Source organism: Pristiophorus japonicus, chromosome 3 (assembly GCF_044704955.1).
Source record: "Pristiophorus japonicus isolate sPriJap1 chromosome 3, sPriJap1.hap1, whole genome shotgun sequence".
Lineage (NCBI taxonomy): Eukaryota > Metazoa > Chordata > Chondrichthyes > Pristiophoridae > Pristiophorus > Pristiophorus japonicus.
Window position 1 is genome coordinate 268,219,870 of NC_091979.1, and position 144,179 is coordinate 268,364,048.

General features: G+C 42.6%; 1 protein-coding gene across 1 annotated transcript; it reads right to left on the bottom strand.

Annotated features, from left to right (window-relative positions):
* Positions 1–15,898: 15,898 nt before the first annotated feature.
* LOC139260275 (fibroblast growth factor receptor 2-like) lies at positions 15,899–104,148 on the bottom strand. The gene is given in 20 exon segments (XM_070876674.1): positions 15,899–19,814; positions 21,084–21,189; positions 23,275–23,412; positions 26,134–26,204; positions 28,997–29,119; positions 30,012–30,202; positions 30,576–30,686; positions 31,098–31,219; positions 34,611–34,759; positions 41,848–42,044; positions 44,872–45,022; positions 45,455–45,645; positions 57,484–57,607; positions 61,986–62,155; positions 76,529–76,603; positions 77,444–77,713; positions 101,996–102,148; positions 102,151–102,187; positions 102,189–102,207; positions 104,108–104,148. Coding segments are annotated over 20 exon segments (2,589 nt in total). The 5' UTR covers positions 104,134–104,148; the 3' UTR covers positions 15,899–19,649.
* Positions 104,149–144,179: the final 40,031 nt, after the last annotated feature.

The following is a 144,179-nucleotide window of genomic DNA, read 5'->3' on the forward strand; positions in this document are numbered from 1 at the left end:
AAGGCTCATTATAACTTCCTTGCTCTATGCCTCTATTTATGAAGCCCAGGATCCTGTATGCTTTTTTAACCACTATCTCAACCTGTTCTGCCAATTTCAATGATTTGTATACATATACCCCCAGGTCTCAAGCACCCCCTTTAGAATTGGACTCTTTAGCTTATATTGCTTCTCCTCGTTCTTCTTACAAAATGTATCACTTCACACTTTTCTGCCTTAAATTTCATCTGCCACGTGTCTGCCCATTCGACCAGCCTGTCTATGTCTGTTTGAAGTCTATCACTATCCCCCTCATTGTTCATGTCATGTATGTATGCTTGGGGTTACTAGCTGCCAGGTGGCACACTGTACGCACGTGTGTGCGGCCCTAGTATAAAAGGCAGGCCATCATGTAATGTAATAAAGCAGAGCCAGTGTTAGTTTACAGTATTCAGTCGATCGAGTTATTACATATATAACATTTGGCGACGAGGTAACTAAAGAACCTTCGCATGCAAAAATGAGCACAATTGGAATTCTGGAGAGATTCGTGGAGGAAGAGGCCTGGACCAGTACTTCGTGGCCAACAAAATGAAGGAACCCACTGACGCAGTTAGGTGCAGGGCGGTCTTCCTCACGGTTTGCGGTCCGAAAATCTATGGACTTATAAAGAATCTTTTCTCACCTGCAAGTCCAATGGACAAGGACTATGAAGAATTGTGTGCTCTGGTACGTGACCATCTCAAACCAGAAGAAGGCATCATCATCTCACGATATCAATTCTGCGTTCGTTCTGAGGGCCAGGATGTGTCGGAATTCATTGCCGACCTAAGATGTCTAGCTGGACCATGGAAGTTTGAAAATGCATTGGGAGACATGCTGCGAGACTTCTTTGTAATCAGCATCAACCACAAGGTGATCCTGCGTAAGCTACTGGCAGCGGAGATGCTGGATTTGAGCAAGGTCATCACGATTGCCTTGGCATGCATGACGACGGACAAAAACTTAAAGCAGATATCATTGAAAAATCGGAACTTGGCAAGTACAGTTCAGTTGTGTTCAGTTTTTGTCTCCTAATCTGAGGAAGGACGTTCTTGCTATTGAGGGATTGCAGCGAAGGTTCACCAGACTGATTCCCGGGATGGCAGGACTGACATATGAGGAGACTGGATCAACTGGGCCTGTATTCACTGGAGTTTAGAAGAATGAGAGGGGATCTCATAGAAACATATAAAATTCTGACGGGACTGGACAGGTTAGATGCAGGAAGAATGCTCCCGATGTTGGGGAAGTCCAGAACCAGTGGTCACAGTGTAGGGATAAGGGGTAAGCCATTTAGGACTGAGATGAGGAGAAACTTCTTCACCCAGAGAGTTGTTAACTTGTGGAATTCTCTTCCGGAGAGAGTTGTTGATGCCAGTTCGTTGGATATATTCAAGAGGGAGTTGGATATGGCCCTTACAGCTAAAGGGATCAAGGGGTGTGGAGAGAAAGCAGGAAAGGGGGACTGAGGTGAATGATCAGCCATGATCTTATTGAATGGTGATACAGGCTCGAAGGGCCAAATGGCCTACGCCTGCACCTATTTTCTATGTTTCTATGTTTCTATGTACTGTAAACAAGATTGTATCGTCGTTTGGCAGAGCTGCATATGGCAGGGCCTTCTCGACTGCGTATGCGAAACCTGTGTCTGCCCAAAGTCCACCAATGGGAATGAATCCGATTTCACCGTGTTGGCATTGTGGGAGCAATCATCGGCCTCATCAGTGTTGGTTTAAACAGTACATTTGTAAAGGCTGTTCGAGACTGGGGCATCTCCAGCGCATGTGTCCGCAACTGAGCAAGCGTGCTGCGTCACACCATGTGGAGGATGATGACCAGTATAGCGCGGATCTGGATATGCAATCCGAGATACCTAGGAGGAAGTGTATGGACTGTATTCGTTCCGAACAAAGAGCCAACCAATAATGATTAATATGAAACTTAACGGTGTGCCGGTACTGATGGAATTGGACACGGGTGTGAGTCAATCAATAACGAGCCAGAGGACATTCGACAAGCTGTGGGATATTAAAGCTGTGAGGCCGAAGCTGAGTCCAGTCAATGCCAAGTTGTGTACATGCACTAAAGAACTCATAATGGTGATTGGCAGTGCAGTAGTCAAGGTGTCGTAAGATGGTGCGGTTCATGATTTACCATTATGGATTACATAGAAACATAGAAAATAGGTGCAGGAGTAGGCCATTCGGCCCTTCTAGCCTGCACCGCCATTCAATGAGTTCATGGCTGAACATGCAACTTCAGTACCCCATTCCTGCTTTCTTGATCCCCTTAGTAGTAAGGACTACATCTAACTCCTTTTTGAATATATTTAGTGAATTGGCCTCAACAACTTTCTGTGGCAGAGAATTCCACAGGTTCACCACTCTCTGGGTGAAGAAGTTTCTCCTCATCTCGGTCCTAAATGGTCTACCCCTTATCCTTAGACTGTGACCCCTGGTTCTGGACTTCCCCAACATTGTGAACATTCTTCCTGCATCTAACCTGTCTAAACCCATCAGAATTTTAAACGTTTCTATAAGGTCCCCTCTTATTCTTCTGAACTCCAGTGAATACAAGCCCAGTTGATTCAGTCTTTCTTGATAGGTCAGTCCCGCCATCCCGGGAATCAGTCTGGTGAACCTTCGCTGCACTCCCTCAATAGCAAGAATGTCCTTCCTCAGGTTAGGAGACCAAAACTGTACACAATACTCCAGGTGTGGCCTCACCAAGGCCCTGTACAACTGTAGCAACACCTCCCTGCCCCTGTATTCAAATCCCCTCGCTATGAAGGCCAACATGCCATTTGCTTTCTTAACCGCATGCTGTACCTGCATGCCAACCTTCAATGACTGATGTACCACGACACCCAGGTCTCGTTGCACCTCTCCTTTTCCTAATCTGTCACCATTCAGATAATAGTCTGTCTCTCTGTTTTTAACACCAAAGTGGACAACCTCACATTTATCCACATTATACTTCATCTGCCATGCATTTGCCCACTCACCTAACCTATCCAAGTCGCTCTGCAGCCTCATAGCATCCTCCGCGCAGCTCACACTGCCACCCAACTTAGTGTCATCTGCAAATTTGGAGATACTACATTTAATCCCCTCGTCTAAATCATTAATATACAGTGTAAACAGCTGGGGCCCCAGCACAGAACCTTGCGGTACCCCACTAGTCACCGCCTGCCATTCTGAAAAGTACCCATTTACTCCTACTCTTTGCTTCCTGTCTGACAACCAGTTCTCAATCCATGTCAGCACACTACCCCCAATCCCATGTGCTTTAACTTTGCACATTAATCTCTTGTGTGGAACCTTGTCGAAAGCCTTCTGAAAGTCCAAATATACCACATCAAATGGTTCTCCCTTATCCACTCTACTGGAAACATCCTCAAAAAATTCCAGAAGATTTGTCAAGCATGATTTCCCTTTCACAAATCCATGCTGACTTGGACCTATCATGTCACCTCTTTCCAAATGCGCTGCTATGACATCCTTAATAATTGATTCCATCATTTTACCCACTACCGATGTCAGGCTGACCGGTCTATAATTCCCTGTTTTCTCTCTCCCTCCTTTTTTAAAAAGTGGGGTTACATTGGCTACCCTCCACTCGATAGGAACTGATCCAGTCAATAGAATTCTGGAAAATGACTGTCAATGCATCTGCTATTTCCAAGGCCACCTCCTTAAGTACTCTGGGATGCAGTCCATCAGGCCCTGGAGAATTATCGGCCCTCAATCCTATCAATTTCCCCAACACAATTTCCCAACTAATAAGGATTTCCCTCAGTTCCTCCTCCTTACTAGACCCTCTGACCCTTCTTATATCCGGAATGTTGTTTGTGTCCTCCTTAGTGAATACCGAACCAAAGTACTTGTTCAATTGGTCTGCCATTTCTTTGTTCCCCGTTATGACTTCCCCTGATTCTGACTGCAGGGGACCTACATTTGTCTTTACTAACCTTTTTCTCTTTACATATCTATAGAAACTTTTGCAATCCGTCTTAATGTTCCCTGCAAGCTTCCTCTCATACTCTATTTTCCCTGCCCTAATCAAACCCTTCGTCCTCCTCTGCTGAGTTCTAAATTTCTCCCAGTCTCCGGGACCGCTGTTATTTCTGGCCAATTTGTATGCCACTTCCTTGGCTTCAATACTATCCCTGATTTCCCTTGATAGCCACGGTTGAGCCACCTTCGCTTTTTTATTTTTATGCCAGACAGGAATGTACAATTGGTGTAGTTCATCCATGCGGTCTCTAACTGCCATTGCCCATCCACAGTCAACCCCTCAAGTATCATTCGCCAATCAATCCTAGCCAATTCACGCCTCATACCTTCAAAGTTACCCTTCTTTAAGTTCTGGACCATGGTCTCTGAATTAACTGTTTCATTCTCCATCCTAATGCAGAATTCCATCATATTATGGTCACTCTTCCGCAAGGGGCCTCGCACAATGAGATTGCTAATTAATCCTCTCTCATTACACAACACCCAGTCTAAGATGGCCTCTCCCCTAGTTGGTTCCTCGACATATTGGGCTAGAAAACCATCCCTTATGCATTCCAGGAAATCCTCTTCCACCGTATTGCTTCCAGTTTGGCTAGCCCAATCTATGTGCATATTCAAGTCACCCATTATAACTGCTGCACCCTTATAGCATGCACCCATAATTTCATGTTTGATGCCCTCCCCAACATCACTACTACTGTTTGGAGGTCTGTACACAACTCCCACTAACGTTTTTTGCCCTTTGGTGTTCTGCAGCTCTACTCATATAGATTCCATATCATTCAAGCTAATGTCATTCCTAATTATTGTATTAATCTCCTCTTTAACCAGCAATGCTACCCCACCTCCTTTTCCTTTTATTCTATCCTTCCTGAATGTTGAATACCCCTGGATGTTGAGTTGTCAGCCCTGATCATCCTGGAGCCACGTCTCCGTAATCCCAATCACATCATATTTGTTAACATCTATTTGCACAGTTAATTCATCCACCTTATTACGGATACTCCTTGCATTAAGACACAAAGCCTTCAGGCTTGTTTTTTTAACACCCTTTGTCCTTTTAGAATTTTGTTGTACAGTGGCCCTTTTTGTTCTTTGTCTTGCGTTTCTTTGTCCTCCACTTTTTCTCATCTCCTTTCTGTTTTTTGCTTTTATCTCCTTTTTGTTTCCCTCTGTCTCCTTCCATTGGTTCCCATCCCCCTGCCATATTAGTTTAACTCCTCCCCAACAGCACTAGCAAACACTCCCCCTAGGACATTGGTTCCGGTCCTGCCCAGGTGCAGACCGTCCGGTTTGTACTGGTCCCACCTCCCCCAGAACCGGTTCCAATGCCCCAGGAATTTGAATCCCTCCCTGCTGCACCACTGCTCAAGCCACGTATTCATCTGTGCTATCCTGCGATTCCTACTCTGACTAGCACGTGGTACTGGTAGCAATCCCGAGATTACTACTTTTGAGGTCCTACTTTTTAATTTAGCTCCTAGCTCCTTAAATTCGTCTCGAAGGACCTCATCCCGTTTTTTACCTATATCGTTGGTACCAATGTGCACCACGACAACTGGCTGTTCTCCCTCCCTTTTTAGAATGTCCTGCACCCGCTCCGAGACATCCTTGACCCTTGCACCAGGGAGGCAACATACTATCCTGGAGTCTCGGTTGCGGCCGCAGAAACGCCTATCTATTCCCCTAATAATTGAATCCCCTATCACTATCGCTCTCCCACTCTTTTTCCTGCCCTCCTGTGTAACAGAGCCAGCCACGGTGCCATGAACTTGGCTGCTGCTGCCCTCCCCGATGAGTCATCTCCCTCAACAGTACTCAAAGCAGTGTATCTGTTTTGCAGGGGGATGACCACAGGGGACCCTTGCACTACCTTCTTTGCACTGCTCTTCCTGCTGGTCTTCCATTCCCTAGCTGGCTGTGGACCCTTCTCTTGTGGTATGACCAACTCGCTACACGTGCTACTCACGTCATTCTCAGCATCGTGGATGCTCCAGAGTGAATCCACTCTCAGCTCCAACTCCGCAACGCGGACCGTCAGGAGCTGGAGGTGGATACACTTCCTGCACACGTAGTCGTCAGGGACACTGGAGTCGTTCCTGAGTTCCCACATGGTACAGGAGGAGCATAACACGCGACCGAGCTCTTCTGCCATGACTTAACCTTTAGATAGGTAACAATAATGTTAAAGTTTACTCACTGTTAAAGAGAAGAAGAAAAACTACTCACCAATCACCAGCCAATCACTTACCCCTTTGGCTGTGACGTCACCTTTCTGTTTCTTTTTATTTCTTTTTTGTCTTTTTGTTCCAGGCAATGGTCCAATGCCGTTTGGCAGGAATTGGCTCGAAAAAATCAAATGCATTTGGAACGATATCAAAGCGTTGTCGTTGGAGGATGATACTCCATGTGCTCATGTGCTCAAGTGCTGAGCAAGTTCCCCCCGCTGTTTGAACCAGGCATCAGTAATATCACGGGAGCCAAGGTGCAGATCCACGTGGACTCGGATGCAAGACCCGTCCATCATAAAGCTCGGGTGGTTCCGTATATGATGAGGGAGAAGATTGAAATTGAACTGGACAGACTCCAGCATGAAGGGGTCATATCACCAGTCGAATTTAGCGAATGGAACAACCCCATTGTTCCTGTGTTGAAGAGTGATGGCACTGTCAGGATTTGTGAAGACTACAAGGTTACAATCAACCGAGTTTCGAACCAGGATCAATACCCGTTACCGAAGGCTGATGACCTGTTTACAACGCTAGCCGGGGGAGAAGTCGTTCACTAAACTGGATCTGAGGTCGGCCTACATGACACAGAAACTGGTCGAGACATTGAAGAAACTTAGGTGCATCAACACTCATAAAGGACTGTTTATTGACATCAGGTGTCCTTTCGGAATTCGCTCGGCTGCAGCCATATTTCAGAGGTCGTGACACCGCCGAACATCTGAACAACCTGGAAGAGGTTCTACATCGGCTAGACAAAGTGGGATTCAGACTGAAACGTTCGAAATGCGTCTTCATAGCATCGGAAGTCGAATTCCTGGGGAGGAAAATTGCTGCTGATGGCATCAGGCCTACGGACTCAAAAACCAAGGTCATCAAAAATGCACCCAAGCCTCAGAACGTGACGGAGTTGCATTCGTTCCTTGGTCTACTCAACTACTTCGGTAATTTCCTACCTAGATTGAGCACTTCATTAGAGCTACTGCACATGCAGCTAAGAAAAGGCGACAACTGGGTTTGAGGTGCATTTCAAGATAGAGCTTTTGAGAAAGCTACTAATCTGCTTTGCTCTAACAAGCTGCTGGTACATTATGATCTCTGTAAGCATCTAGTATTGTCCTGTGATGCTCCGTCATATGGAGTTGGTTGCTCCAACTAGCTAATGAGTCAGGTAAACTACAACTGTTGCGTATGCTTCTAAAAGTTTGTCGAAGGTGGAAAGAGCCTACAGCATTGTAGAAAAAGAAGCATTACCCTGTGTGTTTGGGGTTAAAAAGATGCATCAGTACCTGTTTGGTCTTCAGTTTGAACTGGAAACAGATCACAAAGCACTCATTTCATTGTTTTCGGAAAACAAAGGTATCAAAACCAATGCACCGTCCTGCATCCAGAGGTGGGCGCTGAGATTATCTGCCTATGATTATGTCATTCGCCATAGACCTGACACCGAGAATTATGCCGATGCACTGAGCCGTCTGCCATTGCCCACACCGGAGGTGGAGACGCCACAACCTGCAGACCTACTGTTCATTATGGATGCTTTTGAAAGTGAAGTAACCCCTGTCACGGCTCAACAAGTTAAGACCTGGACCAGCCAGGACCCGACATTATTGGTTGTGAAACGTTATGTCCTTAGTGGTGATTGGTCTGCCATACCCAAGCAAATGTGTGATGAGACCAAACTTTACAACCGTCGCAAAGACGAAATATCCATTCAGTCAGATTGTTTACTGTGGGGTAATCGTGTTGTTATGCGTAAGAAAGGCAGAGAGAAATTTGAACATAATCTACATAGCACTCATCCTGGTATTGTCATGATGAAAGCCATTGTCATGTCTCATGTATGGTGGTCTGGAATTGACTCTGATCTGGAATCATGTGTGCATCAGTGCAACACTTGCATGGAGCTCAGTAAAGCACCAGCGGAATCGCCGCTGAGTCTGTGGTCATGGCCATCCAAACTATGGTCCAGGATCCACATCGACTTTGCAGGTCTCTTTCTGGGAAAGATGTTTTTAGCTGTGGTGGATGCATATTCCAAGTGGATAGGGTGTATAATCATGTCATCCAGGAAATCCACAGCTACCATTGAGAGCCTTCGTGTCATGTTTGCCACTCATGATCTGCCCGATATCGTTGTAAGTGACAACGGACCTTGCTTCACTAGTCTGGAGTTTCAAGAGTTCATGAATCAATCATGTGAGGTCAAACCCGCATCTAATGGTCAAGCAGAGTGTGCTGTCCAAACCATCAAGCAGAGTATGACACGTGTAATTCCAGGTTCACTGCAGACTAGCTTGTCATGCATATTGCTTAGTTACAGGACAAGACCCCATACGTTTACCGGGGTCCCCCCTGCTGAACTATTGATGAAGAGAGGTCTCAAGACCAAACTCTCTCTTGTCCACTCTGACTTGAATGATCATGTTGAATACAGACGTCAAAGTCAGCAGTGGTATCATGATCGCGCTGCTGTGTCACGCGACATTTCTGTTAACGATCCTGTGTATGTACTAAATTATGGTCAAGGTCCCAAGTGGATCGTCGATACTGTTACGGCCAAGGAGGGTAACAGAGTGTTTATCGTCAAGCTCAAGAATGGGCAAACATGCAGGAAACATGTTGATCAGATAAAGCTGTGACACACAGATGAACAGGAACAGTCTGAGGAAGATACAATCAGTGACCAACCAACCTATCCTCAGTCATCAGAGGACTCCGCTGTCATCAATGAATCTGGACTTTCAATCCCTGACATGGTCATTGCCACTCCCATCAGATCGGCTACCCAGCCCCCAGTCATAACAGCCTAAGAACGCTTGCCCAAGGCTGGAGTTGAACTGAGACGATCAACTCGGGAGCGGAAAGCCCCAGACCGTCTCAATTTGTAAAAGGACTGTTACTAATATTTTAAAGCGGGATATTGTCATGTATGTATGCTTGGAGTTACTAGCCACCAGGTGGCACCACTGTCGGAGGTCATTGGGCTGTACGCACGTGTGTGCGGCCCAGGTATAAAAGGTAAGCCATCATGTAATGTAATCATTTTGGGCCCTAATAAAGCAGAGCCGGGTTTGTAGCTGTGTTAGTTTACAGTATTCAGTCTATTGAGTTATTACATACATAATAGTTCACTGTACTTTAAAGTTTTGTGTCAAATGCAAATTTTGCAGTTGTGCACTGTACACCCAAGTTCAAATCATAAATATATATCAAGAAAAGCAGTGGTCCTAGTACCAACCACCACTGTGTACCTTCTTTCAGTGCAAAAAACAACCGTTTGCCACTACTCTCTGCTTCCTGTCACTTAGCCAATTTCGTATCCATGTTGCCACTGTCCCTTTTATTCCATGGGCTTCAACTTTGCTGGCAAGCCTATTATGTGGCACTTAGTCAAACGCCTTTTGGAAATCCATGTACACCATGTCAACCCTCTCTGTTACCTCATCAAAAAACTCGAACAAGTTGGCTAAACACGATTTGCCTTTAACAATGCTGTCTTTTCTTAATTAATCCACACTTGTCCAAGTGACTGTTAATTTTGTCCCAGATTATAGTTTCTAAAAGCTTCCCAACTACCAATGTTAAACTGACTGGCCTTAAGTTGCTGGGTTTATCCTTACACTCTTTTTTGAACAAGGGTGTAACATTTGAAATTCTCCAGTCCTCTGCCACCACCCCCGTATCTAAGAAGGATTGGAAGATTATGGCCGGTGCCTCCACAAATTCCATCTTTACTTCCCTCGGCATCCAAGGATGCATCCCATCCAGTCCTGGTAACTTATTTACTTTAAGTACAGCCACCCTTTATAGTACCTCCTCTATCAATTTTTTAATCCAATCCAGTATCTCAACGACATCCTTTTTCACTGTAACTTTGGCAGCATCTTCTTCCTTGATAAAGACAGATGCAAAGTACTCATTTAGTACCTCAGCTATGCCCTCTGCCTCCATGCGTAGGTCTCCATTTTGGTCCATAATCGGCCCCACCCCTGCTCTTACTACCCTTTTACTGTTTATATGCTTATAGAAGAATTTTGGATTCCCATTTATATTAGTTGCCAATATATTCTCATACTCTCTCTTTGCCCCTCAGTTCTTTTTTCACTTCCCCTCTGAACTTTCTGTAGTCAGCCTGGTTCTCATGTATTCTCAACCTGACATCTGTCATACGCCCCCTTTTTTTGCTTCATCTTACTTTCTATCTCTTTTGTCATCCAGGAGTTCTGACTTTGGTTGCCCTAGCTTTCCCCCTCATGGGAATGTACCTCGACTATACCCGAACCATCTCCTCTTTAAAGGCAAGATGAAAAATATATTGCCTTCCTCCTAACAAATATCAACAGTCACCATTGTGTGGAATACGAGACTTAAGCAGCAGCATTAGCAATAGCCAGAGGTAAATTCCAGACCCCCAACTAAACCGGTGGTGGCAATAATGTGTGGCAATGGTGACTAACAAGTCTCTGCTGTGTGATACCACAGAACAATTTCTACTTTATTGCCCGCTGATTTGGGTGACAGACCATAGCAATCAAAGTAACAGACAAAACTAGAAACTGTTTACTGCTGGACAATTGGTCCTATTTAAGTTTAGCGCATTCCAAACTACCTGATATCCTGACACTACTAACAGTCGATAAAGTTGAAAGTGTTTCGATTCATGCCAGCAAAGTATGGCAATCAGTAGGCTGCATGTAACACAATGGGCTCAATTTTCCCCAATACTGTTTTATGGCGTATTGCCAGAGTTACGCCCGTTTTTCTTAGCCCCAAACTACTCCAAAAAAAAGTAGCAAGTTTCCCCGTTCTATTTTTTGAAATTGCCGCCGCGCAGCCTGTCCAGTAGCTTCTGGGGTGGAGCCTAATGTATGCGCCGAAAAAACAATGCCCTCCTTCTGCGCATGGGCAAAAAAAAGGGACTTTTTGATGTGATTGCTATGGGCGCGCATGCGCAGTATAGCTCCCGGTCTGCAATCGGCCATTTTTAAAGAGCCAGTTGTGTGTGAGAACTTTAATTCTCATTGGAAAAATCAGAGCTGCAATACAATATACAACGTGGCTCAAGGACCAAAAATTTATTACAGGATGAAGTGGAGGTACTCGTTACTGTGATTGAGACCAGATGGCAGGAGCTGGACACCAGCAGGGATCACATAAAAGTTCCACCCAAAGAAATGAAGAAATGCTGGAACCAACTTGCAGAAGATTGCTGTGCAATGGTGACCACCTCGAGGTCTGGAGGCCAATGCAAAAAGGACCTTGGTCAAGTAGTTTGTGTGTTTTCATTTATTTAATGGAATTGCAATTGTAAATGTAACCAGTTGTATATGTCCCAGCCAGCAGAAAGATATCCTCTCTAAAAATTTGCATTTTTATCTTTGCAGAGGAAGGTCGCACACAACAAATGAGAAAGAACTCGAACAGAAGGAGGCCCGGCAAATCTGCACCCACTTACACCCTTGGAAGACAGGATCACTGCTTTGATGGGTCCTGCCTGGAGAAAAGCAACCACCACACACAAGCTGGGCCCACACTTGAGGGAGAGGGTAAGTCCTGCAAACTCCACATTCTGGCTTTGCTAAATGTTAAGCACTGCGCGGACTAGCCATGCTTCGGTTCACGGGAATGTCTCCATCAGCTACGCTTCGGTTGATGCAATGTGCTATCATTCATTGTGGTCCTTCAAATCAGCCTGCTGCCTGCACTGTGGGAGCCTACTCATGCCACCCACCCTGCCCCCTCCTATGCTGCTAACCATTTGTCTGCTCTGTTATATTTTGCAGAACTTGAGGCCAACCCTGACGGGGCTGAAGATTCAGACACGGACGAGACTGAACAGGAGAACATCTTCCAATCCCACCTTCTAGACCAAGAGCATGGGGGTGAGGGGGAGGGGATGATGGATGAAGCCCCCACTGTTGTACTCACTCTGGAGGAGGTGCAGATGCTGCCCATTGAGATGCCAGCTCCTTTCCTGAATGGTATGTGTTGGTGGGACATTCCGCGGTTTCCCAACAGTCCGAGGCTGCGGGTCCCAGTGGGATGCAACGGGGCATACCCAGGGCCCCATTGTCCGAGGCTGCGGTTCCCAGTAGGTGCTGCGAGGCACACCCAGGGCCCCACAATCGCAGGCTGCGGGTCCCAGTAGGATGCAGAGAGCCACACCCAGGGTGAGGTGGGGAAGGAGAGCTTGACACTGCTCTCCTGAGGTGCAACATCTAACAGATGTGGTTCAGATGATGGCAATGAGTGCGGAGAGCATTGACCTTAAGTGATCACTCCTGGACACCATCAGTGGGGTGGGTGATGAGGTATCGAGACTGTCGGAAGAAGTAACAACACTCTCACGAGGAATGGAAACACTGGCCGGGAACATGAGGGAGGGAATGTCTCAGGCAGCTGATACAATGTCAGTGCACATGAGGGAGGGAATGTTGCAGGTGTTTGACAGACTGTTGCTCAACATGAGGGAGGGCATGTCACAAGTAGTTGAGACACTGTCAGGGCACATGAGGGAGGGAATGTCGGAGTTAGCCCAGACCCCACGCCCATTGACAGAATCAACTCCCACTCCAACCTCTGAAGAGGCCCAAGCTAGGCCTTCCACATTACTGCCTGCACCCCTCCCTTCCCCCAATCAAGAAGTGCGCATTACCCGAGATGTTCAAAAGAATAAGCTTGGTACCAACCCGAGAAACACTGCGCCACTGCCTGCGGGCAGTGGTGGAGTCACCAAGACCAAGCGCAGCGGGCGGTCTTAGAATAAGGTGGAGGAGAGAAGAGTGCAGCCTTTCTTTGCTGTTGTTGTTATTATTTATTATTGTTGTTACTGTTGTAACTGTTCTCAAATTAAAAATTTTTTGTAAGTTATGTAAATTTACAAGTTTAAAAGTTTGTAAGTGATCTTAAAGTTCTTAAGTGCTCTTAGAGTTTGTGAATGATCTTAACTGAAAACTTTAAAGTTTGATACAAGAATATTTTTATTAAAGTTAAGTACAAACAAATATTTGTTAAGCTTTTGAATAAAATATATTTTAAATTATAATTGAATCATTTCCATCATTTGTTCCATTAACACAACACAATATTACGGAACAGGTCCAAACAGTAAACATGGTCCATATGGAATAGTTGCCGCTGAGCCTTCAGGCAACAAAGCGATCACGGATGAGCTACTGCACAAGGCTCGAGCAATCGTTAAAGGGGCACGACGGCCCACCCTCTTCTGCAGTCGTGCTCCGGGTTCAGGTAGTTGCATGGCTTCCTTGCCCTCCTCCTCTTCCTCGTCATCTGCATCTTCCTCATCATCAGCCACTCTCACCTCAGGTGGGTCTTCTACTACCAGCTGCTGCTGCCTCATGATGGCTAAGTTATGCAGCATGCAGCACACAACAGTGAACTGACCGACAATCTCAGGGGAGTATTGCAAGTAGCCTCCAGAAGGTCCAGGCATCGGAAACACTGTTTCAAGATGCCAATGGTCCTCTCTATGATGCTGCGCATCGCAATGTGCGACATGTTGTATTCCCGGTCAGCTTCCGTCTGGGTTACGCGTAGGGGCATCATGAGCCAGGTGGCGAGGCCGTACCCTTTTTCTCCCAGTAGCCAGCTCTGCCCTTCTGGCTGCTGCTGAAACATGGCAGATATAGCACTCTCGCATAGGATGAACGCATTATGGGTGCTCAACTAACATGATGCAATTCATATCATCACACACGAGCTGCACATTAACGGAGTGGAAGTCTTTTCTGTTCCTGTACTACTCGAAATCCTCCAAAGGTGCTCGCAAGGCGATGTGAATACAATGAATGCAGCCCTGTACCTTTCAGAAGCCAGCAATCCTGGAGAAGCCCACAGCCCTGTCACGCATTGCCTGGGCGGTCATGGGGAACTTCATGTAGTCATTCCTCCGGGCATATAGTGCAGCAGTCATATGTGTTGCATGTTGAGAAATAGCACACGCATCCCCAGTTGTGACCTGGAATAATCTAGATGCATAGAATGAAAGTGCAGATGTGACCTTCACTTCAACTGACAAAGCAGTCCTTCTGACACTTCTAGGTTGCAGGTCTACTTTTACTAACTCTCAGATCTCAGTTACAACTTCTTTGAGGAAACGCAGCCTTCTGACAGTCTGCATCACTCAGGTGCAGGTATAAATGCCTTTCTCGATATACCCAACGTGGGCAAGGCCTCCTGCCCGTCACCCTACGTGCTCTGAGGTTCCTCATGCGATGACATCGGATCAATTGTCTCCTCCACAACACCATCATGTAGGAGGCTTGCACAAGGTATGGCATTGTCAGTATTGCCCTCATGATTAAATTGTACCTTTGTAATTAAGCTCAAAATAGCAAGCAGGCCAAGGTTCTTTGTTCTCTCTCTCTCCCCAAGGTTGACACCCTATTATGAATCACACCCAGGTCTGAGCAGGCGCAATGATCAGGGAACCCCCTCCCCCAGGCTTCTCATGCCTTCTGTTCACCTTCCATGGGCCCCCCCGAGCTTCATTTGATGCATAGTATAAGACTTCTCATGCCTTTTGTTTGCTTTCCACAGCCTCCCAACCGTGCGGGCTTCTTTTCAAGCCGAGCCCCGAGCCCTTGTCCGGCCGAGGGACCAATTCTGCCAGCCGACATTCCAATCCTCGAGCCCTGTTTGGAGACGTTCGGTGATGGCGTGTCAGTTTAAAAAAAAATCAAAACTTAAAAGAATTCCATTAAATTTTCATTTCCTGCATTTTAAGTTTAAAACATTTAAACTTGATTATGCATATTTATGTCTTCTTGACTCCCTCCGAAACTTTGCCTAAAAACAATGGCGTCTTTCTGTGCCGATTTTTTAATGTGCGCTGGTTTACCTTAAGTGCCCAGAAGTTTTTTAAGGAGTGGTCACATTCGCTGTCCTAGGAGAAACATAAATTGGCCAAACTTCCATAATTGGGAAAAACTGGCGCAGACATCAGGTTACGCCCCCATGATGCAAAAAAGAAACTAACCTAAAAAAATCGTAACTGAGTTACACTAGCACATAAACATTGGGGAAACTTGGATTTTTTAATTTAGGCCTTAAAAAAACAGCACAAATCACTGGGGAAAATTGAGCTCTTCGTCCTTCAGGCTGTGTGGGCAGCCATACTCATGTTGTAATGTGTAATTGGCTTGGTGAACAAACATAACTTTACGTCATTAATTATAACATGTGCATCTAAAATTCTGCAATCTAACAGGCAAGTAGTGATAGCGCAAAGGTGTAACAAAACAAATAGCGATTACCATCTCCTTTTAGCTGTGCTAACATTTGCTTTTAAATTACTGCAGTGGCCTCTAGTATATAATCATTCCGAGCCTTTTGACTTGTGTGCGCTGGCACTACTGGTCAATCCAACCTATTGGTGTAAAACAGTTTGTAAATATACCCTAGAAAATACCTGAACAGTGTATTATGTGTTCCTGTACTCAAATGGATAAAGTTGTTCTTGTGTTTAACACCACCAATTGCTTATCTTTCAGAGTACAAAAGATGAGGTTAACACCCATATTCAAATAAAGGTTATATTTATATTCCTGAGCAATTACCCATTTCAAAACACAACACCAACAGATGTATGACTGATAGCTAAAGTCTCGATTTATTGCTTTTACTGGTGGCAAAACACTGTTAATACAAACGCGGCCATTTTGATAATGGGCTTAGAATATTTTATTGTCTCCTTTAAGATCTCTCAAATAATCAGCATCAACAAAATACAAAACATTTAAATACCTTTGTGTCGGTCAACAATTTTACAAGAACACTTCAGGGGAAATAAAATGATAAAACATTTAAATTAAATGGGGATGGCCTTTGGCTTTTAAAGGCAAATTAAACTAGGTAAAGTTTTTGGTTACATTTTCTTTTCGCTTAATAGAAATGTGTCCAGCAGTATTTTAAGAAAAAAAAAGTATAATATAGAAGCAAATCTTTCATATAAACAAATCATTTACAGCCTTAAATAGGCTTTTAAGTATTTGAGAAACTGTAACAACAAAATAGAAATTTTTTGTAAAAAAAAAAAATCAATAAATTAGATGTACATCGTATTATGAAATTCATGCACAAATCGACATTATGACACAGAGGACACAAATGCTTTAAAAAAATATACAAAGTACTGGAATGTAGATAAGAGTGAACCAAGCACTTTCTCGTTGAAGCAAAGCAGCTATACTATAGTTTGGTCTTGCTAGTTTTCCTGCCCATCACAACTTATTATAACATCTAATTACTTCACGTATCTTAATTTGGGCAAACAAATCTTACATTATTGTTTCTTTTACTTATTCCACTCTGACACACTGAATTTGTAAGAAAATGCTGGATAATATTTTTCTGAGTTGGAAATGTTTCTGCTTTAACTGAAATGGCGATCTTTTATAGCTGAACTAAACAAGTAATGTGCTGCATCTTGTAGGAATATTTTCTCAACTGGCTCACATTTAATCAAAATGACTACACCTATAATTTGCAGCATCATAGTTACCCCTGCTGGCTAAGGTGATCTAATTTGGGATAGCTGTTTGCTTTTTTTTGCTAAAGTGCACTTTTAAATCTCTGATCTAGAAATAGGTCACACATACAGCAATCACAAGTGAGGGTTACTCAAACTGAATGCCACATTATTTAGAGCACAGAAAAACACAAAAGGAAACCGAACAAGCTAGTTGAAACAGTACTGAATCCTTTTCCATTGTCTACAAACCTAGTTCAATGGAAGAGGTATATTTTCTAGAGCAGGGTATAAAACATCAGGTCTGTTGTGGATCATAATTCACTTTCCTACTCCAGAAATCTGGTCCATTTGCTCTCCCATAATTAGCAGAATATCCTTACTTGAATATATGCCATTTAATAAATGAAAGGAAGATCAAAAATGTAATTGTTTTAAGATATAAGAGTTTGAATAGGGCACATTGTAGGATTGGTCCTCAGTGCATGGAGGAGGGTACGTTCTGGCCTCTCAGGTCACACAAGATGTGTTCTATAAAATCTGGTGCTGGCCTGCAAAGGTATCCTTACTTCACTGGTCATTTTGGCACTGACAGGAAAGATCACTGCTGGAGGTAATAATATGAGCACATATTTCTGATGTAATAAAACAGGTTTTGTGGGAAATTATAATACTGAAAAACAATGGAGGTAATTGTTCATGACACTTGAACGACCCCCTAACATTCATAACTGTGATACTGCACCTTATTAAAAAGAAACACAACAGCATGTGCCCTGGTTAGCCAGTTAACAGTCATGCTCAAAAGACACAGATTAAACTTATTACAATATAATGCCAAAGCAATACCAGCTGTGGAAACCTACTTAGTCTGGTCAGACAGAACAATTTGGCATTCTTTAATGTTTAGCATTTTTATCAAGTCAGACTAATTTTGTTTCTTATTTCACAATTGACTCTAAATGTTAACAATCTTGGTGTCCATGACTAACAGCCATTGATGTAAATATGGTTGGAGTTTGAAAAGAGAATGGTTTTAAGCCTTAATATTTCAGCGAATAAAAGTTTTTTTTTGATAATCTAGGTTGGACAAGCTTGCATCTCATTTTTTAAAACCAAAACAACACTAATGTTCTACATGTTTGGAAATGTATAATAGCAAGTGAGGACTTTAGTGGAGGTTAGATCATCTCTATCCAGATAATTAGAAGAAGGTACTTGTGAATGACTGGTGATATTATAGTCATTATCTTGTAATCCTGTGAAAATATGCTAAGAATTTGTAATATTTTTCCATATTTTTATGGGCTGTAGTATAATTATTAGAATAAAACTTGGTGATATTTTTGGTGTTAGCATTATACAACGTGCCAAATAGGATCACGGCAGGGAGGGCCCCGGTGTCTGCAGCTAGGCCCCTGCCATAACCCGTAACCCATTTCCTGGGGTCAGGGTCAATTGAAATGCAGGGCAGTCTCCCGGCAGGCCCCACTAGAGGAGAATCCTGGCGGTGCTGCAGCAGGACACCTCTGACAGCACTCGAGAAGGCAATTGGCCAGTTACGAGGAGCAGAAGAACCAAGAGTAAAGAAAGATTTTCATGAAGTCTTTGGAGCAGTTATGGAGTGAGAGGCAACTTTTACTCAGCCCTCCTCCTCCACTGAAGAACTTTGACGACTTGCTGTCACTGCCTCAGGGCCTACCAGCACCATTACCCAAAGGTCCCTGGGGATGGTAGAGGGTGGCGATAAAGTTGGAAATGGGTGCAGAACCAAAACCAGACCTCTGTTAACGCACCCCCGCCACCAGTATTTACATAAGTGGGTGAGGAAGGGGTAGATGGCGAGATCAAAATTGAGTTATGGACAGGAATGGGGCGGTCAGTCTTAGCACCCAATTTCTCCTCTCCCTGCGCCCCACCCTTTTCACCATTATCATAGTGGAGGAAAACCAAGCCAGTGTGTCCAACACGATGCCATATCAAATAATGTCCTCAATGGACCACTACATTAGTACATCAGCTTGTGTTCAAACCCAGTAGATGGCCAGATTTGGGAGCATCAATATGACATGCTATCCCTGTGCAAAACCTTAACTGAATATCTATTTGCTGCTATCTAACATAACACTTTTCAGGACAGTCAACTACTTAAACAGAGCCATGAAAACACCCATTCCATTGTGCTTTAAAGGTCAGTCCATTTCCTCTCTAGCAAAAGCCACGCAAAATACAAGAAACATCAAAGATTGTTTTAATTGTTGCTGTTAAATACCAATCAGTTAAATAAATTATTATTCCCTGAAAACAAAGAATATTTTAAGTGTCTTGAAAATTTTTCATAACTGAAGTGCTAGGAATTGCTGTAGAAGCAGTTTTCAAAAGCGGTTAGCTATTTAACAAAATTTGCTTTCATTTTCTGGATGCAATAGAATCACCTTTTTATCAATACAAAAAATAATTCACTGTAAATATATATATATAATATATATTTATACATATTTGGGTATATTTACAAATACAGCCAGCACATATTTTGACTCAAGTTCCATGCTGGATAAATTTTCCAATATTACAAAATTAACAATCTCGGCAGAACTTCCTACTTCAAGTACTGCCCAAAGTCCACCTAGTCAGCTTTTGATGGAATGAAAATAGCCTGGTCACCAAAGCTAAATTTTGGTCGTAAGACTTATTCTGTCTTCTTTTGCAACAAAATATATTCGGCTGCACATTTCTTCATGAACAGTCCATTACAATCCTTGTATTGCATCGTTTCCATAATAACCGTACCGAACCAACATTCCATTCTGGAACTCAAAGTTCCTCGAAGACATGTGTGAAACAGGGAAGGCCACATTCAAAGTCAGTTTTGGCAAGTGATGGCTTTTTCAATCATGTTTTAACAGTGCCATTCATGTGTTGTCGATATTTTGAAAGGCATGGCTCACTGGGCACAGGGTCAGAGAACACAGAGTCATCTCCTGATGAGCAGGAACTCCTTGTATCAGGATAACTGGGTGAATACTGTTCTAGAGGTGCAGAGAGGTCCAAATATTCCTGCGAACAGAGGAGTGCAGAGATATTAAAAATAGCAAGTGATGCCATTTCTATTCTTGCTAATATACTACACCATACTCTATAAAAGAAGCACATTTTTATGGGTTAATTGTGTTAAGTGAACACAAATGTATTTAAAAACCATAATGTATTAACACAGCAACAGAAAAATTAACACGTATGTTATATTAAACCTATAACTCTACATAGTGAAGACAAAAGTATGTTAAAACATTGTAGAAAAAGTATCCTATTACAGTCTTACCTGCTTCATTATGATTTAGAAATGTTACTGTCCTCAAGTAGATTTGTTCAATATATTGAAAATGCATTATTAGACTATATCAGAGATTTTATGTATATTTTGTTATCTGCCCAAACTGCACAATATTCCAAAATGTAATATAATACAGTATCAGAAAACAGGATTGCAAATTTAAACATCCAATAAATGTTCATTTCAATCCAAAAGCTCCTACCTGATATATTTGCCACAAGTTTCGATAGGTCATGCTGTAAACATAAACCCCATTAACATAATGCGTGGCAGAAATGTAGACTACAGGTCTGAACTACTATTAACATGTAAATAGTGACCCGTTGATGGGTGCAGTAATAACTTGCACACCCGAGGTTAATACTAAAAGTATTATTGTTCATTCAAGGTTAACTTTGTAACCCAAGAGGCAATGGTTAACTTTATAGCCTGAAAACTAGTTAATATTTGTAATTAGCTTCAGCCTCACATTTATTTAAAAAAAATCTGACAACAACAAAGACTGAAAGAACACAGATTCTGTACTTTTGCATTCTTCGACAACAAACAATGGTAGCGGATGTTCTCCACAATCAAGTGTACACATTTTCAGTGTGTAGGAGAATTCAGTGCCAAATGTCACTATAAACCCTTTCATCGATCCTGGTTAGACAATTACTCTTGTGGACTGTGACCATCAGCAGGAAACTATCTCTTTTTATTGTCCTTTGATGTCACGTGTGGAAGATTACGGATTGTTGGTGCCAATTAGCTGGCAACAATGAAAATGCTTTTCTTCAAACAATGAGTCGTCAGTTGATCAAGATTATGTTGTCTAACAGTCTTTGTTGCATCAAAGAAATATAGTTTACAATGCATAATTATCCACAGTTTAGCCATGAGGCAAAAAGGAGCTGCTTTTGCTTATTTAATAATACTTACAAGTGCAAGGGGCACCAAATTGTGTTAAACATGTACGCTGAACAACATGATGATTATTATTGTAAGCTTACCGCATTCGATGTTAAAGTGAGAATTCGGTCCAAATCTTCAACCAACTGTTTGAAAGTTGGTCGCTGTGAAGGGATAGCATGCCAGCAATCGCGCATCATCATGTACCTACAGCACAGACAAGAAATGGATTTTCCTCACCATACCACTTTGCAGTTAAATTGGCACAAACTTGTAATGCAAACAGTAAAAGCTTTCTTCAAGTTGTTTAGCAACTTTCTGTAATGTAGCCACAGATTATTTGGGCCAAATTGGAGTGTAAAGATTAATGGCTTTGTTTCCTTTTTAGTTCTAATCTATCAACGACTTTCAGTGATCAAAAATGTCCATAGTTCCAAGACTTTTAACCTAAATTTTAGTGTCATGGGGAAACTGCAGACTAGTGTATTATTGGCAGGTAGCCTGAAGGCTGTAGAAGTATACTTGGATGGATCGGAGATTGAATTCTCAGAAATTTCATCAATTGCTTTTTATTTTGCAGTTTTCAAACAGTTTTAAAATGAATGTCTGTAAATAAATAAGTACCGCTAGTAAATAATGGTGTAACAAAGTCATTGTTTAGACATACAATAATATTGTTATCTAGTATGTAAACCAAGATCACCAAGACCTGGGAGAGTCCTGCCAAATGTGCTCAGCTTTTTGGCAGGCTAATTGCCGTGAATAGAAAAAAAAGAGGGCTGTTTCTCCTGGCTGAATGCTGTAAGAGTATGTATGTCTGATTCATGGGTGTGGGTTGGGCACTTGTGCCATGAGAAATCCCATTTAAGTGGGTTACCATTAGGAGTGGCTGTGCTTCCTCAAACACCACTTAAATACCCAAACTGTTGTCAATTCAACTCTCTCACACTCTTTCACACACACTCTTAAAGTGACAGTCACAGGTCACAAGTCAAAAGTATTTCATTGACTGTAAAGCGCTTTGAGGCGTTCGGTGGTCTTGAAAGGCACTATATAAATGCAAGTCTTTCTTTCTTTATTGCTAATGAATAGCACATTTCAAGTGATGTTCTGGAATTGCCACGGATTCATTTGTGAACACAACTGTCATGGAATAGAACTTGAAACCTCTGAACACATCAGCAATTTTTTAAAGCCCGCCAATGAACGTTTTCGCTGAAATGTTTGAGTTCACATAAGGGATGTTAGTGCTGGGAAATGGAATGCTTTTCTAACTTTGGCACTAAGCGTCACTTTTAATTATTCCAAGGTAAAGTGTAACATAGCCAGATGTAGAACAAAGCTCCTTCTACTCATCTCTGATCCAAATTACAGAAAGGCTTTCCTTACTTTCACAAATGTGACATTTTCTATTCCCACAGCAGTATGAGGGCAGGTTTTCTTGGTCCCTTTCTGCCTGGGTACAGGGCAAGAACAGCACACCCATAGTCCGTTGTTCTTGTCCAGGCCAAAAGTGAAAGAATTTTCTGTCTCAGATCACTAACATGATAGGGAGGCACCTCAGTACTGGCCCACCCCCTAGCAGGGCCTAGTGCTGCCAGCAGGGAGAGGAATTTTGAGCAAATCTGTGTCAGGCCTCAGATTGGGGCCTTTTCACTGCTAATGGAGCTGCATGCAAACTTCCTTGAGGTGGGATGGGGGAGGATGGAGAAAAATGTAAAACATCCCACCGTAGATCGTTCGATCAGCAGCAGGGCGCTAGGAGCTGGCCACGGTGCCATGTTTCACTGTGCACCCCTTTGGCAAGCTGCCTGATGAGGGTTGCCCCAGGAAATTGGGGAGAGAGGCTGGGAACACCCTTCTCCTGCCACATCGGCATCAATGCAGGCACAAGACCAGCTCACCCTCTCCACGGATAGTTCAGAAATCGCAGGACAACATAAAAGGGGTGGAGACCACGGCAAAAATCAGACGCTGCCTCTTTTTCGTGACCTTCGCACCTGGGGAAATCAGAATTCCCCAGGGAAAAGGTCAGGAAAATTGGCTCCAAGGCATCTCTAAGCGAGACTGCTAATTTAGGGGGAGATTTTCCATTCCCGTGCCATGCCATGCACATAAAGCCAGGGGCCGAGTGCCCAAAATGTGCTGGTAATGCATTTAGGGATGGGAAGTACATGTGAACTAGACAACAATGCGTGGCATGCAATCTTTGGGCCATCCACATCCATTATATTCTGTGGTTCTGCCTTACAAACCCATTAAAACACAGTATCACAGAGTTATGAAGCTTACAGGTCATTGGTACAGTTGGCTGGTTTGTCCATCCTGTGGCCTTCCTTAAGAAGTTTGAAAAGTTCTTCGACAGGAATGCCAGGATATGGAGATCCTCCCAAGGTAAAAATTTCCCACATCAACACACCGAATGACCATCTGTAACATTAATCAGAATTAGTAGGAGTTTCCAGAAAGTTCACTCTCTTTCAACTTCTCACTCCCCCTCACCAACCACCCCCCCACCCCCCGCCCCCCCCGCCCATCAATCACCCTAATGTTCTTCCCTTTCTTCAACTCTACTGAAGACAATGGACTGGAATTTTGGTCTTCTGCCGCCACTGTTAGCGCACTGGAGAGGTGGCAATGGTGGCAGTAAGTACTTCCAGGCTGGCGACCAGCCTCCAGCGCCCCGCTGGGACATTCGGTGCCTGTTTCGAGGGGGCCCGGAGCATTGCCGCCCGGAAGTGGCAAGCCAGTGTGCAACGCCCCTGGTTGCAACACCGGCTCAATATTTGGATCGTGCCCGACCCGTAGTGCTCTGCAGAGCGCCCGTGGAAGCTTGCGTTCCAAGCTGTGGTGGCTGCAGTGAAGTAAGTAATGTTGACCCGAGGTAAGTGTGACATATATTTTTTTGCCGATTTATGTTGTGGTGGCGCGAGTTATTTATTGGGAATGTTTTTGTTATTTTTTTTTCAGATTCCGCGCCCCCCCTCCATCCACCCGAGGCCTCTCTTGGGTCGCTCTGAGGCCAACTGTTTAGCTCGGGATTTTCACTTGCTCAGCCAGCCTAGCTACCATAGCTCTCCTCTCCAAACTCGGGGCCCAGCTGATGAATTTTGTGGTGGCAGGCGCAAACCATTTGCTGGCGCAAAATTTACCACTCCGCCTTGATTAGCGCCGCAACAGAAGTGCGACTGAATTTCCACCCCAATGACTCATGCAATAGTACAATTCTTTGGGTGCGAGAAGTCTAGGTTTTACATGTATCCATGGATTACTTTGTTATGGGGCATCATAGCCAAGCCCAATTTTGCCTTCACCTAATGTCCATTCATACACCTTTTACAACATGAGCAACTGAATAGTGAGCAAGAGATCAGCAGATGTATCCATTCCCTAGCTCAGCTGACCCCAGCTGACAATGGTTAATGCATCACAGACCAGGGATTGAAGTTTGGACCTTCTTGCTTCATATAGTTCAGTACTGCACCACAGGATTTTATGTTCTCAGGCCACCAAAGGAGACCAGTTTGTGTTTTTTATTGAACATTTCATGATTTGATGACCTGGCTGGATTTTTAATGATTCCATTTGCTCATATTTTCACAAAGAATGCCAAATCACAATTTTATTTTTTGGAAATTTGGTCTCCAGTTACATTTCCTTCCTTCATTAAATGAACACAAACAGAATTCAGCACTTGTATTTTTGTTAAATGGTAAATGAGTCTCACCGGAGTTTTAAACCAAAGCTAGGCATGTTGTTTTTTTTTAAAATCAGGTGCTTGTCTTAATATTCTGCAAAACTTTAAGGAAGTCTCAACCCGATAGCCCACTTCCTCAGCGAGTTATGCTGATCCCATGTTTTTAAAACTACAGGACTTGCTGACAGCCCAGGATCAGACAACAAAGATTAGTAAGTTTAGGTTGATAGGATGAAGCATGTGCGAGGCAGGCAAAAGTAAAATTATTCTTTAGCTCTACGTTGGTGAACTTCAAAAAAAAACCTTCTACAGTAACAGAGGTAAGTAACAATTTAATTTCCCTATGTGCTTTGAAGATAGATTAGTAACAATGTTGGTTACCGGTCTACCATGAAATCATTACTTTTGATGCCTGCATTTCCTTTAACTTAATCCATACAAAGGATTGATCATACTACAAGCAATTGAGAATTAACTGCTGGTTGACAAAAGCAGAAAATTTTAATTTATTTCACTGTTAAGTATTGCAGACATCATGGGTACGATGAAATAATTTTTCAGTCTAAAAAAGAGCTTGTTTTTTTTAGCATTATATACAAGGGGAACAGTCTTTTACAGATCTGAATTGACCATATTCAGTGTATAATACTTACATTTGGATACATTTCAGAAATGCCTCCTTTGATGCTTCTAACCCTACATTAAAACTAGATTCTCCCACCTGGGTTTAAACAATTAATGACTTAAAAATAGCTGCTTTCATTCTTCCCCCCACCTACCTACATATATATATATATTTTATATATACACACACATATAAATCTAGTTCTTGGATGCGTTCCTTTGGGGCCTCAATGCTGCACCATAACTGATAAACTAAAGTTGTTTTTGCACTGTTTTGGTAGGATTCCGAGCCAATGTTAGTGAGTCGACTCCTGTTACTTAAACTACCAAATCCATCTACCTTATCCCAATGGGAGAATCATAGTTCCAGGGAAAACTGGGTCTATAATTCTGCTGCCAGGGTAAGGGTATAAATATGAGGAGGCAGCTCATAGATGTTGGTATTCCAAGAAATCAAATTAAGCGAGCACCAGTATAAGAATTTTGCTTTAGGGCCAACTTGTATTTCCTCTCTCAGATCTGCACAAATCTGTCCCCAAGTTCAGAGTCTCAATAAAATGTCCTGCTTCGGTTTTAGATTTTGAAGTACAGCGAAAGAGTATTATCATGCTAAAATAATTTTCAATTATTTAATTACACACACACACACACAGGGAAATTGAGACGCAAATATTCTTGTTTTCCATTATTTACAAAACTGGGTGGCAATAAATCTGCAGCATTTGTATCAAATACAGAACAGCCTGGCAGGTCTGACAAACCAGCTACTGTAAATGGATTATTAAAAGCAAGAATGCATATTTTCATTTGGTGGAGTCATCAATACTTACACATCACTCTGGTGCGTGTAAACTCTGTCAAAGAGAGCTTCAGGAGCCATCCATTTAACTGGCAGTCGACCCTAAAACACAATTTTATAAACAAAAAATACTGTGGTAAAAAATGTTTTAAGCAATTTGAAATCTGAATAATCTTAAAATTAGAGCTACGCCATTTAGGAGTGATATCAGGAAGCACTTTTTTTCCACAGAAAGGGTAGTGGAAATCTGGAATACTCGCCACTAAAAGGCTGGGAATGCTAGGCCAACTGAAATATTCAAGACTGAGATCAACAGATTTTTGTTAGGCAAGGGTAATAAATGTTATTGAGTAATGGCAGGTAAATGAAGCTGAGCTACAGATCAGTTATGAGCTAACTGAATGGCACAACAGACTCGGGCTGTTCCCATCTTAAAGGTAGTTCATTCATCAGGTTACAACCTACTAGTTACAGCCCTTTGAGGGGCAGAATTCAGGCAGAGCTTTGGTGGGTGTTCAACTGAGAGCAGACATGGGGCCTTGTGAGTCTACAAAAGGCCGAAGATGAAAATGCGCACAGTTAAGCAATCCCAAAATGCCAAAGTTCCCTGCGGAGGAGATTTTATTTTCTACTTTGATCTTCAGCCCAATAAAAGCCTCAGCCTCTAAGATTCCGACAGCACAGCAGGCTGGATGCCTCTGATGTGCCTCAATAGGCATGGGTCAACTGCCTCGATTATTCCAATGACACTGTCCCTGTGGTTTGCAACAGGGTCATGGCAAGGCCAAAGCAACTTGCAAAAGTCCACTCAATTGCTCATATCAACAATTCTAAACTAATTTCAGCTTCTAAACGTCCAGAACGTAATCCTTTATTAATACTTTAATAAATATATTTTGTTCCATTTCTCTTGCGTCACATGCAATTTCCTCGATAAGAGAAGGCCTATCACTTACTCCAAGGTATTTATTGCAGTTACACATCCAATGGTGTAGGAGAATGCAGGAGCCAACTTGTACATCACATGGTAACAGTTTTGGTGATGTTAGTTAATGGATAAATATTGGCCAGGATGCTGACAGAATTCCCCTGATCTTCTTCAAATAGTGCCATGGGATCTTTTACATCTATCCGAGAGAGCAGATGTCTCATCCGAAAGATGGCACCTACGACAGTGCATCATTCCCCAAGTACTGCACTAAAGTGCCAGCCTGGATTTTATGGTCAAGTCTCTGGAGTGGTATGAACCTACAACCTTTTGACTCAGGGGCAAGAGTGCTACCACTGAGCCAAGGCTGACACCTGATATTGTAGGTGATTTAACTTACATTTCTCTCTCCTTCCAACGACAAATTGTTGGGAAATGCTTGCAATCTCTTCAAAATGGCCAAGAACGGGAACATACTGTGGTGTAATAACTGTAGGTCCTGTCACTAGTTTCTGCCTCGCTTATACTGGCCCCGAGATTCCTCGGGCACCGGACGGCACCGTCCAACATTATCTGGAGTTTGTGGAGTCAGCGGCAGGGCACCTCATTGGCACTCTGAACCCACTCCCTAACCGTAATGTTTCTATTGCTCCCCCAGCAAGGGGGCAGATTTGGCTAAATCTTTGGAAAAAATTCTAATTCTTCAGGTAGGCACAAATGTCACTCGCTTGTCACAACAATCACCACTGAAAAACTGCAGGTCCAGATTGAGCCTCAGGAACGAGAACTCTCGGCTTATTTAAAAAATTACATTCCGAAACGCTGCCCGATTAAGCTGGTTCATGGTAGATTTTAGGTTTGCCAAGATGCAAAAACTTGAGAAAAAACTAGCACAATTTTGGGCGCAATTTGTGCCCGGATCACCTATTGCGCCCAAAGCAGAAACTCTACGCAGCACAGTGCAAATGATTTGGAGTTGCTGACTATATATATGCACCTCCAACACACACAGCCATGACCCCAACCCTGATGGATGTGATTTTCAATTTAATGGGATTACACTCTGTTTAATGTGTGCTTAATATCAACAGGAGATTGTTCCAGCTTAGCATTAATTTGGCAGTCTAACAAAAAGATAAATATCAATGGAATATTAAAAATCAACTGTAAAAGAAAGAGAGCGTGTAACAGCACAGTATGGCCATTTACTATGTAGTGGCCAAAACAGCACAAGACAACGTAACAATAAAGACGGTTTTAATTCAATAGTCTGTAGATTTTGTCAGAGAACTGGTCAAGTGGAACTACACAGCAATAAAATTCCTATAAATATGGTAGTCACTATTTCGATGACCTTGACTGTAACTTGGTAGACATTTTGGCTACATTTGAATAGAATGCTGTAAGTGCTCATTTCTGATTGCCGTTAGCAATATTGCAAGAGTGCATCCATGCTTGAAAATGTGCAGAAGAAAAAGTTAGAAACAGGAAGGAATTAAGAATAAACATTATCCGTAATGATCCATTGAAAAGAAACTGAGACTTTAGTAATTTTGTTGTTTTCCCATAGTCTCCTCTCACAACGTAACCTTCCTGAACAAGCCAAAACCCTGTTCTCAGGACAATGCTAATGCTGCTGCACAGGCAGCTGCCAGGAGTTATGTCAGACAAGCCAAGGCCAACTCCCTCCCTCCATGTACAGAAACACCTAGGGGATGAAATTCTTCCCGTTAATATTTTTAGTGGACAACTAGTCAGGAGAATTTCAACCCCCAACCTCTGTTCAGTGCCTCCCACGGTGGCTGGTGGCATGACTCAGATGAGGAAGTTAACATGCAGAAAACTGCAGGGAATAAATCTTCGTCCTGCTATACTTGCTACTAAAATGAACAAGGCTTTAATAAGCAGCAAAAAGTAAAGAGGACAATATTTAGCATTCACTGTATAAACCGACATGAAAACTTACATTTGTCGTCTTTTTGTAGTAGTCAATATTGTGGACATCTCTAGCCAGTCCAAAATCTGCTATTTTCATTACATTATTTTCTGTAACGAGAACATTCCTTGCAGCCAAGTCTCGATGAATACACTGAAACAAAAAAAGTGAAATGTTTAATTTACATGAGCAAGTATGGCCGAGAAATTTGCTGCCACTGTGCCTGTTTTTCAGGTGCAAAGACGTGTGGGGAAGTGAGGGTTACAATAGTGAGTATGAGGAGAAAGAGGTGGAGTTAAGTGTGATGCAGTGATTGTAGGATGAGGGTCCTTGGAAACAACTTTTTACAATAATAAAGTTATTTATTTCAGTGGTGGGAACTAGCAGGAGAAAGCTGTGTGGTTCCTCAACAACTTAAAAGCAACCACCTCAGTATGAACAGCTCCTTTCCTGGATTGATAATTCTGTTCTCCCGTCTCCCAATTTTATGCCTTTTTAAGAAGCCCCCCAACAAGTTATGAATTAAACTAGGATCAGTTTTCAGAATATGGACTGTCACTGGGAAGTAGGCCAAAATTAGTTCATAACCAATGCCAGAAAGACAACCATTTCCTTTTTGCCAGACTGGATTCAAATTCTAATCTCACAGATGAAGAGTGATGACTGGGGCTGTGTCCATAAGCAGATGTATATTCCTGCATTGAGCAATTTCTTTAAAATATTAGTGCGAGAGCCAAAAGTAGTATTTTTTCCTGTTGGTCCCCACTGGATACAAACTTTAGGAAGAAACTGTGGGTAATTCCAAATGGTGCAATAATGTTGCCACAATCTTCGATGGTTAACACTTTTGTATAAATATTTAACGTTTTATCAAGACTTTAGAGTAGTTTGATAAGCAGATGTTTGCTGTCCTAATAGCAGTGATAATCAGGTGAGGATCTAAATTACACCTGAAAAACTACCTTTGTAAATTTGTATTCGTTTATCTAATATTTACAATACATTTTGCATTTCAGTGGACTTTGTCCTTTTCAAGGCTGCTTACCTTTTGTGAAGCCAAGTATTCCATGCCCCTTGCCACTTGATAAGTGCAGGACACCAGGTCTTTGAATGTTAACTGTTCATCAGATACACGGTTTATATCAAATGTATATTCCATACCAGGGGGACGCCTTGCCCGCAGGTACTCGCGCAGGTTGCCTTTGGCTGTGAATTCTACAATTACATACAATGGGCCTGCACAATAACACAAATAGAGATAAATAAGCACACAAACAAGATATACACATACTTATGCTTATACGAAATCTTATTTTCCACTTAAAACCAAGCAGGTAGGTGAGCCATTCTCAGGTCTGTGTCAATGCCAGTCTTTATCCAACTGTTAGAAAGTGCAATTGTTGGGTAGGGCGTTTCGCACAATGTTGTTTTCTCCCACCCTTTAAGGAATGAGTCGAACCTCCATTTGCTAACTCTACTGAGATTGGCAGAAACCAGGAGTCATAGGCATGAACTCCTGTTCTATCCTTCTACACTACAGTTGGGAAAAATCATGACTTTTCTACTTTTGAGGTAGGCTGTGCTTGGCTTGGCTGGTTCTCTTCCTTACCATCTTGCGTGCAGGCTCCTAGCAAATTGATGATGTTCTTGTGCTTTCCAATCATTTTCATCATTTCCATCTCTGAAACAAGGTCGGAGAGGTCTTTTTCCGTGGCATCATCTGAGAAGAATGAATTTAATATTCCAGCTTAGTTAAAACTGTTAACAGAACAAGTACATCATAGTTAATTTGGAAACACATACGAGCATAACTCTACTTCTCAAATTAGCTTTGGATTGAAGAGATCTTTTATGGACTATGTAATTCTTTCACTGGTTCAATAACCTTCAAAATGTAAAACAGACGCAATCCTTTCAAAAATAAGATGTCATATCATCATTTAGTTGGTGGAGAAATACTGAAGTTTATTAGATTTGATTCCATGGAATTTCTTATAACGATTCATCTAAATAGCCAAAACATTGTCACATGACCAAATGAATGCAGAGGCCAAGTGCTGAATCTGGCCTTTCCAAGGTCAGCCTTCAAACCTCAAAAATAAATAAATGTGGTCTTAAATTTCCTCTTTACCTTTCAGCATCTTCACAGCCACAGTGAGCGGTTCTTTTGGCTTATCTTTGTCAACTCCTACAGCCTCTGCCATCACAACTTGTCCAAAGCAGCCTTCCCCAAGGGGTTTACCAAGCGTCAGCCTGTAAGTGAAAACAGAAGATTAGCACAGTTGGACTTCAAACCTTGTTTGGCTTTTAATTTTTGCAGAAATGGAAACTTTAATGTCCTGTGTAGCCAAAAAGAACAATGTCCTCTCCATCAATTAGGAGATTTACACAGCACCATAGTAATGTTGCTAGAACGCTCCAGGAAACCAATGCAGGTCAAGTAACAACTGGCAAGACCAACTTTGTAAGTCATAATATCCACTGAAAATAGAGCAATATCTATCAGCTTAATGATTTATAGCTGTATCATTTAGATTAAACATTATTAAGTACAACTGGAGGCTCAGCTTAACTTGTTTTTAAAATATATCTTCAATATCAGTTCTCTACAAAACAACCATGTTCCCATGAAGCATGTATCTTTTTAACATTATTGAACATCTAAATTTTACTGAGATAATATCACTTAAGATCTCTATCAAATGTGTATTGCATTTTTAAACAGTGATGTTATACAAACATTGACATTTGCAGGTGGTCAATTTAAGTTCCATTAGATAGTGTATTTACCAGAATTCTACAATCCTTTCATTGTGCTAGAAATGTGCCCAAGATCTAATAGCTGACTCTCAAAGCTCTCTTTCATTGCAAACCTGCTCCACCTACATTAGTGTTAACCACTGTTTTCTTAAATGTTGATGCACTAGAATTTCCCAGGTTTAGTATGTCCCCTGAGGCTTCTGGGCAACAAGTAGGTTCACAGACGGCAGCATTAACCAGAATAATGCAGGCATTAATTAGAGTACACTGCTTTTTAGAGGCATCTAATTTAATTGAAATACTTGCTGGGAACAAACAGACCAAGAAGATTACATACTTTCTCATACCAACAGCCACAACTTTAAAATGAGCCAAGACCATTTTTTAAATAAATGTAATTTTCATCTTATTCCTTGATGATTTTACACATACTTTTTAGGGGTTAGTCCCCTAACCTATCTGAGTCTATTGCATTATATTAATCTTTAGATCCATACAGTGACAAATATCTACTATGTCTGTCAGCATCCTGGGTGCTGCCTAGAAATACAAGCTCAGCAATACACAGTTTGCTCAATCTATCAATGTTCAATATGTTGGCCCTAGTGAGATCGACAATGCTACTCTCCTTTAGCAGAGCAATGTATATAGGTTATGCATAGTGCAGTGAAGTTGGTGTCCTAATCCTTGATACTACAGAGCGGATGACCCAAGTTTAATTACCCACTCTGCTCAATGCTGAGTCTAGGATTCACTGGGCATTGAAAAATCGGATACAAATCTCCTTTCTGAACAGTACTTAGTAGTTCAAATATTTTGATTTTGCTGAATTCTGGCACACCTTCATTGAGGCATGACTTCTGCCTGACACAGGAGATGCACCCTTGACCCCCTTTAAATTTTCCAGTCTCAGCTGTGAGGGAGAGATTAATGCTCCAGGCCTTTGAAGCCCGCTGTAACGTACTGTTGCCAGTGAACTTTGTGGAGAAAACGGTAAAAAATGTTGACGCAAGAAAAAACGCACCAAAACAATGTCAATTGATCGCTGTGATTGACTGTACATTCTCTGTTTTAAAACTTAAATCTCATCCATGCTACCATAACAATGCTGAACGTCAAGAATAAACAGGTGTCTCTGACATCCAGTGTTGCTCCAGCGCTAATGACAAAAAAAAATCAGCTGATGTTTTTGTCATCAGCACATTGTTATAATTAGCCTGTCACGGGAAGCTGGACTGTTAGAAAGATGGGTGGAACAGACGGGATCTTTGATCCATTATCCGCCCACCCCAGTTCCACTCAAAAATTGGCTGAGTGAGTAAATTCCTGGCAGTGTCACCTGGTGGACAGGCAAAAAGGTCATCACTGGCAGAGATCTGGAAGCAGACTGTTCAGCTATCTTACTACAGCAGAACCACAAATACTTGGGGATAAATATAAATAAAAATGAAAAGGTTGCACTGAATACAACTCACATCCAATATTTTAAAGAGCAAGTTTGTATAAAAAAAGACACAAGACCTGGTATGATTTACAATCTCGCACAGGTTTATCTGACATGATGGTTGGGGAGGAAGCAAAGGTGAGCTATACACTGGTGTGAGTGACGATTTGGCCCCTGCCATAACAGCCTACATGCCAATATAGATTACAGGTCATTTCCCGCCCCCCCCACCCCCGAAAATCGATGAATATTTGGATTCTAACTGTCACTTTGAATTAACTCGATGTTGTGAAAATTGCCTTTCAGAAATTACCACCTTCGATATTTGCATATATTTTTACTCAATTTCCTTCTATGCATGTACTGTTCATTAAACCCAACACTGGATCAAGCAGTTCGATTCCAATCTAATGCAGACAGGTGAGTTTAAAGCATTCTATCTTAACTTACTATTTGGCTGATTTAAGTAAAGTTAGTTTGAACAATCAGTGCAGTTCCCAGTGGGCAGGAGTTCACAACAAAAAATAAGAGAGAGATTCTCATTCTGTGCCAATGAGGCAATCTCCTACAGCAAGGCCATAAGATACATTGGTATGGGAAATTAAGTCAAATTGGCACATTGGTGGATGGGGGCTCTTCTGAGGCTGGACCTCAGGCATACACACTTTGTTGATACAACATTGGGAGGAGCTGTACCTAATTGCTGTTATATGTGGTATGTGGGCAATCAGACTGGTGTCTGAGTGTAAAAAGATATAGATTTCATTTTTCTGCAGTCTATAAAATATTTAGAAGAATTAAAAATAGATATTTGTAATTTGAGTCAGAGGGTTGTAGACTTGAATATATAACCTAGGCTGACACTTTAATGACGTACCGTGGGAGTGCTGCACTGTCAGAGATGCCATCTTTTGCACGTGATGTTAAAGCGAGACCTGACTACCCTCTCAGGTGGATATAAATGACCCCATGGCACAATTCAAAGAGCAGCAGGGGAATTCTGCTGTTGTGACCAATATTTGTCTCTCAACAAACATAACCTCAAACGATCATTTATCTCATTGTTGTTTGTGGGACCTTGTTGTGCGCAAATCAGCTGCTGTGTTTGTCAACATAACAGTGTCTGTACTTCAAATGTAATTCATTCGCTGTGAAAAGCTTTGGGACGACCTGAGGACATGAACAGTGCCACTACACAAATGCAAGTTCTTTCTTTCTTCATAGATAAAAAGGGATGTGAAGAGGGTAATAAGACCTGGGTTATCCTTAGCAAGCTCCCAATGTTACTAGCTGTCTTCTTGATATAAATTTTCACGTAAGTATACAGTGATAAATAAAATGAACTGAATCTTAAACAACCTGGCACTTTTCAGTTTAAGCATCTGATGAATTTGATGGCATGGGGAAGCAATTAAGAAAAATGTCACAGTGGGTACTTACTTGTCCCGTGAAAACTCCCATTTTGGATCTTCTGGCAGTTCATATTCTGAAACTCCAGCCAGCATTGGTGCATCCGTGGATGAGAGTCGTGTAGTGATCCGCACCAGAGGAGTATTCGAACTCATGGAGGAACTGGAGTCGGCAGAAACCTGTTTACAGCAACAGTAAAGAAACAAGAGGCCGATAATCTACAATGTCAAAATGCAGTGCAATTAACTACATTGGTATACTGGTCTGTCTGCATAAAGTGTCAGTATTTATTAAATGAACACACTTATACAAATTTTACCCACCACTGTTCGGTGGAAAATGGGCTTGGGGGCAGGAGCAGTTAAAATGGAGCAGGCAACTTATCCACTTGCATGCCGCCCAATTCTGCTGACTGCAATTTAAAATGTCAGGAACCAAGGACATCTGCCTGAAGCTGGTGGGGTCCTTTTTTTTTTTACATAAACATATCGGGTCCCGATGACTCCATCGGAATCCGACTTCAATATTAATCCCAGGCTTGCACAGAGAAGCTGTCATGGCATCCCTGCAAGGCCAAACCTGCCGGGAACGGGAGCCGAGGCCAGAAGAGGCCTAACAAGGTAGGCATTTAAAATATTTTTTAAGATTCTTTGTGGGCCAGGAGGAGCAGGAAGAGTCCTCTTGGCCCCACAAGGAAACTTGGGCCTCATCTGCCCCAGGCTTCCCTCCCATGACCACAATCACCTCTGGATCCCGCTAATTACCACCTACCTTAGTGCCGGGGACCGATCCTGTGGTCCCTGGCGGCGGCCTCCTACCGCCAAGTTTTACCGGCCAGGCAGCCGCTTACCGCCGACTGCCCTGCCGTTTTGGTCAGAACGTGGCCAGCGCCATCTTAATGAGGCCCGGCCGTTAAAATCGGCTGGACCTCTCCGCTGCTGCTCCTGGACAGGCCGACCTCTCATTAGGCCGCATTCCTGCCCAGGAGTTAAAATAACCCCTTGAAGTATAAAATCAGCCAGTTAACAATTAAATAGGATTACTGTACATGTTGTTTGTTGAGTAAAGAAAAACACATTTTGAATTTCAGGTTTTTGAAGAGTTTGGGAAGTATAGAAACCTGCAATCTTGCATTTAGGAGTTTACAGATGCAACTGACAATTCAGCCGAGAATACATTTAAACTGTTACTAAGTTTACTGCCAGAAAAGACCTCATCATAAAGTAAACCACCAATGGAAGAGTCTACTATTTTACCAGCTAACTGCTTGCCCCTAACAAAAAGAATGTGAATTTGAATTTCAGCCTCGGGTAACACTCAAATCTACATGCTTTATCTGGGTGTGCTTTGCTAGCTCTCAGCTTGGCTGTTAAATGAAACACTGGGTGAATGTGAAGCATTTATATCTCCGAAGGAGTAAAGTCTGTCAGGAATAGGCCTGCCAGCAGAAGAGCTCATCCTGCCAGGCCATCGCACAGCTGCACTGGCGTAGTCAGCACACTTACAAAAAATGCATCCATAAAACCAGGCGAGATCCCAAAAGAAACACCAAATTTTCTACAGTGATTACCGCATGCCTGAAACCATCATGCCTGAAGGGCTTTAGTTTCAAAGTTTTAGTTGGATAAATTTATTTAATAAATTTAGGATTAGTACTTAAAGTAGAAAGGAATATTTTAAGCTAATGGGTTATTAGGATTTTGAAAGTTTTACCACAACTTGCTATTGAAGTCAAGTCAATCACGCCATTCAAGAGGGAATTGTATAGCCACTTGATGAAATTAACTATTTATAGATTTTGAAGGACAAAGGAGTAGGGAATTGACATCATAGTAGTTAGCCCCAAAAGATATATGGGGGAAGCGATATCAGCATTGTTACAGTGGGATGAGCAGCCCCCTTCTGTACTGAAATGTATATGAAACAAAACTGTTTTATGGTGTTATATATCTGCGAGTGGCATTGAGATATATCCTTTTAGTAATCAAGCTTCATTTAATTGGCGTCATTTTTAAAATTTATTGCCGACATACTAAATATAGTATGGGAACTTTTGTTGGGAGAGAAGGATATTTTGAGTCCACGTCATTTTTGGTTATTTTTCTTTTTACAGTCTGTTACACCAGTCTGTTGGCAGTGCTACAACCAGCTATGGCACATTTGGTTGTAATTTCTATTACGTGTTTTAACCCAAACCATCGACTACAGCTCTTGAAGCACACATGCTGTGAATGTTTGTAATAGGGTACTTGAAACTCCTGGAGGTCGTCCAGGCACAGATTTTTCCTCAACTTCACCTCCCATGATGGCTTTTTTCTGAGTGTGCAGTGTGAATCACATTCATATATATGATCACTAAGTCATCATCAAACATTATGTGGAGGGCCCCAAATTTTAACCAATAAATGCAAAATATTTAAGTTAGTGATTATTTTCAGGGCACCAACAAAACATGAAAAATTACAAAGATAAATGCAAACAAAATATTTTTACCAGTACAAGTCCATCAGTCTGATTTTTTTTTTAAATTGAAAATGAACTCCCAGCTATACAATTACGTCAAATAACTCATGTCCAGGAGGTCCATGCCTGTATTAAATCACCTTTTCTGGGTTAATTGTGTATCGCCTGCTTCTATGGCTGAAATGTTTTTGCCTCAATTTTCACTTAAAAAAAAAAAGAAAAGCCTCAGAAAAACACCAGATTTGATGAAACCATAAGACTGCTATAAAAATAAGCACCAAAATCTAGAGAGCTGAGTTAAATGTCTACAAGTTTCTGGCAGTAGAATATTTCCCTTTCATGTGCTATAGCTAATCAAATATTACATTTTTTTAAACAATGCAAATGTCTCCAAAACTGTGCATCACTGGAATGTCTTGAAAACTCATACTGATGAATGGAACAGTTGACAAATCAATTTCCAAGCAAATTGCTCCAAAGCAAATGCATTGACTAATCTAACAAGAGCATTGTTTAATTGGAGTAATTCTTGCTTATAAAGCCAGTAAACAACGCCAGCACATTCCTTGCCTGATAGAGCGCAATGAAAAACGGACAAGGAAAAGTAGCAAATGTCACTCTCGAGTGTAAATTGCTTCCACTAATCAATGCTGCTGCTGACAACAGACACTCTCGCTCAAATACCACTGAAAGGACTGAAGCAGTTTCTTATGCCAACTTAATAAAATAGAATCATTTTTCACAAAAAATGATTATAATATGCACCCTTAATGATGCCTACATTAAAAACAGCAATTAATTTACACTGCTAAGACTGGATGAAAGGCTAAAGATATGTAATTTGGGGTGACATCTGGCAGTTGGAGGTGACAGAATGGGGTCATGCTTGCATACATAGAATTCCTTTGGTATTATCACATCCTGTCACTAGGGTTGCACCATGTGCAGCAAGTAGGGTTCAAGTCTTTAACTATTTATGGACTACAGAACCATATCCGTATCAAAAGTGAAATAAATATTCTCTGAGCAAATTTTCAATAATTACATTTTCCAATTATTAATTTTAATGTTTAACAGGAAGCTTAGAAAACAGAGACGTTAAAGTATGTATTATGAAAAATACTAAAGACATTCAGTACTCACAGGTTAATGCGTATGGTACTTATTTAAACCTTTATTTATAAAATACCATCTTAAAAGACAGCCCCATGAGATCATTACAGTTTTATAACTCGTGAATGAGACAGACTGAGGCAGCCCACAGACACAATTGTTAGCTTTGGTGCAAAATGACAGAGCAGGGTTTGAACTCCAATCTAACTAATGTTTACAATTATGCTCCTGAATACCTCACTTCTCTCTCTTCCTTGGAGTTGCTGCTTTTGGCCATGCTATCAGGAAAAGCACCAGTTTGGAAGAGAAGTGCTCAGCCGACAGGATAGGACTGGAAACTGACATAACATTTCAGCTTTCCAAAGAGCAGCATTGGTGAAGACCATGGAGATGTCCAGAATGACTGTATTCCATATTAATTATGGGATATGGAAGCTAACAAGTCTGGAAAAGGCAGAAAACATGCACCAAGGTTTTACTTTAAGGATTGTCTCTCCTGCAACTCCGCTTCTATTTACCTGATAATTAGTCCTTCATTTCAACAGGGTGCTGGCATTTTATAGACTGCATCCAATTGGTTTGCATGAAAACACTGATCATTTTCATTTGAACCTTCTGGAGTAATGGCCCTAATTTTAACTCCAGGAGGGTTTGGTAGGTGGGCAGCGGAGAGGGTGAGAAACCCATCAACGGCTGTAGAAATTAAGGCTACTTTAGCACCCAGCCCTCGTTTAAATCCTGCTGGTGGAAAATTGCGTAGCCCGGAGCCTGCTCACCGCTAGATGACGGGGTCCGGTTGCATGGGCATCTTATATTCCGGAACGGGGATGGGGTGGGTCCGGGGGGTGGGGGAGGGAAGTGTCCTGGACAGAGAAAGTCTAAGCTTTCCTTGCAAGGCCTGGGATTCGGTTCCATAGGTGTCTCACATTCTAGAAAGGAGGGTGTGGGGAAAAAAAAGAGTCTGGCATGGAGGAGGCCTAAGCTTTCCTCACAAGGCCAGGAGTAGCACTCTTGCTCCTTCTGGCACCACAAGGGAAAGAAAAAATCTGTCTTCTTCGGCCTCCTCTTCCCTGCAGGTCCTGACGGGCCGCCGCCTGGTGGGAAAGCTGTAGTGGCTTCCCCACTCAGGCCTCGATTAAAATAGAAGTTGGGTCTCGATGACATCATCGGGACCTGACATGCTTATGTAAAGTAGAGCAAGTTATAATCCTGGATGGCGGGGTCCTTGCGGCTTTTGGAAAGGAAAGTGACCTGGGCGATTTTAACTGCCCACTCTCTCAATTTCCATGGAGACTGCCTCTATGTGTTTTTTTTTTATAAATACAAAAGTTAATCTTCACATACAAGAAATGATTCTGAAGCACAATGACTGCTGTTATGAAATCAAATGCAGCAGCTAATCTGCACACAGCAAGATTCCAAACAGGAAAGAGATGAATAATCAGCAAATCTGTTTTTGATGTTAGTTGAAGGAGAAATCTTGGCTAGATCTCCACACTCTTTGAATAGTATCATGGGACTTAAGATTCATCGGAGCTATCTGAACAGCCAGATGTAGTCTCTGGTTTAACATCTCACTCAAAAATGACACCTCCAACAATTACGCTCTCAGTATTGCACTGGAATGCTGGTCCACATTTTATGAGTAAATCCAAAAGTGGAGATTCAACTCACAATCCCTAACTCACAGCTGAGACAGTACTACCAATTAAACCAAGTTTACACTTCAGTTGATTTTATCCCGCGCACTGCCCTTCTTACCATTAGCCTATTTAAACAAAGATCCCAAAATTCAGGGTCTTGCCATCTGCTGCAATAAGTCTGGTGAAACACAACTCCCAGCCATACAATTGACCTAATGCAGGGCTCTTGGGGAAGGTTCAGAGCTTTAACGGTGTACCAACATACAGTAATTGCAAACCATGGATCAAAAAGGTACAAGGAAGAGAACCTGAAATGTGTCGGAGAGTGACATAAATATGATTCTGATGAAAATGAGACATTTGGGGGGGTGGGGTGGAAAGAGAGAATATTTGGAGACAAGCGATCTGCCATTATGGCAGTTAGGACTATGTGGAAGAAAGTGCCTCAAGCAGCGAATGGCAACTCCCGAAATCCCAGGACCCCTCTCCAACGCTGAACGAAGTTTAATGACCTCAAGGGCGGAGTGGTAGTGGGACAGGACTTTCACTCATCATTCCGACAATGCCATAATCTGGACCCATTTTCCAGGGTCGGGATTCTATCCCCATGCAGGGCGGGCACCCGGGTGGAGCCTCCTACTGCAGGTCAGTACTTGGTACTGAGCAACAACATCCAAAACCTCTACCTGGGCAACAAGTGAACATTCTTCAACTTTGAGTTTTTGATTCATAATTGTCAGGAGTGTAATAGATTAAAAACTAAGTTAATAATAATTTTTTTAAATCCCATCCATTTGCAGAAAGAATTTCAGAACAAAAATAAAAACGTCCTTTTCTATTTTCTCACAATTACATGAAACACGGTAGTAACATAGAAACATAGAAAATAGGTGCAGGAGTAGGCCATTCGGCCCTTCTAGCCTGCACCGCCATTCAATGAGTTCATGGCTGAACATGCAACTTCAGTACCCCATTCCTGCTTTCTCACCATACCCCTTGATTCCCCTAGTAGTAAGGACTTCATCTAACTCCTTTTTGAATATATTTAGTGAATTGGCCTCAACAACTTTCTGTGGTAGAGAATTCCACAGGTTCACCACTCTCTGGGTGAAGAAATTCCTCCTCATCTCGGTCCTAAATGGCTTCCCCCTTATCCTTAGACTGTGTCCCCTGGTTCTGGACTTCCCCAACATTGGGAACATTCTTCCTGCATCTAACCTGTCTAACCCCGTCAGAATTTTAAACGTTTCTATGAGGTCCCCTCTCATTCTTCTGAACTCCAGTGAATACAAGCCCAGTTGATCCAGTCTTTCTTGATATGTCAGTCCCGCCATCCCAGGAATCAGTCTGGTGAACCTTCGCTGCACTCCCTCAATAGCAAGAATGTCCTTCCTCAGGTTAGGAGACCAGAACTGTACACAATACTCCAGGTGTGGCCTCACCAAGGCCCTGTGCAATTGTAGCAACACCTCCCTGCCCTTGTACTCAAATCCCCTCGCTATGAAGGCCAACATGTCATTTGCTTTCTTAACCGCCTGCTGTACCTGCATGCCAACCTTCAATGACTGATGTACCATGACACCCAGGTCTCTTTGCACCTGCCCTTTTCCTAATCTGTCACCATTCAGATAATAGTCTGTCTCTCTGTTTTTACCACCAAAGTGGATAACCTCACATTTATCCACATTATACTTCATCTGCCACGCATTTGCCCACTCACCTAACCTATCCAAGTCGCTCTGCAGCCTCATAACTTGAAACATCTATTCGCCGAACATTATTTTCCAAGTAATATTAAAATGCCTAATTATTTGATTAAAAAACCTTGAGGAGGGGGAAGCAGCTTGACATTAGAAATGTGGGCAAACCCAGAGATCTGTTTAAAAAGATAGACAATGTTTTGGTTAGCATTCGTGAAGGAAGAATATTTACCACAATGTACGATGATTTCTGAAATATGACTTGGAAGTCTGGTAATGCCTTACGATAAAATGGTCACTAACTAAGTCAAGTAAAGGTTTTTGAACTCTTTATCTACTTTCTGTTACCTGTCTGCGAAGAGGGATGCGTTTGGTCAGCTTGTGCACCGGTGGCTGGGCATTAAAATCTGGCTTCTTTGCTGTGTTCTTCATTCGGCAAATAATAACCGTCACCACCATACAAGCGATAACAAAAACACCAATGCAATAGATAGCTATTTCCAGATAGTCAGGAGAGGTCAACCCTTTTGGTTTGTCTTCAGGAACTGGATTGCACGTGAAGAAACAATTGCATCAGACATTAACATATAGATTCACACACGATAATGTAACTGAAAAAGAAGAAAGACGTTATTAACAGTACCAAGACTATTCTTTATAACAGTTTCCAAAAGAAAAAAAAAGAGTAAATGCTCCAAAGATGGGTTTATGGGTAAAAGGTGCTGCCAGTGTGATACTGAGCCTTACGCAACTGGAAAACCCCTGCTGCACACTGAGCTAGATGACCACAGCTGGTACAGTACTAGTGATGTTAAAACTGGCCTCAGCATCCCCAGGGTAATGAGAAAAAGTTCCCACTCCTGCTCACTATCTGGTGGCCCCGACTAAAAGTATGTGCCTGTAAATACCAGGTGAGAAACATTATCATGGTTGGCTGTGATACTCCCATGACAGGATAGCCAGGTCCACACATTAAGATCAGCCACGTAGCTGAGATACTGGGAAGGCTGTTGATATCTATGGAATCAAGGGACTCCATAAGAAGAGGGAAGAAACTAAGGGGTTGAGGAAGAATCAAGAATATACTTGTGGTATGATATAGTAAACATAGCGTACTATTGCACCAGATTCTGGAATGATAGAATATGCAAAGAATTGGGGGGGCGAGGAGCAAGGTGACTTAAGTCACATTCTTGCATCTCTTCGAATCTGGTTAGGGAGAAACCGGTAGAATCCTTTTGGATGAACATCTTTCAGCTCTCTTGGCTGTTACAATTGGAAAACTGATAATGGCGTAAATAACAAAGAGAGGAAATACAAATAAAATATATAGATAAATAACTGCTACATTAATGAGTTCTTCAGCCTGAGCATACTGCAAACAGTTTTGTTGACTACGACAGTTATGAATATTGACACTAAATTTAAAACTTTACATGCTCTGGTGCAAAGTACAAGATATTTATAGCCAAAGGTTAAAACTGAACCAGCTTGTTTTGTTAAAATGATAAACATTCTGTTACAAAGTTTCATGTATTTCACACAAGCAGAGTACAATTCAACATGTTAGACGGTGCCTCAAATTTTATCATTACTTTACATCTATAGCATAACATATTTAGCATAATGAATGCTGTTCAAGCTTCTGCCATCCATAACAAGTAGTATTGCCAAAAGCTACCAAGCATAAAATGCCCGCTAAAGGCTTTAAGGTGAAACAAGAAGCAAACAAAACCAGAAACAGTCCCAGATTCCTAGTGAAAGCAAAGCTGCGCAAAGGTTTTCGCCTGATTGTCAGAGAAATTAGAGACTACAGGAAAGGTTTGTAGCAGTTTTAAAGAGACAATCATGTTACGTGGTGAAAAACCTCAACACTTCATTCAAATCAAACAGTGTGGTTGTAGGTCACTTTCTCCAGGGAGAAAGGATTAGCTGTCATTGCAACCCGCAAACCTGATAACCACAATTGTTCAATAGAATTGAAGTTTCACAAGGGAATTACCGAGCAGGTGCAGTGCGTTGAGGACCGATAATTGAGAAAGTTTCATCTGGGCTGGGTTGTGTAGCGCCAACTTTCTTCCCCTGCCAATTATCAATCAGTTAAAACACCACTGATGACCATTTCTTAAGGAAGAGAAACAGCATCAGATTCAACATGCTCAGTAAGACTTTGCATGCCCTCTGCTGCAAATGAATCAGACCCTCATTTTGAATGCATGCAATCACTGAAGAAATAAAGTTGATTCATTGAGTGAATTCCCAAGAAATAACACTGCTCCGTTACAGAAGGGGAACTGGCATTACAATAACAAAAGGAGCAACTGTCAGTGTGACACACCCCTTAATTGCTTTTAAATATATTATATATACATATAGTTATAAACAATTATCCATCTATAATAATACAATACACAACTGGGATCTTGTGTTTTATGCATTACGATTCTACTGCCAGTTCCACTATAGAAAGCAGTGTCAATTTTGCATTAGGTGAAAGATGAACCATTGAAGGAAAGCCGTATGTACCTGACTCAACTGTCAACCATGCAGAGTGATGTGAAATCCCAATAGAATTACCCGCCAAGCATATATATTGCCCAGCATCCTCAAAAGTTACATTCCGTAAATAGAGAACCTCAATTTCTTTATCCGTAGTGTTAACACCGGCAGTCTAGAAGAAAAAGGGAAGCAAAAACAAAAAAATATACAAGCAAGACAACATGAGATATTTGTGGACAGGGACAACAAACCAGTATCGCTGCTTAATAGCAGAGGCGCAGCAACCTGATGTACTCCCTATCCACAACCCTTCATCCAAAACTTGCTCCAAACTCCAAGCTTGTTTAATGGAATAATCAGATACCCGTCACCATCTTTAACTCACCCTTCTAGGCATGCAATTTAACTCATGGAAAAATAGGCCCATAATAATTTGTTTTCTTTATCCTATTTTTCTTAGAATAAAGAAAGCATGAAATGAAGGAGGAGGTAAAGCACATACAATGGGGAAAGGGAAATGGAAATGTACTATTGGCTTAAGAAAGAGGCACTGAGGTAAATAGATGCTTTTAAATATTGACAGAAGAAAAAACTGCAGAGAGATGAACAAGACAGAATAAATGTAACAGATGAAAATTTCAGCCGTAATGTACAGCAAGGGATAGTTTGGTCACATATTGTGGGTATTTTTCCATGACTAGCGTGCATCAAGTTGCATCATGGAAAGGACGTTAAGGGACCATTAATAACCCAAAGCCCAAAGATCCCGTAAGTTGCTTGCAATCTTCCAAGCATCTCCCAGCATGAATCAGCCGTTTCCCAAATTCATTTACCATGGGCAGAGCTTTGTAATTTGTTTCCTAAAAGTGTTACCTTTTGGGGAGAATTGAGCAACAGTGAGCCAAGCAGACTGATTGACAGCTCCAATATAATTGGAGACCTTACATATATATTCTCCACTGTCCGCCTCAGTCACATTGTGCAGATTCAGCACTTCTGCATTGGAACTATTTATCCCCGAATGCTAGAACAAACCAATAACAGAAGATAACAATATAACCGCTGTTCTCGTATGAACAGAGCTAATATCCCACCACCAGCATCAGTCCTCTCTACGAAATAATTTCATGAAATAAATAAACTATTTTCTTAGCAAAGTGCGTGATATTCTTGTGGTATGAAGGAAGAAAATACAAGTAATATCAAAAACAACTAAAAGAACTATTCTGTATAAATGGTGCATAATGGTTTTCTTCAGCATATTTTAGCAAAATTTAAACTTAAAATGTATTGTAACTGTCTAGGACACACACACATGATTTGGATATTGACAAACATTTGTACTTAAAAATGTAATTTAAATATGGAATTCCTTGCTCTTATTGATAATAAGCATCACGCTTTCATAATTTTCATTACACATAAATATTTAGAAAGCCTTGTTGAATTCGCGAACCTTTAAGACATGGAGGTAAGGGACCCCGTCTGGATGAAATCCACTGCCATTCTTTTCAACGTACTTTAGCCATTGTATATGGGGCTGGGCGTCACTGAACACTTTACACACAAATTCCACATCACTCCCCACCAACACAGTTTTGTTAGCAGGCAATCCTGCTTGAAGGATAGGCCTGTGGGGTGACCGCTCTGAAATAAATTTAGGAAAAAAAAAACTTAATTTACATTGGTACATACAACATGAGTACAACTAAATGCAACCTATTTTGATATTTCCTAGATCTTTGCATCCCATAAATATATTTCAAAGGAAACAATTGCATAAAATGGAGCTTGTTTGAGGTTCTGGTTTGACCCTCCTCTCCCCTTCGGAGGGGCCAAGTATGTTTTTGTAGAGAAGTTTTGCACTTTTTAAAATCAGATTTAATCTGTGTTGTTTTCATTGGATTTTAATTTGAGTTGCATAGCATGACTGGTAAATTGACTGAGAATGATTGATGAGGATATTTAGTTACATGGATTTTTTTAAATCACCGAGAAAAATTAGTTAGATTAAAATACTTACAAAAATAAAGATTTCACATCAGTTAACTTCTTTGTGGTGTAAATTAATATAAAACACATCTATGTTGAGAAGAGAAATGTTGAAATGTTGCTTCAGCTATTGTGAGAAGTTCAGTATAACATTATGCTCTGCCTGATGGAAATATCATTTTAAATATATAGGTAGTAAGCCTGGTTAATGAAGCTATTCCTTTGTTTTTCCATTACTTATGAAGCAACATCCTGCTTTAATAGCTACGAGGCTTGTAAAAAGCACTGAAACACCTTTAAACTTTGGAAGGAGACCACAGAGCAGCTACAGACCCCCAAAGAAAATATTGGAGGTACTCCACAGCACTTTTAAGGGTGTATGAAGAACAAGCTTAGAAACACAAATGAGAATCAACACGGCCATCTATGTTACTTTTATTAGCTTGCCAGCATTTCTAAATGAGTGTTTTGAATTTGCCAACAGATTCTTTCACAAGCAAACATTTTGATTGCATTGCAAAGAAATGGTGGCCCTGGTTAACAATAAGACCTTTGATATAGTCAAACATATTTGGCTGGATCCAGGCATCTACTGGGAATTAATTCATGGGGCAACCTTGTCCTGTTATAAGGCCACAGTTAACTCAGTGGTACAATCACTGAAATATTCTCATTCCCATATTCATATATTAGAGGCTCACCTGAACCTCAAATCAAGGATTTATATTCCTATACTAAACACTCAAATACAAGTAGCTTCCAGTTGCCTTCAGTTCATTACTGAAAAGCATTTTCACTTTTCTCAGCAAAATATAAGGTCTCAAATAGGTTATCAGAATTTCGATTTCCTTGCAAATTATCTTGTGCTTCGAAAACTATTTGAAGTCCTTTAAGCATACTGTGTCCAATCATCCAGATATGAGTTCTTAAAATCTGAAAACAACTTTTTGTTATTATTGAATAGTAACAGACCAGATGATAATTTGAATAGTATGAAGGATCAAGAGGTTTTCATTTCTGGGAATAGGTCTGAAATGGCCATTAAAAACGACATTAACTAAGTTTGACAAAGAGGCAAACGACTCATGCACAAATGCTGTCTGAAGATTAACTGGCAAATGAGAATGCCGCAGTCACTTCTTCCCATTTCAAAAACAAAAAATTGACATGCAGCATTGTGACTGGACAACTATCAGTTACATTACTATATCTGACTTCTAATTGCCAATGGCAGGTCCAAATATGGAGAAGATCCTGTAGACATGAGCATTTGACAGTCATTGATTTTCAGGTTAATTTTTATTTTCACTCAATATTCAAGTGCTACATGTTACAAAACATATTAACAATCTACAAGAAATGAGCACTACCAGCATAACTAAACATATGTCAATGCCAGTTTTAGCAACCATCATTGATTTGTGCCAAAATAATTTCAGTTTGTTAACACAGCTCTATTTTAATTAAAACCTTAGCAACTTTGCACAGATTTACAAGTTAAAACTTGGGCGTTTAAAACTTATATGAAACAGACCGAGTAAAGCTACTCTGTCGGAGACTTCCAGTCTCCGTTCAGCTATAGTACTGTGTAATTTACACCATGGACTCAAAAGAGTGACTATTCTATTTGTTGCGCCAGTGGTTTTGGATTTTACAGTATCACAAAAATAAAGCATTAAAAAAAGCATTTATATAGAGTACAGTTACCACAATTCAAATAAATTCATTAAAAAATGTTTAAAAGATGTGCACAATAAAACAACGTATCTGTCGCTTATTTGGAAAATTTTATTGCAGTTCAAACAGACCAATGTATAAGAAATGATAATCCAATTTACAAAAAATAATGTTTATACAATTAAAAATGAACACTTTTCCTGGTGCCATAAATTCATGCGCCACAACTCCAGTGGGGATAGGTCTCCCGGGGAAAGTATTTCATTTACGAAACAAAGGTTATAATTGTTTTCCTAAGGATATGAGATATAGAGATAGAGCATTCTTCATTCCACTTTCCACAATTAAACATGCCTGCTGCTGACCGAGGCCATCAGTCCCTGAAAAAAACCTCCGGGAACAACTAAACTAATTCCATTGTGTTTGTTCAACGATGTGATGAGGTGAAGTTGAGAGTGACTGGTGTAGGCGGAGGGGCAAGGAATAAATGAGGCAGCTGGTTGGCACTGGGGCTGCCACTAATTAAGGTCATGGAGCTGCAGCCAAATATTAACAAAACCTCTTGCCAGCTTCATGTCACTTTTGCTTGTCTTCTACAATCATAATTCAAAACTTGACATAGCTTAACCTCTCTCCTCCCCTTCCCCCTCCACCCCCAAAAAACTGGGAGACAGAAATCTGTGTTTTGTAATGTTGCAATATCCATAATGTAAGTTGATAATCCTATGTGGGACAGTGCACAACTATTTGGCAGATTTATGAACATAAAATTTAACATTTTGAATCCAAGTTCTGGAAAATTCAGGTAATCCTATTTTTCGTAACGAACTGCATATCATATTCGCAAAACAATTTAAAGAATGTACCAAATGCCAACCTGAGAAATAGATCATTTGAACTTGCATAGACATTTATCATAAAGCTGTTACATAGGAACAGGAGTAGGCCATTCAGCCCCTCGAGCCTGTTCTGCCATTCAATGAGATCATGGCTGATCTGTGACCTAACTCTGTTAGGGTTAATAGGGACGCGAGAGTGGAAAGTATGAGACTATATCAAACATGGTCTAACTACAATTTCAAAGTGGGTGCAAGAACAGAGAGATGTGGAGGTGATTGTGCACAAATCTTTGAAGGATGCAGGACAGATTAACAAAGCAGTTAATAAAGCATATGGGATCCTGGGCTTTATAAACAGAGGCATCGAGTACAAAAGCCAGGAAGTTATGCTAAACCTATATAAATCACTAGTTCGGCCCCAGCTGGAGTATTGTGTACAACTCAGGGCACCACACTTTAGGAAGGATGTGAAGGCTGTGGGGAGGGTACAGAAGAGATTTACTAGAATGGTTCCAGGGATGAGGAATTACATGTTACATGGATAGACTGGAGAAGCTGGGGTTGTTCTCCTGAGAGCAGAGACAGCTAAGAGGAATGCACTGCCTGATAGGGAAGTTGGCACAGATTCAATAGTAGCCTTCAAAAGGGAATTGGATAAATACTTGAAGTAGAAAGAATTGCAGGGATATGGGGAAAGAGCTGGGGAGTGGGATTAACTGGATTGCTCTTCGAAAGATCCGGCGCAGACTCGATGGGCTAAATGGCCTCCTTTTGTGCTGTACTAGTCTATGATTCTATGAATTAAACTACATTTTGGAACTAATAAAAAGGTAAAATATATTCATCATGTTGGCACTACCTTCATGTTGACCGGTGAAAAATATTACTGTATCAAATGTTCAATCTATATAGATTTAAACGTGTAGATTTACTGATTGCTGCAATATAATTTTATTTTATTAAATGTTGTTTTAAAAAAGTTTTGAAAGTACTTTGAATATCATTACTGTCTAGGCCAACAATATGGACATTATCCCTTTAAGAGGGGTGTTTGACATAGGCTGCCAGCTCAAGCTTCTTCACCACTTGAACCACATTATCTTTCCTGTCATGTCCATCACCTTCTGGGAAAAAAAATTATTAATTTTACTAAACAATATTCAATAAAAATCTACTGCAGTAATAATCTTACTGGTTACTCATTTTATCCAGGATATGGCACATGCTTAATCGACATTTAGGCTCTTCTTATCAAAATATAAAAAGTCTGTTCAATCCCTCTTTCTAGAAATAAAATGGCAAGGAGGTAGAAAAACTGTCCAAGAGCTTATTTGTTTCCAGTAAAAATCTGGAATTCTGGAGCAAAAAAAAAGAAAATCTGAATCTCCCTCCAAATCTAGGGATGATTCAGAATTAAAACGTTGAGGTAGTTCAAAGCTGGATGCCAATGAAAGGAACTGCCAAAAAATAATACATTGAGGCCTTAACAAAAAAATACCTGTCAGGCTTAATTTTTTCATTTTGCACCAACAATATTGATTCAAATTATTTGATAATTTTAGAACCCCAAGTTTTAATTTTTAATTACTTTTCATTTTTAAAAGTTTCTCTGCATTCTGTACTATTTCTTGGCCAAGACACCTGCTCACAGATGCCTCTGTTAATTCTGCTTTTGAGCTTCCTGGTAAAGAGATGTGTGAAAGCAGCAGGGGGCAATTTGTCCTCATTCTCTAGACTCTTCTAGGATTTTGGTTTGTAGTGTTTATATTTTCAGGGGAGTCGATGGAAAGTAAAATCGGGGCCGGCAGAGGGAGATGTAAAATGGCAGACGATCCGATGCATTAATTTTTGGGCGGGTGGGTTAGGTTAAAATTACTCCCCTCCCCCCTCATCCCCCGTGTCAGTATTTATTTTTCACTTGCACCAAATTCGATGCATAATTTTAAAAGTATAAATGGAGTAAAAGAGAGTGAAAACCACAACCCTATTCATCAGCCGCCCATTAAGGAGCCAGGCCATCAAACAAAGAGGGCTGTGGAGGGGTCAGGAATCCCATGGACTGGAACTAGAATTCTATTTAAGTTGACTTAACTTTTATTTGCTAAATCAGCTGTTATTCTGTTCATCCCTCATATCTGAATGAAAAATATATGACAATATATTAATAATCAAGAATTACATGCAATATTGGAGTTATTCTTTTACTGCTAATGAAGAAACATTGGCGTGCAAATTCAGCTTGGGCAGTGTTGCAAAATGGGTGACAGCAAATCGGCAGCCTGGTTCACTCTCCACCCAATTTTAATTTCCATTGGAAAAACAGGCTGCCAATTCACTATCACCCATTTACTACTACCGCACAATGTGAATTTACACCCCATGGACTTAGATTTTTTTTTAATGGGGTGAAGGCGATGATTGATCACTTTAACCCAAACACTGGGAAACCTGAATGCATGATATAACAGGTGGTAAAGTTTGGAGTCCACATGCCATTATTTTTTTGGCTTTTGCCCGTTCTAGGTTGGTTTGCAATATCTGATATGAAGGAAGTACACCTCTTAATGATTAATCTTTGAGCAGGTGGCAGGCAAGGAGACGTTGATGGTCCAATCTCAGTGCTGAGGGAGGAAGTGTAAAGAAGGTTTCAATAATAAAAAATGATGGATACCACATTTTAGAAATTCACGTCAGCCAGAAGATCATTTTGAGACACCATTAAGGTCAAGCTGACCTGACTAACGTTACATTCAGACATCATTAGAAAGTCTGGGATGTCTGTGGTCACACTAACCTGTACATGATTAATATTCGTGGTTATTTTAGTCATAAATAAAAATACAGTTCTGCATCTTAACCACCTTTCTCAAGTGGTTTCAGTCTGTACAACTGTAACTAGTTAAACAACATGCAATAAATTATTTTACTTTTGTAATGTAACTTTCTAACATCTTAATTTCTCTGGAGTATAATTTTTTTTGTTAATAAATTTAATAAAAGATTTTAGGGCAAGATACCCACAATGAAAACATTACTATGTCTGTCCTTGTTCCACATATCGCTGAAAAAAAGCTCAGCCTTAGATTTAGGAGAGTACTGCTTGCTGACATGTTACAGAACAAACTGATGGACCCGGTGGAGGAGCAGCTTTCCTTTGTTTTTTTAAAAATATATAAATAAAAGCACAAAAAAACAAAAATTTCATTTCTTTTCATCCTGTGGTAAAATCGCAACAGTAATTTTACTGCAAACAAACTCATCCTAGCTGAATAACCAATTTAAATTGGTCTTGTAAAATGAAGAGGTATAAAAAAAAAGTCCCCTCTATTCATACAATCTGCATTCTAGATTAGCTGTGTATGAATGTATATTTCTACTTTTCATGGAAAAGTGCACTGCAGAGCAAAAACATTCCAGAGAATTAAACCAAGCTGAATGCAAATAATCAATGTGATTTCAGAGTAAATTCACAAAGGCAGTGTGGAATGAAGTTTACCTTCACAGTATAAAGCCTAAGGCTTCAAAACAGGTATAAGGAAAGAAGCAGAAAATGAGGTTAGCTATACAATGTATATTGTAAATCAGTGAGGTTAAAAATAATAAGCTGAATTTTCATCAAAATGTGTCAATTCCCCTGCCTGCATCTTCAAATTACTATCTGGCTATTAGTGCAAGGCCCTTGTCAGAAAACATTAAAATAGAAGAGCTCTCTGCAAGTCAATTTGCATAATTATTGCTTATAGCTATGCAACCAGAGGCAGTGCCAGGTGTAAATCACATACCTTCAGTTGTCAGTGGATTTAATAAAGACTCTTTATTCACCTCCCAACAAACTGCCTGCGAGCAAGTTGTGGTGTAGATTTCTTTGTGCTTTGGTCCTAGTCTCTTCTTGTTTTAGGCCCCATGCTCTGAGGTAAATACGTCAAACTCAGGCTCATTACTGTCAGGATTTAGTCAACAACTATATATTGGCCTGTCAAAATTGCATGTTGGGGCCTCTCAGCAGTGCGCCATTTAGAAATTCCCAGACACTAGCAACGTATAAGTACAGGTATGTACATTTGCCTAAGAGAGTGTCTTTTTTTCTCCAATCCCCAAGGGCTAAGTTTTAAGCATGTTCATAACAAAGTTAAGGTACTGTTAAAATAATTACTATCAGTACTAAGCTCAAATGGGACTGATATACATTTTTGGTGAAAAAAGGTGAAACAACTATCAAAGAAGAACAAACTCAGTTTAACAGCAAAACTTTGCCTTATGGGATTAACTATATAATAGGGTGAAGTAAAACAGAGCTGATCCAAAAAGGGATTTTACACAAAAGCTTGTGCAATGTGTATTGACTTGACTACTCATGTACATCAGCCTTTAATTAAAAAGGCCCTTGCGAATATAAACTTCGCTTAATACTATGACAGATGCATGTTTTTTTGAACTCACCCAATAAATGTGACAATTTAATATTTTATTGAAAAAGCAAAAAAAAATGTTTTATACTTAGAAGGAAAATATGCTAGGATTAAAGTTTTAATGACTTCAACATTAAATTGCAATTACAGTTTCGAAGCATAAAGACACTGGTCTGATAATGCTTCTCAAAGCTCAAAGTATATGGTCTGGTCTTGGACTGGTGGGTAAAAAAGACAATTTTTTTCCCTCTTATCAAAATTTCTCATAATCTACCATCCCATTAACTGCTCATGGCTAAATTTCCTGTTTTATCAAGAACTAAATTATCCACTTCCTCCAGAGGTGAAGCTGAGCTGAAAACCTGTAAGTGAGACAGTTGACAGCAGTCCTTCAGCTTCCCACTCTAATGGCCTCCAAATGATTCATCACATTATGGAGAACAAGAACAGAAAAACAATCTTTATTGTTTTCACGGTGCTTTAGTGCCAGGGGCCTACTGAGAACTATATTACAATCTCAGGTATTAGGATTATTTTAATTTTAATTATGCAGTCAATTTTTCAGCAAATACTACATACTGCTCTGGAATCTCATCCAACAGGTTAACAAAATGGTTTATACTTGCTACATCTCATATGTCAGACCTGCTAGGTAATGTCTTGGTTGACACTGGATGCTTACAATTATTCTCTATCAAAACAGAATAGCTAGATTTATGCACCCGCCTGTTCATTCTGCCAAGCTATCTTATATTTTTGAAAAGTGTGTTTGGTGAAAACATTGCGTATCACAAGTGTACAATAAATGGAGGACAAAGGCTTTGAAGTGAGTGACAGACTCATCGCTTACAGTATCTGGAAAATGTAGCCAAGCAAATATGAGAGCAAGCAGAGTGCTAGGATATTTAGACAGAAATTAGAGCACAAGCCTCCAGAGGTTACGCTGCTGTTTTACAAAGCACTGGTCAGCTCACAACTGCAGTACTCAAACCTGGTCCCACATCCAGGGAACATATACAAACATCATCAGAGGGGCAGAGGAAGAGAATAACAACAAGACTGATCTCAAGTATAGAGGGACAGAGTTATGAGGAAACTTTAGAGAAACTCAAATTTGTCAGTAAAGACAGAATATGGCTAAGGGAGTGCCTCAAGATATATGAAATATTAAATAGTACAGATTAAATAAACTGAATGTTACTTTAAATTAAGGCAGGGAAGTAGGACCAAAGAATTTAAATGAAATTAGAGAGAAATATGCTTAAAATAGATATTCAGAAACATTTTTACTTGAAGAGCACTAAAAGTTTGGAATAATCTTCAAAAAACATGTGTAAAATGTGAGCGAATGCTGTAATGGAAGAGTTAGGGTGTTATAGGGATGAGTTTTGATGGCCAACCTTGATTTTTCTTACTTTTCGGTTTTCCTCCATTTAAAAAGTTTTAATGGTAGAATTGCCCAGCAGCTTTTGTGGTAGAGAACAGGAGCAGATGTTTAAATCCCAGCCTCTAATGACCTATGAAATCATCTGCTCTAATTGGGCAGATTATACCAGTTCATGCCACGGTTACTAGATACAGAAACTGAACAGGAGGGCGTTCTGGAAATTCTTAAATGGTGCACCAGTATCTGAAATGTATTCTAACATTGTTAAACAAATGTAAACAATTAGCTCACCCCTCCCTTCCACACAACCTGAAATGTCACTGAGGAATAATTAATTCTACAGCCATACATTACATCACTTTCTAATTAAAAAGTTGAGTTACGAAACTCACATCACAACTGAAGAACGATCATAACGAGGAGCATGTGATTGCTACATTTCATTTGGCTGAGCTGTTGGAATCCAGTTTTAACATACAGTTGACATCTTCAATTTTCAATAAGTACTTTTTGTGCCAAATGATTTTAAACACTCTTAGCATTGTGCCTGGAATCTTATTTTTTTAATTTTTCATGTAAAACAATGACTATCAAATTAAAATCTCTATCGAAACAACCAAACTGGTTCAATTTTTTTTTACATGGTGATTAGTAAAAAAATAATTTTTTGCGCTTGTTGCTAGCAGTTCAAAAATGATGTATCATGTGATGAAGAATCATTGCTCATTAAGTATTACGTCATCTAAATCAAGATTTGATCAGTTCTTGATTTGCTGCCAAGGACAACTTAAAATTTGAAATTTTAATAATTATGCCAACAGCAAACATTAAATCAAAAATGACAAGGCAGCCAAAACCGCTTCGGGGAAGGAGTGAAATGAGATTAAACTTAGTTGACCAGATACCATAACTATTAAAATCTCAATAGATTTCTCTATTATTCCCTACTTTTAATGTTTCCTGGATTTGCTCTCCAACTTTGCTGCTTAATAGCCACACAAGTATTTCACCAAAGGCAGCCAGTTTCCAATCTGTATTACCAACACCACTTTGTAATCCAGCAAGTTAACCTGCACCAAATCTACAAAGCCCCTCATCCCAGCAACACCTCCCCCTTGGAATTCACCCAAGCAGAGAAACTGTTGGGAGTGATGGTGAGCTTATAAACTGGTTGGGAGCTGAAATCATCTCCCTCTTAAGCTACTGGACAGGCTTGTTCCTATATATATACTGCTATTATAAAAGAGCGAGAGATATTTAAATATGCAGTCCATCTCCATTACACTGATGTAAGCTGCATGGATCAACAACATATCTCTACCAGTTCACTCATCCAAGAGCCTTCATGGTATGGGAAAGCTGGCTGAACCATTGAGTTAATTGTCAATTTTGGTTAATTGTTCCACTTATCTGAACTGTCATACAAATGTGAGGTTCTTAGTTAAACAGTTACATTATGTGTTTGGTGGTATATCGCATCTTAAAATATCACCAAGCTTGTAGATCTATTTGAAGTGAATTTAACTTCTAATCAAAAATACTCTGAACCACAACCAGGACAGTTTCCAAGGACCCAAAAATAAGCGGATGTGATAAACAAGAAAACAAATGAATAAAAGTTCATTTGAAGGCCAATAATGCTGTTGCACATGGATTGTTTTGCCTGACACTCGATTGATGGATGTGTACTAGTTCAGAATGCTAACACATGTTTTACAGTAATATTCAACTGGCAAATGCTCAGTGGTCAATCAGGCAGAAACAAAACTGGACAGATTCAATTAATATCTCTAGACTACTGTTTTAGCAATTTCACAGCCTGCCGTGTTAATTCTGAAAACTACCACAATGTCACACACTTGTCTATTTTTGTGAATAAAAGTGATTCATACCTAGTTGAATAGGTTTAAGCGCTTGGAGTTTTGCAATCTACTGAATATGGCTCCTGGACCGAAGAAAAATACATAACGTAATATTTCAGTTTAAGTCACTTTCATTATTTTAAAGATCAGGCACAAAGCATAAAAGGAGTTAGGAGATGAATGTGAACTTTAGATAAGATAGCTGACTGAGACTGTTACAGTAGAAAAGGCCAACACATTTGAAATAATGGTCCAAAAAATATGCTTTATTTACCTTAGCACTCTAGTTACAACTCCTCTCCATGCAGATCTTTTTTTAATAAAAACACCCACATCTCATCTCATGTAGCAACATTTCAGTATGTATATATAAAATATATTTAACATTTTTTAAATATAAAATACATTATATAATGTGTGTGTATAATATAGCAAAAGCAATCAAATTTAATTTCTTTGCAATGAAATCCTGATCATGATAAAGGATTTGATTGTGCAGGTTTCATGTTGCAGTACTCCTGAATAAGCTGGCCAAAGGCAAGCTGCCTCAAACAGTGCCATTGAAAATATGACTTATTTCAGCTCAAAACAATTCTATTTATGGTTTCTCTATCATGGATGAATACATATTGTGAAGTCATTATTTGGCAGAGCGACAATTGTTTACATATCTCACAAAGGTGTCTCGTAACAGTAATTGTTGAACCCAGAATGATGCTTCGGAAAAAAGAAAAAGATTATTGTTTGGTTGCTTTGTACAAAGCCACTATAAATCTGTGCTTGTGATAATTTTTTTTTTAAACTGCAATTTTCTTGCACTAGGTAACCGCCGATGCACTTCACTCCCTTTTCTGTTGAGTGATGCATTCCTTTTTCCTTTCTAAATGGACCATATACAACATGGAAAAACACAGCTGAAAACATGGCAAGTAAGTGAATGACTAAAAAAACTTAGCTCTGGTGATTTTTAAAATACAGCATTTATCGGTCAGTCAGGCCTTTACAGTTTCTTGTAAAAGAAAAACCGGCACACAAAATAAAATCCAAAATTCTCTACCAATCTTATCAATCAAAAACAAATCAGGCATTGTGCAGACTGTATCTGTCGCAACCAAAAAATGTTTTAGATTTTTATCAGGCTCTTGTATAATCAGAGCTAACAGCTATTCATTCTGCTGTCAGGTTTGAACTTTGAACCCTGTGCTGAGTAATTCTTTTATATGCTATATTGGCAAAACAATTTTAATTTTGCATCAAAATTGCCACAGATTCTCATGTTTGACATCATCTCCATATCTGGTGATTAATTGTCAACTTACCTACTACATCGAGGTGATATGTATGATTTATGGACCCGTAGGGATTTTCTATCACACATGTATAGTTCCCCTTATCAGATGGTACAGCGCTTTCCATAATAAGGCTCCAGTGCTGTGGCCGAATCTGTTGGAAAACAGAACGAGTTGTGTTTCAGAGTGCCTTAATCACAGAGAATTTTAACCCAACAAAATGTCTGCATTTTATTCAGACTTTAAGTAGCTGTAAACTAAATTTCAGAAGTTATCTGAATATACTCTTTCCTCAACTTATACCGTAGCTTAGCCTCCAGGAATATATTGTTGGAGGTACTGGATGCATGGATATCACTAGAATCTATTTTCTTCTAATAGCAAGTAATTTTGAGCCCAATGGTCTATAACAGAAGATGATAGAGCAGAGTACCCATCATGTACTGGTGCTGCTGTACTTCAGTTACTCATTAGTCCTTAGGGTCTCGTAGCATAAAAACTCATTAGGTAATTTTTCGAAATGGTTAGAAATGATCACCCACATCTTACTCCCCTCCTTCTGCTTTAAACTGACTGAAATACATACATATAACAGAGAAGGCCAGGACTATTTTTGTTTTTATCTTAGAGTGGGTACCGCCGGAGCTGTATAAACTCTCCATTTCTCCCATACAAACTAGTTATATATCTCCTGAGTGTGACTCAAGTACAATGTACACAATTTAAATTATTCTCACAACGTTGTATCCAAAGTTGCACAATGGTCACTGTAGAAAGTGTTGATGTGTAATTGGGAGGGGGAAGCATGCTGATTATTTTGGCATGCTATTAAAATTTGGGATTGGCAATCAAAGATTACCAGTGTCAACAGCCAAATCTTTAGCCACAATCATCAAATATTTTAGAAATCTTGTGCGCATTTATTCTTAACGGTTCTGCACTATGAAGATGTAACTGGGCAGAACAGTGGTAATTTCTCCATGATACTAACTGTGTCAGTACAGTATGTAAACTGGTGCAAGCTGGGAGGGTGACTTGAGTGCCTGATAGTGGAGCAGTGTAAACACATACACAGTTTATAAAACAAAATAAGCACTTGCTTTTCTGCTTTTCTAGGTATATACTTCAAACAGTTTCAAGTGCACAAATTCAGGAGCTGGACTTGAGATGAGTGTGGGTAGAATACCTTATAGTAACAAAGCATATCGTGTGTGTGACTGACCAGTGCACCTATATGTGGGTAGAATACTTCATTGTAGAGCAGAGCATCGTGCATGTGGGTAGAATGCCCCATGCAAAGGCAACACATTGTGTGTGTTCATGCACGCAAGAGGACGGAAATGTTCCAAAATGGAAGCCATCTTTTCTGACCAATTTTCAAAATGAAAGCTGGGAGATGAGTTGTCAATGGGACCAGACCAGATTGATTGAAGTGGAAATTAGTAAGGATTTGAAGACTTTGTTTTAGATGCAAATTGAATTGCACAGTCAAGGCATTAATAGGCACTCAGAACTCAGATTATGTGTCCCGATTAGCATATATTACAACAGTGACAACACTTCAAAAGTACTTCATTGGCTGTAAAGCGCTTTGAGATGTCCGGTGGTTGTGAAAGGCACAAGTCTTTCTTTTCTTTAATGAGGCTGCACCTGAGTTAGGCAGGAGCCTCGGCCACCTTAAAAATATAAGGCCCAGCCTAAATAGCAGTGGGTGGAAATTGAGCAGACACGGGGTGGTTATCTTTGCACAGTATTTTAACTGTGTGCCTACCAGATTCCACGGGGCAGGGGATTGTTTAAAATTCCTCTTCACAAGAGCAGAGTATTGGGGAAAGGCCTGAACGGTAATGCATAGCAGTGATGTTTGCACAATAAACCAGCCTCTCTCAAATGTGATATGTGAGCATCATGAGGATGAAGAAAAGCGGGGCATGAATAAATTAGAAACCTGGTATGATACAGCACATAAAGTATGCAGTTTTGCTCAATGTGCCAGCCTCAGTGAAATAAATTAAAATCAAACAATTGTTCTGAATCCCATATCAGACTTTAAGTTCAAGACCACATGGCAACATCAACAACTGCATCTTTTTTCTCTGCCATTTCACATTTTGTTGATAAACTTTATGTTAAAAAAAAATCAGGAGGAGGAGGAGAAAAGGCTGAACTTGTGTTTTCCACACAATGTCTCATTCATAGTGTGAGGTCCATTCTGTCAGCTTCTCATTATGTGAAAATAATTTTCAAAGTGTTGAGAGATAGGGACCAAACTGCCACAACTACACTGCGATATCCCCAGAAATGAAAGGTTCCTTTTCATCTTGAATGATTTACTACGTGTGAGTTTTAGATACCAAATTCCAATTTAGATTCAAATCCATGGGGACTTTAAAAACCAAACACCCTTCACACACAGTTTGTAAAAGAAATACTTCACACCACTGTTCTCTTCTAACAAAACAGACCAATTTTAACTTATACAGACCAGACTAAACATCTTCTGTAGTTGTCTCACGTATAGTAGTTTGACACCTAGTGCCCTCCTTTATTTGATTTACGATTGGCTTGACACTTGTTGTTGAGTGACTGACTTCATCTTGCACATGGAACACTCGGCAGATGCTATGCCCTGTACTCCAGCAGTTTAAAACTTAATGTACTGAAATGCAAATAATCTCCATCTGCTTTTGTAAATAAAGTTTCTTATTTTGTAGTGTTTACAGTACATTGGTGACATGGGAAAATCTCAACTGCACTACTGTTTCCGGAAATCCATCTTAATCCAAGGCACACATACAAACGTGGCATAGATCATGAATTCTAATGCTAACACATCCACATCATACAAACAGTATAGTCTGGATACTTCACTAAAAGGTACTGGTAGTATCATAACGACAGCAAACCCCAGCTTATAAGACTCAATTATAATTAACAGTGACTCTTCATATTGTACATATTGTTTATTGCAACCTTACTAATAAAAATATTGTATAAAATATCACCTGTGATTCCCATAATTGAGGATTGCTAAACTTAGAAACACTTGGGAAAATTTTCAACTTTGGCAGGGCCAGAAAATGGGCGGTAGCTGATCGGCTGCCCATTATGAACCCTCTGCCTGACTTTCCTTTCCACTGAAGTCAGTGGGAAATGGTGCAAGGTGTACAATAGGCAGCTGATCCACTAGCGCCAGCATTCTGTCCCTGCCAACGTTGAAAATTACCTCCACTACCTTGCAGTTGAAGTGTTACTTAGAGGCCAGTTATCCTCAGCTGCGTGTTGCAGGATGGGACCTGTAGAGTGTGACATGTAGAGATCAAATCTGTGGCTGCATTTCAGCCCAGGGTGACTATAGGAGCCTTACTATTGGTTTCAGTAACCAGACACTGGGGAGGGTTAAAAACAAAAATCAGACTCACTGGGAATGATCTTCGGCTTCCGCCCAAAATGGGCAGAAATCGACAAACCAGCTGAGTCACCATTCTTACTAGCTTCATTTAAATGCCTCAGATGGGCTGACACAGGCCTGGCCTTTATGTGTGGTAGCAGTTGGAACACTCCGATTTCCATTTGCCACAGCCAATTTTTCAAGTGAGAAATGGGCAGCTAGCTGTAACAATGGCTCCCAATCACTCCAATGCTCACCCATCCTCCACAAACTTCAGTTCATCCAAAATTCTGCTGTCCGTATCCTGTCATGCCCTGTCACGCTCACCCATCACTCTTGTGCTTGCCATTCTACATTGGTTCCTGTTTCTCCCACCAACCCTCCCCCCCCCCCCCACCACCCCACCTCCTCAAATTAACATTTTCATCCTTGTGTTCTAATCCCTCTGTGGCCTGGCCCCTCCCTACCTCTGTAACCTCCTCCAGCAATACAATCTCTACCGACTTCTCCATTCCTCAGAGCACTTGTGCACCCACTCTCCTTTCACCACATAATTGGCAGCCATGCCTTCAGCCACCTAGGTCCCACACGCTCTGAAACATCCCCTCCAGAACTTCCCACCTCCCTCTCCTCCCTTAAGGCCCTCCTTGAAACCCATCTCTTTGACCAAGCTTTAGCTCCCTCTTTGGCTCAGCGCCTATTTTCGTTACACTCGGTAAATCAACTTGGGATGTTTTTTCCACATTAAAGACACGTTTTAATTGCAAGTTGTTGTTGTACATGGGCAAAATACCAACACAATTATCTACTTTAATTAAATGGCAAAGAGCTGGGAGTACAAGCGTAAACCTGCACTGCCCCACTGCTTCTGCCAAGTGCAACAACCATCACACTGAATCCAGCCAAGTCATATACACCACAAACCTGCACCAACATACTGATTTCCCAGAGGGTTTGTGACAATATGTAATAAGTTGCTGTAGTAATTTTCAAGATTTTCTTTTGCCCAGTGAACTGCATTAGATTCCTGGTTACAAAGATCCTTCAGGGAAATTGAGGGCTGGTACTTATTTTTCAATTTGGTGCTTGCTGTATATTTATACAGGCTGTTTTATTATAAATCAGAGAAATAAATCCTTACCTTATATGAACCCATTCGATATTCTGGTTTGAACTCACGGCCATTTTTTAACCATCGCATGGTTGGCTTCGGGTTCCCTGCGGCTGGACAGCGGAACTTTACAGTGTTGGCTGCTGGGACAGCATGCAACTTCTTTTCCATCTTATTAGGTTGAGTCCAGTATGGGGCACCTGTTTCAAACAAGCACCAATGTATCTTCAATTCAACAAAACAAATCTTCTTGTAGTTAATAACACATCATTCAAATACGGGGCGGGGGGGAGGGGGGGTAAATCTTGAGAGATATTCAAGCAGGTCCAAAACAAGCGTGACATTACCAGGCGCCACAAACCCGAGGCTAGAATCAGCTATCTAGAACCATATTCAGGTGCAGGCTTCATTTAAACTTTATTAGCGAGCTGCAGGCACCAAATCAGGTTCCAAATGTAGCTCAATCGTCCAGCCGCCACACGGAGCTGGCCGACAAATAGGACTTGGAGGGAGTGGCAAAGAATGGGCTGAAGATTTGAGAGAGAGGCCAGGAGGAGCATGAATATTCATGACCCCACAAAAAATCTCGATTTAACAAAATCACTGGTAAGGCCCCTTAACGCCTGGAAAAACTGAGGCTAGTGTGCACTCTGCATGCTTCGCCCATTGGTATATAGGACCTCAGTTTGCCTGTTTTAGCAGGAGTGCTGAGTGCTCATTTAAAGGCCTGCTTGAAAATTAAATCAGGTGGGAAAACGGGCGTTCAAGATCTCGCCAGATATTCCTCTGCCGGTTGCCTGTTTATCCGGCGAGAAAGGGGCAAAAAAAAAGTATCAGAAACAACAGGTGTGACTTTAATACACTTTGGGTATTACCAAGTTTTCTGAAATCAACTTACAAAACTACAACGGCGGAGCTTCCTGAAGTAAATTTAGCAAGTAAAAGTACCACAGTACTTCTACAATTAGCATTTTGCAATAAGGGATGATGTGGTAGAGCCAAAGAAGAATTAATGAAGAATGAATTTACTGAAAGTGTAAGCAAAGGCCAGGAAATAACTTTTCCCTCTCCCAGAATGAAGGCAGTGGCTTGCTACTTGTTTCAAGTCTATTTTTCCCTCTACATCTGTGGGAATAAGGATATATATTAAAAAAATATACTTCAGGTTTTACTAGGAGAAGCAAACCTCAAGGTACAGAACTATATTAATGTTCTTTTGGAATAAAACTATTTTCCATTGATGTGCACAGTTCACGTAGCTTGAAGCGAGATTCTACAGATGTGCCAGGACTTCATATGCTCCAGAGTAATGAGGAATGCATTCAAAATACAGACCTGGAAACTGGCTGAAAATTCAATACCTCCAAACACACAGATGAATGAACTTCTAACACTGGAAGACCTTACACATCTAGATATCTTTTGTAAAAGTAATGCAAGTCACATTTTACTTATACTCACTGTACTACCTTTTGAACGCCCTGTAAATTACTGGGCTTTAGTGACCCTTTTTGTTACAATACATATCTTGCACAGCCAACTAATCCATTTTTTATTCAAGAGCTTCAGTGAAACTCTTCATCTCTAACCCCGCACAAAAAAAACCAACTCCCTCATTTTTATTCATCATTTACAAAACTGTATGACTAAGTAAAGAATCAAAAGAGAATTCAAATATGTCCTTATAAATGGAAAATGTAGTTTGTTTGTACATGTTTTAATTTATGTGAAATCCTATTTCTAACTGCAACCTGAACTTCCTGAAATAAATCAAACTAATGTGGAATTTAAAAAAAATAATTGGCTTAAACTTGACCTTATTCCATTTCCTTTTTGGGCCTCTTCCTACACTCCCTTACAATAATGAAGGTTTCCATTCTACAGTAGTTTCAGCACTGGCAATGAATCCAGACTAGACCATCATCATAAATGGCCCAAAATTGTGACTATTTCTGATTTATACTTTCCACGGTTTTTGTTTTACTCTAGGGGAACTTAGCAAAAAGCCTACAAGCACAGTACTAACACGACAAAATTACAGTTATTCATTTTGAAGACAACTCAAACACCAATCTCTCCTTACTATTCTTGTGATTGTTTGAAGTGCAGAAAAGCTGACAAACAATTTAAACCAACATGATTACAGGCTATCCAGTTTCAACAGAGGCTAATGGGGAAAATGGTAACCATCGGTACTGGTGTTCCTGTAATTGGTTAGTAAGCCAGATGTTGAACTCCTCACTGTAGGAAATTACTTGAATGACTGCACTTGAAAAACTTACTTTTGTTTACATACAGATTGGAATGTTTAATTCTATATTGAATTGTATATGGCCATTTTGACTTTCCTACTTCAGTACAGCTCAACAGAATTTCTGCACTAATGCTATCCTCAACCAATAAATAGTTTTCTACCTTGTAAGTGACTCATGAAGGTGTTTACCCAACACAAGCTAAAACCAGGTTACATTATGCACACTGGACCAAGTGAATGTACACAAGCTTTCAAAACTGTGCTGAATCCAGCCATTGTACACCTATATTAAATATTAATTTTTGTTCTCTTTGCTTCAGACACAGATATACCATTCAAATACTTTGTTCATATTAGCTTTGGGCAAATGAATGTTTAATGACATTCTTAAATAATTAAATTCAACAAAGCTAGTAAGTGCCTCTAATTTTTAATTGTTAACTGGTGAATAATTCATCTGAAACTACCTGACATTCCTTCTACATTGTTTTAGCTTCCCCCTTGTAACATTTTGCTACATCTATTTAATAATTACTACTGAAATAATGCTGTGGAAACCAAATGATGAAATAAGGAATATATTCATTTATAAAATAGAGATGAAACTTTCTCGCTTTTTCTTTTGGTCTTTCCCCACCTTGGCTCCTGTACAAGCCTAAGTGGCAGGCCAGCAACACGAGATATGACGGGATCATTCATGCAATGACCAAAACTGCACAAGTTGTGAAAAAGGACCATGCAGAGACTGGTTCTCGGATTTCTCCATCGTCCTAATGGTAGTGGTTTGTGGGGGGGCGGGGGTGGAAAAGAGTATCTTGTCTCCACTCAGTGCCTCTCCAGTTATAACTGGAATGTCCATGAGTGGAGAACTGCAGGGGTGAACCCATGTTATTCCACAGTGCTGCAGTGTACTCATTAGCAAACCAATACCATGCTATCCCTTCCACCTAAAAATCAAAGAGTTATGGTTATCTAAAAGAAAGAGTTTATAATTTATGTTATAGAATTAGGACCAGAAACTGAAATTAAATAGCTGATCTTAAAGCTCATAGCAGCTTTACAGAAAAAAATCTATTTCCCCCCCCCCCCCCCCCCCCCCCCCCAAGACAAAACTAATAAAACACATTTTTAATTGAAGAACTTTAGTGGAACTCTCTTATATGAGAAATGGGTGTTAACTGCTGAGTAACTACAACACATAGACCAAGTCATTTAGAGCCTACCACGGTTCCAATTTTTTCCCCACTATATTAACGATAACAGCTCTTTACAGGCTATATCGCAACTATCATTTTATATTCCAAAGTGACAGTTTACCAATTTGGAGCCTGAACACCAAACTTGCAAACGATTTTTCCTAAACATGAAATGTTAGATGACTGAGCATTAAATCATCAAGGCAGAGTACAATAACACTGGAACATTGAGCCCTAATTATCCTCTCCAACAGTACTGGCAATAGATACCTGGATGAATGATGCAAACAGTTCTGTAGCTATATATTTAAGTTAACTGGAAAATCTCTACAAGACAACTGGTCCACTGGTCCACTGCTTTCAAATTACTTCATTTGAAACCATGTAGGCATCCCTTTCCATTCTTTGCAACCACCAGCTGCTGAGTGTCAGGTGCCTTTTAGTTGCACTTGTGTCTCTATCAGCACTAATTACATCAACAGATGGCACAGAAAACCTATTGTTTGACAGTAGGATCCTTTTAATGTTACATATTGTATTTTCCCATCTTGATTTGATTACCTTTTACCTCCTGGTGCTGTATTTGAACTTTTGTCATTCAGTGGCTACCTATTTGACTCACAATGGTTAACTACAGAAGGGTGAATATTCAACAACAGCCATGATTTCGCCAACAGTGGCGAGTCCGGTGCGGTCAGCATTGGTGGCGGGTGGGGAACGCGTTCCCAGCTCCATCCCACCCTCTTAACACAATTTTCCCTCGATTGGGCTCGTTAAACCCACCCTGCGAGCTATCACGAAGTGGTTCTGATGGCGTCATCTGATGATGCGTCATCAGCCGGTTTCCTTAAAGAGACGATAGCCAACTTTTTAAACAGTTGTTCTGTCAGTGTTCTGCAGCATTTTGGAGCTTCAAACACTGACAAGCACTGCACAAAGGTGCACGGCTGCACCCAGGCTCGCCCATGACTCCATCCAGATGCTTAAGGAGTGAGTCACAGCACGCAGGGAGGTCCTCTTCCCTTCCAATGGGCGGAATTGCACAGGAGGGCACAAGCAGAGATGTCATCAGGAGGACCTGGCTGCAGTGGTGTAAATCTTTCAATTATCTCAGTAGATCACGAAACATTACTGTAAAGCCACACTCAACCTCATCCTGCTGTGCCACTCATCCTTACTCACAAGAACTTACCTTGCACCTCAACCCATCCCTCTCTTTATCTACATTATCACTTCCCCATCTCACTAGCCACCCCTCACATTCATCCTCATCCTTGTCATACCAACTAACACCAAACAAGGGTAGGTACTTGGGTCTTTCAGCCAATGTTCAAGTAGAGTTTCTGCTAATGTGTTGTCAAACATTGAAATATTTATTTTGAACACTTTGTGTTCACCTTTGGAAGTAGCTTAATGAGTTGTAGTGAATGGTCAGATATAGGGGTACCCCCACAATGGTGATGAGTGTGAAAGGAGTAGCTTGGGCATTGCAGGGATGCTTTATGGTGCTGGCGTGGGGTGGTGCCAACCTGGCACATCATGTGGCTGCCAGGGTGCAGAGTGTCAAGTGAAGAAATGTGGCCATGGTGAAGCCATTCTTGGCCATCCAGTCAGCAATGTGGTCAGGTGCTGATGCCCTGTGCAGTATCAGGTAATTGCAGAGAAGGTTGGTGTTTCCGTTGGTGATGCTGATGTGTTTAGTGATGTTGATGTTGGGGCTGATCGTGGTGGGATTCTGAGGACCAAGGTGATATTTTTTCAAGGGTGCCGATGCTGATGGAATAGATGGAGGTGAGGTTGAGATGACAGAAGCGATCTGTCAATGGTGAGTGGGGTTGCTCCAAGGAGGTGACAGTGGATAGAAAGTTCAAAAGTTTCTTCCAAATCCTGAAGGCTTCAGCTTCTGACATTGGAAAGTGAACAGCTGTGAAATGGTAGCTTTAATACCACTTCTGCAGCTGTCAACTAGCACAAACAATGGAGAGTCACTGAGAATCGGACACACTTACCTGGCTTGAAACCCATGGGACGGCAAACTCGTTGAAAACTTGGTAAATGCCTGGATAAAATCTTTTTCAATACCTTTAAATTACCTCTTAAGCATCTTAATTGACTGGGTCACCGCTTGGTGTCGGATCTGCGATCCACAGGCAGGCTAGACAGTTGAGAAACTGACACAGAGGCGGGTTCAGAGCGGACTTCCGCCCCGATGTCAATCAGGGCCATTTTGACGGCGGGCCCGACTCCAAACCGGCACTTGCAAGTCTGGGAAGATTCTGGCTAATGTGTGGAACAGTGGAACCCCACTGCATTCCTTCAATTGAAATCTGGATACATTTTTAGGAAAAGGCATGCCATGAATTTGTTTCAAATTATATCTTACTGGGTACAATACCTGAAGTACGTGTACACCATTGCAATGTAAACAACTACTCATACTTAATAGTTAAATTAAATTACACAAACTTGTAATCCAGAGACTGGAATTGCATTTTTAATTTGGGTATCCCATTTTGGATCCAGCTCAAAAGGCAGAGATAAAATGGGTTGGGGTAATCCAGTTCCTAATGCATGGACTCTGTAGCAGAAAATTGATACAAAATTCTTCATTAAATAAAAATTAATTTTCACAGAAGTTTGTTCCCACTAGAATTCTAAAAGTAGAGCCTTTGAAAAATAGTATGGTTACACTAATAGAGTTTATTAGCACTGATCTGCCTTTCTGGTGTTGGCAGAATATGTATGGACAATACCAGTTGACTCTCTTGGATTTCTCCTCTTCCCTTGTACTGTCAGTTGTGGTTCAGTGGGTAGCACTCTCGCCTCTGAGTCAGAAGGTTGTGGGTTCAAGTCCCACTCCAGGAACTTGTAGCACAAAAAATCTAAGCTGACACTCCAGTGCAGTGCTGAGGGAGCACTGCACTGTTGGAGTTGCCATCTTTTGGATGAGACGTTAAACCGAGGCCCCATCTGTTCTCTCAAGTGGACATAGAAGATCCCATGGCAATATTTGGAGAAGAGCAGGGGGGTTATCCTTGGTGTCCTGGCCAGTATTTATCCCTCAATCAACATAACAAAAAAACTATCTGGTCATTATCACATTGCTGTTTGTGGGAGCTTGCTTGTGTGCAAATTGGCTGCTGTGTTTCTTACATGACACCACTCCAAAAGTACTTAAATGACTGCAAAGCGCTTTGAGACGTCCGGTGGTTGTGAAAGGCGCTATATAAAACAAAGTCTTTCTATCTTAAACAAACTGATGGTGTTGGAAATTATTGGCATGAAACGGAATATCTATCAAAAAAAGTCAGAGTACAACACCACTGTGTCACCAGCCTGCTCTTTGCACGTCATCGTTAAATTCCTTTCATACAAGTGTCATAATAACGCTTACAATCCCATTCTCGGTCAAACCAGTCTGTTTATAAATGCGTATGACTAACATAATGATAATAGCTGCATTCAGCAACCACAACCTCATGCTCGAACCCACAATCTGAGGACAAACAACTTCTTTCAAGAACTTGATTTCAATACTCTGTGTATTCTTTCCTTTCAAAATTAAGTAAACCGATGTAGAGGATAGGTGACTACCACAGTTGCAATAGTTCAGCTCCAATTTCAAACTAATGACATTCGTATTCCAATTATTGTGCTATCTGCTTGCTGCATACTGCTTAATATTATTTTAGGTTAAACTTAGATATTTCTCTTATTAAAACGAGTACTAGAAGATGTTACGGCAATGTTTATGTTGAAACACCAAAGCAGTGTACCATTGAATGGGGGCTAGGTACCCGACATCACATGGGGAGAAAGGGAAAATTCAAAAAACACTAGGCTGCACTCGTGTATCACAGAGCAACTGGATGGCTAAGCAAGGAGAGCAGTAGCCCACCCCGCAAAGATCTGTGGTCTGGCAAGACCCGTTTGGGAGAAAAAGATTGGGGGGTGAGTACAGGGAAATAGGACCATCTTTTTTTTAAAAATGTTGGCTATGAGAAAAATACATATAAAAATATGACCTCAGTGATAGTTTACCTATAGAATTGACAGTACTTCCTGTACGGAAAACTTAAAACAGCCGTGATGGTAGTAACATACGCTGCCAAGTTGAGTGGTATGTTTGAACTCTGGTGCCCAGAGGACAACACTTTTTTGAAGAAGTACTGGGTCCTAAATTCTATCAGTTGTCCAGGCAAACAGAAGTATGGATAACATTAGGAATATTTTACTTATTTACAAAGTCAAAATGTGATGGTAAGGCATCAGTAAGGCATATGTACAGTGAAATGGTTGTCAGCTTTATGTTCCCAGACACCATCTCAGTAGCTGATTTAATGTGTACTGTCTCCTTTAAATAATACCATAATCTATACATCTTCAACAACATACTATTTTGTTACATATCCATTACTAACGCACTGTTCTCTAATATAACCACTTCCTGGCAAAGTAATTTTGAAGTTTCAGTGCTTAAAAGTTATTCACCAAAACTCAAAGTTCAAACATAATCCTTTACCTCTGCATATAGTAGAGATCAATTTGTAATTAACCGGCTAAGAGAACCATCATCTTAACTACCAACATTTTAAGATATTTCTAAAAGGATGCCGTTTTAAATTTGAGTTTTGGTGAGTAATATCAATTAATATTAAAGTTTTAAGATTTGGTGGCAAAGACTTGTTTAGTGCACTTGTATCACACCCTAAATTACTACTTTTTTTAACGCTTACCTATTTTTCTTCTCAACGCACCCCTTTCCCAATGCACACTTGTACATATGTGCGCACACCTCCACACACATACACTTGCTCTCGGCCCTGAGGTTATTCTATGATACACATCATTCGATGCTCAAATTAACCTACACTCAGCTGTGCCACTGCTGCTTTTAAACTAAGTTCAAGATTAGGGTTATGGAAGCTGAGAGTGATCCAGCCTTCAGTGTCCATTCCATCATTAGAAGGAAGGCAAAGCAGCTAAGACCAGATATTGACAGTGTGGGAATCATGGTGTGTTAACAGTGAACTGTAAAAAGCTTGTTCCATCGGCCTATACTTCATTCTCAATAAGTTCTTCAGTGTTTAGTGCCAGTTTTCACCACCAAAATGTTATTAAATGCAAGATCCGTGATGGAAAACATTAGCTTCTTAACACTTTAAAGATTTCTTTATTCTTTAAAGAATAGTCAATTCTTTCTTTATATAGCACGTTTCTTAAAACATGAGTCAGGGCACACACTGAGCTCTTGTTCAAGAACTGCTTAAATTAGAGACAATGGCTCCCTTTAAGTGCTGAAGGCCAATGCTTAATGTAATAAATATGGTTGTACCATGTTACACTATCTGCACATTAACTCTTGTGACAATGTAGTAAAAGTAAAACAAATACAGTTTGTGGTTGATACCAATACTAAATAATGTCAATATTAGTACAATCTCCTTTTACGTTTATCACCACCATCTTTTAAGCTTCCTGTCACTCAATATCAATAGTATAATCACCTCAAATGGCTATGCAAGTTACCATGTGATAAATTTTCAATATTTAACTACATTAAAATGCAACTGGTCGAATTCTTCTCCTTGGGATACCAATTAGCATTACTCATCATCATATGCAAGTCTTGCTTCCGCTCTAAAAGTGAGTTCTCAGATGACTGTACAGTCCAATAAGGGAATTACAGTCTCTGTTGCAGATGGGACAGACAGTCGTTGAAGGAAAAGGTGGGTGGGGAGTCTGATTTGCCGGACGTTACTTCCGCTGCCTGCACTTGTTTTCTGCATGCGCTCGGCGATGAGACTCCCGGATGCTCTTCCTCCACTTAGGGTGGTCTTGGGCCAGGGATTCCCAGGTGCCGGTGGGGATATTGCACTTTATCAAGGAGGTTTTGAGGGTGTCCTCGAAACAGTTCCTCTGCCCACCTGGGGCTTGCTTGCCGTGTAGGAGTTCCGAATAGAGCGCTTGGTTTGGGAGTCTTGTGTCGGGCATGCGGACGATGTGGCCCACCCAATGGAGCTGGTCGAGTGTGCTTTGATGCTGGGGATGTGGCCTGATCGAGGACACTGATGTTGGTGCATCTATCCTCCCAGTAGATTTTCAGGATCTTGAGGCGGCAACGCTGGTGGTATTTCTCCAGCGCTTTGAGGTATCTACTGCATATGGTTCATGTCTCCGAGCCATAATAGGAGGGCGGGTATCACTACAGCCCTGTAGACCTCGAGTTTGGTGCCAGATTTGAGGTCCTGGTCTTCGAACACTCTCTTCCTCAGGAGACCGAAGGCTGTGCTGGCGCACTGGAGGCGGTGTTGGACCTTGCCGTCGATGTCTGCCCTTGCTGATAGTAAGCTCCCAAGGTATGTAAAATGGTCCACGTTGTCCAGGGCCGCGCCGTGGATTTTGATGACCGAGGGTGCAGTGCTGTGTGGCGGGGTCAGGTTGGTGGAGGATCTTTGTCTTATGGATGTTTAGTGTAAGGCCCATGCTTTCATACGCCTCGGTGAAGATGTTGACGATGGCTTGGAGTTCAGCCTCTGAATGTGCGCAGATGCAAGCGTGGTCCGCAGATGCAAGCATCGTTCGCGTACTGTAGTTCGATGACAGAGGATGGGATGACCTTGGATCTAGCCTGGTGGCGACGAAGGTTGAACAGGTTCCCATTGGTTCTATAATTTAGTTCCTCTGTTTCGGCTGCCCCCAAAAGTTTGTCACCATCCTCCGCCTGCTCCACGACGACATACAAGCCGTGATCCTGACCAACGGATCCACCAGAGAACCAATCCACGTCAGGTCTGGGGTCAAGCAGGGCTGCATCATCGCACCAACTCTCTTCTCAATCTTCCTCGCTGCAATGTTCCTTCTCACGCTCAACAAGACCCCCCACTGGAGTGGAACTAAACTATAGAGCCAGTTAGCATTAAGCTGACTTTGGGTACATTTTCACCTTAATTTACTGTACGCATACGATTTCAACAGCCTCTGCATCAGGTTTCATTGGAACTGAAGAACACAAGAAATAGGAACAGGAGTAGGCCATACGGCCCCTCGAGCCTGCTCCGCCATTCAATAAGATCATGGCTGATCTGATCATGGACTCAGCTCCACTTCCCCGCCCGCTCCCCATAACCCCTTATCATTTAAGAATCTGTCTATTTCTGTCTTAAATTTATTCAATGTCCCAGTTTCCGCAGCTCTCTGAGGCAGAGAATTCCACAGATTTACAACCCTCAGAGAAGAAATTTCTCCTCATCTCCATTTTAAATGGGCGGCCCCTTATTCTAAGGTCATGCCCTCTAGTTCTAGTCTCCCCCATCAGTGGAAACATCCTCTCTGCATCCACATTGTCAAGCCCCCTCATAATCTTATACGTTTCGATAAGATCACCTCTCATTCTTCTGAATTCCAATGAGTAGAGGCCCAACCTACTCAACCTTTCGTCATAAGTCAACCCCCTCATCTCCGGAATCAACCTTGTGAACCTTCTCTGAACTGCCTCCAAAGCAAGTATATCCTTTCCTAAATATGGCCTTCTTGATCACTTGCTGTACCTGCATACTATCCTTTTGCGTTTCATGCACAAGTACCCCCAGGTTCCGCTGCACTTTGCAATCTTTCCCCATTTAGATAATAACTTGCTCTTTGATTTTTTCTGCCAAAGTGCATGACCTCACACTTTCCAACATTATACTCCATCTGCCAAATTTTTGCCCACTCACTTAGCCTGTCTATGTCCTTTTGCAGATTTTGTGTGTCCTCCTCACACATTAGGGACAGTACAAAATGATTCTGTTAAATGTATAATATAAAATGTAAATAACAAATTTGAAGGGATTTATAGTTGCTAACAACTGTAAAAATTAAGGACAACAAATACTTATGGCAAATAGTTTCTATAAAATAGGACTAGGAAAAATACTTAAATATCACACATTTGCATAAAACAAAGAGAATGATTCGGGTAGGCAAAGTAACTTAGTATGCTGCATCATTAATGTATACTTTTTGTTGCAGTAATCAACAAAAGTTCCTGTGGGTTGCGGTTATGAGCGCAATTTTTCACAGAGTGCAGGTATGTTAAAACTTGCATGTTTTCTTAGATATAAAATCAATTGGTTACCAGTTTCCAGGCAGTTATGTGTGACTGACATTTCTTACTGATACTGTCACTATACGCAGTTACTAAGATGTTGCTTCTAAGAACATAAGAAATAGGAGCAGGAATATGCCATTTTGCCCCTCGAGCCTGCTCCGCCATTCAATAAGATCATGGCTGATCTTCTTCTTCAATTCCACTTTGCTACACTATCCCCATATCCCTTGATTCCCCTAATATCCAAAAATCTATTGATCTCTGCTTTGAATATACTCAACGACTGAGCCTCCACAGCCCTCTGGGGTAGAAAATTCCAAAGATTCACCACCCTTCGAGTGAAGAAATTTCTCCTCATTAGTCCTAAATGGCCAACCCCTTATTCTGAGATTGTGATCCCTGGTTCTAGATTCCCCAGCTAGAGGAAACATCCTCCCTGTATCTACCCCTTCAAGCTCTAAGAATTTGCATGTTTCAATGAGATCACCTCTCATTCTTCTAAACTCTTCTGTTTTAACAGAATTAAAAATGTTCCTCCAAGGTAAACTTAGATGCTGTAGTAAAACAGAACATGCCACAAATGTACTCAACAGTAATAAACCAGACAGTACTATTGAATTTAATATTGTGCAATTTTATTTTAAAATAGCTTTTAATAAATTACATTTTTTTTTTAGATAGAGAATTATTGTTTGAACACTTCCCTTCTACAAAACCAGTTTAACTGCCAAGTTAGACCATGTCCTTCTGCATTACATGTATGTTGAGCTTGGTTACTGTTTCCGTTCATTGCTTGTTATAGCTTTTCAATATGGAAACCCAGAGACAGATTTAAATTGCTCTTTACTTAAACAATGTCACTATTCATGAACACCAGATCCATAGTACCACACATTTGTTCTGGATACACTAAAATAAAGTCTTGTATGAATAACTACAAAACTAAAATAAGACTCTATAATGGCTTTTCTTTACCTCAACACAAGACATCAGTTTTTAAACCTATAGTCAACCAATTTCACACAATTATATTCTAAACTACAGGTTGAATCTCCCTTATCCGGAACCCTCGGGACCTGGCCTGGTCCGGAAAAGGGATTTTTCCGGACGAGGGGTGGTCACGTTAAATTAGACGGTAGAGATACTGAGCAAGGGGATATCGGGGCTGGCTGGCTTGGGGCTGGGAGTGCGGCAGAGAGATCATGGTGGGGTGGGAAGAGTGGTGGGGGGTGTTGGATCGCGGGGTCAGGCCAGCGATTGCAGGAGTCAGCAGCGAGGAAGGACTTCAATTTGTTCAAGTCAGAGTTCTATGCATGCTCTGGGAATGGTTCCGGATGAGGGGTGGTTCCAGATAAGGGATCCGGATAATGGAGGTTCAACCTGTACCTATATCATCACATCCATAAAATGCAAACCATTTCCTTACCCTTTCAATAGAGTTGTTCTATTATGTCAAAATGGTTCAATAAAATGTTAAAATATCTCAGTTAGCCATAACCAACTTGAATTTAAATCACAAAGGATACCCATTTCCATAGTGACATCAAGACTACTCCACCCTAAGCTAATATAAAACATTAATATATGAAGGGGGTATTACATTCAGTCAATACTTTAGTCTCTTACATTCAATCAGCATCGTTGATGATACAAATCCCTAGCATTTCTCCCCAGCCCCCAATCTTCATAGGCCATGTATCCTCTGTAGTCAAGATTTCATATAGACAATCTGTCCCCAGATTTCCACCAATGTTGAGTTAACAACAAGTAGGTCTGCAAAGTAACCTGGGGTTGACTTTTCTTGCCCTGTTCCCCATGTTGAGCTGCCTGGTCTGCACTAAGCACTTACCCACAGCAACATGCATGGGGAGTGGAGTGCAGCAGCATGAAGAAATTGAAGTCCCCAAAGTGCAAATCATTTTACTTTAATTTAATAGATTGTGCAATTTTTCATTCTATAACAAGTTATTTATTTATTACAACAAAGCACCTCACACAAGGAATTACTTCCTGCATTATAACAGTGTCTATACTTCAAAAGTACTTCATTAAATGTAAAGCACTTTGGGATGTCCGGTGGTCGTGAAAGGCACTATATAAATGCAACTCTTTCTTTTTTTCTATTTTTGAACTGCAGTGACTGCTGTATTTGCCTACACAAAAACAGCCACTTTTGGCCAACAATAAACAGCCAGGAGGTGGACAATCTGGTTTTAAGTGGTATTGGTTGAAGGAGGAATGTTTCTCCAGTTACTGGAAGAATTTTCTGTTCGTCTTCCAATAGTGTGATGGATCTTTACCATCTACCTGAACCACTGTAATAGATAGATGGGACCATGGTTTAACACCTCATTCAAAGGCCAACACCTCCCATAAAAGAGTTCTTTCAGTACTGCACTGCAATGCCATCTCAAATTATGTGCTCATAATCTGGTGCAAGGCTCGGATCCTCAGCTCTGACCCACAAGTGAAAATGCTCCTAAGTGAGCAAAGCTTACAGTGCTTGGCCTGCTCTCGTTTCCTTTCAGCTCTTTTTCATATCTGTGTCTACATTAAGTGGCTTCTGTAAGCCCACTTAATGTCAGCGTCAGCCTAGTATTGTGAGTTTTGCTGACAAATTGGACAAGATAAAAGGACTCTACAGATTATGCAATTACTGGATAGAACAAGTGCATTCCGGAGTAATTTATTTTGAAATTATCTTCATAAATGAGATTCGCAATGCAATCTCCAGAGGGCGTTTCCTAAAATCAGCTTAATAACAAGATGACTCCTCAGAGAATAAAATAAATCATTACCATACTTGAAATTAAACATACCAGGCGTAATAATAGCTGCACAAAGAAAACATTGTGTGCAGATGAAAGAAAACAAGTAAATTACTTTCCAACGTTATCATTTTTATTTCCCCATCTTTAGAGTTTGAAAACTCTTAATTTTGCATATACACAATCAGATCCTTATAGGACCTGATGTTCTTGTGAGACTTCATTCCATCAAACTCCAGACTGGCTCCTCACCCTGCACTTACTTATCTTGTTACCATCATTGGCTGTCTCTTCTGACCCATCACTGTCCTCTTCATTGTCCCCTGAGGAAATGGCATCTGGAAGAAAACCATATTGAAAAATTGATATTTTTGAAATGTATCTGAAGCATTCCCCCACCCCCAGGTAGCCAAAAGGCATTAAAAATAATTAAAATATCACAATATCCATGATTGGCGCCAGTATATAATTAGTCTTTTTCGACTTTGGTGGTTTAAATTGTCCCTCCCAGGCCAAACACAATTCCAAGACCTAAGCAACTCCAACATTGCCTACTAGAAGGATCAGGAGAGGGGCTTGGCATGTCTTGCCCGCAGTTCAACTCCTCCCTTTGTTGACTCAGCCAAAATAAGGAACTCACTTTGTGGGGAAATCATGGCTACAGTGGTGCCTTAAATTTTATTCAGGAAGTGTACTAAAATCATCACTACACTGAAAAGATAGTTACAAAACACACAAAATAATTATTCACATTGGAGTAGCCCTTCCAGATGCAAACTAAAAGATCAGGCGTATATTTTTCTCTAAAAACTAATAAATGAGACCTACTTAATTAAAATGCATCCAAACAGAATGATCTGATGTGTGGCGAGCCTTATACTAGTTATTACTGCGGCATATACTATTACAGCAAGTGTACAGGTATTGAAATAGAACAACGCTCAAGTCAGAGGACAAGCTGCATCACCCTTTTTGAAAACTGTCATATTCCTGACAGTCAGCCCTGCCACACAGTCTGTCAGTTTGGGCTTCAGTTTCAATTTGTCCACAATGCCAAGTAAAGTTAATTAGATTTTTTTCCCCTCAGACTTAAATAAATTTTGTGTGGATAGGCAACTAGGTCAGTAAAAATGTTAAGCTTTATTGAATTTCTAGGATCCAGTTCAAATGTTACTCACCTGTAATGTTTACAACGAAGTATACTGTATCACTGCCTGTTGGTCTAATTGCAGTACAAGCATAGAGGCCCGAATCCTCATGCGTGGCATCACTAATCTGCAAGTTATCTGTGATTATGTAAGTCTTATTGCTGTATCCCAACTGTTCCCCATCTTTTGTCCAATTGATGCTCTGTACATCCTCTTTCAATGGACATTGCAACTGAAGCAAATCTCCTGGATGCGCTGTGTGCACTTCAGGCTGAGAGATTTGGTAGTTTGATGGAGGTTCTGCAAAGCAAGAAAAGGATAGGAGGGATGGGAAGGGAAAGGAAAGTTGCAATATAGGTCAGAAAATCTGACTTCAGTTGAATCCCCATTTTGCCTTAAAAATAAGCAGTGGTAAGCCAAAGTTTAGCATTAGAAATTAAACCACATCTGCCACGAGACTCATTGGGGGTCATTTTTAATTTTTTGCAATAGTGTAAAACAGATGATACCGGAAGTCAGTAGAAGGGAAAATCAGTAGAAAGCGTATGGTGGGCAGCCGATCCGCTATCACCCGTTTTACACTTTTGCCAAAAGATAAAATTACCCCCTTTTGACTTTTCTTACTTACACAAGGAGCAGTTGCAGCAGATATATTATACATCTATTTAGACACGACAAAATTTAAAACAAAATCAATTACAAGTTCCCAGCAAAGCTTTTTGTTGCGTGTTCCCAGCAAACTGAAAACATGGTAGCACATTGAAATACATCTACCAGCTTTGTCTTAATATGCAACAGATATCATTTTTCATATTTGTCTGAATAGTTTCCATTTCTTGTAGCTATAAAAATATATATTTTTTAAACAATGATCGTAAATAAACATTATATTGCAAAAGCTTACAGAACATGAAGATAATAAGACAAAGAAATGATCATTATTTTGTAAAACCATTTGTTCTGCACAACCCATCAAAATCCCTCCAAGGGTATAAAACTCAAATGCCAAGTAGAAGAAAAACAATTGCCCTGAAATTCCTGAGGCTGGAGGGGACTCAGGTAGGGTTTACACCCAGGGGAAGGGATTAAAAAAATGGGCCGGATCTTGGCACCACTGGGATTCCATCACATTTCACCTTGTAATTCCAGATGTGGGAGCCATGGGTGGATCTTGTGTCACCCCACTCATGTAAAAGTGGCATGTGTGGTGGTGGTGGTGGGGGGGGGGGGGGGGCGGAGGGAGGATACGAGAGTTCCAGGGCTTTCCTGGAAATTCTTCCCTTTATGTCCTTGCAAGATTTCAATGGGACTCACACCTGTGGAACCGTAATCCAAGCTCCCTTTGAAATCTTGTCAGAAGGGCACTGATTACCTTCCTTCATCAGAATGGCTCCAGTGCATTAAATATGTAAAATAAATTTTGGGGGGCATTTGGCCTCCTCGCCTTGGAAGGGGAGATCAGCTCAAGTAGTGGCAGCCACTACTGATTGCACTCTTGCAGGGGCCAAGTTTCGGCCTGAGTTGCTCCTGTTTTTTTGGAGCAACTGGTTTAGAATGGAGTATCTTAGAAATTGCAATTCTCGGCATTTAGTTTGCTCCAGTTCTGGTCAGTTAGAACAGTTTCAGTTTGGAACAGATTTTTTTTTCAAAAGGGGATGTGTCCGGCCACTTACGCCCGTTTTGAAAGTTTAGGCAGTGAAAATTTACTCCAAACTAACTTAGAATGGAGTAAGTGTAGATTTTTGTACGCTCAGAAAAACCTTGTCTACACTTAGAAAATCAGGCGTAGGTTACAAATCAGGCGTAAGGAATGGGGGGGGGGGGGGGGGGTTTAAAGGGAAGTTTACAAACATTAAACACTTCAGTTTTACAAATAAAGAGCCATCAGCAATAATAAATACATCAATAAATCAACCAATAAATCAAACAAAAAAATTTATAAAAAATTAAAAAAAATGTAAAAATCAATAAATAAAACATTTTCAACTTACCGACTGCAGCACCGGGAGCCCTCCAATAGCGTGCTGGGACGGGGGCCCTCCCAGTGTGTCTCTATGTCTCTGTCTGTCTGTGTGTGTGTCTCTCACTCCCTGTCAGTGTCTGTGTTTCTGACAGCGAGGGGGGGGGGGGGGAAGAGGGAGGGAGGGAGAGAAGGGAGAGAAGGGAGGGAAGGGGGAGAAGGGAGGGAGGGAGGGAAGAGGGAGAAGGGAGGGAGGGAGAGAAAGGGAAGAAGGAAGGGAGGGAAAGGGAGAGAAGGAAGGGGGAGAAGGGAGGGGGAAGAGAAGGGAGGGGGAGAGAAGGGAGGGGGAGAGAAGGGAGGGGGAGAGAAGGGAGGGGGAGAGAAGGGAGGGGGAGAGAGAGGGAGGGGAGAGAAGGGAGGGGGGGGAGAAGGGAGGTGAGGGAGGGGGAGAAGGGAGGGGAGGGACGGAGGGGGAGAAGGGAGGGAGGAGAGGGAGAGAGGAGAGAAGGGAGAGAGGGAGGGGAGAGGAGAGAGGAGAGGAGAAGGAGGCTGAACGGGCCCGGCCAAGACTTCGGGCAGCACCCGCCCCCAGCACTGGAGTTAAAGGTAGGTGGCCGGGGGTCGGGGGTCGGGTCCTGGGGGGGGGTGGGTGAGTCGAGTCCGCAGCGGGAGTCGGGTCGATCCGGGACAGGGGAGCGGGAGTCGAGTCGGGTCCGGGGAGTGCGGGTCGGGTCGGGGGTGGGGGGGGAGAGTTTGAGCCAGCTGAAGGCAGGAAGCAGGAACTGGGCATGGGAGGTGCAGCCTGATCCACGCAGCCCCAGTGAGCCCATTCGGCCAGGGATAGGGGCTGCGTGTTTCGGGCCCCTCCCACAGTTTTGGGCGCCTGGAGCTACTGCACATGCGCGCCCACTGTAGCGCGTCTGTGCAGAGGTCCCGGCACTGTTTCAGCGCAGGGACCTGGCTCAGCCCCCCACAGCTCGTGCTGCGCCGTGCCCAGCTCCAGAGGACCGCAGGGAGCCGGAGAATCTGTAAGTATTTTTTAGGCGCATTTTCGAGCACGAAAGACGGGCGTCCAGGTCGGGGCTGCGCCATTCTAGGCACGGCCCGAAACTTGGGTCCGCAGACACCAGCAGTATGCCCCGACTGTGCAGATGACCCGGGAATGTGGGCCAGGATCTCTAACCTTGTGCAGCGGTTCAGTCGCACAGTGGAAGGCACAGGTCCCGCCCTGCACACCATTATATTCCTGATGAGTTATAATGCATCAGAAAGGAGGGGTGAGAAGAGGCTGAGTACAGAGGACAAACCTCCCATTAGAAGGGTGAAGTGATATGTGGGAGGCAAAATCAGATAGATCGTTGTTGTTGAGCCAATGTCAGGTTCCTCTTCGTAACTGGCTCAAGAACAGCATGGGCAGATGCTTGGGACCAAATACCCAGTGTGCTCTTTCTGACTTAATAGGTGCATGGGGAAACCCCAATATTAAAATAAACAAAGATCAAATTTCAGGCCATGCAGTGCAGATAACAAATATATTATACTGATCTTGAGGGGTCTCTTTTTAAGTTCAGTCTTTTATATCTTACTAAATTATAAAGTTGCAGAAGTCATTTTCCAACAGAATGACATATGTTAAGAGAAACCTGTCTTAGACATGTCTCTTTAATTAAGCTGCAATTACGTTAGGAAAATCACTCCTGGGCTTTCTTGTTTCAACAAGGAACTGCTGTAATAAATCACCAAGTATTTCTTGCACTACACTACCCCAAGACTGCGAGAGGCAATTTGATATGACTGGCGTCTACATTCCCAGATGACAAAGTGACTGAAAAATTACTTTTAATTGTGCTCTGGGTAAAAAAAAGCCTTGAAGGAACAACATTTCATAAGGCGAGATTCTTCAGAGACATAAAAACAATAATTACTCATTTGCAGACTCCCGAAGCAATCAGCTCCATCTCCCTACTGTCAATTCTTTGTTGCGAGTTAGTAAGCTGCACTTTCTGACTGGTTCTATACAGAACCATTCATATTTTAATTGAGATACTTCTCTCCCCACCACACCACCCCACACATACAAAGAAACACCATCAATTATGTATTTACAACTTCCCTGGGATCCACTCAACCTCAGCTTCCCTCATTCTTCTCGGGGTTAAAGTTTAATCAGAAACATAAAATACAACAAAACTTCTATATCAAGGAAACAAATAATATGTTCATAAACCCTGTACTAATATTTTGCACCAAAAGAATACGAGCTACATGCAGCACACTACAGTGACATCACAAGGGAAAGAACTGCTGAGATTGCAAGGCAAATTTGTGGACACGTCTTTTCAAATATGTTCAACATGATGAAAAGGCAATTATTCTCTCCACAAGTACTCTACATATGCTGCCTACCTTCTACATTTGAAAAAAAAATTCATTCAACAAAAACAATGAAATCTTATCATCATAAAGCCCAGTACTGCCTACAGAATGAAATACAGGTTGAACCTCCATTATCCAGAATTTCCTTATCCAGAACCTCAACCAGAACCATTCCCGGCCACCGGGTGGCGCATGCGCAGAACTCCGACATGAACAAGTTGAAGTCCTTCCTCGCTGCCGACTCCCGCAATTGCTGGCCTGACCCCGCGATTCTCCGCTCCACCGCCCCCCCCCCCCCTCCACCCCTCCATATGATCTCTCTGCCGCACTCCCAGCCCCATTATCTCCTTGCTCAGTACCTGTACCATCCAATTTAACGTGAACCACCCCTCATCCGGAAAAGTCCCTTATCCAGAACAGGCCAGGTTCCGGATAAGGGAGGTTCAACCTGTATAGCATAGGGTTATATCACACAGGAGAAAGAACTCAATTATCTCACACTCAAATTATTTCTCATCCAAGCAATATTCCCAAACATAACACCTTATGTGGATGATGTGTTCTATTTATTAAAGAAATCATAAAACTAAGAAGTTATCTTCTTGTTTTTTTTTTTATCATGCACAAGCCTAATCTGCTCCCTGGTCTGAAATCCTCACAACCGGATTAAGAAATCTTGGGTCTGGGCACTAAAAACATTCGGGCCTCTCCGGCCATTCAAACACAAATGGGTGGTAAAATGGAAGAAGAAATAAGCCCGTACATACTGCATTAATAAATTAAAATCGTATCAAATATGCTACACTTCAGTTAAACTCCTCTCTGGTAGGGCCCCATAGACCCATGCATTATTCCACAATTTGAATCCTCTCCCTAAACCCATCCGCCTCTCCACCTTTAAAATCTATCTCTTTGATCAAGCTTTAGGTCACCCTTCCTCATAGCTCCTTCTTTGGTTCGGTGTCCATTTTTTCCTTATGCCTCTGTGAAGCATTCTGAGACGTTTTTCTATGTTAAAGCCGCTATATAAATGCAAATTGTTGTTGAGTATATATGCTTAGAAAAAAAATTAAGACTCTTCAGAAAAAACACTTGCAATTATTAAATTCCACCCAAATTAGTATTTCAATTCCGGACTAAGATTTCTTATAATTGCTAGTACCTGTATTCTAGAAACACTTTTTGAAATTCCATTTTTTTTAAAAAAGTAGAGCTACCTACCTTTCTTACTGTATTATTTTAGACTTAGAACGTCAAACACTTTCTTCATATCGTTCGGAAACTGCGTACTTTACAAAAACACTGCCTATTGTTTGTTTGACCCAACCATCATATGTTCATATCTTCATAAATGATAGTATGGGTAACTTGACCTAGTGTCATTAGTGATTTGACCACTTGTGCATTCTTCCTTTAGCATGGTTGTCTTTTAGCTTTAATGTACTATGGCTGAACTCCATTATCTGCTACATTCTTAATTCTACATGGGAAACTATTTCTTTTTTTCTCCTCAATAGAGATTGACGTTTCAGACTTCTTTACTGATAGCTTGAGGCCCAAAATTCATTCTATGTAAAGCATTTGGGCCTCAAGTTATGTAAAGCAGAATACAGTGGATTTTTGATGTCACTTTGTGACCAGCAAACTAAGAGTGATGCAAGGTGAAAAAATAAGAAATTCACTATATGGTATAACTTGCACAGAAAAATAGATATTTTGCAACAAAAATCAATCTACATTATGCCAGTTGCTTTGTTCACTTACTTTATGGAAAATTATGTTGCTTTGAGTACCTGCAATATTTGACTGGGACTTGAAAAATTATCAAGTGGTAGTGTTGAACTACTGAAACAGGACAGCAAGATGTAACAGATTGGTAACAGACAACTTCGCTCACTTTCCCTTGTGAGTTTTCAATCTTGGCCAGGTTGTCTAGCAGAGGCACGAATCACGGAGGGGTGAGCAGGCATAATCAATAAAAAATATAATTGAACGAATAAATGTATCTATTTAAAAGAACTGCAAACAAAGGACAGTAAGTATAGTCCGCTCTGCTCTTAACTGGAAATTTGGAAGAATTGTAAAGCTTTCTGTGATTCTGATTGTAGAAGCTCTACATGCCACTAAAGGAAAATAGGATGACAGGCTCGTAAAAGATTTCCTCTTTGGCCGGACTTCTAGCATCAAGCAGCTGGCGCAACCGGTCACACTTACTATAGACAGGAAGGAGCAAACGATCCAACCTAACTCAAATAACCTACAACCAGAGACAGGAGACAAGTGCCAAACACTACACCACAGGTCCACTGTGTACAAGTAACATTTATAGCTTTTTTTTCTTTAATGGAATTAAGTAATCTGGTTAACTTTCTAACTCTTCCATATGTTAAGACTATCCCATTGATGGTCTAAAACTGAGGGACTGAGGATTGCTTTTTGGATAAGATGGTCAAGTGACATTCTGTAGGATAATGGTCTACATAAAAGACCAAGATGCCTTTTCAGGAGAATTGTTTGTACTGGAGTCAATGTAGTAATCTTAACACACTTCAAAGTTAGGGGTAAATGTTTACATTTTATTTTATTCCCTGCAGAAGAATACGCTTAATTGTCCATCTTCTTTTCCTCCATATATCTCTTGCATTAACATTTTATTTATTTACATGTCATAATTATGCTTCAGTAAAACCAAGATAACATCAACTGAAGGCTGTCCTAAATGATACAAAAGTCTCTTGCCTTACTGAGGACAGAATAAACCAACACTTTCTGAAGCTGCTCTTTGAACAATTTTAAACTATGAAATAGGCACGCAGTTTAAAAAAGTAGGTTATGGCCTCTGAATCTAATAAGTGCTCGGAAGGTTAGCAACCTTGACTCATTTAAGGCCTACACAGGGAATGGCAATGAAGGAGGGAACATTTCAGCCTGGCACACAGCATTTAGGTTTCAACTATTTTAATTTTACCGTGAAATTGAAAACATATACATTACATTCTATTAATGAAGTACACGGAAAGGATTATTTTGCAACTAAATTGGCAATCTTACTTAGAGAGGTCAGAGGTATGGCTCAAATATAAAATTGAACATTGTGCTGTTGCACTTTGGACACTGAAGCTAGGATACATTATTGGGCATCTGGCCAGGCTAGCTTGTCCTACCTGACATGCGAGTGCTTAATGTGGGGTGTCAAAAGGGAGAAAGTACTCTATCGTTTGATCATTGCCTTAAATCATCCCCTTATCTAAAAGAAATTGTGGAATCAGTGCACTGCCAAAGAGAAAACAGTACCCAAGAACACAACTGACACAGCTTATAGCAAACACAATGAGCTACGAAAGTTATTATAGTCGCAAGTACGAACTTCAATAGGCCCCTGCAAGCTCCTAGTTCAACCTCTGCACCTTGAAGATGAAGCTGGCAAAGCATTACTTTTTGAAACCGTGTCCCCGTATATTTATTCCCAGTCATCAGTCCTGCCTACAGAACCAGTGAGGGCTTGGGCATGATACTCTATACGAGCAGCAAGCAGCGAAAGCAAGGAGCCCTCTTCCCTCCACCTTGGATTGGCCTTCATTCTGCTCAGCAGTTCCCTACATTGAAATAATCAATTCATGGGTGGGGGAAGAGATCAGGGCTATGTTTTTCTGCTCCACAGCGTAGTGTATTGTTGCTCCAACTCGCAGAGAACAGCATAATTATCACACACCCCTAGCCTGTTTCAGATAGAAATCCTTAAAACAATCAAACAAATGTTTTTAAAGAAAAAAAATACCATTGCTGTTAACCACTCACTGAAATAACAATGTCAAAACATTTTGAAAAGCAGACTGTAAATAACACTCTTGTTAAAACAGGTCCAAAATCTAACCGCATTAAAAGATAAAAAAGCCTCGATATGTCTGTCGCAATCTTTACAATGAGTTGCAGCATGTAGCGATTGACTACTTTGCTTTGCGCCATTCTATAAGCGCAGAGAAGCAATTGGGGGCTGATTGGAGATTGCTCAAGCCCTTACACCTCCCTGATCCAAACCAGGTCACCTTCAGCCTCCGGTGTAAGGGACCAATCAAGAACTCTTTCTATTAAATAGTCATACCAGCGCACAGAGGTGAATTGGGTTCTGATTGTTTTCTGGCTCAGAGGCTCCTGGCATGAGGTGCTCTTGCCCTCAGCTCTGCCTGCTGATGGTGTTTGCTTTGCAAGGGCCCCTTACAAGGCATGTTGGAAATGGTGGAGACCTCCCGGCTGTCAGCATTCCGCTTAAGTTACAGGAGGAGACTAGCAGACCCTCGGAGGAATTTTGGGGCCAATCATCTGAGGAGGCGTTGTATTCTCCAAAATCCACAAAAACATATCCCAGATGGCAGGTTTGTGTAGTTACAATTCTGCTAAACACCCCCTAACACATTGAGTACTGTGACAGAATATCAGTTAAATAATACAATCGTATCCAGTGAACGTTTCTGATTTTATTCTTCATATTTCTACACTGGAATACAGCAGTTCCCTGTGAATCCCTAGGATCTTATAATTCGAGCTTTCTATCCACAGAATTAAAAACACAACACAGGAAAGCAAGTGCATATTTTGAAACATACCACAAAAGTCTATATATAAAAACTAAACATCCCTCAAAAGACATATTTATAAAATCTCAATTTCAGCTTCGGAATAAGATTCTCCCAAGTGGAGACTAGGGGCCCAAGTTTCGAGCCGCGCCTAGAACGGTGCAGTCCCGACCTGGACGTCAGTTTTTCGTGCCACAAAGTGCGCCTAAAAAAATCCTCCAGATGCTCCACCTCCCTGCAGGTTCTCTGGCCCTCGGCGCAGCGCAGCAGGAGCTGTAGGGGGCGGAGCCAGGTCCCTGCGCCGAAAACAGTGCCGGGACCTCTGCACATGCGCGCTACAGTGGGCGCACAAGTGCAGTAGCTCCAGGCGCCCGAAACTGTGTGGGAGGGGCCCGAAGCACGCAGCCCCTAGCCCTGGCCGAATGGCCTCACTGGGGCTGCATGAATAAGGCTCCTCCCACGGCCAGCTCCTGCTTCCTCCCGACCCGACTCGACTCCCGCTTCCCGCCTCCGGACCGGACCCGACACCCGCCCCCGGACCGGACCTGACACCCGCTCCCCCCCACCCCCGCTCTGGATCCGACCTGACCTCCCTCTCCCTCCCTCCCTCCCTCCCCCCGACCCGAACCGACCTCACTCCCACCACCCCCCCCGACCCGACCCAACGCCACCTACCTGTAAATCTGGTGCTGGGGACGGGCGCTGCCCGAAGTCTCGGGCCCGGCCCGTTCAGCCTCCCTCCCCCTTCTCCTTCCTCCCCACCCCCCCCATCTCCTTCCCCCCTTCCCCCCCCCAAATCTCCTTTCTCCCCCCTCTCCCCTTCTCCCCCATCCCTCCCCCTTCTCCCCCATCCCTCTGCTCTGCTACCCCCCTCCCCCTCCCCTCGCTGTCAGAAACACAGACACTGACAGACAGAGAATGAGACACACACAGACAGACAGAGAGATAGAGACACTGACAGAGATACACTGGGGGGGGGGGGGGGGGGGGGGGCATCCCAGCACGCTGTTGGAGGGCTCCCGGTGCTGCAGTCGGTAAGTAGAAAATGTTTTATTTATTAATTTTTTTAAAAAAATTCTTATTAATTTTTTTTGATTGATTTATTGGTTGATTTATTGATGTATTTATCATTTATTATTGATGATGGCTCTTTATTTGTAAAACTGAATGTTTTAAAATGTTTGTAAACTTCCCTTTAAACACCCCTCCCCACCATTCCCTACGCCTGATTTATAACCTACGCCTGATTTTCTAAAGTGCAGACAAGGTTTTTTTGAGTGTACAAAAATCTTCACTTACTCCATTCTAAGTTAGTTTGGAGTATGTTTTCACTGACGAAACTTTGAAAACAGGCGTAAGTGGCCGGACACGCTCCCTTTTGAAAAGAAAATTCTGTTCCAAAGTGAAACTGTTCTAACTGACTAGAACTGGAGCAAACTAAATGACGAAAATTCCGATTTCTAAGATACTCCGTTCTACACCAGTTGCTCCTAAAAATCAGGAGCAAATCATGTGGAAACTTGGGGCCTAGAATTTTGGGTCCAAGTTTCAGCTCGAGTTGCTCCTATATTTTTGGAGCAACTAGTTTAGTATGGAGTATCTTAGAAATCGCAATTCTCGGCATTTAGTTTGCTCCAGTTCTAGTTAGTTAGAATAGTTTTACTTTAGTACAGTTTTTTTTTCCAAAAGGGGGCGTTACCAGCCACTTATGTCTGTTTTGCAAGTTTAGGCAACGAAAAGTTACTCCAAACTAACTTACTCCATTCTAAGTGTCGATTTTTGTATGTTCAGAAAGAACTTGCCTACACATTAGAAATTAGGCACAGGTAGCGAGAGATGGGGGGGCGGGGGGGTGGGGGTGGGGAGGGAAGTTAGTGGATTTTACAAAGCATTAAACACTTCATTTTTACCAATAAAGAGCCATTAATAATAAATGATAAATAAATCAAATCAAAAAAAATAGCAAAATAAAAAAAAAATCAATAAATAAAAAATTGAAAGTTTCTACTCACCTACTGCAGCACCGGGAGCCCTCCAACAGCCTGCCGAAGAGCTGGGTGGACGGGCCCCGCCACTGGGGAGTAGTTCGGGCCGGGTCCCGCCGCCGGGGAGGAGTTCGGACGGGCAGGGCCTGCCGTCGGGGAGGAGTTCGGACGGGCAGGGGCCGCCGTCGGGGAGGAGTTCGGGCGGGCCTCGCTGCTGAGGAGGTAAGGACAGTGGCGACGAGGCAAGAGACGGTGAGGCAGGCAGGCCACTCGGCTCGGGATAGGGGTGGCGAACAACGCGACGTCCCTTCGGTCAGGGATAGGGTCGCCCGGAGACAGGACATGTTGGGAGGCCAGGAGCTACAGCGCACGTGCGCAGAAGAGCGCGCAGCTGCCGGCACTCTTTTTGGCCCAGGGCTGTGGCTCCGCCCCCAGTTGCTTGTGCTGCGCTGTGTTGACTGTGAAACAGGCCTGCTGGACTCGGAGAATTGCGAGGTAAGTTTTAGGCAGTTAATTTATTCTAAAAAATAGGCGGGCCTCTGGGAGCACTGTTCTGGGAGGACATCCAAAACTTGGGCCCATAGTCTCTAAATACTGGGTTGACGTTTAGTGAGGTTTACATGCCCAGACAGAGTGACTGCTGGCTCAGTACTCCCACCTCCAAGTCAGAAGGGATTGGTTCGGGCCATACTCCAGACAGCCCCAGTGATTGGAGAACGTAGCAACGGTTCGGAATACTGGACTGATGTTACCTCACCCCCCAGTTGTAAAGGATGGCCTTGGTAGCAGCTCCCCTCTCTCAGGAGAAGGTATTCTGAATGTAAAAGTCGTGAGGGCAGTAATGGGAAATCACCTCAGCCACTATTCCCTAGTAAATGTCTCAAGAATCTCACATGTGAGACTTGAGTTAGGTCTTGCCCGAGAACACAATTGCTGGATGGACGGAACTGTCTGATAGCAAGCAAACTTTATGCAAGGAGACTCCATATCAGACAGTTTTTTGTATACTGAATAGGTGATTTCCAAAACTAGTTTCAATGGACATTAAGAAAACTCTTCCCCTGACTGGCTCCTTATGAATATCAGCAGAGGTTGTAAATACTTCACAGCAGCGTAAAGCACCAATATTACAACAGGTCAGGTTTCAAAACAGACACGGTTCCCTAGTCCCCAAAGCATGCAATTTCCCTTTTCTACTGTTTATGGATTGAGAATGGAGTGTTACTTAAACTTAGAATTTTTTTTTGATAAACTTCAAATATACACATTGTGCTTACCCACAGCACCCATACCAAAACACGCATGTGTAGAAGGATAAATACACTTTTAAAAGTAGTCAGGAATTGCTACTGTCCTCCATTTACTAAAGCCTCTGAGGAAACGAAGACTTTATTTGCATTTTTATGAAATGGTCATAGTTTTCCACCATCTATTTTGCCTGATAAATTTACACGAAAAGCTGTAAATTGTAAACTGCAATGGGAAATAGAACATGTCCAGTTACAGCACACACTGACAAAACTAAAGCTACGTCACCATTTATTAATTTTGGACAGCGACGCCAATGGAATTCCAAATATTTAAATCAAAACAATGAGTGGTAAGACTTTTGCTCTTATGATTTTGGTCATTCTAATGAACAGAAAATGCAAATTATATGGAAAGTAACCTGGCCGTTCAAAACACTACTTATTTCATCTGTGAACGCTATTTGTGAAATTGCCAGGCAAAAGATATAAATAAGGAAATGAGAAAAACAAGCCCAGCATTAACATGCTATACAATGACTTTACCATACACTCAAGGAAGCTTGGAACACCTGTCTTCTGCATTAGGCCAGGTCTGTTTCTTAAATGATTCAAAACATGAACTTGGCTCACGTTGTCTTCAAACAGGACCAAAGCTTAATTCATAAAAATCTGAAGGATGAATACAACAGATTCCGATAGACCTGGTTGTAAGTATTTGTTCCCATTTGTAAAACCAAGTAACAAAAAATTAATACTCTTTGCTCGATTTTTATGTTGCTGCTGTTTGTACAATATTTGTCTAACTATGAATGTTGACAATATTGTACGGAACTGACTTGAAGCAGGTACTGAGACTGATGGTGTGAGAGAGAGGCATTAACACACACACTGGATTCTACACAGCCCCCTTGTACGACCAGGCTCAGAAACTCCTCCAACCCAATTCCTCCTACGAAGATACCAACATTCATTTAAACAAAAACAACAGAAAAGTAGAAACAAAGTGAGTTATAAAAGTTTTTGTACTTGTTTGGTTTTCTTAAAAAGCAGTCCAAATAGTGATACTCACTGGTAGAACATTTGTAAACCGAATAAACATTCATTCTTTGCTCCAGCTGTCTATACCACTGCACAATGAAGGATGGTATTCCACTAATTTATCTTCAAGCTACCATAGAGAAACTGATAAGTGACCTAACCACAAATAAATAAAGCACCGCAGAGCGCATCTGTATTTCTAACCACCATGGCAGGTGCTTCTAATGCAATGCCACCAGGTGAGGTTTGGTGATTGATCAGTAATGCACCTCAAAAGCCACAGCCAGGTGTTGCCATGGTTTTACAAAAACTAATTCTTCAACATCCCAGTAAATAAAGATCTGTCAGTGAATCAAAGAGTGTGAAGGAGTCATCATTCAGAAGTTGTGCAGGCGTCATGGAATTGTGACAGTCCTTTGTAGGAGTGAAAGATTACTTGACTCCCCACTAGTGAGGTAATCTGCTTATTCTATAGATACACAGAAGTGGATCTTCCAATAATTATACAGATCAGTAACAGTTATTTAAACTATTTTAAAACTGCATTCCCCATATTACCTCCATGTACAAGTGCAGCCAAAGAAGCCAATCTATGAAAACATGTTCTTTGACACTGTCCATTATAAAAATATTCAAATCTTCCCAGCAGAGGTTGGTGTAGCTGCTCTGCTCACCCCTCTCTCTAGTCCTCATTCAGGTTCTATGATTGCCTGGAACCCAGATGAAGTGCATTGTTCAGGTGGGTAGATATATGCAAAGCACATATTCCTGAAGTTGACCCTATAATTGAATGAAACACAGAACACTACTCAAAGAACAGCAAGGAAGTTCCCTTATTGTCCTTGCAAACATTTATCCCTTAACTAACACCAACAAGAACTAATTAACTGGCCATTCATCTCTTTGCTGTTTATGGGACCTTGCTGTGCACAAATTACTGCTGCATTTACCTACAAAACAGTGACCACACTTCAAAAATAAGTCATTGGCTGTGAAGCACTTTAGGATATCCAAAGGACATGAAAGGTACTATATAAATGAAAGTTTTTTTTTATTTTACTAGGCTTCTATAACTGCTAGCTATATCAGCAACATAGATCTAAACAGTCCCAGGTTTGATTCCAGGTCTGTGCTGTTAACTGATCTCACTTTAATTGGCTATACTGCCCACAGACTAGCAAAGGAAAAAAGAAAATTCAGTCAATGCTGGTTTTCTTAGACCCCCTCAGTTTGACAAAGAGTGAAAATAAGAACATAAGAAACAGGAGTAGGCCATTTGGCCCCTCGAGTCTGCAAGAAGATCATGGCTGATCTTCTACATCAATTCAAATTTGCTGCCCTATCCCCATATCCCTCGATTCCCTTAGTGTCTTAGTGAAGAAATTTCTCCTCATCTCAGTCCTAAATGGCTGACGCCCTTATCCTGATTTGGCCCCTGGTTCTAGACTCTGCAGCCACAGGAAATAGCCTCTCAACATCTATCCTGTCAAGCCCACTAAGAATTTTATACATTTCAGTAAGTGCACATCTAAAATGTTATAGTCTGTCTTTTGCCTCAACAGCTGCTATGACCTATTATATGTTCTCTGCAATTCAAAGTTAAGGGTGTGCTATGGAGGACAGCAGATCATGGCTGAATATTTGAAACGAGGCACAACTATATATAAAGATTTGGGTAAGGGGACATGAGACAATTCTGAGATTTATAGTGGAGATGTAAACCACACCAAAAAAAATCCCGACAGTGACTGCACTTTACCTACTTGGTTTGTGGGAATTTTCAGCTTTATCAAAATAAAGCTGTATGTACTCATGGACAAAAATATTATAAACAAGAAATCAAATGTATGTTTCAGCTTCAGCCTGTGGGAGGTAATAAACGTGATGCAAATGACCGAACAAATATTTCCCCCATGAACTAGGTACTTCAGGGACATTATAGTAGCTCTCTAATGAGGTCTGCTGTCAGTTAAAACTTATCTTTTACTGTTTTGAGGATATGTTACCCTCTTTCTACCTTGTTTTCTCCTAATGTCCATCATTCCCAGGTCAAGCAATTCCCACAGCCAAGGGGAAGATGCAAGCTGCCAGCTTCATTCTTAGCCAACCACAGGAGGGAGTCAAGTGTGAATAGACCACTAGGTCAATTCTATCCAAACTTCACTCCCATTTGCTGGAAGTGCTCATTTAATGTCCCTTTAACATATCCTGGGCAATCAAATGTTCCTAACCAGTCATGTCACACGAGTAATATTCTTGTACTATTATCAATCATACCTAGAGAATGCACAGTTGTGTATGCAAAGATTATACTGTATTGGAAATACAGCAAAAGAACTGTTCCACTACAGATGCCGTGCCAACCAAAGTGATGTCATTTAATATGCCACTCTCAAACAAAAGAACCTGATCCAGAGGGAATTCTAACAATTTAATATGTGCCAGTGGAGTGGAGAGCAAGCAAAACATTAAATTGCAACAAATTGTATGCTCACATATCATCTCAGTGCCAGAACAGTACTAGTTTAGGAGGATACATTGTTTTGAGACACTGCGGTACACTCTGGGCTCGATTATGTTTCAGTGTAGATTTGACTAATTCAAATACGCAGCATTGAAAAGCTATTGCCATCGTGCTTTTTCTGTAAATCCTTCCTGACATGATTAATACATGTAGTTTATAAGGCTGTGGTCCTTATGCTATTAAAAACTGAAAAATTACTTTAGTTTCTTTGAATACAGAATTGATAATCATTAATGAGCCCTGTATCTTGATGTTACTAATTTTTCTCATCAATAGCTGACAAACATTTTTACACAGACTGCAGCCCAGTATTTAAAAGTGTGAACAATTTTCTTTCCACTTCACCACACTTTTTAAAATCTATTTTTAGTCCCAGTGTGTCCCTTTACAACACAACTCCAATGCAAGCCACCTGGCCCAAAGTTGACTTCTTTAGAACACTTTGTAATACCTGTCAATAATACTCTATGATGGACTGATAGAAATTACACTTCTAGGAGTGCATGCTGTCAATGCCATCTCCCTCCTCTTCTTTCAATGAATGGAGTAATCCCCCATAGGGCACTCCATCCACTCGCCCAGACAAGACGGCTGCTCACTGGAAACAACCTGGATTGAATGATAGACAGTCCTGGAATTTGAACCTGCAACAATCAGATTGTGAGGTATGCAATCTAGCACTTGTATACCAGGTGCCCCATCCCTCGCATGTTTTAATGTAAATATTAGTTTGCATTTGCTTTATGCCCAAATCTCATTATCATGCTGGAATCTGTAGACAGACCACAGAATGAACTCTGTATTTAAAATGTGAGACTTTGCTACCATGCTCAAACTGGTGAACAGCAAAATCCACTTAGTTGCTCTTTTACACATCAGTGATTTGAAATCGACTTCACAGCTGCCAAAATGAAGACCAGAGAGGCTTTTACCCACTTGGTTTATGTTTTAAACAGCCTACTTGGCATTTTTAGTAACTGTGTTCAGAATCCATTAATATCATAAATAATGCATCACATTCCATTATTTGGTACTAACTTATCTTGAGAGCAAACAAAAATGGATAAAACTCTGAGGGCTAGACTTTCCACTTCACATCGCCCATATATTGCCCAAAATGGACTTCTATCGCCCATTTTGACCAAAAGGTGGAAACTAGGCCAGAAACATCGCCGAAAAATTAAGCCCCCAAGTTTCGGCTCACTTCGCCACACATCGCCCATCCCAACTTCCGGCACATCGCCGGGTTGATCGCTCGCCGAGAACATTGCTGGATAATAGTTGCTTTTCCCAGGCCTTCCTCATCGAAATGGGCATTACGGACGCCATTATGAATTTTGGAGGAAGGGAAGTGGCAGCAAAAAAACTGCAGCTGACATATTTGTAAGTTTTTTTAAGGCTGTTTTACAGATAGATCAACTCAGATTTATACTGATTTTTCATTGTACAATTGTAGCTTAGTACATTAGGCATTTTTTAAACTGAAAAGTGCATTTATAACAATTATTGCTAGTGATGGGGCGGAGGTGTTTCGTAACAGAAAGGGATTCCACTCTCTAAATGTGCAGCTTGTTGTTGACCACAGCCAACTCATTCCGACAGTTAATGTTACATTTCCTGGCAGCATCCACGATGCGCACATCCTACGTGAGAGTGCTATCCCTGACCTGCGGTAGGCCCGGACTCGTGGGACTCATTGGGGGTAGTCGGGGATTGCCGGAGGTCGTCGCCAGGGAACGTCGGAGGTCGATCGGAACACCTCCAGCGGATGGGCCTCTCCTCCACGACAGAGTCTGGGCCTCCTCGACCACGGCTGGACCTCCCGTGGCGACAACCTCCTCCTCGACGACTACCAGATCCGCCTCTCCCACATCGGCGACTGGTCTCCCCTCCTCCTTCAACGTCGACTGGAGCTCTCCTTCCCCACCGGCAACCTGGCCTCTGCTCCACTTCCAACACGTAGTGAGTTCCATGGCTGTGATCCCCCTGCCCTCCCACCTTGAACCCCGGTGGGCCACTGACCCTCCCAATGCCGGTCTCCAACCAGGCCTCGGATCACCTACCACCAAGGGCAATACCCAGCGCCAAGCCTGCGGCCAACATCTCGCCACAGGCAACTAGGCCCATATACCTGTGTCTGGTCTCCAGTCATCTTGGACCCCCTTGCCACTGGATCAAGACCTCGCTCAGCTAAGCCCGTGTGGTAGCCGGTGTGCAACGACCACCCCACGTTAAAAGAACTCACACACAGGCATCTTCCACTCCGTTAACATGAAGTTCGGGACCTGGAATGTCAGGACACTCATGGACAACCCCAACAGCGATCTGTCCCACCTGTGACAAGAGTCTGTGGCTCTCGTATTGGACTGTTCAGCACCAAAGAACTCACTTCAGGAGTGGATTCCGAGGGACTGCCTATGATGATGATGATCCCTGACCTGTTTGTCAATCAGCCAGAAGGCACGGTTGGATGCTGGGGGATAAGGGATAAGGTCTTGCCAGCTGGCTGATGACCTCACTGCGTAATCCAGTCACTGAAGCAGAGAAACAAAAGCCACATTGCAACACGGAACATAATCGAGATGACAATTGGAGTCCGAAAACAGCGCTTCAGATGCCTGGACCCCTCTGGTGGCAGCCTACTGTACCACCTTGACCGGGTCGCTGAGTTTATTGTGGTGTGTTGCATGCTTCGTAACCTAGCAATAAGGAGAGGACAGCAAATGCCTGATTGGGCTGCAGGTCCACCTCCAGGAGGGGAGACGGAAGAGCCAGCCAGCGAGGAGCAAGAGAAGGAGGAGGAGCAGGAGGAAGAGGAGGCTGGTGAGGACCTCGGGGAGGACCAGCCTGGCGATGTAGCCATGGTCCTACCACCCACCACCCCCACAGAAGAACAATACCCCGTGGGAGTTACGCGGCCGCAAAGCTGTTGCGTCAGCAGCTGATAAAGGAATGCTTTGCATGAACTTACATCGGGGATCATCACATTTACATTTAGATTAACAATTACGTTTATACAAAAGTTGCATTTGCGTTGAGTTACGTTTTAGCCTTGCCTACACTGGCCTGGCCTTTGTAGTGCAGCATTTGCATTAATGCTTAACTTAAGTAATGTTATTACAAGAGAATAAAGATGTTAAATTATTCAAAATGCCTAAGTTAACTAACCTTATCAGAGAATGCACAACAATTGTTAAAATCATTAACAAAATTTATTGCAAACAGAATTCTTTTCAAACACCCTCCTCCTCACCAACCCACCCACCCAGCACCCAACACCCCCAACTGTGAACAAACATTTTAAACAATCTAACATACAATGAACTCTCCTCTCTATCTCTGCCTTCCTCCTCTCTCTCTATCTCTCTCTCTCTCTGCCTCTCCCCGTGCCTTCTGCGCATGTGTGGATGACCCCTGACCTCTCACACATGCGCAGAAGCCCGTTGCTAGGGAAGCTTTTGCCTTCCACATCGCTGGCCATTTGGTGGGCGAACGTCACATCGCCTACATTTCGGATCGCCCATTTCACATCGCTGGGCTATCGCAGAGTGGAAAATCGCTCCAAAAAAAATGGCCGATGTTCCAGCGATCATTTTTTGGGCGATGGTCAGCAAAGTGGAAAGTCTAGCCCTGAATTTTTAACCTGTTAAATGCTAAAAAATGATTTGCAGAGTTTGTACTTCTGGTGACCTTGATAATTGGACCAAGGTTAAATCAACTAATTCTTTGCCAAGCACACATTGCCCAGAGCAAATATCAGATGGCATAATCATATCTAGTTTTTCAGAAAACATCTAATGTTTGGCATTAAAATTGGTCAAAATCCTGAAACTGACTCCCCAACAGCACTGTGGGAGTACCTTCACTACACGGACTGCAGCGGTTCGAGAAGGCAGCTCAAGGTCAATTAGGGATGGAAAATAAATGCTGGCCTTGCCAGCAATGCCCACATCCCAGACGAATAAAAAAAATAAAGTGCTACAAACCCCAGGGATAGCAGTGTATTCTCCTTGAACACATCAGGCTGCAGCCAAAGATTTATAAATTCCCCTTTAAGAGCAAGACCAAGAAATTATAATGGAAAAAAAGTTACTTATGGTTTGGAATAGGATATCTCCACGTCTGCTTTATCTGCTGAACTGTCCTGAATTTTGAAAATTATGGTTTCACAGCTCTCTGCTTAATTCACTTTGGGAGTCCCTGAGTCGCACCATAGAAACATTGGCCCCAAGTTTCCACATGATTTGCTCCTGATTTTTAGGAGTAACTGGTGTAGAACGGAGTATCTTAGAAATCGGAATTCTCGTCATTTAGTTTGCTCCAGTTCTAGTCAGTTAGAACAGTTTCACTTTGGAACAGAATTTTATTTTCAAAAGGGGGTGTGTCCGGCTATTTACGCCTGTTTTCAAAGTTTCGTCAGTGAAAACTTACTCCAAACTAACTTAGAATGGAGTAAGTGAAGATTTTTGTACGCTCAAAAAAACCTTGCCTACACTTTAGAAAATCAGGTGTAGGTTACAAATCAGGCGTAGGGAATGGTGGGGGGGGGGGTTTAAAGGGAAGTTTACAAACATTAAACACTTGAGTTTTACAAATAAAGAGCCATCATCAATAATAAATGATAAATACATCAATAAATCAACCAATAAATCAATCAAAAAAAATTAATAAGAAATAATTTTTTTTTTAAATCAATAAATAAAACATTTTCTACTTACCGACTGCAGCACCGGGAGCCCTCCATGCTGGGATGCCCCACTCAGTGTGTCTCTGTCAGTGTCTCTATCTCTCTGTCTGTCTCTCATTCTCTGTCTGTCAGTGTCTGTGTTTCTGACAGCGAGGGGAGGGGGAGAAGGGGGGAGGGATGGGGGAGAAGGGGGGAGGGATGGGGGAGAAGGGGGGAGGGATGGGGGAGAAGGGGGGAGGGATGGGGAGAAGGGGGGAGGGATGGGGGAGAAGGGGGGAGGGATGGGGGAGAAGGGGGGAGGGATGGGGGAGAAGGGGGGAGGGATGGGGGAGAAGGGGGGAGGGATGGGGGAGAAGGGGGGAGGGATGGGGGAGAAGGGGGGAGGGATGGGGAAGAAGGGGGGAGGGATGGGGGAGAAGGGGGAGGGATGGGGAGATGGGGGAGGGATGGGGAGATGGGGGAGGGATGGGGAGAAGGGGATAAAGGGGGGAAAGGAGATTGGGGGGGGAGGAGATTGGGGGGGGGGGGAGAGGAGATTGGAGATTGGGGGGGGGGAGGAGATTGGGGGGGGAGGAGATTGGGGGGGGGAAGGAGATTGGGGGGGGGAAGGAGATTGGGGGGGGGAAGGAGATTGGGGGGGGGGAAGGAGATTGGGGGGGGGGAAGGAGATTGGGGGGGGGGAAGGAGATTGGGGGGGGGAAGGAGATTGGGGGGGGGAAGGAGATTGGGGGGGGGAAGGAGATTGGGGGGGGGGAAGGAGATTGGGGGGGGGAAGGAGATTGGGGGGGGGAAGGAGATTGGGGGGGGGGAAGGAGATTGGGGGGGGGGAAGGAGATTGGTGGGGGGGGGGAAGGAGATTGAGGGGGGGAAGGAGATTGGGGGGGGGGGAAGGAGATTGAGGGGGGGGGGAGAAGGAGATTGGGGGGGGGGGGGGAAGGAGGCTGAACGGGCCGGGCCCGAGACTTCGGGCAGGGCCCGTCCCCAGCACCAGATTTACAGGTAGGTGGCATTGGATCGGGTCGGGGGGTTGGTGGGAGGGAGGTCGGTTCGGTTCGGGTCGGGGGGGGAGAGGGAGGTCAGGTTGGGTGGTGGCGGGGAGGGAGGTCAGGTCGGGTGGCGGGGGCGGAGCGGGTGTCGGGTCCGGTCCGGGGGCGGGGGAGCGGGTGTCAGGTCCGGTCCGGAGACGGGAAGCGGGAGTCGAGTCGGATCGGGAGGAAGCAGGAGCTGGCCGTGGGAGGAGCCTTATTCACGCAGCCGAAGTGAGGCCATTCGGCCAGGGCTCGGGGCTGCGTGCTTCGGGCCCCTCCCACACAGTTTCGGGCGCCTGGAGCTACTGCACTTGTGCGCCCACTGTAGCGCACATGTGCAGAGGTCCCAGCACTGTTTTCAGCACAGGGACCTGGCTCCGCCCCCTACAGCTCCTGCTGCGCTGCGCTGAGGGCCAGAGGACCTGCAGGGAGGTGGAGAATCTGGAGGTTTTTTTAGGCGCTTTGTGGCGCGAAAAACGGGCGTCCAGGTCGGGACTGCGCCGTTCTAGGCGCGGCTCGAAACTTGGACCCATAGGGAGCACTCAGTTGTTCTTTTTATTCTTGTAATACAACATCAAAAAATCAATTAAAAATGTTATTGATTTCGCAATCTAAACCGGTTTTTTGTTAAAGCTCTGCCTTACCTTGGAAAAACCTGTAGGGGTTGAGAGCAAATGTCAGCCAGATGCCTGTTTCAATCCCCTTGGACGGGAGCATAACCCAAAGGACCAGAGAGAGTCCAAAACTCCTGAAAGGCCAGGTAGTCTCTGGTTTCTCATTTCATTTCTACAAAGATCTGGTTCTGTGTTCCAGGCTCAATGCATGGAAATGAAAGGGGAGGTTAGCGCAGGGCAGTTACACTTGTGATCAACACCTAATTTAATGCCAAGGTGGCATGGAGTCTCGATAGGAGTCTGGTTCACACTGCGTGTTGATTCAGCACTCGTGATTCAGGTGTGTAAAACTGCCTGACACAAGTCAGGTTGCAGTCAATGTCAGCGCAATTCCAAACCTCTGATGAGCAGTATATCCAAGGTATAATTTTGACACGACTGGAGAGGGGGAAATACCAAAGCTCAGTCTTTAAATAGGCCCAAGTAGAAAGAAGTGCATAAGCAGATAATTGTGTTTCAAACATGCTGTTTTCTTTTCAACTTCAAAAATGATGAAGGATTAAAAGCCACCAGCAACTGAGCTTGTTTTGCATGTGCACTTTGTATTTTTACACAGCAAATTTTGAAAACACAAGGCAGAGAGAGCAACATATGGGCTAAACAGGACTACTGTGAAAGGTCAGTGCTTTCACAAACCTTTCTGTTAAGGGCCGCAATCCCAAACAGTATCTTACTGTGAGGCCACTCTCAGGAATGTGCCAACACGCTACAACATACAGTCATAAGACATGGGCCTGCACCCGCAGTTCCCCACGTGGTGAGCTTGTGATTTGAAATGTTTGGATTTGGGAAGCTGCCAAGTGGAGGCCAGGCACTTCCCCAAAGGAAGGGGAATAAAAATCAAACTACAGGACTGATAGTTCCATTAAAACTATAGCTCTCATTGTTTTCACTCTTTTAATTTGCTGTATGAATACTTCTCAATAGCATTCCTTTCCTTTATCTCACTAGACAGCAGAGCAGGACCAGCACTACTTATACATGAGCTTTCGAACTCTCAGCTTTCAGCATTTCACAATTAACTACAATGTATAGCTGAAACAAATGCAAAATGAAAAGCAGGCATTTTAGCATATGAAATATTCCCTCATCCATTTGATGAGTTGAAAGATTCTCACTATTTGTAAAATGTATCTTACCCTAGGAATCATAAAAACATAAAACTCTAAAACTGGAGATGCTATTCTGCACTGAACTAATTTTCACTCTCCTCACCTGCCTCATCATGTCCCTTGTATTCCTGCTTATATAAACCACATTACCATGACAGCTTCCCAGACCAGTTGTATCCAGCAGGCGGTCACTAAAATGCCCCTAAAAAAAATGCTTGTGTTACCAGCAGGAAAAAAATAATGCAAGACTCATTAAATGGTGATGAGAACCTAACTGCTCTCTATATTCTCAGATTACCTTCAAGCGAAAACACCGATTGCAATTTCCCTCGACTGCCGACAGACTCACAGACATAAACCTTCATTCATTTAGCTTTCCATCAGTTAAGAAAACCTAATTTAGGTAAACCATGGAGTGATTTTAAGTTCTATCTGCATCCTTGGTAACAACCATCATTAAGGTATGGGAGGTTGCTTTGAAACTGCTGATGGTAATGAATTTCAAAACCCACCAAGATCATCATTGAAATAAAAGTCAGACAGAAGTCTCGACATTCCTTTACAATTTTTAAAAGAGGCTACGCTGTAATTTAGGAAACTTTGGCATCTACTTACAGGTGGTGACTCATCACTTAAAACAAAAAAAACTCAATCTGATGGAGATAATCAAATTCAGCTCCTACACCATATTGGCACAGTGCATGCCACTGTACCACATCACACTCATTTCCTGCTTTGACTGAGCTTTTCCAGAGCAATAGTAGCTGCCACTGACATCATGCAACCACCACATGCACTTCTAGATCACTGGCAAAATAACTAGCAATTCAAGTAAATCTTGTAGATAATGCTACAACAGAGCAGGTTCTCAATCACTGGAAGCCACTCAGCAAAAACAGCTAAATGTGAATCACAATTAAATGCGCTGCTTAGTACAGGTTGTGAAGTAAGAATGCAATCTCCCTTTTTAAGTATTTAAATGGTTGTTTGTGGTTTCTGATTTGTGGGCAAATTAGAAACTAAATAAAGGCTTACAAAATACAAGCAAAACTAACTTGAAAATAGAAAACTTTTTAAGACATGAGCCTTACAAAAATAAACCAGCGTCAGAAAGTGCACATTAAACAGATACAAAAGACAGTCCAAAAATCTGCCACTCTAATAAAAACCTTTGCAAATAACTTCAGTTATCCCACTGTAAAGTATGCAAGCTACCATCGAAGTTTAACTATTGGTCAGTCCAGTTAAACAAAAATTTGCATAAGAAATGTTAGAAGCACTTAAATGTTCAATAAGATAAGATAACAGCCGCTTTTATTTTCCCTTGATATAATAACTGCCATTTAACATTACAATCAATGCAATTTAACTTACCTTCTGTTTCCGGTGCACCATCATCAGCAGTCTTAAACTGTGGCCTTGCCACAGCTAGTGCTGCCATGGTTAACATGGCCCAGCAGACCAAGTAACAGCAACTAGGCATCCTGTTAGTGCTGGAACTCCATCTGGACTCTAATCCCATCTTATGTATAGGCATAAAAGACCAGTGTCCTCTTCCTTACTGTTGTGGCTCCTCACTTGAAAGGCTGCAGAAAGAAAAATGTGCCTGTCAGTGGAACGATTGTGGAAGCTTATTTCAATCCAGAGGGGAATATTCACAATTCCAAATGTGAAAATCATGTTATTTTTCAACTGTGACAGCGATTGCTCAACAGATCTCCGTTTAAGTTATTTCTGTGAAAATTTGCAGAAAAGCATCTTATTAAAGGATCTACCTTCAAAAGTAACTTCAAACATGCTTTTAAAAATACTACTTTAAATATATCGGGAAAACTATAAGTTTCTAATTTTTTCATAGCATCACACTTGAAAAGCATGAACCCACATACTGTATATGACAATGAAATGAATCGCAGAAGATTAAAAAGAGTATAAAGAATCCATAAGCAGTACTTATGTTTTCTTCATTCAGTTTTCCCTCTATTAAGTTCTTTCTGCAATGGGCATTTAAAAAAAATCTTACTGGAAAGCAAGCTGCACTAAACACAAAAGTGTTCCCTAGAAATTATACTGGTAAAATGAATGCGTACATCCGAGTTTTTTCCAGTTGGTATTACAACTGCGAATGCAAAGGAACTCACTTTCAAGCAATGAGCAGTACTGCCCTCCAGTACAAGCACACGGCATGTGGGACTGCGACAGCAAACAAAGCTGCACAACCTGAGGAATACATATTCTGACCCGAGTCAACACACAGGTCAAAATAAGTCAACACAGCAGTCCTACATAATAGGAAAAACAACTGATGAAAATAACAGCAATGTTTGAGAATAAACGCCTGCGATCCATGATATCTGGCTCCAATCTCTACGGTTAAAAAAAGCTCTACTTAAACCCAATTTAACCCTTTCACTGACACAAAATATTATCTATGTTTGATTTTCGAGTTTGAATGAAACACAATTCCAAAACTGGCTATTCTCTAAAGTGACCTGACAGTATCGGCTTACATGAGTGTAAAATTTCATTTGTTCGTACTGCATAATTCTGAGCATGAAAGTTCCGTTGGTGATCAAGAACAAGTTACTACTCTCAGCTCTAATGTACTGCAGTGGATTCTAATATCCCCAAACACATTTTACTTGCGTGATGATGACCACACAGAGCAGGTGATCCAGAATTCAATCAATATACAGTACTACTAAAGTGCCACCTGATCATAACACTTTTGATAGTCTATGATTTTGGATGGATTACACTATGCTGATGGATCACACTCTTAACAAGAGAAACCTCTCTCCGTAATACACGTTTTGTATTCCTGCCAATAAATGTTGTGAAGAAAAATAAATGTTCTACTATACATGATTATAATTCAAAATGGTATTTTTTTGAAAATATTTTCTCAAATATCCCTGTTCATTTTACATTTAATGTATTTCAGTGCAAAACCAAAAATTTTTCACAGGTAGGATATAGAACCTCTTCACATAATTAAGTTGTAAACCATGTCAAAGGCATGATTTTGGTGACAAGAGATTACAGGAATTCTAATCTTTGCATTTATGTCCAGTGATATTTGCTGCAAAATACCATTTGATCTTTTTCTACAACCTAGAATTCATTTCATACTGATCTAACGTCTCACTCAAATGCACCATCAGCAGACTTCAGTCTATAACTAACTACAGATCCTGCTTTCCTCATCTTAAAATATAACAACTTGTATCTATTTTATTTATTGCCTTTCCATTGAAGGGGACACAAAAGTGTGGTGATAAACTAGATCACAACTCCAATTCACAATTGTATAAATATTTCAAAAACTACATCAGGCTGTAAAAAAATGCATGTGCTTTTTTCTACTTAAGTACCAAACAAACAAACAGATAAATATATAGAATAATCTTAAAAGATGCTACACATTGTGGCAAGTTAAAAAAAAATCACATTTAGAAAAAGTACTGCACGAGTCTTAAGAAGTACCTCAAGTTGATTACAGCATTAGACATGCAATTTTTCTCTAGAATGTTCACATATTGGCTCCTTGCAATAATACAGAAATACACAGCAATCCTTTACGGAGTTCCTGACACAGTGAAAGCTAGACTTTTTTTTGAAAGGGAACTTTGTCTCCCTCCACAGACTACATTGGGGAGGAGCTGTCAAGCTAATCTGATTGATGGCCTCAATGCCACCCGCTCTTCAAGCCATTTTCACCTCATCACATACCTGCCCAAATTATTCTAAACATGGGAAAGGCGGCTAGGTTGAGAGAAGTACTGCATTCCTTCAAGCCAAAAGAAAAACCTCTCCATGCACAATCTGCAAGTGAGCACTTGTTCTACAGTGACTAATGTAATTTAACTTCAAAAAGATTATCGAACAGTCATTTTATTATTTTTCAGCCTCAGCTAATTTTTCTTTTTTGTCCCTTAAGGCAACTACAATGTAATATTTAAACAGAACATGAAATAAAAAGACACCACATTTTTAATTTCAAAGATTACATTTAAATGCAATTTTTTGCCATGCAATAATTATCTGCAATCCAACACTGCTTGGTAGAATTACCTTTACTACTACAGCAAGAATATGACCCACGTTCCCCGTAGCAGGCGTGTGCACAGGATGAATTAAAGCAAGGAATGTGGGCTCCCCTGGGTAGTCTTCTAGAAACAGAGTTGTGCCTGGACTACTTAGATCCAACTGCCATAGGTCTCTGAGGAAAACTCGACTATTCGGGATCAATCAAAACATGACCCAAACACACATATCCAACATGCGGCTCCCGCAGAATGAAAAAGGGTGTCCATTTCTCCAAATAGCTTTTTCTTATTTAAAAAGAAGAGGAAAAGTAAATCACAAGGGAGTACAATCGTCCTGATGGTATCTCTGTGAGAAAACAAAGACAGCAACAATACAGAATAAAAGCATATACTGCAGCCCCAGTTCTGGATTCACTTCATTCACAAGCTCGTTGCAATCTCAAAAGCCTTGTGGTGTCTGTAAATCTTTTCTCCCCCTCTCTCCCCTCTTTGGTCACTCCCCCTGTTTGTAATCTGAACCTGTTCCTGAACCAAGCTTCATCATCAAACAAGCAGAGTAAACTGCCTCTGCCAATCAAATCAGTTTTCAGTAATGTTTAACTCTGGGGGCCAGGCTGTAACTCCTCTACTTCACAGCACGTAGAACTTGGCACACAGTTTGTTGGCATGTCCCTCAACTCAGTTTAGTCCCAACACATGAACAAACATTTGCAAGACTAGTAGCTACTGCATTCATATAGCAAAATGAATGCAGAACAGGAAGCAGTGAAACACTGGGGCATTCACTAACATCTACCTATTCAGAAAGCAGCATTTTGGTTGCACAATGACAAGACAGACAGAATTTTTCCTTTAACAGCAATTCAGGGAGTTTACTCGTTTAGACTGAAAGGACAGCAATCAATCAACAGCAGCTCATTTGGCTAAATGACTTACCATTAAAGTAAAGCCTGGCAGTTCTTAAAGCGATAGCAATTGCATAATGTGAAAAAAGCAAGAGGAGTGTTCGGAATAAAGAAAAGAATAAAAACAATAACGATCATAGTAAACAATTCCATCATGAGATATTTTGGGGGAAAAAAGCTTATCACAGCAAGCTTGAGGAATCTTTCACAGCAGTGATGTTTTTGAATAGAACCATAATCTATTCACTCATTTTGTAAAGTGATTGGCTGCTTTGGAACTCCTTCAAGGTCCCATTGAATGTGAATGGTATAGCTAATAAGCCTATTATTGAGCCCCCAGTGGAGTGTGAATGGACAAATAGACACTACTCAGCAGACTTGGGACCAAGGGCAGTAAAGCCATCAGAGGCTCAAGGTGACAGTTCAGTCTGCAAAAGAGAACAATAGCTTTAAGTCTTAACCAAGAGCAGGGACTGACAAGGACCCCATTCAGTATATTTTCACCCCTTCAGGGATCCATTTTATTTTGTTTTTTTCCAACAAAATATCTCAAGTAGCCTAAACTCTTGAAATGCCCCAGAGACTTCCTTTTAAAAAAAATGGCATTCTAAATTTTGTACTGAAACATCAATAAGCAGCCAGGACATTAAGAAGAGGTGGTAGATTGAACATTCGCTGATAGTAAAGTGCAGATATATTCTGGAAGAGCAGGCTATCAATTGATGATGATTTAATTGGGATGTAAATGCATTTGTCATACTATTTCAAAAGCATAAGTCGTGTCTCAATACACAAAAAATGTTATTAGTTATACTGATTCTTTAACACTCCAACATCTCTTTTAATGAGACAGGAGAACTCAATTCATCTTTCACCTCCTATTAGGATTGCATTTACCAATGCTCTTTATCAAGATACTAAGACATGTATGCATGATTACTGATGCTTTCATATACTGTACAACCTTTAGCCAGAAACACAACACAATTTTATCCTCCAAATTTTCTCACCTCCTCTGCTGAAAACACTGGATCACCCCTTTTCCCCTATTACTTCGCTCAATGTCTCACTTTTCATCGTCAACAATAGACAATGCGCGTGGGCAGACTATTCAACCATCAGAAACATCACAGTTCAACCTGATTCTATCCTCGCCAAACATCCACATGCCTGCGTTATCTGGCAGGACTTACTAAATACCGATCAGGAGCAGAAGCATTAGCCAATTACTTTCCCTCCCATAACCCAGAGATGTGGAGGTCAATTGGTACAGTCACCTGGCTATGGTTGGTTATCTCAACACAGCTCGGGTATCGAACCTGGGATCGGCCTGGATCATTTTACAATGAAAGTATTATTAAAAGCATTTAAAGCAAAAAACACTCATTTTCAAGCTAAAATCTCACATTTCATAATAATGTATTATCATAAAACACAGATTCACTGTTGTATGAACCTAAAATTCAGGTTATAAAGTGCTTCAAGAAGCATAATGGTATTATATAGTCAGTACCTTGTATTACTCTCAGAAGGACTAATTTAGCCAGGCTTTAGCATGCTGGAAAGAACAGAGCTCATTTTTCCCTCAGCTTCAGGCCTACAGTGGCAGAATCTGCCACTACATTATCCAAACAGACAAGTTACTTTAAAATACCCAGCCAATGGTGCCAGAACGTCTGAGCCGGGGCCTGTTCTCACACAGAATAAATACTGTGCCTTTTATACTGCAATTAATTACTTCAAAGTACATTTTGACAGTATGGGAGTGTGTGGAGAAGCGAAAAAGGGAGGAGCCTTTAAAATGTAAATTATTTCTAAATATTGCAAGTTTGTATTGAGCACGGTGTGCTTTTGGACCCGTTACAAAGGGGGCCTGTGGTCTCAAGATCCTTTGGAGCTATCCTAGTCCAAAACCAATCAGCAGCTATATATATTTGAAACAATTCTAAGAGTTAGTGAATTGCAGTGTTACTGTCATATTAAGCTGACTACACAAATTAGCAGTGACAGTGTTTATACCTTAAAAAGTAAATTACAGGATACCAGTTATAGGTTTATATGATAGCACATTCCAACCTCAGACAGTAAATGTTAGTTATTTTTAATAAAACAGCACATAAAATATCTATCTCAGAGGCTGGAACTCGGGATGTGCTCTGTTCAAACTGAGGGATGAAGGAGAGCAGGTTAGGGTGAACTGCCGGCCTATTTTCTTTCTTTTCATCTCTGCTTGAAAGCAGTTAGCTTCGACTCACTATTTTCCCAACAACACAAATAAGATCTTGAGCTTGCATTGGAATCACATAGGCAATCTGTGAATGCAGACACGCACACGCTTAACAAATTTTACATACTGGCAGGCAAGTATGAAATGATTGGCAGTCACATTTTTTTCTGGGCCCACGCTTGAAGAACCTGTCATTATAAGCTATTACAAACCAATGGAAAATGTAAATTGTCCTGCTGCTGGACTCAGTTTCTGCTATTAGAGGCTGCTTCTCCATTGTTCAATTAGAACTCAAGACAATCCAAAGCTCGTGATAACAGCGCAATATTTAACAGATCTGCTGGATTTGTCTTGGGACCTGGACATCTGGACATGCTCAGTCCCTGAATCAGCAATCCCACAATAGTTCCCAACTATGGTCTCACCAGTTACCTGAAACAATGCCCAGATGCACTCCTGGCAGTGACCCTTGCCCACTGGCAGTGCTTGCTGCAAATTCAGGCATGTGCCTGAATTTCTAATGTGCGCTTCCAGTGAGCATGGCTCCCCATCAGAAGCACAAAGTAAGAGAATTATTCCTCGTCAAAATATATTGAATATTAAGATACAGTAGCTAAAGTATTTTATACATTACATCACAGAAAACACTGAAAAAATACAACACTTTTTAATTTCATTCATTTACTTACGGCACATTTTTCTTTTTGAAATAAAAATCACATAAACCAGAAATGACAAGACTGGAGCTGTCCCAAAATGTATTACTGGTTGGTAACTGGCTGCTCAGTGGTTGTTCCGCTTGATTTGTCTCTCACTCTTAAAACTCCTCCATCTTTTTGACTGACAACCCAGGTGGAATGGAATGGAGATCTTTTTCCCTCCTATGCAGCTATGAAACAATACTATATACGCCTACAAAAACATCAGTGAAACCACAAAAATGTTGACTCTGTATCTTACATATTAAAACAGGTAGCTCACTCTGTGGTAGGTGTCAGAAGGAGCTAGATTATCTGGTTCGCTTGATGTAATCCTCATTTTAAAATCACCACACCTCAAATGGCGCCTAATTTACAGTTGATAAATAGATAGCTGCATGCATACTGCATTATGCAAGTCCATAAATTCTTCTGCACTTATCAGAATTGGGAACAATATGCACGACTGTTGCGCTCATTTTACTGCAATACCATACATAGAATAAACAGCACAGAAACAAGCCATTCGGCCCAACCAGTCCATACTGTAAACATGTAAAAGAAGTCCTACATTATAAAATTTCAATTCATGCAGTTAAATTGGTTGACTGACAAAACCAGCCCGAAGTTATATGTGACCCTACAAATAAACTCCGGGATTTATTATTCTCCAAATGATCTGAAATATTCTGAAGGCAATTAAGGATCATTCACATTGACAGAAGTGACAGTCCAGTTCAGGAATATTGTCAGCTTCTGTTGGACTACATGAGGCTGTAGATGGCCCACTCAAGTCCAATCGTTTGCACTTTGGAACCAACTTCCGCATAGAAGCGAAGGCTTCTGTACTGGTTTCACTCATATTATTGATCCCAAGTTGATATGCTGCTTAAGCAAGTATATCAAGAAGGAAAATGATGGTGCGATACATTAAAACACATCTGTTTCACAAGGTCTCAATGCAGGGATGCTGCATTCAGCTCTACATTGCTGGCAGTTATTTAATGCAGGTTCATAATTATTCTCCCCCCTTCCCCTTAAGACTGTTACCCCTCAAACCACAGTTCCTCTTCCGATTGGTGTCATGATCAGACTTTGCCTTTATTCTATTCAAGACCTTGAACATATCCCCATCAGAAAAGGTATGGAGGTAACAAAGTTCATATAATGTTTTGCTAAATAGAATCTGAAAACTAACTGCTGAACTTAAGAAAACGCATGATGTCACTGGGCTCGTGGATGCAATTCACGAGTCTCAATTTTAATTTTGGGTATACATGGCAGCCATTTTGCAATCAGGCAACATCAAACAAAGAAACACCTGAAGACAAAAGCTCAGCTGATACAATGCTTTTCTCAATTTACTCCCTACGTCCAATTTAGGCGCACTTTCCTGTATAAGAATATCTGCACATATGAACATACAAATAAGGCAAGAAAAACCATCAGGCCCTTCAACACTCACTGTATCCTTTAGATAATGCAATCTTGTGCATCTAATGCTAACTCTTGGAGGAGGCAAAAGAAGAGAAAATAAACTGGCTAATTTCAAGAAAAACTCTGGGAAATTCTTAATACTTTACTAACCCCCGTCGCCCCATATGTACATCCCAAATGCCCTTTGGAGCATTGGACTGTACAGGACTGTAAAATACTATTTTCCTCCATCGGGCCAGTTCCAAAGGTCACAGACTTCCTACTGGACTTTATCTCTCATACGCTTCAACAGCGTTGTCTGAAAAAAATTTAATCGATTGCCCTCTTCAAATTTGTAACATTCTCACTCATACTGTCTCCCTGGGTAGACCATCCCACAGATTCACTGGGGGCAAAATTTCCCCACGCTCTGTTTCGAGACGGTAGCCTTCCGGGGCAGGGACATTCATCACCCAGCCTGGAAATCGGCCCTTCCGCCCCTCAACGGAGGCGGAGTGCTATCAGAGGCATCGCGCTCCGGAGCCCAGTGCCCCGCCAGCAACGTCAACATTACGCGAATGCTCCATGTAGCGCTGTCGCGGCAGAACGCCTCGCCCCTTCATTTAAAGGGGAGGGCCGCTGCGCGCTCTGCCGTTCCTTTGGCGGCTGGCACTGGGCCACCAGTGACAACCACAATCAGGCCAACAGCCCGGCACCCATAATGAAATGCCAGGCTGCAGGATGGCGGCCCGGTCGAGGCGATGGCCGCCATTTTCGGGCCAACAGAAGAGTCGGCTGACAGAAAAATATGATGGCCCATGGCGCTAATGGCCTCCCCTTTAAGGGCCCCCCCGGCGACAGAGGTCCGCCAGCTTCACGACCTGCAAAACTTGCGGTGACATCGGCTAGCATCATCCTTGCTGCTCGCGGAGCGCAAAAGGGGTCGGCGCAGGGTGGTGAGGGGTTGGTGCACACCAGCCTGGGGCGCAAATCGCGAGGCGCAGCGCTACAATCACAGCACCCCCCCCCCCCAAATGTCCGGGGTAATTTCCCCGGAGACGCTATTGACCCCTTCCCCTGGGCGATAACCTCATTGTGCCCCATTAGCGTGCCCCGGAGGCGCTAATGAAGCTATAAAAAAGGGCAATTTTGTCCCCACTTTCTTTTATATATTTACCATTTCTGAACTAGTCCAACTTATTTCTCAATGAGTCCGTGTCTTCTTGTCTAGAACTTGTATTAATATTGAACATGGTTCGGAGATCCAATTTAGGATCTTAATATCTCAATAAGATCACCTCAGCGTCTCCTCTTTTCCAGCATAAACATCCCTACTACCCACAGTCTTTCTGCATGGCCCAATCCTATTTATCAACTTAGTTGTCGTTCTTTGTATTCCCTCCAAGGCATTGTGAATGTTTAAAGCACAAACGGTATTCGTTTCAGTAATTTTGCTGAACCAGATTGAGGTAAAAGAATCCAGGAATCAACATTTGGTTCAGAAGTGGGATCTCAACGGACGACTGCCGAAAACTTGCGAATTAAGAGCCAGACTAGCCTTGGACGAGACGAGGGGAAAGTGGCCACTGGAGTGAGTATGATTTCAATACTGCTCCAGTTTCCCCCGGTTTCAAAAGTCTGAGGAAAGTTTAGCCACTCGCTGGTTCTCAGGTAGTGTCTGAACGAAATCCAGGACAATCTGGTGAATACCTTTCAAACTTAGAATAGGGATAGAGATAGGGAAATTGCGCAATGACGCAAACCAAGCGGCGACTTGGAAAGATAGGTTATAGTTAGAGCTAGATAGGGATAGATGATCAATCATGGATCCAAAAATTAATAGGAAAGAAAAGAAAAGAGACTCTTGTGAACGTCTGTTTAAATGAGAAATGCTTCTGTGATTTTTACTGTAAAAAAAAAAGCCGGGGAGTTGTGGTTTGTTTTATCTCAAACAGAATGAAAGTTTTTTTTTAACCCTTCGTAGTGTTGTCCTGTATGTGGGAAGTTTAAGAGTGTGAACCTTATTGAATTACGTATATTCGGATGATAAGTTACGGAGCCAGGAAATGCACAAAGGATAGGTTTGTTAAAAAAAAAAGAAAAAATAACATGGTCCCGGTGGTTAAAAAAAAGGATTTAACATGCTCACTTACTTGTCGAAAGAAAACATTCAGAGAAGGCACAGCAAAACAACTGAGATGGATTCAAAAGGATTAAAAAAATATATATTATATTAAATAACACGACCTTGAGGCTGGAACAATTGAGATAACGAAAAGCAGTCCACAGCCTACGTGCCAGACTTCTCTCTAGTTATGGAAAAGAAAAAAAAAAGTAACGTACTAAATAGGTGCTAAAAAAAAATGTTCTGAGATTTTAAATTATGAGAAAAATTCCACTGCAGTCTAAAAGAAAAAAAATCACTCCTGTCCAGTTGGCAGAAAAACTCCATTAAATTAGGGCTTTCATTGACTGATTGGATTTAAACTGCGCAGTGACGCGAAAGGATAGGGAAATTTGGAGACTAAAAGAAATTAAATTTAGAAAATTAGGCTCACAGGGAATTAAATAAAGCTTATGGGGAATTAAATAGAGGATAGGTGTTCAAGTCAGGTGTGACGTCGACCTCGTATATCACTTGGCCCGTCTAGGCACTGATTGAATATAAATCACGCAGCAACTTGAAAGGTAGGGTGAGAGAAGCGCGCGGCGGCGCGAACGCGCAGCGGCGCGAGACGTGCGGCGGTGCGAGCGTGCGGCCGAGTGAAGGAGGGCTGACGCAGACGCGCAGCAGCATAAACCGCGTAGTGACGCGAGACGTGTGGCGGCATGAGCGTGCGGCCGAGTGAAGGAGGGCTGACGCAGACGCACGGCAGCGTGAACGCGTGGTGACGTGGGACGTGCGGCGGTGCGAGCGCGCGCCCGAGTGAACGTGGGCCGACGCGAACGCGCAGCGACGCGAACCGCGAAGTAATATCAAAGTCAGTGCTGATTTTTGTAAGTCCGTTTATTGTAAGTCTGTTGGTTTTTTTGTTTTGAATTGCGCGGCGACGCAAGCCGCGGGGCGACGCGGCTTTGTGTTAGTTTAGTAAAGTCTGTTTACTTCAAGTGTTTTGAATCGCGCGGCGACGCGAGCCGCGGGGCGACAGTTTGAATCGCGTGACGATGCGAGCCGCGGGGTGACGCGGCTTTGTGTTAGTTTCAGTAAAATCTGTTTGTTTTAAGTTTGTTCAAATCGCACGACGACGTGAACGCGTAACGACACGGTAATGGGTAATCAGTTGGATAAAACAACGGATGCGGGTAGTCCGCTACAAAAGTTATGTGAAGAATTCCCTGAAAGAGCTGAAGACTTTAGAAAATTATCAGGAGCCCTGAACAAATTATTAGGAGATGACCAGTGGCCTCTAGGTGGCACTAGAAGCGTAGAGGTAGCAAAAAAGCACAGGGATTGTCAAAAATTAAAAGATGCATCACTTCTGTCAAGTTGGCAAATAAATGCTATTAAATTGGGACTCTCATTGACAAAGGGAACACATGTTAAAACTGTAGACGTCTTAAAAAAAAAGAATGTGTGCACGAGAAACTTACTAAGAGATCCTCTGGGACCTCTGAGAAAGGTATTGACCGACTACGTAGTAAAATGGCTGGCTTTGTGTTAACCGAGGCTGATGATGAAATTGATGAGTGGTCACTGACTCAGCGCCCAACGGCGCCTCTCGCACCCCCTGGCCCCTTGCTCCAGTCCTCTTCCCAACACCCTCCACCTTACACTCCGGCGAGAGGAGTTAAAAATAACCCCATACCACCAAAGCAACAAACCCAAACTGACTCCTCATCCTCTGATAGCGATTCGGATCCCCAGTTCACAAGCAATATAGCCGAAAGGACCAGATCTCACACTCGAAAGGGCAGAACTATATCTCGATATCACAGACAGTCCCGTAAATCTTCTAGTCAATCTTCCAGTCCAAGTTGTGAAAGACAGAGCAAACACCCCCGCCAATCGAGACGCAGAACTGTCAAGCAGTCAGACAGCTCCGAAACATCCTCCGACCTAGGAATGATTTCCAAGATCCCAAAAACCTGACACCAATTCCCTGTCAGACCAATGCCAAACCCTGATGCACAACAAGCTGCAGACCACACCACTATAGATGTCTATGTGATCTTCGAACAACTATTCGATTGCTCACGCTATTGAAAGGGCAGTTAGATATTATTGGCAGGAAAAGAAAGGGGAGGGGGGAGGTGCGCCCCCAACCCGGGTCAAGACTGAATACGTGACTAGAAAGGAAGAGCCATCTCGGGAGGAAGGATCAATAGAACCGCAGTGTTGCATACAGGATTGGATGGATAAGCAAGGATACGGTTATACTAAACAACCAAACGGCCCGAGCCCTGCTAATAAACCTCCCTATTGTCCCCGGCATGGTATGGGAAGAGGCCGGGACTGGGTAAGAGGAATTGACTGTTTTAATTGTGGGCAGGAAGGACATTGGAATAAAAATTGCCCCTACCGTCAGCATGGAAAAGGAAGAGGAGGAAGAGGAGGGGGGCAAGGGGGGAGAGGAGGATCTTACACTAACTTTTCCCAGAACAACCCCTTTGGTCAATTGTTCCCCGATTGACTACGCAGCTTGATTGTGCAGGGATCCTCCCCGGAAGACGAACCAATGATATTGTTAAAAATTCTGAACGAGTGGAGACCCTTTTTGATAGATACGGGAGCCTTTATGTCTTCTGTACAATCAAAGCTTAAACTCCCTGCCTCTACTGAAACGCAGGAACTTTCAGGATTCCTGGGACAAATCTCGACATTCCCGGTGTCAGAACCAGTTAAAGTGGGTTACCAGGAAGAATCGGCAGAATATCGATTTGTCATCAATACCAATCTGGACTGTAACTTGACGGCTAGAGACCTCCTCTGCAAATTCCAGTTGCATTTGGAGTGTGGAGATGATGGGATTATTGTAAAACAGGAAACCCTTAAGCGGCAGTATTATACCGCTAGAACCCCTCAGTGGTGGTCTCTGGACCTGCCGCAGGCACCCTATCACGTGACCCTAGCATACGATCCCAGTAGAAAGAATCAGGACCTGCAGAACTTTTATCAGGATCACGAAGGGGAAGTGAAGGAAATTCTATTAAGGGCTAGAGTGACTGGACCGGAAGGGAAGGCAGATTTTGTGGAAATTTGCCAGTTTCCAGTCCCTAGCACGGCTAAACAAATGCGACAGTGTTTGGGGATGATCAATTACTGCAGATCCTGGATCCCTAATGTTGCCCTGATGACTAAGCACCTCACCCCGTATACAAATAGAAACCGTAGACGTCCAAGCCTTTAAGGAACTAAAGACAGCCCTGCTGCAAGCTCCGGCTTTGGGCCGGCCCCTCTATGACCGGCCCTTTCAACTGTATTGTACAATTCTGAAAGACTGTGCTACCGTTGTCTTAACACATCTCACTCCGTAGCTGCCCTCCTGGGCCAACTGCAGACTCAACACCTTACCATGGCCAGGCAAAGCAGATATGAGATCTACCTACTGAGTAATCCTAAGCTGACCTTTCGGCACTGTACTGCAATTAATCCCGCCTGTTTTCTTACTGAGCCACCCCAAGATGAGGAAGAACCCAGTCATGATTGTTTATCTTTAATTTAAGAGGCCACATCAGTCAGGGAAGATTTTGTTGATGTACCAATTGAAGATCCAGACTGTACGGAATTAATCCAGAAGGTACACGAATCTCAGGATACGCCATAGTAAACCAGGAGAATCAGGTCTTGGAATCTGCCGCTTTTGAAACTGCCTATTCTGCTCAACAAGCTGAACTATTCGCCCTCACCCGAGCCTGTATCTTGGCCAAAGATCTCAAAGTCAATAGCTATACCGACTCTAGGTATGCCTTTGGGGTAGCCCATAATTTCGGACAATTATGGAAAAATAGGGGATTCCTAACCTCACAGGGGAATGAGATATCCCATAAACAGCTAGTATCTGATTTGTTGCAAGCCCTCATGTTCCCCAAACGCATTGCCATTGTCAAATGTACTGCCCACACTACTGGAAATTCTCTGGTTGATATAGGGAATCGTTGTGCTGACCAAGAGGCCAAACAGGCCTCTCGTGACCAACAGATGGTAGTGCCCAAAATTATGAGTCAGACTAAAAATTCTGCGAAGAATAAGTTAGCCTCGGAAAAACCAATGCCAACCATCCAAGATGTTATAAAAGCACAGGAGGACGCTCCTGAAAAAGATAAACTGTTGTGGAAATATTATGCATGTACTTATGACAATGTTTCTAAACTCTGGACCACTCCCGCGGAACAGACTTGCATGTCTGACAAGTTGGCTCTATGGGTTATTGAATGTATGCATTTTGCTACTCATTGTGGAGCAAGGACCACGAGTGACACACTTTTAGCTACTTGGTGGCACCCTAGACTCCAGGCGCTCACCCAGAACATCAGTAGTCGTTGCCTGGTTTGCCAGCAACATAATCCAGGGAAGGGAGTCCCCTGTGATTGGGGTAAAACGCCCCTACCCGAAGGTCCCTTTGAGACATTTCAGTTGGACTACATTGAGTTGCAAAAAGTTCAGTGTTACAAATATGTGTTAGTAATAGTAGATGTGTTTAGCAGATGGATTGAAGCCTACCCTACCCTGGACAATAAGGCTCAAACTGTTGTTAAGGTGTTAATGAGGGAAATTGTTTCTAGATATGGTATCTCAGCTCGACTGATGACCACCTATGTTCTTTCTCTGACTCAGGCTCTGCGACTAGTTCACAACCAGGTTCAAGATGCTCACCTCGACCTCCCAGTTTTACCCTAATTGTCCCTCGTGGCACCAGGGAAGTATGGATTCGGAAGGGATTAGAGCCACAATGGGAGGGGCCTTTTCAAGTGTTACTCACTACCCCCACTGCAGCCAAGGTTGAGGGGAAAAGTGCCTGGGTTCACCTGCACCACTGCAAGCTCACCACCCCCTAACGAACCTATTTTGCTGGTTATTCTAATTCCTGTTTCTGTTCCAGACTTCCTCTTCTCCATAGATGAACAAGGCCGTTGGCATCCTAATTGGAACGTGGACCAGTTTGAACTTTTACCCGTAGTGATAGACAGCCAGCTACACCGACGGTGACCTGAGAAGAGAGATGGGAAAACTGAACTCTTTTAATCAGCAAAATAATTGGACTATTTATCTGAATCCTGAGCCATAAGATGAAACTGTCTGTATGCCACAGTCTGTATAATAGTGTTGATATATGACAGTTTCGGCGCATGGGAGGGGAGACAGAGACGAGAGCTACATGTCTTATGTTTATGCGCAAAATGGGAACTTTTCTAGATGTTAGGTATGTTCACATTCCCTATACATTTTACTCCTAGAATGATCCTAAGTGTTATCATGGAATGATAAAAGGGGGGAATGTGAATGTTTAAAAATGTATAGAGACATTGAAGTTGAGAACGTGGGAATTGTATAGGGACAGTATAAGCTAACAAACAATTCATGGTGGAATAGCCATGATATCTCAGACTCGAGACTGCGAAATGTTACAACACTAACACATATTGAAACAAAACCCACAGCTTGTAGAAAAACCTCAAGGTCTTATTAAATCATGTTATTAACCTGAAACATTGACAGAAGGTCTTTGTTTAAAATCGGACCATGCTTGGGTTGGCTTATGAGTGGACGAAGGGAAGGAGGGATCAAAAGAGATGGGCTGAGCTGGGATGTCACTCTAGCCCTATCTTGTTATCGTTTGCCGAAAATGTATAACCATCGTGCCTTGACAATGTAACGTCACTTATCCGTAGGGAGTGTGTACGCTCTATCGAGAGAGTATATCTTCTGTTTGATAAGTCTTGCCGGCCGGTAAAATAAAAGCTTGCTTTGTTTAAAGCACAAACGGTATTCGTTTCAGTAATTTTGCTGAACCAGATTGAGGTAAAAGAATCCAGGAATCAACAGCATGATTACCTCCAGTGGTAAAGGGCCCTTGTCTGTACATAATACTCATTGTTGAATAAACTACTGCTTTGTAGAAACTATTTATCATTTCCTGGGACTTATGTCATATCCTTCAAACTGTACATCCCAAGTTCCAGTTTTCCTTTTGCACACTGTGCTGGTGATGTAAAAGGTGTTTCCAGTAAAGCCTCAGATTCCGCTCCTAAAGATTGCTCTCATTTATTTTATACTTTTGCTGTTTTTTGCCCTTTCCCTTCTGAGCTTCATGACTTTCTGAGTAAAAATAAAACAGGGAAGGTGGCTCAACCGTGGCTAACAAGGGAAATTAAGGATAGTGTTAAATCCAAGGAAGAGGCATATAAATTGGCCAGAAAAAACAGCAAACCTGAGGACTGGAAGAATTTTATAATTCAGCAGAGGAGGACAAAGGATTTAATTAGGAGGGAGAAAATAGAGTATGAGAGGAAGCTTGCTGGGAACATAAATACTGACTGCAAAAGCTTCTATAGATATGTGAAGAGAAAAAGATTAGTGAAGACAAACATAGGTCCCTTGCAGTCAGACTCAGGTGAATTTATAATGGGGAACAAAGAAATGGCAGGCCAGTTGAACAAATACTTTGGTTCTGTCTTCACGAAGGAAGACACAAATAACCTCCCGGAAATACTAGGGGACTGAGGGTCTAGTGAGAAGGAGGAACTGAAGGAAATCCTTATTAGGAGGGAAATTGTGTTCGGGAAATTGATGGGATTGAAGGCCGATAAATCCCCGGGGCCTGATAGTCTGCATTCCAGAGTACTTAAGAAAGTGGCCCTAGAAATAGTGGATGCATTGGTGATCATTTTTCAACAGTCTATCAACTCTGGATCAGTTCCTATGGAATGGAGGGTAGCTAATGTAACACCACTTTTTAAGAAAAGAGGGAGAGAGAAAACGGGTAATTATAGACCGGTTAGCCTGACATCAGTAGTGGGGAAAATGTTGGAATCAATTATTAAAGATGAAATAGCAGCACATTTGGAAAGCAGTGACAGGATCGGTCCAAGTCAGCATGGATTTATGAAAGGGAAATCATGCTTGACAAATCTTCTAGAATTTTTTGAGGATGTAACTGGTAGAGTGGACAAGGAAGAACCAGTGGATGTGGTGTATTTGGACTTTCAAAAGGCTTTTGACAAGGTCCCACACAAGAGATTGGTGTGCAAAATTAAAGCACATGGTATTGGGGATAATGTACTGACGTGGATAGAGAACTGGTTGGCAGACAGGAAGCAGAGAGTCGGGTTAAACGGGTCCTTTTCAGAATGGCAGGCAGTGACTAGTGAGGTGCCGCAGGGCTCAGTGCTGGGACCCCAGCTATTTATATTATACATTAATGATTTAGATGAAAGAATTGAGTGTAATATCTCCAAGTTTGCAGATGATACTAAGCTGGGTGGCAGTGTGAGCTGTGAAGAGGATGCTAAGCGGCTGCAGGGTGATTGGACAGGTTAGGTGAGTGGGCAAATGCATGGCAGATGCAGTATAATGTGGATAAATGTGAGATTATCCACTTTGGTGGTAAAAACACAAAGGCAGAATATTATCTGAATGGCAGCAGATTAGGAAAAGGGGAGGTGCAAAGAGACCTGGGTGTCATTGAAAGTTGGCATGCAGGTACAGCAGGCGGTGAAGAAGGCAAATGGTATGTTGGCCTTCATAGCTAGGGGATTTGAGTATAGGAGCAGAGAGGTCTTACTGCAGTTGTACAGGGCCTTAGTGAGGCTTCACCTGGAATATTGTGTTCAGTTTTGGTCTCCTAATCTGAGGAAGGACGTTCTTGCTATTGAGGGAGTGCAGCGACGGTTCACCAGACTGATTCCTGGGATGGTAGGACTGACATATGAAGAGAGACTAGATCGACTGGGCCTGTATTCACTGGGGTTTAGAAGGATGAGAGGAGATCTCATAGAAACATATAAAATTCTGACGGGACTGGAAAGGTTAGATGCAGGAAGAATGTTCCCGATGTTGGGGAAGTCCAGAACCAGGAGACATAGTCTAAGGATAAGGGATAAGCCATTTAGGATTGAGATGAGGAGAAACTTCTTCACTCAGAGAGTTGTTAACCTGTGGAATTCCCTACCGCAGAGAGTTGTTGATGCCAGTTCATTGGATATATTCAAGAGAAAATTAGATATGGCCTTTATGGCTAAAGGGATCAAGGGGTATGGAGAGAAAGCAGGAAAGGGGTACTGAGGTGAACGATCAGCCATGATCTTATTGAATGGCGGTGCAGGCTCGAAGGGCATGGCCTACTCCTGCACCTATTTTCTATGTTTCTATGTAATGCCCTATTACTGTTATTAAAATCTCTGTCCTTTCCTGACACAATCTACATGATTTTACCCAAATTGCTACACTGCTCTACAGCTTTGACTTTTCTCTTGACATAAATTTACCCTGATCTGAATGCTCCCTCTCCTTATTAGTTTAAAGCCCTATCTACCACCCTAGTTATTCAATTCACCAGGACATGTTCCCAGCCTGGTTTGAGTGGAGTCCATCCCAATAGAACAGCTCCCTTTTTCCCCAGTACTAGTGCCAGTGCCTCATGAATTGAAACCACTCTTTTAACCACGCATTTAAACCTCTAATTGGTTTGTCCCTATGCCAATTTGCGTGTGGCTCAAGTAGTAATCCAGAGATTATTATCTTTGAGGATCTGCTTTTTAATTTGTACCCCAACTTCTCAAAGTCCCTCAGCAGAACCTCATTCCTCATTCTACTTATGTTGTTCCTACATGGCCCACAACAACTGGATCCTCCCCCTCCTTCTCCAAGTTCTTTGAATATATTTAGTCAATTGGCCTCCCAGTTCAAAAAGGAGTTCGATGTAGTCCTTACTACTAGGGGGATCAAGGGGTATGGCGAGAAAGCAGGAATGGGGTACTGAAGTTGCATGTTCAGCCATGAACTAATTGAATAGCGGTGCAGGCTCGAAGGGCCGAATGGCCTACTCCTGCAGCTATTTTCTATGTTTCTATGTAATGCCCTATTACTGTTATTAAAATCTCTGTCCTTAACCCTGACACCGGGCAGGCAACACTGCCTTTGGGACTCCCGGTTGCGGCTGGAGATCCCCTTGACTGTATATCCCCTATCATTATTACATTCCTTTTCACTCCCTCACTTGAATGGCTTCCTGTACCACGGTTCAATTTGCCCATCCTTCCTGCAGTCTTTGTTCTCATCCACACTGGTAACAAGTACCTTGTACCTGTTGGACAATGGCAATGGCTGAAGCTCCTCTGCCACTGCGTCTGCAGTCCCCTTACCTACCTGAATCGCAGTCACATCCAAATCTAATTCACTCCCTAATGTATGGGGTGCAACTGCCTCCTGGGTCAGGATGTCCAGGTAAGTCTCTCCCTCCCCAATAGTCACAATGTCTGCACCTCAGACTCCAGCTCAAAAACTCCGAACTGGAGTTCCTCAAGTTGTAGACACTTACTACAGATGTGGTTGCCTGGGATCATGCTGCTCTCCACAAACTTCCACATACTGCAGGTGCGGCACACCTCATGCACCGCCATTTCTATATAACCTTGTTTTATATATTTACTTAATTAAAAGTTAATGTAATTCACTTGTTTTTTTTTTAGTTGTTTTTTTAACTAATAAATTACTGAAATAAAGTATTAGTTATAGGTTCCTAGTTTTAACTATTTACTGCCTCAAATTTATACAAACCACTACAAGAGTTAAAGGTACCTCCTCCCGGCTCGGCACTGAATTCCGTTCATGTTGCGATCTGTGGTTACATGGGGGTCAAGTTTCGGGCCGCGCCTAGAACGGCGCAGCCCCGCGAGCCACGCCTGATTTCCGCGCTCAAAACCACGCCGAAAACATACCTCGGTATTCTCCCCTCCGTCAGGTCGATCCAGGCCCTCGGCGCAGCGCCGCACAATCAGTGGGGGGCGGAGCCAGGTCCCAGCGCTGAAAACAGTGCCGGGACCTCTGCACATGCGCGCTACACTGTGCGCGCACGTGCAGTAGCTCCAGGCGCCCGAGGCAGTGTGGGAGGGGCCCAAAGCACGCCGCCCCTAGCCCTGGCAGAATGGGCTCACGGGGCGGCGAAGATCGGACTGGGCCTCTCTCCTCGAGCTTCTGCTCCGGCCCCCTCCCCCCCGTGCAGCTCCCGCTCCCTCTGGCCCCCCCCCCAGCTATGCTCTCTCCCGCACACCTCCCACCCCCCAGCTTTTGCTCCCAGTTTGGCTCTCTCTCGCACCCTCCGGCCCCCCCCCACCCCCTTCAGCTCCCGCTTCCGTTCTCTCCCGCACCCCCACCCACCCAGCTCCCACCCCGCTGCCTGTCGCAACCCCTACAGCTCCCGCTCCGCTCGGGCTCCCCTCCCCGCGCCCCCCCCCCCTTCAGGTCCGTTCCGCTCCCTCTCCACGTCTTCGGCGGGGCCCGCCTGCCCGGCATTTTGCTGGAGGCGGGCCCCGCCCGAAGTCTTCGGCCCGGCTTCTTCTTGTCGGCCGGGCCTGTTCAGCCTCCCCCCCTCTCCCTCCCTTCCTTCCTTTCCCCCCCTCGCCCCCCCCTCACTCTCTCTCTCTCCCCCACTCTCTCCCTCCCTCTCCCTCTCCTCTCCCCCCCTCCCCCCACTGTCAGAAACACAGAGACATTGACAGAGAGAGAGACACTTACAGACAGAGAGGGACACTGACACAGAGAGAGAGAGAGACACTGACAGACAGAGAGAGAGACACACACACACTGGGGAGGGGGGGGGGGGGTGGCGCGGCCCATCCCAGCACGTTGTTGGAGAGCTCCCGGTGCTGCAGTCAGTGAGTAGAAACTTAATTTTTTATTTATTGAGTTTTTAATTATTTTTTTTAATTTTTTATTTTTTTATTTTTTTGATTGATTTATTGGTTGATTTATTGATCATTTATTATTGATGATGGCTCTTTATTTGTAAAAGTGATGCGTTTCATGTTTGTAAACTTCCCTCCACCCCCCCAGCCCCCCGCCTCATTCCTCTTCCTTACGCCTGATTTTCTAAGTGTAGGTAAGGTTTTTCTGAGCGTACAAAAATCTACACTTACTCCATTCTAAGTTAGTTTGGAGTAAGTTTTCACTGCCTAAACTTGCAAAACAGGCGTAAGAGGCCGGACACGTCCCCTTTTGAAAAAATAAATCTGTTCTAAAATGAAACTGTTCGAACTCACTAGAACTGGAGCAAACTAAATGCCGAGAATTGCAATTTCTAAGATACTCCATTCTAAACTAGTTGCTCCAAAAAAATAGGAGCAACTCAGGCCGAAACTTGACCCCATAAAATCTACTAGAACCGAAATGGGAAAACAGAGCATGGGGCAAAACATTTCTGTTCATATCATTAAGAATGATAACCTGTTTTAAAAGGAAATGTAATTAATCGGCAATTTTATATCATAATACTGCCCTTCTAGTGCTAACTCTGGGCAGCATCTGCAGACTTCTAAGACAGGGCCCGGCTGCCATCTGGATCCACAAACTTAGATCAGTCCAACCCACCCTCTTATCTCCTAAAACCTTTGGGTAGGATGCTGCAGACATTTTCTCAGTCTGGTGTTAGACATTTGAAGAAAAGAAAGAAGTGATTCTTGCTGGATGCAATTCATTTGAATTAAACTGAATTCTTCTGATAATGGTAAGGTTATTAATTTAAATTTACTCATTATTAAGCCCACTGTCCCCCAGACCCATTTTACACTTTTGAAATAATCTGTCTACTACCCAAATTTTGAATAGTAGCTACGACTATTTTTGAGTTTTAATTAAATTCTAACTACTATTATGTCATGTATAAGCAATGTCTTCACAAATGGATTTACATTTTTCTCTCTGTGCTCAAGGATCTGCATCATGATTGACCAGGCCAGAAGCTCAAACTTGTACCCATTTCCAGAATTAACTTTTGCCTTTATGTGCTGCCTTGTGTTTGGACAATGAATTCCTCCTATTGCGACATATTTTCCCCTCCCATCATACCCTAAGACCTGGCTGAGGGGATGGGGAGGGCCTGACATCTGTAACTGACCACCAGGAGGGCCTTAAGAGTGGGGATACACCCAGTCTATGCTTAACACCTCCTTGGCAACCTACTTAAAAGAAAAAATAGATGTACTTTTATATAGCGGTTTTCACAACCTCAGGAGGCCCCAGAGTACTACAGCCAAAGAAATACTTTTGAAGTGTAGTCACTGTTGTAAGGTAGGACACACACAGCTAATTTATACACAGCAGGCTTCCATAAACAGCAATGAGATAAATGATCAGGTAATCTGTTCTAGGTGTTGATTAAGGGATAAATATTGGCCAGGACAAGGGGAGAACTCCCACGCTGTTCTTCAAAATAATGTTGTAGGATCTTTTACGTCCACCTGAGAGGCCTCGGTTTAATGTCTCATCCGAAAGATAGCATCTCCAACAGTACAGCACTCCCTCAGTACTACACTAAAATGATTATGTGCTCAAGTTTCTGTATTGGGACTTGAACTTACAACCTTCTGATTCAGAGGCAAGAGTGCTACCACTGAGCCAAGGAAAACACAAGTACACGCACTCTGATGTGCCTAACATTACACAACAAACCAGTGCACCAGGTGGCTTTGAAATGGTGCAACTTGAATATTTAAGCTGAAATATTTGAAAACAGGCAGTAAATGCAACCCCCTTCAATCTTTCATCTGGTCTGTACCTATTCCTATGTGAATAACGCACTATGGGCTCAAGTTTCAGCCTGAGTTCCTCCTAGTTTTTTGGAGCAACTAGTTTAGAATGGAGCTTCTTAGAAATTGCAATTCCCGGCATTTAGTTTGCTCCAGTTCTAGTGAGTTAGAATAGTTTCATTTTAGAACAGATTTATTTTTCAAAAGGGGGCGTGTCCAACCACTTACACCTGTTTTGCAAGTTTAGGCAGCGAAAACTTACTCCAAACTAACTTAGAATGGAGTAAGTGTAGATTTTTGTACGCTCAGGAAAACCTTACCTCCAATTAGAAAATCAGGCGTAGCGAACGAGAGATGGGGGGGGTGGGCGGGGGGAGAGGGGGGTTTACAAACATTAAACACTTCACTTTTACAAACCAATAATAAATGATAAATAGATCAATAAATCAACCAATAAACTAATTTAAAAAATTAAAAATTTAAAAAATAATAAAAATGAATCAATAAATAAAAAATTAAGTTTCTACTCACCAACTGCCGTCCAACAGCGTGCTAGGACAGGCCCCCCCACCCCAGTGTCTCTCTCTCTGCCTCTGTCAGTGTCTCTCTCTCTGTCTCTGTCAGTGTCTCTCTGAGTTTCTGACAGCGAGGGGTGGGGGAAAAGATGGGTGGAGGTAGGGAAGTGGTGAGGGAGAGGAGGGAGGGGGAGAGGAGGGGGGAGGGAGGGAGAGGAGGGGGCAAAGGAGGGGAGAGGGAGAGGAGAGGGAGGGAGAGGAGGGGGGGAAGAGGAGAGGGAGGAAAGGAGGGGGGACGGGAAGAGGAGAGGGGGAGGCTGAACGGGTGCCGCCACCGACGACGCAGATGCCTGGCCGCCGAAGACTTCGGGCGGAGTTCGCCCACAGCAAGATGCCGGGCGGGCAGGCCCCGCCGATAACGCAGATGCCTGGCGGCTGCCGAACACTTTGGGCAGGGCCCGCCCCCAGCAAGATGCCGGGCGGACGGGCAGGCCCCGCCGACGACGTGGAGGGAGGGAGAGGGGGGGGAAAGAGGAGGGGGAACGGCTGAACGGGCAAGAGGGAGGCGGGAAAGCGAGAGCTGAACGGGAGTTGAACGGGGGGGAGCGGGAGCTGAACGGGAACATAGAACATAAGAATTAGGAACAGGAGTAGGCCATCTAGCCCCTCGAGCCTGCTCCGCCATTCAATAAGATCATGGCTGATCTGGTCGTGGACTCAGCTCCACTGACCCGCCCTCTCCCCGTAACCCTTAATTCCCTTATTGCTTAAAAATCTATCTATCTTTGACTTGAAAACATTCAATGAGCCAGCCTCAACTGCTTCCTTGGGCAGAGAATTCCACAGATTCACAACCTTCTGGGAGAAGAAATTCTTTCTCAACTCGGTTTTAAATTGGCTCCTCCGTATTTTGAGGCTGTGCCCCCTAGTTCTAGTCTCCCCCACCAATGGAAACAACCTCTCTGCCTCTATCTTGTCTATCCATTTCATGATTTTAAATGTTTCGAGAAGATCCTCCCCTCATCCTTCTGAACTCCAAGGAGTAAAGACCCAGTCTACTCAATCTATCATCATAAATTAACCCCCTCATTTCTCGAATCAGCCTAGTGAATCGTCTCTGTACCCCTTCCAAAGCTAGTATATCCTTCCTTAAGTAAGGTGACCAAAACTGCACGCAGTACTCCAGGTGCGGCCTTACCAATATCTTATACAGTTGCAGCAACACCTCCCTGCTTTTGTACTCCATCCCTTTCGCAATGAAGGCCAACATTCCATTTGCCTTCCTGATTACCTGCTGCACCTGCAAACTAACCTTTTGGGATTTCATGCACAAGGACCCCCAGGTCCCTCTGCACCACAGCATGTTGTAATTTCTCCCCATTCAAATAATATTCCCTTTTACTGTTTTTTTTCCCCAAGTGGATGACCTCACACTTTCCGACGTTGTATTCCATCTGCCAAACCTTAGCCCATTCGCTTAACCTATCCAAATCTCCTTGTAGCCTCTCTGAGTCCTCTACACAACCTGCTTTCCCACTAATCTTAGTGTCATCTGCAAATTTTGTTGCACTACACTCTGTCCCCTCCTCTAGGTCATCTATGTATATATCGTAAACAGTTGTGGTTCCAGCACTGATCCCTGTGGCACACCACTAACCACTGATTTCCAACCGGAAAAGGACCCATTTATCCCGACTCTCTGCTTTCTGTTCGCCAGCCAATTCTCTATCCGTGCTAATACATTTCCTCTGACTCCGCGTACCTTTATCTTCTGCAGAATGCCTTTTGGAAATCTAAATACACCACATCCATCGGTACACCTCTATCCACCATGCTCGTTATATCCTCAAAGAATTCCAGTAAGTTAGTTAAACATGATTTCCCTTTCATGAATCCATGCTGCGTCTGCTTGATTGCACTATTCCTATCCAGATGTCCCGCTATTTCTTCTTTAATGATAGTTTCAAGCATTTTCCCCACTACAGATGTTAAACTAACCGGCCTATAGTTACCTGCCTTTTGCCTGCCCCCTTTTTTTAAACAGAGGCGTTACATTAGCTGCTCTCCAATCCGCTGGTACCTCCCCAGAGTCCAGAGAATTTTGGTAGATTATAACAAATGCATCTGCTATAACTTCCGCCATCTCTTTTAATACCCTGGGATGCATTTCATCAGGACCAGGGGACTTGTCTATCTTCAATCCCATTAGTCTGTCCAGCACTACCTCCTAGTGATAGTGATCATCTCAAGGTCCTCCCTTCCCACATTCCTATGACCAGCAATCTTTGGCATGGTTTTTGTGTCTTCCACTGTGAAGACGGAAGCAAAATAATTGTTTAAGGTCTCAGCCATTTCCATATTTCCCATTATTAAAACCCCTTTTCATCTTCTAAGGGACCAACATTTACTTTAGTCACTCTTTTCCATTTTATATATCTGTAAAAGCTTTTACTATCTGTTTTTATGTTTGACGCAAGTTTACCTTCGTAATCTATCTTCCCTTTCTTTATTGCTTTTTTAGTCATTCTTTGCTGTTGCTTAAAATCTTCCCAATCCTCTAGTTTCCCACTAACCTTGGCCACCTTATACGCATTGGTCTTTGATTTGATACTTTTCTTTATTTCCTTGGTTATCCACAGCTGGTTATCTCTTCTCTTGCCGTCCTTCTTTTTCACTGGAATATATTTTTGTTGCGCATTATGAAAGAGCTCCTTAAAAGTCCTCCACTGTTCCTCAATTGTGCCACCGTTTAGTCCTTGTTTCCAGTCTACTTTAGCCAACTCTGCCCTCATCCCACTGTAGTCCCCTTTGTTTAAGCATAGTACTCTCGTTTCTGACACAACTTCCTCATCCTCAATCTGTATTACAAATTCAACCATATTGTGATCACTCATTCCGAGAGGATCTTTTACGAGGAGATCGTTTATTTTTCCTGTCTCGTTACATAGAACCAGATCCAAAATGGCTTGCTCCCTTGTAGGCTCTTTAACATACTGTTCTAAGAAAAAATCCCGTATGCATTCTATGAATTCCTCCTCCAGGCTACCCCCTGCGATTTGATTTGACCAATCGATATGTAGGTTAAAATCCTCCATAACTACTGCCGTTCCTTTTTCACATGCCTCCATTATTCCCTTGATTATTGCCCGCCCCACCATGAAGTTATTATTTGGGAAAGGAGAGCTGGGGAGCGGGAGCTGAACCGGGGGGGGGAGCGGGAGCTGAACGGGAGGGAATGAGGCCAGAGTCTGATCTTCGCCCGGAGAGCCCATTCGGTCAGGGCTAGGGACGGCGTGCTTCTGGCCCCTCCCACGCAGCCTCGGGGGCATGGAGCTACTGCACATGTGCATAGGTCCCGGCACTGTTTTCAGCGCTGGGACCTCGCTCCGCCCCCGACCCCTTGCCACGCCAAGCACGAAGACGTCCTGAGGAGCTCGCAGAATCACAACATAAGAACATAAGAATTAGGAACAGGAGTAGGCCATCTAGCCCCTCAAGCCTGCTCCACCATTCAACAAGATCATGGCTGATCTGGCCGTGGACTCAGCTCCACTTACCCGCCCGCTCCCCGTAACCCTTAATTTCCTTATTGGTTAAAAATCTATCTATCTGTGACTTGAATACATTCAATGAGCTAGCCTCTACTGCTTCCTTGGGCAGAGAATTCCACAGATTCACAACCCTCTGGGAGAAGAAATTCCTTCTCAACTCGGTTTTAAATTGGCTCCCCCGTATTTTGAGGCTGTGCCCCCTAGTTCTCGTCTCCCCGACCAGTGGAAACAACCTCTCTGCCTCTATCTTGTCTATCCCTTTCATGATTTTAAATGTTTCCATAAGATCCTCCCCTCATCCTTCTGAACTCCAATGAGTAAAGACTCAGTCTACTCAATCTATCATCATAAGGTAACCCCCTCATCTCCGGAATCAGCCTCGTGAATCGTCTCTGTACCCCTGCCAAAGCTAGTATATCCTTCCTTAAGTAAGGTGACCAAAACTGCACGCAGTACTCCAGGTGCGGCCTCACCAATACCCGATACAGTTGCAGAAGGACCTCCCTGCTTTTGTACTCCATCCCTCTCGCAATGAAGGCCAACATTCCATTCGCCTTCTGATTACCTGCTGTACCAGCAAACTAACTTTTTGGGATTCATGCACAAGGACCCCCAGGTCCCTCTGCACCGCAGCATGTTGTAATTTCTCCCCATTCAAATAATATTCCCTTTTACTGTTTTTTTCCCCCCCAAGGTGGATGACCTCACACTTTCCGACATTGTATTCCATCTGCCAAACCTTAGCCCATTCGCTTAACCTATCTAAATCTCTTTGCAGCCTTTCTGTGTCCTCTACACAACCCGCTTTCCCACTAATCTTTGTGTCTTCTGCAAATTTTGTTACACTACACTCTGTCCCCTCTTCCAGGTCATCTATGTATATTGTAAACAGTTGTGGTCCCAGCACCAATCCCTGTGGCACATCACTAACCACCGATTTCCAACCCGAAAAGGACCCATTTATCCCGACTCTCTGCTTTCTGTTCGCCAGCCAATTCTCTATCCATGCTAATACATTTCCTCTGATTCCGGGTACCCTTATCTTCTGCAGTAACCTTTTGTGTGGCACTTTATCGAATGCCTTTTGGAAATCTAAATACACCACATCCATCAATACACCTCTATCCACCATGTTCGTTATATCCTCAAAGAATTCCAGTAAATTAGTTAAACATGATTTTCCCTTTCATGAATCCATGCTGCGTCTGCTTGATTGCACTATTCCTATCGAGATGTCCCGCTATTTCTTCCTTAATGATAGTTTCAAGCATTTTCCCCACTGCAGATGTTAAACTAACCGGCCTATAGTTACCTGCCTTTTGTCTGCCCCCCTTTTTAAACAGAGGCGTTACATTAGCTGTTTTCCAATCCGCTGGTATCTCCCCAGAGTCCAGAGACTTTTGGTAGAATATAACGAATGCATCTGCAATAACTTCCGCCATCTCTTTTAATACCTTGGGATGCATTTCATCAGGACCAGGGGACTTGTCTACCTTGAGTCCCATTAGCCTGTCCAGCACTACCCCCCTAGTGATAGTGATTGTCTCAAGTTCCTCCCTTCCCACATTCCTGTGACCAGCAATTTTTGGCATGGTTTTTGTGTCTTCCACTGTGAAGACCGAAGCAAAATAATTGTTTAGGGTCTCAGGCATTTCCACATTTCCCATTATTAAATCCCCCTTCTCATCTTCTAAGAGACCAACATTTACTTTAGTCACTCTTTTCCGTTTTATATATCTGTAAAAGCTTTTACTATCCATTTTTATGTTTTGCGCAAGTTTACCTTCGTAATCTATATTTCCTTTCTTTATTGCTTTCTTAGTCATTCTTTGCCGTTGGTTAAAATTTTCCCAATCTTCTATTTTCCCACTAACCTTGGCCACCTTATACGCATTGGTTTTTAATTTGATACTCTCCTTTATTTCCTTGGTTATCCACAGCTGGTTATCCCTTCTCTTACCGCCCTTCTTTTTCACTGGAATATATTTTTGTTGAGCACTATGAAAGAGCTCCTTAAAAGTCCTCCACTGTTCCTCAATTGTGCCACCGTTTAGTCTGTGTTTCCAGTCTACTTTAGCCAGCTCTGCCCTCATCCCACTGTAGTCCCCTTTGTTTAAGCATAGTGCGCTCGTTTGAGACACTACTTCCTCATCCTCAATCTGTATTACAAATTCAACCATACTGTGATCACTCATTCCGAGAGGATCTTTTACGAGGAGATCGTTTATTATTCCTGTCTCATTACACAGGACCAGATCTAAGATAGCTTGCTCCCTTGTAGGTTCTGTAACATACTGTTCCAAGAAACAATCCCGTATGCATTCTATGAATTCCTCCTCAAGGCTACCCCGTGCTATTTGATTTGACCAATCGATATGTAGATTAAAATCCCCCATGATTACTGCCGTTCCTTTTTCACATGCCTCCATTATTCCCTTGATTATTGCCCGCTCCACCGTGAAGTTATTATTTGGGGGCCTATAAACTACGCCCACCAGTGACTTTTTCCCCTTACTATCTCTAATCTCCACCCACAATGATTTAACATTTTGTTCATTAGAACCAATATCGTCTCTCACAACTGCCCTGATATCATCCTTTATTAACAGAGCTACCCAACCTCCTTTCCCTTCTTGTCTATCTTTCCGAATCGTCAGATACCCCTGTATGTTTAATTCCCAGTTTTGGCCACCCTGCAACCACGTTTCTGTAATGGCCACCAAATCATACCCATTTGTAATGATTTGCGCCGTCAACTCATTTACTTTATTTCGAATGCTACGTGCGTTTAGGTAGCGTGTTTTAATACTAGTTTTTAAACCATGATTTTTAGTTTTGACCCCTCCTGCAGCCCCTTTATATTCAGTGGCCTTTTTTGTTTTTTGCCTTGGGTTTCTCTGCCCTCCACTTTTATTCATCTCCTTTCTGTCTTTTGCTTTTGTCTCCTTTTTGTTTCCCTCTGACTCCCTGCATTGGTTCCCGTCCCCCTGCCATACCAGTTTAATTCCTCCCCAACAGCACTAGCAAACACTCCACCTCGGACATTGGTTCCGGTCCTGCCCAGGTGCAGACCGTCTGGTTTGTACTGGTCCCACCTCCCCCAGAACCAGTTCCAATGCCCCAGGAATTTGAATCCCTCCTTTCTGCACCACTGCTCAAGCCACGTATTCATCTGAGCTATCCTGTGATTCCTACTCTGACTAGCACGTGGCACTGGTAGCAATCTTGAGATTACTACTTTTAAGGTCCTACGTTTTAATTTAGCTCCTAGCTCCTTAAATTCGTCTTGTTGGACCTCATCCCTTTTTTTACCTATATCGTTGGTACCAATGTTCACCACGACAACTGGCTGTTCACCCTCCCTTTTCAGAATGTCCTGCACCCGCTCCGAGACATCCTTGATCCTTGCACCAGGGAGGCAACATACCATCCTGGAGTCTCGGTTGTGGCCGCAGAAACGCCTATCTATTCCCCTTACAATCGAATCCCCTATCGCTCTCCCACTCTTTTTCCTGCCCTCCTGTGCAACAGAGCCAGCCACGGTGCCATGAACTTGGCTGCTGCTGCCCTCCCCTGATGAATCATCCCCCTCAACAGTACTCAAAACGGTGTATCTGTTTTGCAGGGGGATGAACGCAGGGGACCCCTGCACTACCTTCCTTGCACTGCTCTTCCTGCTGGTCTTCCATTCCCTAGCTGGATGTGGACTCTTCAGCTGTGGTAAGACCAGCTCGCTACATGTGCTACTCACGTCATTCTCAGCATCGTGGATGCTCCAGAGTGAATCCACCCTCAGCTCCAATTCCGCAACCGTCAGGAGCTGGAGGTAAGTTTTCGGCGCCCTTTTTATTCCAGAAAGTCGGCGCACCTGTTCTCAGAGAGAACGGAAACTTGGGCCCAAAAAATCTGAAAAAAATCAGGCAGGCTCTTCACCCACACACCTGGAGAAATGTCAGCTACAAGCACAAGGGCAGACTGCTAAATTGCTGACATTCCATGTGCATTTCCACGCAGCGGAAAATATTGCCCCACTTCTTTATTATTCCACAGTTCCTATTAGCAATCTAACATTAGTATAAAACTGGAATAGTGCAGTGATTAGCTTTGGAACCAAATTATTCATTCCATACTCCTGGGAAACTGAAATGTAATTTTAAAAAACTAAATTGCAGTATCATTTCAGCACTCACCATTCCCTTGATACACAGCATATTATAAAGACTTGCAAAAATGATTCAAATTAAAAACAGTAGTATCTTGTCAGACAACAGACTGCAGCAGCACTTCGTAACCACCTGCTCACAGCTAGACAGAGATATGCATTCCCTATTTTATATAACTGTTTTGTGCATGAAATATCACATGGTTTGTTTAGGAGTCAAATTTGGTGAAAATAAAGTACAGGTACTTGTATTTCCACGAACACTTCTGGAAAGGAGAAGATTTTTAAATGCATTCCTACATTTAGGCAGCTATATGCAATACAGGCATCTGCAGGGATAACAGATTAGTAATTTTAAAGGCAGCTCATGTGACCCCGTCAGGAATTCAAAGCTGCATGTACTTTTAGGTGTTAAAGGTACAACACAAATAATACACACACACACATTCAAACCTAATTGCGAACCAAACCTAACTATGGAGTAATCCCTAATTATAAGACATTGTAAGCTCAACTGCAGAGCCTTTTACAACAGCGGGATATGATTTCTGGGCCAACGAGCATCTAATTATTTCATGATATTTACAGTGGCACACAGCTTCTGTCACGAAAACAGAATTTTTTTTGTACGATTTACAAAATCTCTAATAGAGAACACTAGCAGACATCCTGTAGTTATCATTTCCCATTCTGTTTGATCTTCGTGATCATTAAGGGTCACTTCTCTGAACCTCTGTACTGAAGTGAGATAATAGGCTACAACGTGGTATTTCAAACTGTTATGTACCTTCCCAACAATTTGATTAATGTCCATTAGATTCTCATTTTTCACTACAAAGCTACTTGAAAGGAGGGGCTAGAAAAGAAAAGCTGCAGCATGTATCCACGAGACTTCGACTGTATATATCCACATGCCTTGGTCTATGTTATGCTCGGCTGTGAATCTATGTGCCTCACCAGCACCTATCTGCCTCTGGTCCACCTATCCTCCTCGAAAGGAACTCCGCGATGCTTTTACATGAGGAGCACTATATAAATATAAGTTGTTGGTCTGTACGGTGCCTTGGTCTGTACAGTCTTACGTATTCAGACACCTTAGCCAATTCTGAATCATACATCCATGACCTTGGGTCTGTGCTGTACTATATATCCACTTAGTTGGGACTGTAGTATACTATACATCCATGTGCCTGGGTTGTGTGGCACTATATATCCACATCCTGGGTCATATGGTACTCTATATTCACGAGCCTAGGCCTGTACTATACACAGCTGGGTCTCAATGCCTGTATTGTACGACATGTCAAATGCCCAGTGTTCTATACATTTAAATGGCTGTTAGTACTTTACAGTACTATAAATCCATGCATCTATACTGTACTAAACATCGGCATGCCTGGGTCGTATTGCACTATATATGCAGAAGCCTGGGTGGTAATATACTATGGGGCCAAAATTGATGGTCTTATTGCCAGCATCCACCGAGTTTTTTCGGCGCTCTCCCCTCCTTGGGAGATTGGTGAGGCCCTCACGCTGGCGGTTTGGAAGGACTGCTGGGGAGCGTCCGCTGGCATGCGCCAACGTGCATCGCCGAAAATAAGTCCTCCCGCCCGAGATTCATTCGAGCGGTCCTCCGCCCCTGCAGGAGAAAAGACTGCCGCGTGGAAGCAGGGACGGTAGGTATGAAGACCGCCAAGAAAAGGTAAGTGAGATTTTTTTTTTTTTTTACTTCTTTTGCAGCAATTTTGTGATTTTTTTTTGTTTTTTATTTTTTGAACATTTTTTTCATGTGCGTTCCCCCCCTCCCTGGGCCCGACTCCAGCTTCGGCGTAAATTTCTCCAGGATTCCATTTGCCGCCCAGAATCCCACCTACCGCCCTCTACTGGCCAAAATCAGTGTGTAATGCCCATTTTTGCCACCAGGTACTTTTCCCCTCCTTTTTTGACCAAAGTTCCGCCCAAAGTACCGTCAGGATCTTAGCGGTCTTTTCGATAGTAAATGGGCGAAACTTGCCTTTGATCAATTTTGACCCCTATATATATCCACATGCATGGGTCATACTGTACTGTACATCTACGTGCCTAGATTTGTACTGTACTGCGTATCCATGTGATTTAGCCAATACTGTACTTACAGTATTTTTGAATCTCTGAGCTAGAGAAAGGGCTGCATTCCATTCTCTTTCAATGCACATGGCTGACAGTAAGTAGTCTTTTGCTGTTCAACCTCTGGTTCCCACATGCAGCGATTGAAGCAGAATTATTCCCTTGGAGCATTGTACTCTCTCTGGAGGTCAAATAATTACTAACTATTTTCCAATGCCTTGAGTACATAAACAAAAATACTGCTGTGCTATTATGAAAAGTACAGTTGATTAAAATAAGTACACCACAATAAGCTATCCTGCGGTGTCAGAGAAACCTGGAGTTGCTCCAGCCTATTACATGGACCTGGGAGGGATTCTAAGAAAGCTGAAGTATGTGTGATAAACATGAAATTTCATGAACAGGAACATTTTGGCAACAAACAATTCTTGTATTTAAAATCCTAAACAAGGCATACATCATATTTACCCGATTTATTATATCTTGATCCTGCCCAAGTATCATTATTGCAACTTGTGATGCCTGTACTCCCTCTGTAATTAGTTGAATTACTGTTACACAAATTAGAGAGTTCAACAAGAGACAGGACATTAAGCATTCTAAAAAGCTAATTGGATATTTAATAAAGTAATGACAAAGTTTAGACACGTTTTAGCTTAATCTAAAAGGGCAGATAATTTAATTAGACACTAAATTTCAAGCATCCATATAATGTTTCACCCTTAGGGTTTTTAAGTGAAGAGGGATTCTTTTGTGCCATGTTTAATGAAACTTCCCAATTGAAGAGTACGAGAGTGACTTCTCCCCACAAATAGTTTTAACAAAGGGAACACAACAAGCCAGGGTAAAGATGCGATTCCCCTGCAATCCAAACGGATGTACGAGTGCCTTCAGTTAAGACATTGATGACGAGATTCAACACCGCCTCCAGTGTGCCATTGCAGCCTTCGGCCGCCTGAGGAAAAGAGTGTTTGAAGACCAGGCCCTCAAAACTGCCACCAAGCTCATGGTCTACAAGGCTGTAGTAATACCCGCCCTCCTGTATGACTCAGAGACATGGACCATGTACAGTAGACACCTCAAGTCGCTGGAGAAATACCAACGATGCCTCCGCAAGATCCTACAAATCCCGTGGGAGGACAGACGCACCAACATTAGCGTTCTCAACCAGACCAACATCCCCAGCATTGAAGCACTGACCACACTTGATCAGCTCCGCTGGGCAGGCCACATCATCCGCATACTCATAACTCCTTCACTGCAAACGAGCCAAAGGTGGACAGAAGAAACATTACAGAGACACCCTCAAAGCCTCCCTGAAAAAGTGCAACATTCCCCACTGACACCTGGGAGCCCCTGGCCAAAGACCGCACTAAGTGGAGGAAATGTATCTGGGAGGGCGCTGAGCACCTCGAGTCTCATCGTCGAGAGCATGCAGAAATCAAACGCAGGCAGCGGAAAGAGCGTGCGGCAAACCTGTCCCACCCACCCTTCCCTCAACAACTATCTGTCCCACCTGTGACAGGGACTGTGGTTCTCGCGTATTGGACTGTTCAGCCACCTAAGGACTCATTTTAAGAGTGCAAGCAAGTCTTCCTCGATTCCGAGGGACTGCCAATGATGATGATGATGATGATGATGATGTTAGAAAGAAGCCTGTCCTGTACTTTTGGTGGGTTATCCAAGGTCTCACATCAGTCAAATATTGACAATGGTTTGGGCAATGCATCCATGTACTGCAGTACACCACATCATGAAGCACAGAAATACTCCAATAAAATTCAATACAAAACAGAATAAACCACAAGTTCTGTTGCAAAAACAGTTTTAATTTTACACTCCACTGTTTTGGGGCTTGTACAGTTATTGCAATGTGCAAGATGCCAACTCTGGCTCCCCTACATTTCAAGCATTAATAGCATAACAATTCTGGAATATGTATAGAGAGAATAGTGCAGCAGAAATATCCAACGAAGGCTCAGTGACGACAAGTTACGAAATGTTTGCTCGACATGGGCTGGAAATTGCCCTCCACCCGATTTGGGACAGATAATTCAAATTATTCGAATTATCACCGCCCGGCATGAGTCGGAGGGAAGAGGCGGAAAATTCGGCACTTTAACTTTATCACTGCCTCCGAGCGCTTTGGTGTGCTATTTGAGACATGTTTGTGTCAGGAGCAGGGCGGTGTCCATCACCGTGCTGAGCACGTCAGCGCGGCAGTGATGACGTCAGCGCAACGCAGACATGCTGCGTCGTTCTGGTGCGTAGCAACATCCCTCCCCTTCACTTAAAGGCCTCCTTGGCGCCCACTGGGCCATCAGAGAGGAATTCGGACGGGCCAGCGGCCCGGCATCCAAGAGAGAGTACCGGGCTGGAACCAGCAGCCGCCATTGTCGTGCAATCTGCAGAGTTGGCCAACAATTAAAACAAAATAGCGGCGGCAGCAGTGCACCCTCCCCTTTAAGGGCAGCCACATTGCCCAGGCACTGGCAACTTCCCACCTCACGAAGCTATCGGAGGCACCGGGGGCTCCCGTGGAGCAATTTCCCCCACGGGGCTGGAAAATGGGTCACTGCAAGGTGGTAAGGGGTTGGCGCGTCGCCAATAAGGGGTTAGAGTGACGGGCGGGCAGAAAGTTGGGGTGCAGTGGATACCCGTCTGCCCCCAGTCAGTAAGGCGGGCCTTAAAAAAGGGGGCAATTTCAGGCCCATAATAATAGTTTATGAACAGATTGCACCTATTGCGTTCCTAACAAAGATGAGGCTGCGCACAGGGAGGTTAAAGTAACAGTGACCTCAGTCTTTAATAAGACACTCCAGAGTGAGGAACAGGCCTTAGGGGCCGGCTTATATACAGTGCTCCCAAGGGATGCTGGGATCCCTTGGGACTTCAGGGGATGAGCTCCATGGTGGCGGAACATGGGAGTGCATGCTTTACAGATACACAACATCACTCCCCCCCACAAAGTCAAAGTGAAAACTATTTACAAGGTGAGGCGGTCGGGAGCCTTTCTTTCCCTGGTGGACCGCCTTGGTACAAATGTCTGTTCTGGTGTGTTGGCTGTGCCCTCACTGGGCTGGCGTGTTGTTGGCCCTGCAGGGCTGCGAGGTGAGCCTGGCCTTGCTGGGCTGTTGGACGTGATGGGTTCGATTTCCTGGTCCGGCGTGGTGTCGTTGATCCTTTGGGTGTGTGTTGTGGGCTCGAAAAAGGTGGTGTCTGCTGTGCGGTGTTCAGGGCAGGTTGTGAACCGCAGCCTCGTTTGATCCAGGTACTTTCTGCAAATTTGTCCATTGTCTAGTTTGACTACAAACACCCTATTCCCTTCTTTAGCTATCACCGTGCCCGCGATCCACTTGGGACCATGTCCATAATTTAGCACATACACAGGATCATTCAGATCAATTTCCCGTGACACAGTGGCGCAACCATTGTTTACATTTTGTTGCTGCCGCCTGCTCTCTATCTGATCATGCAGGTTGGGGTGAACCAGCGAGAGTCTGGTTTTAAGTGTCCTTTTCATGAGTAGCTCAGCCGGGGGCACCCCTGTGAGCGAGTGGGGTCTCGTGCGGTAGCTGAGCAGTACTCGGGACAGGCGGGTTAGGAGTGAGCCTTCTGTGACTCGTTTAAGGCTCTGTTTGATGGTTTGTACTGCCCGCTCTGCCTGCCCATTGGAGGCTGGTTTAAATGGGGCCGAGGTGACATGTTTGATCCCATTGCGGGTCATGAATTCTTTAAATTCGGCATTGGTGAAACATGGCCCGTTGTCACTGACCAGTATGTCAGGCAAGCCGTGGGTGGCAAACATGGCCCTCAGGTTTTCAATGGTGGCGGTGCTTCCCGACATTATTTCACATTCAATCCATTTTGAAAAAGCATCCACCACCACCAGGAACATTTTACCGAGAAACGGGCCCGCATAGTCGACATGGATCCTCGACCATGGTCTGGAGGGCCAGGACCACAAACTTAGTGGTGCCTCTCTGGGCGCGTTGCTCAACTGAGTCGATACCTGGCCACCACACGTGGGATCTGGCTATCGCTTTCATCATTACTATATCCGGGTGTGTGCTGTGGAGATCCGAGATGAACGTCTCCCTTCCCTTTTTTGGTAGCACTACGCAGTTACCGCACAACAGGCAGTCTGCCTGAATGGACAGCTTGTCCTTTTGCCGCTGGATCGGCTTGATTGGCTCTTGCATTTCAACGGGGATGCTGGCCCAGCTCCCAAGCAGTACACAGTTTTTTACTAGGGACAGTAGAGGATCTTGGCTGGTCCAAGTCCTAATCTGGCGAGCCATGACAGGTGATTTATCATTTACAAACGCTTCCTGACCATCAACAAGTCTGCGGGCTGCGCCACCATCAACAAGTTGCAGGCTGCGTCATTTCCACCCCCGTGCTCGGCAATGGTAGCCGACTGAGAGCATCCACACAGTTTTCGGTGCCTGGCCTGTGGCGAATGGTATAGTTACACTCTGATAGCGCAAGTGCCCACCTTTGTAAGTGGGCTGAGGTATTAGTATTTATCCCTTTGTTTTCAGTGAACAGAGATGTGAGGGGCTTGTGATCGGTTTCCAGCTCAAATTTGAGGCCAAACAGGAACTGATGCATTTTCTTTACCCCGAACACACACACTAATGCCTCTTTCTCAAACATGCTGTAGGCCCTCTCAGCCTTAGACAAGCTCCTGGAAGCATAGGTGACAGGTTGCAACTTCCCCGCAACGTTAGCTTGTTGTAATACATACCCAACTCCGTACGACGACGCGTCACATGCTAGCACAAGTCTTTTACACAGGTTATACAATACAAGCAGCTTGTTGGAGCATAAAATGTTTCTGGCCTTCTCAAAAGCAATTACTTGTTTTTTTTCCCATACCCAGTTCTCACCTTTGCGCAATAACACATGTAGGGGCTCTAAAAGAGTGCTTAACCCCGGTAGGAAGTTACCAAAGTAGTTGAGGAGTCCCAGGAACGACCGCAGCTCCGTGACGTTCTGTGGCCTGAACGTGTTCCTGATAGCCTCTGTCTTGGCATCTGTGGGCCGAATGCTGTCCGCCGCGATCTTTCTCCCCAAAAACTCCACTTCTGTTGCCATGAAAACGCATTTCGACCTCTCAGCCGCAGCCCTACGCGATCCAGTTGCTGGAGGACCTCCTCCAGGTTTTGTAGGTGATCGGCGGTGTCCCGACCCATGACCAATGTGTCGTCCTGAAAGACCACCGTGTGTGATACCGACTTGAGTAGGCTCTCCATGTTTCTCTGGAAGATCGCTGCAGCCAACCGAATTCCAAACGAGCATCTGTTATAGATGAACAGTCCCTTGTGCGTGTTGATGCAGGTGAGGCCCTTCAAAGACTACTCTAGCTCCTTCATCATGTAGGCAGAAGTCAGGTCGAGCTTGGTGAACATCTTGTCTCCTGCCAGTGTCGCAAATAGGTTGTCTGCCTTAGGTAACGGGTATTGGTCCTGTAGCGAGAAACGATTAATAGTTACTTTATAATCGCCACAAAACCTGACCGTGCCATCACTTTTGAGTACTGGAACAATCGGGCTGGCCCACGCGCTGAATTCCACTGGGGAGATGATGCCCTCGCGTTGCAGCCTGTCCAGCTCGATTTCCACTCGCTCCCTCATCATGTGAAGTACCGCTCGCGCCTTGTGGTGAATGGGTCATGCTTCTGGGACCAATTCTTTTTCGCCCCGGAAAGGTTTCCAATGCCAGGCTCAAAAAGGAAGGAAATTTGTTAAGAACCTGGGTACATGAGGCCTCATCGACATGTGATAGTGCTCGGATGTCATCCCAGTTCCAGCGGATTTTGCCAAACCAGCTCCTTCCAAGCAGTGTGGGGCCATCGCCCGGGACAATCCAGAGTGGTAGTTCGTGCACCGTGCCCTCGTAGGTGACCTTGACCATGGCGCTGCCCAGGACAGTGATAAGCTCTTTGGTGTACGTTCTCAGTTTCGTGTGGATGGGGCTCAGGGCTGGTCTGAATGCCTTGTTGCACCACAGTCTCTCAAATTTTTTACTCATGATGGATTGGCTAGCCCCAGTGTCCAATTCCATGGCTGCGGGTAAGCCATTCAATTTTACGTTTAGCATTATAGGTGGACATTTCGCCAAAAATGTATGCACCCTGTGTACTTCAGCATCTGCCTCCTCTCTCTGAAGCTCAAAATTGCTTTGATCCACCATGGACCGATCTTCCTCTGTCACGTGGTGGGTAGCAGGTTTTGCAGAGCTTGCAGCTCGTTTGCAAGCTCGTTGGAGGTGCCCCATTGTTCCACAGCTCTTGCAAACATACCCTTTGAAGCGGCATGAATAGGTTGAATGGAGGCCTCCACAACGCCAACAAGGTGTGAATTGCCTTGCATTCATCCTTTCTTGGGGACTTTGAGTCATCTGGGTCACCTGAGGTCTGCTGGCAGTTGCAGACGTGAGTTCTGCGCTGTACATTTCTGTTCGCAAACCAAACACAGTTCCAGTTAATTTATGAATATTGCTAACACTTGTGTGCTGAGAAATTTGTTTGGTATTATTACTGGTGGACATAAACGCCTGTGCTATCGCAATGGCCTTACTGAGGGTCGGTGTCTCTACAGTCAAAAGTTTTCGTATGATGGTCTCGTGGCCAATGTCCAGTACAAAAAAGTCTCTGAGCATTTGCTCCAGGTAGCCATCAAACTCGCATTGTCCTGCAAATCGCCTTAGCTCGGCAACATAGCTCGCCACTTCCTGACCGTCAGATCGTTGGCACGTGTAGAACCGATTCCTCGCCATCAGCATGCTCTCCCTCGGGTTAAGATGCTCCCGAACCAGTGTACACAGCTCCTCATACGACTTATCTGTGGGTTTCACCGGAGCCAGAAGATTCTTCATGAGGCTGCAGGTCGGTGCTCCGCAGACTGTGAGGAGAACCGCTCTCCTTTTTGCAGCGCTTCCTTCTCCGTCCAGCTCGTTGGCTACAAAGTACTGGTCTAGCTGTTCGACATAGGCTTCCCAGTCCTCACCCTCCGAGAACTTCTCCAGGATGCCCACAGTTTGCTGCATCTTTGCGTTGGATTCGTATGCCTGTAGCCAGTTATTGTGTTCCGAACACAGATGAGGCTGCGCACAAGGAGGTTAAAGTAACAATGACCTCAGTCTTTAATAAGACACTCCAGGGTGAGGAACAGGCCTTCGGGGCCGGCTTATATACAGTGCTCCCAAGGGATGCTGGGATCCTTTGGGACTTCAGGGGATGAGCTCCCTGGTGGCGGAACATGGGAGTGCATGCTTTACAGATACACAACAGCACCGTTAAGTATTTTTTTTTGAAAGAATGCAAACATTGGGGCCGAAATTGGTGAAGGCCCCTGCTCGCCCAAAGGATTGCCGATGGCCGCCGAGGTACCCGACGGTAGTTTGGGCAGGGTTTTCGTCAAAACGGTCCTTGAAAGGACGGCAGGTGGCAAAAGAGGGACTTATGCTGCCAATCTGGGAGGCAGCCAGCGGGAGCTCTCAATCTCGGACAGCAAAGATGCTTGCTGCCCAAGTGCCACCGAGGATGGAGTCGGACCCATGGTGGGTCGAAGACCTGAAAAGGAAAATCATCAAAAAAAAACATCGGAGCACCTTCAGGGGACCCCATCCAGATAAATCACTGTAAAGAAAAATTTTAAAATATGTTTATTAACCTTTTTTTTCAGCTCTTCATACTCACCGTCGGGGATAGAACAGCCTCCAGCCAGCAGTCCTTCCCCGTTCTGGCGCCGACTCTCGCCCGCAACAATATGGCATCTCGGCGGGCGGGAGGTCAGTTGCATCACTCGGCCGTCCGCTGACGGCAGCGGACGGTTCCTGGCAGTTCTCCCCTCCCACCCGCTCCACACCAAATGGAAAGTGGCACTGGGTGTAACTTCAAGAGGAGTATCAGCGGCAGTGGGCAGTAAGGCCATCTATTTCGTGTCCATTGAGTTCCCCTAAAAGCTTTATAAAATATACAGTCTAGAAAAATTAATAAATGAAAATATAATTAATTTTGTCAGAATATTAAATGAGGAACCTAGGCTTTCGAGCACCGATTTAGAAACTGGTTGGGAAAGATCACTTTTCAAGCCAACACGGTTGTGTTGAACCAGTGATGACCTGAAAATATTATTCAGCTACGCAAAAATAGTTTGCAACTTGTCTCCCTCCATCCAACCCACCCCAATCCTCCGCCAATTCCTGCCCCAAGTTAAAATCATGATTTTGAGATGAATCAATACAGAATGATGGTTAAAAACAGTGTATATAATGAGCGGAGGTTTCATGCAGCATTAGAAATCTTCAATATTCATAGTGACTTCTAAAGTAAACCTTTTAAATTAATCTAGTTATGCAGGACCAAGGCTGTAATATTACTGTAATATTACTAAATAGGCAATATCATCATGTTGCTCTATAGTTTCAGAGGGAAGAAAAAATATATTGTCTTCAAAAGACTGGGAGATAAATTACTTAAATATAACCTGTCAAACATCATATATTTAAGTATACACTTTAAAACAACCTATGCTTCAACTATATATTGGGGAAGATCACAGTGAATACCGTGTAAAACTCTGAAGCTCAAATCAGTAGTCTGCAGCCCCTATGGGCACGTATGAGGTGCACATGCACCCATAGGGGCCACGCAAGCTCCGGGTTTAGACATGCAAGACGAATTCTCTTGACAGATCATCCACATCCCCGCGAAAAGGGCCTCTGCGGGCAGAGAGTTAGGCTATTTGCCCAGCCTCCGTCCAGCAAATGCCCATGAAATTCTTTCGCCTGGTAAAAGCAGGCAGAAGGCCTGCCTTTGCCAGCGTAAGGGTTTTAAAAAACATTTAATAAAAATGTTTCATTCATCTAAACATTAAAACACATGTACAATAAGGCAAGATTATTTTTAGCCCCTTTAAAACATTTAAATATATTTTTCAAAAAATTAAATTTTTATTTTAAATGTTTAATTATATTCTATTTTAATTAATTTTAAATGTATTATTTTTAAAAATGTATTTGTTATGTGATCCCCATTCATGCTTATGGGTATTCCGTACGTACGTACATATGGAATCCCCATAAGCATGAATGGGGATCCCCTTCTTTGATTGGTTGGGCCGGCCCACGTGTTCCCAGGGGCGCTTGCGAACCGCATGCGCCCCTGGGATACGTGAGCCTCTATGCAGGCCTACGCGTAGAGGCCCAGTAGCGCAAGTCACTGTGGATCTCGAGGCAG